Here is a 112116-nt window from a genome sequence, read left to right on the forward strand (position 1 = left end):
AAAAATGGCTTTACTGTAGCCTACTCTAATTGCAGTGTTGGGGAACTTGCACTTTGAACCCCATTTTCAGAAGTTTGCATTTCCAGGCTCCCAAAATGGCGTTGTCTTGTAAATGAAGTTGAAAACAGTGACGTGCAAACAGCCCTTAAACTGAGCAAGCATTTACTCATCTCACTTACTCAAAAACAGAATATTACCCAAACCTGCAATAATTAAATATGTTAAATAATATAAATATAGGCTACTTTTGCCTATGTATTTAATCTTATTTTATTAATCAATGTCTTTGCTGCTGACCTTTGATGATCAAATTCAACCAAAATAATAAGCACACATTTCTTTAGATAAACATCACATTTGTGTTACAAGTTCAAGTAAAAGTGTTGAACTTTCTTCTCCTGCCTTCAGTTCTTCTGCAATCCAGAATGGTAATTGTAATTATTAGTTACTTTTTAGAAAGTAATGCAATATTGTAATGCATTAGCCTACTCTTAAAAGTAATAGCTGGTAGAAAAATGTTTAATTCAACACAGTGAATATTTTCTAGTATTCCCACAATATCAAGCTTTCATGCACAGAATAAAAAGGATTTTTATAAATAACTAACTTTATATTTTTGCATATACTTTATATATTATAGAGGGTTAGCTCACGGGCATTTATTTTGAAAGTTGGTGCAGCAGGCGGCCATCACGCTGGTGTCGCTATTTTCAACTGCCTCACCAGCTAAAGACGCACTCATCACGTCTATAATCGCAACACAAGATTGTAGTCTTGGTTTCCCAGCCTCGATTCTTTACTGATGAGGGACTTTCGGCCCGACTGACACAGGGAGATGGGGGTTCTCAATATTTCAGACCAGGTGAGGGATATTAAAACTCCACGAGTGGCATAAATCAAGCACATTGTTGTTCGCTTTCTGCGCTTGTATGCAGAGCCTGATATGTTAGCTAGCTTCCCGACGATGGATTATCCTATTTCCCCTATAGTTCTTGCATCAAAACGTGGGTTTTTTTGTTATTCATTTGGGTAAAAACCTCACGGGTTCACCGTATAATGAGGGTAGGACTAACATAGAGGGGTTATAAATGAAAAATATCCCCTCTATCACGCCCAGACGTTAGCCAGCTAACGTTAGCCTAATGAGCTGGGTGTCAGCCAGCCGCATAGGAAAACATCTATTGTGTGTTTATGTTTTTAAAACGCACATGTTTATTACCCTATTTAACAAATACTAAGCTATTTAGGAAATGTCTTTATGTAACAACATTGTACGCATATATATATCCCATCTACGTAGATACAATAGCAATGTGTGTTGATTTGCTGCAGCTTGTTAATGATATTCAGTGATAATCATTTGATTATATTCATACAGCTATACACCTCACAATTGGCACTCAAAGTTATGCACTCAGAAGTATTTAAAAACAAAGGGTTTAAATTTGTTGTTTCGTAATATCCACCTTTTTTCCTTCTCCAGCCGCCTCTGGTCCAGGCCATATTTAACAGGAATGCAGATGAAGTGAAGTTATTTTTGCACAAGAAAGATGAAGTCAATGCACTGGTATGTTCTGAATGGCATATATTAGTGTGAGCATGAATTATGTGCATCATCTGCTTGTGTGATGGCATAAAATATTAGTAAGAATGGACAGATTTTCTGAATGACTGCACATATGGGCTGTGTGGGCCTGTAAAAATCGCCAGTGTGGAAAAGAAAGTTTAAAAAAAAAATCTGTAACCTTTTTTTCCCCCCTCCATTCTCGTGTCAGGACCAAGAGCGCCGCACACCTCTTCATGCTGCTGCCTGGCTGGGGGACGTTAATATAATGGAGCTTCTCATCAATGCAGGTATGAAGTTATACAGCACTGCTGCCCCACCACATGTAGTATGTTTTTATTGGTAAAATGGATAGTTCTGGTCTCAAATGCTGATTGGTCAATACAGATTTCAAGCCTTGCTCAAATGCATAAAATAGTAACGTTTATGGCCCATTTGCCTCAATTCAGTCTATATCAAGGTTTCCTTAATGGGGGTTTTACAGTTGATGAAAAGCTAATAATGAATATACTCACCGGTTAAGTTCTTTTTCGCTGTGAATGTTAAAATAGTGGGTGCATTTTTTTTTTAGTACTCGCTTTTGTTTTGCCTCCCTCCGCCATTCTACGCTAGCGAGACTATGCGACGAATGACGAATTGCAGCCTTTGTGAATTCACCATACCACTATGCTATAGTATGGTTTTTATATAATGGTATTAATAATCCGTGCAGCCTTAGAAAACAGTCTAATAATGTGGTTGATGGATTCTCGGCCGTGGAATGTGCCATTTCTGGTATTTTGCCTGTTAATTGACACAGGTAAATTGCAATCTACTACTGTAATAACAAATTACAGTATAAACATACTGTAAATTACAGTATAAAACATGGAAAAACAGTGTCAGTGTCACTTTCATTTAGAACTCCTCAATTTCTCCTATGTAGCAGCTCTCCAGTATGTTCTCATCTGTGTGCAGCTTATAATATTGTTATATAATAAAGTCTGCTTCACGTAAACTCCATCTTTGCAAATGTTGTGAGATTAATGTGTATTTGGGATCTCAATATTTGTAAATTGTAACTTTCTGTTAGCAGTAGCAAAAGGGAGACATTTGCAACATTAGCGTGAATTTGTGACCTGTTTGGAAACAATCATTATTTTTGCCTTTTCATTTGCTGATGGAAATTACACACTTTAATTTGCTAAGGGTTTTAATAAAAATGTGTCCATGTTTTTATTATTGTGTAAATTGTCACAGCTCTGCTGCATGTCACAATGCCCTTTATCCATGAATGGAATTTACAATGTAGAAAGATGTTACTTAATTGCTAGTTTTTGTCTTATTTAACTTCATTCTTTCTTTCTTTTTTTACTTCACTTAACTGCATAGGTGCGAATGTCAATGCAAAGGACCATGTGTGGCTGACACCATTGCACAGAGCAGCTGCTTCCAGAAATGAGGTAAGCAGCACGTGTGATTTACTCTGTTCAGACTGCTAGCAAAAATCTAGTTTTATCCAGATGGGTTTTTGAAAATCTGGACAGCAAAAAAACACCACATGAAGTCAGATTTGTTTTTTTCCACATTTGGAAGTGGTTTGAAATGCAAATCAGGCAGACTGTTTCAGGACAGTCTGCCTGAAACGACCCGATTTAAGACAAAATCTGATTTGCCTGCAGTCTGAACTAGGTAAGTCACGATACCTAACTTCCAGTAGTCTGTACCAATACCATTAAAATTTTCTAATTTATTTAACTATTATTATATTAAATATTAAATAAAATTCAATAAGTTTATAATTTATGGTGGTAATCATAAGTAAATAATACATATAAGCATTGAAGGCTACATGCTGTTTAAAAGTAAACATCAAGTGAAAAATAAGTAACTTATGCACACATTAACGTTATTATTATTAGTATTATTATTACTACATTGAGACAAAGCTAAATCTTCTTTACAACAGTAGCCTAATATAATTATTTCTGTCAATTTCAAGTTAAACCGAACCTTTATTTTGACAGTTTGCTGTGAAAATCTTTGAGTTTCTGTGTGTCTGTGTATGAAATGGCGATAGTTTTTCTCAAATGAAACGGTAAAATGCTCATGAAGTGACTCAGTGAAGTTCATGCATTCATGTCCTCATACCGTGAGGCAGCAGAGACTGAAGACCCTGCGAGCGTCACGTGTGCTTCAGAGTGTGTGTGTGCTAAATGAAACCGCACGTCTGTGCCATTCATGATTAATATTTAAAGTCTTTTTGCAGTTTCATATTCACAGAAACTAGTATATATTGTGGTATAAATCGTCTACAGTGCTCCTAGTAAAAACGTTCGACAAGTCATCTTTATTTATATAGCGCTTCTTACAATACGCATTTTTTTTCAAAGCAGCTTTACAGTGATAACAGGAAAATAATGCGACAGTTTGTTTCGGCTGTACACCAGATCTGGAGCCCTGCGCTCAGATAAACACAGAAGCAACAGAAAATAGTTGCCTATTAGTGGGTACCGAATGTACTCGGTACTACAGAAATGCTGGTATCGTCACGTTTTCAAAATTTCAGTACCGACTTGTGTACTGAAGTACCGGTGCTTTTGACAACCCTAGTCTGAACATAGCCTTATATGCTTGAGTGGAGGCTTAGTCTGAGTAACCGCTTACTCATGCCATTGTTTAGCATTTGAGCAATTTAATATAATTCATGCATTGTTTTGTTTTGTTTTTTTTACCCAGAGGGCTGTGGGGCTGCTGCTGAGGAAGGGAGCTGACGTGACCGTACGGGATAAGTTCTGGCAGACACCACTTCACATTGCGGCAGCCAACCGAGCCACGCGTTGTGTCGAGGCCCTGCTGCCCCATGTGACCAGCATGAATATGGCCGATCGTACGGGCAGATCGCCCCTGCATCATGCTGCTCAGAGTGGTTTCCAGGAGGTAGGGTGGAATTAGTCATCTAATGCACTGCATTAAAAGACAGGGTGGGCCATCAATCCTCAACATCTTTATTACAGCACTCCACAAGGCTGTGAAAGTGCAAATTGCTTTTTGAGCAAATACAGATATTCAGTTTTGATGAAACGTCATTTCGATTATTCAAGATAACGTCAAATTTTGTGCACGGTCACAATAATTGAAATAGTTTCTATATATTTTTGCTGCCTAACATGTTCATTGTGTCTGCTTAACTGAATGCATGACGTTAAAACCACATCTTATAGCTGTATATTACTGCCATATGGACATTCATTTAACACCCTTATCTCAGGCTGATAACAGAACACTTCCTGAACATTTAAACAAGCATTTTCTGTAAAACTGCTTTGAAACAATATCTATTGTGAAAAGTGCCATACAGATCGTCAGTATAATATTGCTTTTAGAGCTTTTGGTACATTTAGTACTCAATACTGCAAAAATTGGTATCATTACAATAAAAAAAATATAGAAATCAACATGGTACTGAAGTACTAGTACTTTTTACGTCCCTAGTGCCAGTTTTTTTAAATCTAGGCCTGTATTATGTTAAAATTGACTAATGGGTGCCTCTAATGCCCAGATGGTTTTGATTAAACAGATAAAATGTTAATCTGTACTTTTGCTGCCAACTAGATGGTTAAATTGCTGCTAAACAAGGGAGCCAATCTGAGTGCCAGTGACAAGAAGGACAGGCAACCCATTCATTGGGCAGCTTACCTTGGTAAGTCCATATTTGGATCTCCTTGAAGTGTTTTACTTGTTTTCTGTAGCTAAATAGTCATTTTCCTTGTGTTAGATTGTGTTTCATCATATTTTGCTAGTGGTGATTCTAGTAAAACTTACCTGTTTGTTTCTCCCAGGACATCTGGAGGTGGTTAAGCTGCTGGTGTCTCAGGGCTCAGATAAGAGCTGTAAGGATAAGCGGGGGTACACCCCTCTCCACGCTGCTGCTGCCAGTGGCCACGTCGATGTGGTCAAGTACCTGTTACGCAATGGAGCCGAGGTCAGCACTCACAATTGTTACTTTACTTTACTTTTCTCAGAATTGCACGTTTATATCTCGCATTCTGACCTTATATCTTGTGATTGTGAGTTTATATCTCGCAATTCTGAGAAATAAAGTCAGAATTGTGAGAGATCTTTTGTGGTTTTTTTATTTTTTTTATTCTGTGTCTGAAACAAGCTACCATGAATATCATAAATAATTTGGCAGGTAACCAAATTACTTTTCAATAAAAAAAAAAAGGATCAGTACGAATTAGTTATGTCCAGTGTTGGGGAAAGTTACTTTTAAAAGTAATGCATTACAATATTGTTACTGCGTGACTAATTGCCTTACATTTATGGAAAGTAACCTGTTGCAATGCTTTTATGTAACTTTTTGCCGGCTGGGCTTGCTTGTTTGTTTGTTGTTGTTAACAAAAAAACAAGTGTTATTCTTGGCACATGTAAATGCCCTTTCACACCAAAAGTGAAATGAATAAAACTCGGGCTGAAAGAAATGCATATTCACACCTGTACAGTAAAAGGCGCAGCTCAAACAAACCTTTCAGCTGTCCTGCCTTTCTGGATTGCAGAGGAAAGTCGTTTTTGCTTATTATTATGGTTGAATTGGATCATCGAATGGCAGCAGCAAAGACATTGGTTAATAAAGTGAGATTAAATACATAAAGTAAGTTTGTATTATTTAACACATTATTGCAGGTTTGCATGTTACTCCCTTTACTTGTAATGTTTTACCCCAGCACTGGTTAATACACAGTCACGATTTGCTTGGTGGTTGCAAAAATCTGTATAGTGCAGGATGAGTCATTCATATTTTTTTGTCTATGTTCCCGGAAGAGAAAGATGGTTGATCCATGGTTTACAGAATATTTTATGCCATGGTGTCTGTTCCTCAGATTGATGAGCCTAATGCCTTTGGAAACACTGCTCTCCATGTGGCCTGCTACACGGGTCAGGAGGCCGTAGCCAATGAGCTGGTGAACCGTGGGGCAAACGTCAACCAGCCCAACCACCGTGGCTACACGCCCCTTCACCTGGCTGCCGTGTCCACTAATGGGGCGCTTTGCCTGGAACTGCTGGTCAACAACGGTGCTGATGTCAACATGCAGGTGTGGATAGGGAATGGGATTAGTTTATTAAGACCACCCTGTTATTGGATTATCTAAATTAACTCTTTTTTTAACACTTTCACAGGGTTTTTAAGCAAGACTGTGTGTTTTTTTTTTTTAAGTCAGATATTTATTTTTTTCTCTGCAGAGTAAAGAAGGGAAAAGCCCTTTGCACATGGCAGCCATTCATGGACGTTTCACTCGCTCTCAGATCCTCATTCAGAATGGTAAGTTGTCTTTCCTTCTTTCCTTTTCCACTTGATTTCGAATTCCTTTTGTAATATTTAAACCCTGTAATTTCTCTTGTTGTCTCCTCAGGTGGGGAAATAGATTGTGTGGACAGATATGGCAATACACCTCTTCATGTTGCTGCTAAGTACGGCCACGAGCTGCTTATCAGCACCTTGATGACAAACGGTGCTGACACAGCCAGGTAAAGAATCATGTGTTTGTTGAATGAGACTTGTTTGTTTTGGGGGTTTTTTTGTAGTGATTGGGGTAAGATCGTCTCCTAAATGTTGACAACTGTGCATAATGTCTCTATCATATACAATCTTAAGCAAATTGTCTGGCTAAAGATCATGAATTATTTAAACATTTATGCAAAATGGTATATGAGAGGCTAAAGCAGTGTTATTTTAGTAAAATGTATATACTATTATAGTATCCTATTAATGTTTTAAATTAGCTTTAATTTTTAGATTTTCAGTTTATTTTAGTGTATTTATTTTAGATTTTCAGTATTAGTGTTACAAATCACCTCAAAATGTTGAAAATTGTACCACTACATTTAGATATTCGTATTGCACTTTTCTCTTGCTTATGAAAATGTGAATATTATGCAGCAAAATAAGACATTGCAGTGGAATTGTGCATTAATAAATAGTTTTTCTGTCCTTATGTTATAGATGCTTAATGGTTTTATATGCATCTCATTTCTCCTTGTCTTTCTAACAATTGAGTTAAAAGTGGCATAGCTTAACCCACTCTATAATATACACAAGAGACAAGGAATTTGCATTTACAGAGAAACTTGATTCTAATCTCTTGTTAGTTTGCATGTAATCTGCTTCTGTGGCATGTGTAGTGAAATACTTTGTTTGTCCTCTTTCTACAGACAAGGGATTCATGGGATGTTTCCTCTACACTTAGCTGTGCTCTACGGGTCCTCTGACTGTTGTCGTAAGCTACTCTCCTCAGGTATGCACAATTACTCCTAACAAATGACAGTAAAGGCCAAAGGAAAATTATTTTGTCCCTTAGTCTGTATTATACATGTCCTTGTGCCTTACACAAAATTGTACTAAATGATTGTCATGTTATGTACAAATGGATTTACACAGTGATTCAAGTAATACTATGATGATGCCATGGTACTTTTGTGTGTGTTTTGTTTTGTGATAGTTTAAAGTCTTGATATTCTTAATTTTCTAACATTAACTGCATTTCACAAGACTGATGCACATCAAGCTAAAATGAAAGTGTATTCCCCTGTCTATCATTGTAGTGACTGTGTGCCCGTGTCTCTTTTGCAGGTCAGCTCTACAGCATTGTGTTGTCAATGAGTAAAGAACACGTGCTCTCGGCCGGATTTGACATCAACACCCCAGACAATTTTGGGAGGACCTGTCTACACGCTGCTGCCTCTGGAGGGTGAGACTGCAGCTCTACTTAGAATGGGCTATTTAAAAAGCCACTGGCCCACTTTTTCAGGTTTCAGGTGGCCTCATTAACAGTGTTTTATGCACACAAATGCCAACCAAGGTCATTTTGCAGATGTCACTCAACAGCCACCATCTAAAAGTAATTGAAAAAGATGTGTAAAAGATTTATTTATGCATGCCTATCCTTTATTTTCTTTACTCAGAAATATTGAATGTCTCAACCTGCTTTTAAGCAGTGGAGCTGACATGAACAAGAAGGACAAGTTTGGAAGGTACACATCTTCTTTCTATAAAATGGAATGCTTGTAATTGGTCATGAACGTATCTGAAGTGTGCCTCATGAAAATAATCCTCATGCCAAATATGATGTGGATATCTTTTTATGAGATTCACCTGTATGTTAAGTGTTAGAATGTCTGTGTCTCTCCTTCAGGACTCCTTTGCACTATGCGGCTGCTAACGGGAGGTATCAGTGTGTGGTCGTTCTGGTTGGAGCGGGGGCGGAGGTCAACGAGCGCGACCGCTCTGGCTGTACACCTCTACACTACTCGGCTGCATCGACTGCGTTCTGCAGGTAAAATGCGTTTACACGCATCTATAAAATATAATAGTTCACGGTGTACACAGCAGTTCTGATGTCTGGTGTCTTTCTCAGAACGGATCGACCCCATGCCAGCACCCATCAGAACCAAGAAGATGGGGAGAAGGAATCCTTCCTGTAAGTCCACAAATATTTCTTTCCTGAATTTGATGTCAATGTTTTTTTACCTGGTTGAAAAAAAGTATTGTGGTTTCCACACAAATATTAAGCAGCACAACTGTTTTTCCAAATCAGCATATTAAAATGATTTCTGTAGGATCATGTGACACTGAAGACTGGAGTAATGATGCTAAAAAATTCAGCTTTGCCATCACAAAAATAAATTGCATTTTAAAATATATTAAAATAGAAAAGTTATTTTAAATTGCAAAAATATTTCACAAACTTTAATCAAATAAATTAAGCCTTGGTGAGCGTAAGAGACAACTTTTAAAAAACATTGAAAAATTTTAAACGCCAAACTTTTGAACTGTATTGTGTAAGTATGAGAAGTTGTTTTGGGTTATTACTGCTTATTTCAGTCTTTAAATCCCATACATTTTGATACTTTTAGGTGTGTGGAGCATTTGTTGGATAATGGTGCTGATCCATCTCTGTGCAACACTAAAGGATACAGTGCTGTGCATTATGCTTCGGCCCACGGCAACAAACAAAACCTGGAGCTGGTGAGATTGACCTTTCACTCTAGCATTGTTCACTGATTTTTTTTATTTTTTTTAATCAAAGTTTAACACTTGATATATGCTATATCACTTTTTGTTCTTTATTCTGTAGCTTTTGGAGATGTGCTTCAACACACTTGGAGACAATGAAAGCAATGGGTCCGTCAGCCCACTACACTTGGCGGTACGAACGAAACAACAGCTATTTATTCAGGACATATAAATCAGCAGACATTCTGTAATTCTGCAGAACTCTGCCCCCTGATGGTGCAATGTATATATTGATTATTCCTATTAGGTGGAGTCTGGTCACTGGGAATGTGTCACAGTGTTAATTGAGTCTGGAGCGTGTGTGGATGCGTGTGACCCGGTGGGGCGCTCTGTGCTGTATGTGGCCTCTCAAAGAGGGCATGCCCGCTGCGTAGAACTCCTGCTCGGCCAATCAGCATCTTGCCTGCTCACGGAAAACTGCAGCAAATGGGGCCCTCTTCATGTTGCAGGTACAGAATATATGTATGTGTGAATTAGCTTGTGAAACTTATCATTGTGTGGGAGTTTGACACATCCCTGTGTTTGTTTGTTGACAGCTGCCAACGGCCACTCAGAATGTCTGCGGATGCTGCTCTGTAGTGAGGGAGGAGCTGATCTTGTTAATGTTACAGACGCGGAGGGACAGTACGTATGAGCTCATGGCTCATTTACGGTTTCTTAAAAAAAAAAATTCTCATTTTTAATCTCAGTATTAATACACAAGAAAACAGATGACAAGTAATGCGTAATGTAATTAATAATGGCCCAAATATGCAACAATTTGGAATGAGCTCATTAACGTATATCATTTTTTTATACTGTTGAGTTTGTATTATTAGGGGTTCAAGCATGAAATGCTGAAACCCTATTGTAATTGTAAGGATTCGTAAAACGCATCGTGCAGGCCAAACCGTAAGGCCTAGAGACTTGAAACCTGGCCAGATGGTAGGCCTCAATTTGGGGACAACCTATCAGAGTATGACCCCGATTGGCCCATAGGTGGCGCTACAGCGACCAAAAGTACAAAATCGCTCATAACTCTTAGACTCTTAACTCCCTACCTAGTCCCTGGTTTTTGGCCCGATCGGAACCAGACCAGTCTAGGACAATTCTCTGGACTCTCTAGATCAATAATTATCAAAAAAAAGTTAAACTTTTGCATTTGGATGGCTGTAATAGGGTCATTTATAAAATGGGCGTGGCAAAATACACTAAAAAGCCTATAAATCCTCAATGAAAACTCAGAACTTCACGAAAATTGGTGAGCATATGTGACATAACATCATTAACAAGCATGCACAATTTTATGGAGATCGGACCATAGGTGGCGCTATAACTGTTAAAAAGCTTTAAAACCATATATTTCCTATGGTACATTGCCTGTATTGGCTGTAAATGGTCTTTTCCATCTATTATGTCAGTGGTTACATGCTTGCTAAATCAAACTTAATAGCTTTTGATGCTTTTGTGCTTAAAGGCCTTAAAGGGCTTAATTGCTTGAACCCCGATAAATGCTGCTTGCAGCTTTAATAATATTAATATAATTTTATTTTTATTTTTTAATTTATATTGTTTTAAATTAATATAGATAAAAATATTATTGAAATGAATTCATTATTATTAAAAATAATATATATATATTATAACTATAAGGCTTGAGCCTGTTTTGAACCACATTGCAATTCAATATTCATTTCTGTTGCATAATATTCTACTAATATTCCAAATAATAACAATAAATATGATCTGTTACTATACTAAAAGCTACAAATCAAAAAGAGATATGTAAGCATTTGTAAGATTTTAGTTAAGTACTATTCATGTCACACCCTGTGCGATGATTATTTACTGAAATCATACTTGTTCATACCATATACATTTCAGAGATATAACAAAAAAAAGACAAATTATTAATTCCAGTTGATTGTATGTAATTAGTAAAAAAAAAAAAAAAAAAAACTTAATAACGACAAACACAAAACCGGCACTTTCAAATAAACGAAAACAAAACAAGCAATGCATAGCACTTCATTTTGGATAAGAGATCCTCATTTACAAATTGTAAATAAAACCCAAACAATGCTGAAAAAGGATAACTTGTATTACTTCTTATTTGCATTTTCAGCTTAGAGTTGTTGATCTCACTGTTTCCCTGTCTTCATAGAACTCCACTAATGCTGGCAGTGCTGGGTGGACACACTGACTGCGTGCATCTGCTGCTGGAGAGAGGAGCTTGCCCTGATATGAGAGACAGGAGAGGAAGAACAGCCTTACACAGAGGGGTGAGATCCTAAAAACCATTACTAAAGTTTGCCATGCGTCGTAGTCCTCATGATGTGAGGGGTTTCTAACCAGGACTCTTTTTGTAGGCGGTGATGGGTCGGGAGGACTGTATAACCGCCCTGCTGTCCCACAATGTCTCAGTCCTCAGCAGAGATTTTCAGGGGCGAACCGCGGTGCATCTGGCTGCCTCTTGCGGCCATGCTGACATTCTCTCCAATCTTCTTTCTGCTGCTGACCACTCCCATCCCCACGACCCAATCACAGACCGCCACGGCTACACACCCGCACACTGGGCAGCCTATCACGGTAAGAGATCAGACCTTATGAGCCCCTTAACATTACTAAAACTATATTTGGTTAATTAAGTGACATGCGTTTTTTGTGAAGCAGGTCATGAAGACTGTTTGGACGTTTTACTTGAACTTAAACCATGTAGTATCCAGGAGGGAAACCCCTTCACCCCACTGCACTGTGCTCTGTGAGTATTGAAATATTTCTCTTTTTAGTTTCAAAGGTGGTGTACTTATTTTCAATGTTGTAAGAATTAATGGAAAGACTGGAAAAAGTCAGGGAATTTTTTTTTTTTAAGTCATGTTATAAATAATTCTAGTTATTATTCACTCTACAATATTTTTAATCCTTTCATTTTTTGCTTATTTTCTTATATTTGCAGTTTAGACTCGTATTGCTTAAGATTTAACTTAGTCAGTAATGGCAATAATGGTTTGGCAACAATTTTTTGGCCTAGTACTTCCCCAACGTTTCCAATAAATGCTGGTTTTTTTGTGTTTTTTTTTTTTTAAACGTTCTATTCATTAACGAATCCTGGAGAGATTTATCATGGTTTCCACAAAAATATCGTTTCATGAGCAGCATATAATTTAAGACATGCATTTTCTAATCGCCATGCTGCATGTTCTTGTCATCCCCTTGCAGCATTAATGGCCATAGTGGTTCTGCAGAGCTGCTGTTGGAATCCAGTGTTTGTAATTTGCTGGTAAACATCAGGGATGCCAAAGGAAGGTTAGTGCAAGTACATGTTAAAAACAGCTGCTGTGTAGTAGCTGTCAAATAGTTACAAATTGAAAACCATTTCATAAAATGTACCAGCTAAATGACTGTTCTGACCTCTTGCTCCCAGGACCCCGCTTCACGCGGCCGCAGTTGCTGAGGACGTGGCTGGGCTGCAGCTGGTTCTGCGGCACGGAGCTGACATCAACGCCGTGGACCACTCAGGGCGTTCTGCACTGATGGTGGCCGCCGATAATGGCCAAAGCGGTGCCGTAGGTAAGAGTTTCACCATGTGTCATATGAGTAATCCCAGACTGAAACCCTCAGACATTGTCAAACATGACTCCATAGTTTTAACTGATGTTTTCATTGTTGTATGCAGCCCTGCTGCTGCACAGAGCCAAAGCTGACCTGTCCCTCCTGGATGTGAACAAGAACACTGCCCTGCACCTGGCCTGCAGCAAGGTAACAGACATAGCTAGGGCCCTAGGAAATTAATGAAATTAATTCTGTTTTAATGGTTAAATAAAAATTTTGCAATCAAAAAGCATGTCACATTTATTGAAATCATGAAACTTATACAATTTAACAACTTAAGTTTAACAAAAAAATTATTTTAGGGCACAATAAAAAAATTCCCAAATTATGTTTATCTTTCACAAATTTATTTTATTTATTTATTTTTTATACAAATGGTTTGTTTAAAATTTAATAATCAAAAAGCATGTCTAATAAATTGAATTAAAGGGGTGGTTGATTGCTATTTCACTTTTTTCATTTTAAATACTGTGTAATGTTGCTGTTGGTGCATGAACAGTATCTGCAAAGTTGCTGCGCTGAAAGTTCAACGTAAGCGGAGATATCGTCTTTTAAAAATCAGGAAGTTTAATGCCTACAAAAACGACTCGAATGGGACTACAACGAGATACTTCCCGGGTTTTATACGTAACTAACCCATACATTTACATCAACCCTCCCTCCGGAACATGTTCTGCTGTCGAAGAGGAGGAGTTATAGTGGAGAGAGCTGTAGCTGTCAGGTCTTCTGTGTTCAGGCTTCCTACAGACGCTGTAGTTCGTCAACAATGGTTAAAATTTAAGTTTGATTTATGTTCCTGACAATTACAATCGTAGTTTAGCTCTCTGTGCTGCGCATTTTACGGAAGACAGCTTCCAGAATCTACACGAGTTCAATGTCGGATTCAACAAGAAACTATTACTCCAACATGAAGCAGTTACAGCTTTAAAACCAGAGGCCACAACCTGCAAGTAAGATTTAATCATTTTAAATGTATTTGCCTGTATAATTTAAGACGTAATATTTTAGTTTTATCAAGGATGTAAAAAAATGCCAGCGCTGGCTTTAGTATATGACAGATGCGTATAAACATTTTGGACCTGAATTTGTAATATGTACAAATTTTGTAAACGTTTTTTTCCATGTATAGCTACTTTATGACGTAATTTTTTTATTTGATCAAGAACGCAAACCAATGCCAAAGCTGTTTGGTTATAGTAGCTAGTTAGTTCGATGTTATTTTGTGTGTATAAGAAACGTGTGCAAACTTCAAAAAATTATCGCAACAGCGAACTTCAGCTGCTGTTATCACATGTACACCTAAAGAAAACGACAAACTGAGTAAACTACCAGGAAGTTTTGTGAATAGTTAAACGGTTGTTCATTCTATCAATAAAACAATATGTTTAAAAAACGGTATTACTCAGTCCTGTATTCAGTTATATTAAATGTTTAATCAGGGGGAAAGCGTATCTCAAAAGCTAACAAACAGCAGTAGCATTTTCAAGTATCAGCGTGTGGAAATTCTTTGAGAAAATAATAATAATAAAAAAAAAATTACCATTCAGAAACGTTTAGTAAGAGCCGTGTTTGCGGAGGTTCTGCAAACACGATAAAAAAATCGATATTCCTTAAATACATTTTTTATATTTTTAAAAACTTGTTTAGACTTGTCAAATGTGCGTATTGCTAACGTTGTGAATATTACTGTGTTTGTGTGTAAAGGCTCATGAAATGTGTGCCATGCTGATCTTGAAGGAAATCCACAACCCTATCCTCATAAACGCAACCAACAGTATGCTTCAGATGTGAGTATCTTTGTCACAGTTTGCAAATACAACAAGTAGGGATGCACCGATGTGAAAATTGTGGCCGATACCGATAACCGATATTAATATTGCTGTTATGGCCGATACCGATATTTACCGATGTCGATATCTCTGTATAGAAAACAAATTTTAATGATTATCAAATAAAGAGCTATTTTCCAAAACACTTTTTTTTTTTTTTTTTTAACTTTAGAAATGACTGATATTGGGCACCTTTACCTGTATGCATTGCAAAATATGTCACACATACGACACACATGCATTATATTGCATTGCATATAATGTGTGCTGGTCAACTTGTCTAAAATTAAGAAACCCTTAGAAAACAGAAAAAAAAAAAAACAGGAACATTGTGTACAATTAAGATAGGCTACTTAATTTATTATTCCAATATCCAAATATGATACTAAATACCACAGGGAAAAGGACTTCTATTTGTGACGTGCTGTCTTTGCCTTTGAACAACAGGGCACGCATTAGCTGAATAAATGAATAACTGTTAATAAATGTTAACAGTTGACAATGAATAGACAGGAGTCCAATAATAGCATAACGAATCACTTATTCTAAAAATAATAACAAGTAGGCTAGACGAATCCGACATATGGGCTGTGTTAACAGTAAAACGTCCGTCATTTAACGAATTTTAAAAACACGGATGGATAATACAAAATGCTTTCTGACATTTTGATAGAAAAAAAACAAAAACAAGCAAGAACAAAATTTAAACTTAGCCCGTCAATTTTTCATTTTACAATTATCTTCTCTCTCTGTGTGCGCGCGTCCGTGTTTGTGAGGGAGAGCTCCACAGCACTGATACAACGGTAGCCTACTTTTTAATCCATAAGTAACGAACGCGCTAGTTTTCATACAAAATAAATATGTAACATAATTAGGTAGGCTACTTTAGTTATTATTAACACAATAACGTAACACATGAAGGCTACGTTTCTCAACACTGAGAATGAATAAATAAACGCCTGTTTCTCCACTCGCGCTTATCAGTAATCCACAAATCACACGTGCCGTCACTTTTGAGAAAAATCTAATTGAACGGGTATCAAATATCATGCAATACATTCAAATATCTACGAGTCAAAAAACGATCAATCAAAAATGTGTCATGAAGAGGGAAAAAACATAACTGCGTTAACAATGTTACTGACGGGACAGTTCTCTGTTACGCACGTCTGAACGCGGCACTAAAGACCGCTTTAAAACTTTCACAGAGACCTCAAACAGAAAGCACAAAGCCTGTCTTTAAATTTAATTTCGTTTTGTATTAATTGTATCTTCATTTTGATCAATGTTTCATCAAAAATAAATAAGAAGTAAATATTAGAAAATATTTAATCAGGACATGGAGGCAACGGCGCGTGAACTGAAGCGCGTCTCAAATGAACCGAAACCTACCTGCCTCACAAACCTAAGACATATATAGAAAGCTTGAAACATCTATTTTTAAACAGAACAATTCAAAACGAAAGAAAACAGACTGTTCTCTGCTTATGTCATCTGTATGAAATGTGTATTTCTCTCAGGCATGTTCACTACTGCTAAGATCGTGAGTCGTCAACTTCATCTTCAACTTCACGTCAAATATCGGCCTGTTCACATCGGCCCTATTTTGACATCGGAACGATACCGATGTGTAAAAAAAATGACCATATCGGCCGATATTATATCGGCGGCCGATATATCGTGCACCCCTAACAACAAGTTAAAGTTTGTGCATGGCTCTGTATCATTATCAGCTCTTTGTTTGAGCATCAAACGCAGCAAATGGGCTTTGTTTACCTTTGTGACAGTAATTATACACACCACCTTGTCCCAATGTGATTTAAACTTGGCAAACCTTTTAGCATTGTAACTTTAATTTGACCTATATTTCAGGCCCCTCCACATTGCCGCCAGGAATGGCTTGGCCACCGTGGTTCAGGCCTTGCTGAATCGTGGAGCCACAGTGCTGGCAGTGGATGAGGAAGGTAAGACAGTATAGAACAGGAAAATTCATGTTTTGTGATTTTTGGTTAAAAATTGTTAGTTGCTCACAGCAGTAAATGACAACGTGGGTGGGACAAATGTTAATACTGTTGAAGTTTGCATTCTAGTAACAAATTTTACTTCTGAACATCGCAAATCTGTTGATTATCAACAGTTTAGGTTGGCCAGATTATAGGGATAGTTCATCCAAAAATGAAAATTGTCTTTATTTACTCACCCTCAAGTTGTTCCAAACCTGTATGAGTTTCTTTTTCTTCCTTCTAAATGTCTCTGTTTTTGTGATGTCACAGGTCATACGCCAGCCCTGGCTTGCGCATCCAATAAAGCTGTTGCTGACTGCCTAGCTCTCATTCTGTCAACCATGAAGCCTTCCTCCTCCCCACCTTCCTCATCCTCACCCTCTTCTCCCAGCCTCAACCTGCTCAAGCACTGTGGCATCACCGCCGCCTGCCCCCCCCTGCCCAATGGAGGCCTTCACCATGGTTACGGCAAAGATCGCCATGGTGCTACCATCGGCTTGGATGGCTGCTTGACCGAGTGAGGCGTTCTTACTTGTTAAAAAAAAAAAAAAAAAACCCACGTGGTCGCTTGTTTTGGTCCTCTCTACACACCTAGATACACCTATATGCAATTACAGCCACACAATCCCTCCTGTGCCAGTATCAGAGCTTTTCTTCACGTCTCAGTAGAGAGCGAACACGAGAGGACAAATTTAGCTATTTATTTCTATTTATTTTCCCCCACTTTCCCTTTCCTCCCACCCCCCTGACTCCCATCTTAGATGCTGTCCATTCAATATGAGTCTAATAAGTCTAAAATCTGAATCTAAGCCATCTATTCGAACCAGTATCCATCACTGGCGAGTCAGTCCTTTATTTCTTCATTGCAGTCGATTTGACTCGGTTTGTTAGAATTATGCAGCTGTGTGTCTCCATGGTAACAGTGATAATGGATGGGTTTCCATATCATGCCTCCTATTTGCGTGACGCTGTGGCCTTGCATAGGAATTTACAGCCTGCCCTGAGGAACAATTTAAACGGGTTACACTAGATTTGCATGAATTTGCGGGACCATGTATTTGATAGTGGTCTTGTGTGTATGTTTGTGTGCGTGCGTGTTTGCGCTGTGTGTGTGACATCCACTTTTGCGCAACAGTCCTAGTTTTTCATCCCATACTTGATTCTTACTTTTTGAGGTTTTTATGTGAGGTGCAATCTGATTTAGCACAGATCAGGAAAAAACAAACAACCTAACAGAATCATTTTGACAGAAGGGAAACCATGCTACCTTAAGCCAAAAGACCAATGACCTCCTGGTAGAGGGGTCTGATATAATATAATGCTTGTTTACTGTTAGAGAGAAAAGGGATAGTGTTTGGATGGGTAAATTCATATTAGGTTTACAATAAAGGTAATAGGTAGTCCAGATCACTGTTTGCAGGTGGGCAGAAGAAAGAGGAGTTTAAAGTGTCATTATTTGGGGCGTTTAAAACATTATGAAGATACTACACTAAGGAAGTATAGAAAGCACAAATGTCATTACAGATGCAAACGTCATACACAGTACTTGCTCCTTGGGACCTTCGGTTTTATTTGTTTTGGGTTGGCAGGGCCTCGTAAAATATCTTCAATAAATCTACTGCTTTATTCGTTTATTGTTATAATATTAAGTGTGGAGTTGCTTTCATAGTGCCTACTGAATACATTTTTGACTATTTAGTGTCCAGTAAGTTAAACACACCATATGCACTCCCCAAAGTTGTTGAGATGGTGCTTTGACTAGTGAAACATGAGTTGAGTATTTCACTATAATCCGTTATGAAATGATTAGCTAAATAGATGGATGTTTGATTCATGTATCAAGAACCCACTTGGGGGAGTGTACATGTCAAAACAGGAAGTGTTGAGGCTGATTGGACCTTTTTACATTTGTTTATGGTGTTGGGGAGCAGTCATGGGTATGACCAAAGTTGCGTGATTTCTAAATAGCATTTTATTAGGCACTTGCAGATATCCAAAAAAAAAAAAAAAAAAGCATTATCTTTTCAATTATAAACCTTGTTTTCTTTTCAATAATATTCACCCCTGCTCTATATAAAATGCTTCCTTATTGCCAAAGGTAGATTAATTAATAAAGTTAAGATTGTGCTTCCTTTAGGTTTTTTGCACCTAAACACAAAATAACAACATGTGAATGAGTGTTTTTGAAACATCCCTTTTTTTGTGCACCACAAACAGGCAATATATGCTCAGTCAGTAATGAGACAATCAGTTGAAAGGGCTTTTAATTTTGCCATGGATTTCTTTTTTCTTAAACAAGCAAGAACTTTACTTTCTTTTTCTTTTTTTTTACGATTAGGAAGATCTATTCCCCTTAATTCAAGACCTCTACGAACTAATGCATACTTCAGGCATGAAATGTGGACTTGTTCTCAATTATACCAATACTATTATTTTCACTACAGTATATCAGGATTTTAGTGATGTAGATATAGTAGTATTGTAACTGATATTTTATTGATGAATGAAGGTGCGTAGAAAAATGAAACCGTAACGTTAGATGTTTAAAGGCTGTGTGGAGAGCATATTTATTCTGATTTATTGAAATGACCTCTTCGTCATTGTAATGACAATTTTTGGCTGCTTAAACAAGATTCTCCACTCTACGCTAGCCTGATATAAAGCACTTGCTTGCTCAGTTACAAAAAAGGTTGGAAAAATACGCCACAAGCTGTAAATGGGCAAATATCTGACCTCTACTTGCATGCGTGCAAATCGGATTAGTCAAGTTATATCAGTGTTTTGCCTGGGAAATATCTCTAAACTTGACTAAGAGGAAGTTCCTTTGTGGGAGTTTAATTCAAGCTTATTTACCTGTACTTGATCTTGACTTTATCACGTACACTAACTTTTGCTGGGGTTTGGTGGAGGGGGAAGTAGTGCGTGTATAGACAGCACAGGGTACGATAATGAAGTGCAAGTTGATTATGAGCTTGGAAGTTTTTTGCACTGCCGGTTATTCTGCTTATAGTTGTAGAAAAAAAACAAATTATTATTTATAAATTTAGTCTAGCTAGTCATACCACACTTAGTTGAGTTCGAAAAACAAGTGCCCGTGGAGCCTGTGATTAGTGATACATTTCATTTGGTGCAAGAAAAAGTGCTGCTTTCGGTTTGTAACTTGGAGCTAATTTTAGTTTTTTTTTAGAGGTGATCTTTGTCTATTTATTAGCGATAATAATTCTTATCCAGCCAAAACAAACTAAAATGTACTTGTTTTAATTCCTCAAATTTCTAATCGTCTTATTGGCATTGCACTAAAATTGTTGAATTGTTTCGTCGAATGTATGCCGTGATAAAAGCAGCTTCCTTTGATGTTGGTGAAATCTTGGATGCAGTAGTTGGCGATTTAAATAATTAGCTTGACGACAGGAACTTTGGAACTGAACCCTTTCAGAACTTGAGTTGGTGCATCTGGTGTTCTGTGTTCGAACAATAAGGGAACCGGTCACAAAGTGGCAAGACTTTTTTTTTTTTAGGGTAGAGTATAACTTATAAAGGGGAGTTTCCTCCCTAAAATCATTTAGTGCCATAACTGTTCTTTTCCCTTTTTCATTTTGACACATTTGTAAAATGTGAATGAATGATTCCTTGGGTTCAGTTTTTGAGTGTGCATCAAGACCATTACCAAAAAAAAAAAAAAAATGAAGTCCAAGCTAACATAAGCTACTGTGCCCATTTTTATATATATATATATAGTAAAATGCCAGTACATTCACAATCAGACTGTCTCAAAATGCCAGTATATTCTTAACTGAGCTATACTGATGGGCTGGTTAACTCTTAGTGGAGCTCCCCTCCACTTGTTAAAGTGGAAGCTTTCATGGCTAAGCCATAACTTAACATTTGCCCTTATTAATTGAATAGCCGGAGTTGAGTCATTCAGTCAACGGCTCCTTTAAAAACGATATTTTCTAAATCTTCCATTGTAATTAATCAAACCCACGAACCATTGATAACTTGAGGTTTATGTCTACGCAATGGAATTATGAAACGCCTTAATTTCATTATTAACTGAAGGGCAAATTTGAAATTTACCAAAATGACACATTTACTTAGCTTTTCTTGTTTTTTTTTTTTCTGGATCAACAAAATGTGCAGTTTAAGGAGCTTTTTGTGTTTGTTTTTTTTACGCAACTTTGCTATGAAGGGCCAGCTTTCATTGCCTGTTGACCAAGCTATAATGGTTGCAGTTACTTGCAGGCAGTTGTAAACTAGAGTTGTCTAATAATTGTAACCATTTTGTTGGAAAGCAGATTAATTGTAGCTAACTCAGTGTCCTTATTGTATGTCCATCCTTGCATATTTGTACCGATATCATTTGTTTTTCTCGCTAAGGTATTAATGGCTGATAGAATGTCTGATTTACCTCAGCGGACCTCAGCGTCCCTACTACTTGAAGACACATCCATTTAAGGCAATACTCAAAACACCTGTTTCATTTAACCTTTGTCTATCTCCCAACTTTTTGCCTTAAGAGGAAATGGTATAGTTCGGCAGTCGCAGCACTTGAGAGATTTTGTCGTTAACCTGGGATCTCATTTCGATGAGATTCGTAAGAAGCACAGTTTTACAGGTTGTTTTGCTGAAAGATGTACCATACTGGCTTCTGGCCTAAAAATAATCATTTTCATGGAATTTATTAGGAGTTTTTGCACTAGAATATAGAAAAAAAAAAAAAGTAGTGTGTTTTTGTTTAACGCGTAAAAAAAATAATTAGATTTTTAATATTTGACCATGAAACTAGAAACTCTTTGAGGGGAAAAAAAAAAAATTATGATTTAGTTCTCCTAAGTACTGATTTTCACACTTGAATGTGACTTATGAAAACATCATAATGAAAGTCTGCAGGGAAAAAAAAAAATCCGTATTGGAACGACTTTGGAACTACATCTAAAAATAAGTAAATATAATCAATTCTTTTTACAAAACAGGTCAGATTTTGTCCCCGTTTTTTTTTCAGTGTCTTGATTGAAACATTTAAGTTGTAAAACTTGTGTGTTGTTATAAATGCAAATATTTCTAACAAGGTAAATAACAGAAGCACAAGATGTGCAAGATGTAATTCCTCACGTGTGGTCGGTATTGCCTTGACGTGGCAATCTTACCTCATCAACTAGCAGTCCTTAAAATCTATCGTGCTATAAATACTGGTACATGTAATTTGGGTGGGCTTTTTAGCTACGCTTAGAATCCTAAGGTCACGCTCCAAGGCCTTGAAATGGGAAACATTGGAGTTTTCAAGGGGTGCTCTTGAACTTAAATGATGTCCTTCACCCTGGCTTAGTGTTACTTCATGTTTCTACTTTATAAGCGCTAATAGTTCAAATTGTAAATCTGCAAGCGAATGATCTAGTCAGAAAAAAGCTGCTTTTTGTTGTTCTCGCCAGCAGCTTGTTTTCATAAGGCTATTTAGAAGACCATCAGAGCCTGACTGAATGGCTGATCTGACAGGGCACATAGGGATCCCTTTAAAATACATTTTCATATTTAAAAAAAAAAAAAAGAAAAAGAAAAAAAAACCTATGCAGGAATATTTTCTTTTTATCTCACAGAGTTGCATAGTGCCACCAGAGATAGCCCAAGAGCTTCACTGACCGATCACGGACCTTCAGAAGTTCATCTGTAAATCTAACACCGACCTCACTTGCTTGTTGGCTTCGGTTGAGAAAATGACTGCTTTGCGTGGCATGCTGCTATTTCTTTGGAGTCTGCAAGCATCTTCATCATCTCTTTAAAGTACTACACTTTGTGACGAGTGTGTGGGATTGTGCCTTTTGTTATCAAGTACATGCCACAGGGTATGGTCTTCCATTAAACACCTTTAGTGAGCCTTATGAATGAACAACTGTTGTAAGTTTCAGAAATAGCCACCATCCACGAGGTTGCGTTTTTTTTGAGCCATCGAAACCTGCGATCAAATTTGTCACAACAACACCGCAAATGAATAAATAACCTTTGTAAATTTAACTCGACCATAATGGCAAAACATTTGATCGGTTCTAGCTAGTGACCTGTTCAAACTCTATGGAAAAAAAAACGTGTTTAGTTTTACAAAGTGTAAACTCTTAGTGAAGTAGACGTGTGCCGTGTCGTTTTTGTGTGGTAATGCATTGGAGATTAGTTGTAACCCAGTGTCTTGTAGAATGTTGGCATGACTCCTTTTCTCTATGTTGTATTGACGTCAAAGTATCCACCTGAAATGGACTGAAGTGCAATAACTTTTTTGTGCGCCATAGTATCCTTAATGGAGGAAAATGCCCTCTTACATAATCCATCATGTTTTGTTTTTTCTTCCTTTAAGCAGGGTATTTAATTTCACTTATTTATGTTTTTTTTTTTTTGGATTGTATAAATTTGAACTCCTTCCTGCTTTGCCTTCGTAAGTGGCACTTTCTTGTGGAATGTACAATGGACTTGGTGGAAACTGTGATAGGTGTCAAAGCCTTATCGATACTTCTTGCTTACTGGAAAGATGGCATTTCTGTTTGTTCATCAGTTGATAGGTCAGAGAGTGCCGTTTTCCATGAACCTTCTTCTGCGCCACTTAAAGTCAGTGTCTGCTTTTTGTGGCATGTTAAGCATTTGTGTATGTTTGTGGGGTGGGGGGGGTGTTTAGACCTGTTCATTTACCTCTGATCAATTGATACCAAAAGCAAAGTGCATTGCCAGGAATTACAGTTCTTTTTTGGATTAGAGATTGTGATAGCTGTATTTGGAAATGGTATCTTGAATGTCGTTGTCGTTGTTGTTGTTGTTGTTGTCGTCACCAGTGAAATATGCAGGTTTTTATTTCTCCCCACACAACATTTGAACTTTGGGCCATATGTTCTGCGGTACCAAAGAACGTTTCATTGCTGATCTTTGAATCAGGTTTTTTTTTTTTTTTCTGACATCAAGATCCCAATATTTGTTGTTTCATGCCTTTGTAAATTTGACAAATTCAAAAAAGAAAAATGGAACTTGTACCATAATGAAACATTCCTTTGAATTTCATTGAACAAAACAGAGATACCATTGACAACTAATACCAGAAGTCATATAATAATCTTCAAATTAACTTTAAGCTCTTTCATTTTGGCCTCTAGCAATCAATGACTTCGTATTTGATATCACAGGGAGCACACTGAATAAAGTAATCTAGTATTTCACAACATAGGACCAATGTATGTCTCTGTAGAGATGGCCACTTGATTTCATTCAAGAACAAGCAATACATGTATCAAGAGACAATTGTATATTTCTAAAGATTTGTTGGCTCTGGCTGCTTTTGGCCTGGCTATGTAATCTGTGGCACCTTAGGTTAACACCCTCTTCTTGTAACTGAAACAAACCGTAAGAGATTTCAGTGCTGAGAGAGCCTTATTTCAGTCAAACTGAATGTGAATTGGATGTGTGCAGGATTTGGCCATTTCAAAGCGACTGGCTTTAATCGAGCAGACCTCCTGCGTTCCGTGTTTGAATCCAGTTTCACTAAGACCTGCCGTCTTTAAGACTTTCCAAAAGATTGCTGTTTCAAGAAAAGCAAAAATACTACACAGTGGCTACGTTTCCATCGCCAAAATGCTGAACCTAAAGGCTGGGATAGATGAAAGGCTCATTTATTTCTGATAAAACAGGGTTACTGTCAAGCGCCGCTTGAACATGCCAAGTATTCGACTCTGTGATGTGACGGAAACACATTACGACGTGAAGGAAACGTGACCCTGACTTTTTTTAAAAAGCCACCAAACTGCACTATTTACTTGAGAATTGAAACCCAAGCTGCTCTCTGCTAATTGTTTAGGCGATGGAAACGTGCGTCACGATCGTGTAGGGCAGCACCCGGTGTGTATGTGTTGTGCGTGCGAGTTCGACAAACAGGGGTCATATCAACCCTGTATACCTCATCGACATATCTGCAAATATTCTTATCCTGTCTTTAAGTTAAACGTGTAGGAGATACCATCACCAGCAGAAGCCTGGGACCATTGCAGGGTCTATGACATCACACCAATTCCATATCAAACAATAAGATCACGACTTGCTTGCCGCTTCAAGTCTGACCCATACCCGCAGTGTCACAAACACAATGGTTTTAGAATTAGCGAAACGTGAGGCATTTTAAGTAGCATTATCCTACCTCTGTGTTACAGCTTGATGCATCTAAATCTCCACCAGTTGTTGACAAATGGAAATATATATGTATATGGAACAGATATAACTTATAACCAACAATCGGTGATATAAGACAACAATTAGTGTACTCGACTGTGTGTCTGTCTGTGTGTAACATGACATTTGTAAGTGTATACACGAGTACCACTGGAATGTGAAGCCAGACTGTATTATGATTTTTTTTTTTTTTAGTGTGTGAGTATTTTTTTCTTCTTCAAATTCAACTTTCTCCCCATTATATTTCAAATGATGTCAAATGTGTCTTGCCTCTATCGCTTCTTTTGTTTGGTTTTTGCTTCTTTTTTTTTTGACAAAACGGAGAAAAATATCAGCCTATACTAGCTGGCATTTACATTTGTGCTCATTAATTTCCCCTCCGTTTTTTCACTTTCTCTCACTTCTAAATGTTCACTGTGAGCGCTCTGAACTCAAGTTTACAGCTCTTCATGGTATGTACGTGTATTTGGTCGAGTTCAGTAGAGTGCGTGGATGGTTGTATGACTTTGGTACTGAAGCAACAACTCAATTTTCTACTGGTGGTGGGGGTTTGAAAGGGGGTTGGTTGGTTTGAGTTATGCACATTCATTCTGTACTAAAATATGGGGTATGTAGAATTCCCTAGCCTTACGCCCTTCCAAAAACACTACGCCGGTCACTGGCTAATTCGCATTAGCTATCCACCACCCTGCCAACTTTGTACCTCTGTACATATCCATTTTGGACCTTGGGGCACGGGGCGAATTCGGTGGATTCTACCTGAATCTGTCAGGACGGTCACGTGACCCCTTCCTAGACTTGAGGAAGGAGAACCCTCACCCTTTCAACCCCACAAAAAGACCTCAAGCCATTCATTTCCTTATGTGACAATGCAATCCTGAAAGCACTTTGCCTTGTTAATTCATAGTATGAGCTTGTGAATGGTTACTTGTTACTAACAGATGTGAAACTCTGTACATGTATTTAAGTAAGAAAGAACATAATCATTTTTAATTTGAGCTTATTAAAAATGAATTGGTCTCTCTGACTTTAAAGAAAAAAAAAAAAGAAAAAAAATATCCCATATGTTTTTGTTAGTCAGGTTCATGAACTGCTGCAGCCAGTAGGTCTTGTCATTCAGTATCGTGGCTTAGAATTGGTAATGTTGAAATAAAATGCTATTGCTACATACAAGTTGTTGTTGTGTGTCTTCTGTTTCTCTTAACACTACACAATGTTAGCATGTTGTAACAGCATATTTGATTAAATATGACATGTTTGTGATGGGACGTATTTATATCGCATCGTATAGGCCTTTTAACTTTGAATTTTTAAACTGCTTTGGTTCAAATGAAGGTCAATCCCTTTTCCCTTCTCTTTAGCAAATCATATGAATGTCGAGAGCTATATTTTTCATTAAACCATTTTTATTGCAAAAACTGTTTTTAATTTGCGATGATAGCTGGAAATTATTCTAATATAAAAATTATGAAATTATAACCAATTTAAAATTGAAAACGCTAAATTCTTAAACACCCTTTTGCTGGAAACAATGACATGCTTATTGTAAATTTGTAAAGATTGTAGATTATCAGTTTAACAACAACCATGTTCAATACATAAAAAAAAAAAAAAAAATTTTAAGGTTGCATAGGCATAGAAATATTTATATGATAAATGAAAGTAAGACGTATTGATGACTATATTAGCCTCATGGGGCAAGTTGTTACATCAACTGGCCAGAATCTCTTTAATCACGTCATTCAGTAAGACGTATTTCCCACATAAATTTCATAACATTTTAGTGAGCTTCAGTTTAAAATATGTTGACCGATGATGCCTATGAATGAGGAGATCCCTGATTATCCAGTGCACTTTCTTCAGAATATCCACATCTACACAGTAGTTCATAAGGGGATGAGGTATGTACACAATACTGCTGGTTTGGATGGAAATTCTCACACTGGTGTGATGTCCTGAGGATGACGTTTCATATGAATATTCTTTAGTTTATATCCTTAGTCTTCTCCCAGACTAATGGCAATATGATCCTCAAAAAGGGCGATGCAAAGCATGATGGCGCCCCCTATCAGCAGGCCCAGACTCTGCAGGAGGAAGCGCTTCAGAGGGCTCAGAGATCCAGCATCTCCATGGAGCATTTCCGGCATCTAGGGAAACAGCGTTATATAAAGATACTGTATTGATTATGACCGTTATGGAGATGCAGTGGAGTCTTTAACATTAACTACAATGGTCAAGTTGTAAATAAAACAACAGTGTGTTCTATGTCAGCATGATAACACAAAAAGGTTCCAATTTGTTACCATGAAATAACAATGACAAATATTTCTAAAGCATTTATTAATCTTCGATGTTAATTAAAACATTTACAAATACATTAAGCCTATTATAATGAAAAGTTGTATCTGTTAGCCTGCCTATATATTAATATTATATTATTTAATGGATCTGAGCTAACACAAACTAACAATGAACAGTTGTACTTTTATTAGCTAACATTAACAAAGATTAATAAATGTTTTGCTTATTGTTACTTGACATTAGTCGATGCATTAACTAATGGAACCTAATTGTAAATAAAGTGTAACCTTCAGTCTTTCTACGTCAAATTTCATGTTTAATTCGGTGTGTTACTTGCCATTTTTTTTATATATTTAATTGTGAAATTACTAGCAATTTGTGAGTGAAAATTGTTTTAAAGGAAATCCTACAGAATTTGTTTTTTCATTGTAGTTAACAGCAGTGACTTCATGACATAGGCATTCTGAATTATATCAGCTTTTCAAATAAAATCAAAATTAAGAAGTCTTAAATGAACATTTAATGTTTACCATATCAGCAAGAGCAACATAAAGGAAGACCCCAGCGGTGACGGTGAGAATCCAAGGTGAGTGCGTCGCCCACTGGTTTCCCAGCGCCGTCCCTGTAAAAACACCAAGAAAGCCCAGCAGAGCCGAGATTGCGCTGAACACAGCCAGTCTGCGTACAGGCCAGCCTGCAGCCAACAGAACCGCCAAATCACCTGCAGACAAGTGCAAACATATATATATATATGCAATGCTGATGATACATAATGACCATTTATAGGCTACTAGAAACGACTCAATCATGTACCCAGCTCATGCGGAAGCTCATGGCAGAACACAGCGATCGTAGTGCTGAGTCCACCAGTCAGACTCTGAGAAAATGCAACACCTAGAGGACAAAAAGAAAAATTAAGATTAAATGCATTCAAAAATACTTTTATACCTGAATTAAAGGTCAGTGTTTTGTTACAGAGCAAACATTTTACATTGTGCACCAATAATTTTTTGCAAATATCTTCATCTAATGAGAGTGCGATTAATGACACATTCATTTTAATATTATTATTTAGTAGTTAGTACACCTTTAATGAGTGATCGTTTTATCTACCAATGGCTAGTCCATCTGTAAGGTTATGTATTCCATCTCCCATCACCACCATCCATGCCATGCTTCTGATGCCTGTTTTCCCTGGTCCAGGCTGCCAATGAGAATGCCCATGCCCTGAGCTCTCATTCTGATTGGCTAATGAGGTACCTATATAACAGAGTACGGATGCATTTATAAGTTGCGTAATCATTTTTTCTTTTCTGGTTCACTCTTTCTCACGTGTTAAAAGTTACCTTAAAGGGATACTCCACTTTTTTGGGAAATAGGCTCATTTTACAACTCCCCCAGAGTTAAACAGTTGAGTTTTACCATTTTTGAATCCATTCAGCCGATCTCCGGGTCTGGCGGTACCACTTTTAGCATAGCTTAGCATAGATCATTGAATCGGACAAGACCATTAGCATCTCTCTCAAAAAAATGACCAAAGAGTTTAGATATTTTTCCTATTTAAAACTTGACTCTTCTGTAGTTACATCGTGTACTAAGACCGACGGAAAATGTAAAGTTGCGATTTTCTAGGCTGATATGGTTAGGAACTATACTCTCATTCCTGCGTAATAATCAAGAAACTTTGCTGCCGTACCATGAGTCCAGCAGGCGTAATGATATGACGCAGCGCCTGAAAATAGTCCCCACCTCGGTAACTCCCAACGTGACCGGGAATAAGTTTATCTAACCTATTAGACCTATTTTCAGGCGCTGCGTCATATCATTACGCCTGCTTCACCCATGGTACGGCAGCAAAGTTTTTTGATTATTACGCGGGAATGAGAGTATAGTTCCTAGCCATATCAGCCTAGAAAATCGCAACTTTACATTTTCCGTCGGTCTTAGTACACGATGTAACTACAGAAGAGTCAAGTTTTAAATAGGAAAAATATCGAAACTCTTTGGTCATTTTTTTGAGAGAGATGCTAATGGTCTTGTCCGATTCAATGATCTATGCTAAGCTATGCTAAAAGTGGTACCGCCAGACCCAAAGATCGGCTGAATGGATTCGAAAACGGTAAAACTCAACTGTTTAACTCTGGGGGAGTTGTAAAATTAGCCTATTTCCAAAAAAAGTGGAGTTTCCCTTTAAAGTTAAAGTTAAAGGTTTAAATACCTTGCAGGGCGTCAAGCTCCCTTCCAGACTCTACATTGTGCCTCCTTTTCTTTAAAATCTGTTAAAAGAAGGGAACAGTTTGTAATGATAAATGACAACTACTCCACATCTCTTTCCTCAAAACAAAGTGTTTTTAAGTCAGCAGGTCATAATGAAAGTCCAAAAAATATGTTTCCCACTGGATGACGCTCACCTTGAAATGTTGCTTAATTCCCAGAAGACTCTCAAAGACAAATAGAAGGTAAAGTCCTCCCAGGACACTCAGACCCTTGAAAACAGCATCCTGATGTTCAGTGTGTTGACTGAAGATGGCCTGAAATCACAAACACACAACATCTATAGCACTTGAATAAGAAATTTAAATTGATTTTATTAGTTTTTAATATTATTGTTTATATATATATATATATATATAATTTAATATATAATTTATATATAATTTTATAGATCATTTTATTGTATCCCAGCTAACAGGGAACATTCTCAAAACTTCAACTAACGTTCTTGCAAGGTTCTTTCAAAGTTGTGAACAAATGTCTTCCAGTAACGTTAATAGAATGTTCCTTCAAAGTTATCTGGTCTTTAATAATGTTCTGAAAACATTAGCACAAAAACCTTATTTATACATCTGAAATGTTCTGAAATGTTTTAGTTCATCTAACATTTTTTTAAAGGTTACTGCTTGTTTCAGATTGTTCAGAGAACATTCAAAAGTAACACAAAGGAAGATATTTTGAAGATTGTAAGAATGAATGACTTTTTTTTTCCTACTATGGAAGTCAATGGCCATCAACTGTCTGGTTACCGACATTCTTCAAAATATCTTCTTTTGTGTTCAGCAGAAGAAGAAAATTCATACAGGTTTGGAACAACTTGAGGGTGAGTAAATGATGACAGAATTTTCATTTTTGGGTGAACTATCCCTTTAAGCCTAGTCCCAGACTAAAATGCATGTCTTAACTATTTTAACTGAAAGCAATTTGCACTGATCTATTAAAATATGTCAGTGTCATTGTTTTGTCTCCTGATGCACACCAGTAATATTTTTTTCTAAGGCATGTTTATAAAAGCTACTTATCCTAATTGAACTAAAGCCTAATCCTGGCCTAATCTAAGCCCTGTGTGTGAAACCATGTGGGTTTTAAACATTCAGAGAACATTTAAAATAATGCTTTTATTAGAACATTAGCAAAACGCTCTTATAACATATTTTTGTTAGCTGGGATATTTGAAGAATTACAGAATAATTATGTGACTTTTAATTTGCACTGTGTTACTTACATGGGGCAGGAGGTGCAGGAGGGCATCTCCGCAGAGCGTGCCCACTGCCATCCCAGCCATCGGGCAGAGGAATATTTGAAGGATAGAAGGTTGAAGCAGGGGTGCCAGTCCCAGGGCAACCAGAGAGGGCAAACTGATGACAAAGAGTGCCAAGGAGGCCCAACCTAGAGCTGAGGTAAAATTATTGTTTAATCATCACTATCATGAAAACAAACACAAATTTATTCTGATATCACACCTAAGGGAAACAGTTTACACACACACACCTCTGAGGAAACCCTCACTGGTTTTGCTTCCCTGTGACTGGTCCTCTGCGTGTCGCAGACACACTCCGGTGTCAATCTGGTACAGGAGGGCAGGGCACAGGAAGGTGAAGTGGGCAGGAGTGATATGGGACGCTTGGCCCAGCCCAAAGTTCCACAAGAGCTGGGTAACGTTTAGACACTGCAATAAGGTAATAAGAAATGTGAGATAAGATTCAGATTCAACATTATTACATGACTCTCTGGAATACTCGATTGTGATTGGTCAATTTTCCTTACCATTGCAATGGTGTATATTACAGTGCTCTTCAGAGTAAAACTTACATTACTTCCATTTCTCCCACTTTCTCTTGTTTTATACAGCTTCATCTTGGTTTATGAAGTTCAGAACTGACTTCAGTGTTAATATTACTGTAATATTTTTGCAGTGGTCGTCATGTCAGTATAAGGTCGATTGTAAAGAACTATTCTTTTCCTTATGGGACACATTAAGATAATATGCAGGCAAAATAGTCCAAACTCAAATTCATATTTGAAAGATCAGATAATGACTCCTGAGTCCTGACTACCTATCTAGCACTTAAGAAAATAAATATGCTTTGGTAAATGATAAGTATGAAATTATGAGATAAAAAGTCATGTCTGTTATGACATACTAAGTTATGAGATTATAAAGTCAAAATTATCAGATAAAAAGTCAACATTTCCATTTCAATTATCTCATAATTTTGTATTTTCAACTTTTTATGTATATATATGACATTTTAGGTCATAATTTCAACATTTTATATCATAATTTCAACATTTTTTGTGTCATAATTATTACAGTGCTAACTCATAATGGCGACATTTTATCATAAGTTTGACTTTTTATTTTATAATTATGGTTTTCATGTCATAATTTAAACTTTTTGTCAATTATGGCTTTTTATCTCATAATTATTACATTTTAACCCGTAATTTCAGTATTTTGTCATTTCAAATTTTGTCAATTATTTTTTGTCATAATTTTTACTTTTTACTCACAATTATGACCTAATATGTCATAATTTTTACTTTTTTTATCTCGTAATTATGACTTAGTATCTCATAATTTTGACTATTAATGTCATAATTATGATTTACCAAAGCATGATTTTTTTAATGTGGCAGAAATGGGCTTCCATACTGATATGTATTTACATATGCTAGATACTGTGTTTTAACAATATTTTCTGCTGGCATGCTGGTGGTTCAAGAAGGCTTCGAGTTTAACCAGTATGATTTGATCAACCAGCATCACCAGACAATGTAAACATGACCATGATGGTCAACTAACTTTACCAGTTGAGTTTTACTGATATACAGTATGGCTTTTCTGGCCCACCAGCTAGACCAGCATTAAACCAGCACTAACCAGTTAAAACAAATCTTTTCAGCAGGGCACGTGATTATTATCTCTCTCCAAAATAGTCTGTGTACCAAACACAGACCTGGAAAGGCAAATGGATTGAATTTTACTGTCTGCACACCTCAAGATATCAACAGACCTTTGGTCATGTGATAGAGGATTCATTTTGTAGACTTTGTCCATTTGTAACACCCTAACAGGAAGTTCAGGTGAAAATACTCACATTCCCATGAAGGTGTTTCTCTGTAGGATGGTCTGACAGTGGTGACACACTTTCTTCCACTTTGTGTCTTAGGCCAGGGTTTGGAAAATAGTCAGAGTGACCCCATTCTGCAGGAGATCCACTGAGCACTGATTTATTGTGAGGTCTAGGACTGAAAGTTTTAGGATTAGACTTTGGCACCAACCAGAATCTGTGAGTGTAGAGAAGATAATGCAATAAAGCTTTAGCAATCTTACCTTTCTTTGAGTGGAGGTGAGTTTGTGGTCTTTGGATGATGATGGTCATCATGTGAATGCTTCACTCCACCATGTTGGATCTCAAGGACACTGACTTCCCCCAGACCTAAACTGCCTAGCAACTTCTGCAGACCCTCATAGGTTAAAGTCCCATTGTCCCCATACTGAAGGAACAGGCGTTGCAAGTAGTAGCCCTTGAAAGAATATTAAATCTGAATTACTATTTTGTCAACAGCCATCATTTTCAAGGTGTGATGTTACATGTTAATATTTTTAGTGCATTGGGGTCATAAACTTAGTCTGCAACTATATCCCCAATCCATGAATTTCAACACAGGTGCTGAAACTACAACTGTAACCTAGTTAAATTTGAGTGATTGCATCAGAGTCATTGTTGATAAGATTTTTGCGCTCAGTGTTAAAATCACTTGATTTCTTTATGTTTTAAAAAATCCCACAAGGAATGTGATAGATCTACTTTACCAGGTTTGTAGGAACCAGTAAATCACAAAAGCCACTGTGGATTATCAAAGACAAGCATCTGCTACTTAAACTTCAGTTTTTTTTTTATAAAATCCTCTAAACATACCTGCTCTTCAAAAGCGTCCACTAATTGTTCCTGTGTAGATTTGACTTGTGTGCTCTCATTCAACTTTTTGACCTTGTCGACCTGGGCATGTGTTGCCAGTATGAGGAATGGTGGGATCATCACAGAAATCATACAGTTGTAGAGCAGAAGCTTCAAGCTCAGAGTCGTCCTTGGGGAAAATGCAAATAAATATTAATAATTTTATCACGTGGGCCTCAGCAATCAATCTAAGTTTTAATTAAGCATAATTCAATAGGCATTGCTGAATCAATTAGAAGAGTCAAGTGAAGTCACATTCATTTATATAGCGCTTTTTACAATACAGATTGTTTCAAAGCAGCATGCTCGAATTTCCTAAGACACCAAAGCCTGGAAATAAAAATAAGGTATTTCTAGCAATTATGCTATCATTTTTATTTTTAGAAATTTAGGAGAAATGTAAGAAACATTCAGAGCTAGGAGAGAGCAACATTTCAGCAATTTCCCTCTGTGTAAGCCTATTTGTGTTGAATTTCCATTCTTGTTACTATAATAAAACATTTTTTTTGAAGAATAAATACTTTAGAAGATTCTTAAATCAAAAGCTTAAACTCTTTACCAGACTATCTGTCCACCCATGCTTTTCTGCAGTCTCTTAAGCGCGTTACATGATCTCCTGTATCCTCTCCGTATCCCAATGTTTAAGCATGAGGTATGTCGCACTGTTTTTATGAATCTGAGGTTAATGTTTCACCAGCGGCCAGCTTTGAATCTATCGGAGGAGATCACAAGACGCGAAGGCATTGATCAACTTGGTTTACCTCATGACTGTCTGTGATGTAAATTCAACACATTCTCACTCCCATCACGTCGAATGTTATTGAAGTAGGCTACTTTGACCTGTTCAAATAACTTTCATGTCATCTGTATTTTCATTCTTAGATATACCTTATAATGCTTTTAGATTAGTAAGCATGCAGTATGTTTTTGGGTAGATCTGGTATAATTGCTCCTCCACACACACTCTGTCCTGTAGGCGCAGCAGCAGATTCAGACTTCATCCGCTCGGCTCAGGAAGAGAAATCAGCCATCTCTCAGATCACTACAAATATCAGTCTCTGCAACCAGAAATCACATTAAAAGCTTTGGAGGAATACCGCGATCTACGGGAACAGGTATTACAGTCCTGCTGAGAGATTTTTAACGCTTTATTCATGTCGACTTGTAAAATGACCGTATAGTAGCACAAACTAAAGGCAAATGCAGTCACGAAACATGAACACAACAAGACAAGACGTTAATTGACCAGACGGTGTTTAAATGACATTTACATGGGTTTTTGCTGACGGCTAGAAATTGTAATGTGACATTTAATAACGTGTGGTGTAATGTTTTTAGACCAAAGCTGCTCTTTCGGCATGCGTCAGCTAGTTGGATTTCATGCTAGTTAGCCACGCTAGCTCCTTAGCATGAGCGGATGCGTTAAATGTAATTTTACAGTGAATAAAATACATTTTGAGCCATTCGTTCCTTGCTGTGCCAAGAAAAACGTGAACACGACAAATACGTCATATGGTTGTGAGGATTATGTTGGTTGTTTTTGTACATCAGCCTTAGCAAGCCGGCTAATGCTAAGCGCCTCATTTAGTCGCTCAAATACATCAGCAAACGTGTGTTTCAGGTTGGCAGACATGAAGCCTTTTTCATAGCCAGGAGATTTAATAGCTATACATTTGTTTACAGGTGTGCTGTCATGTCTGGTTCATTACTATATGTATGTTAGCAGGAGTGCAGTTAGCCTGTCTGTCTGAATCCAGCATGATATATTAATGTTCAAGACTGTCTGTTATGTTCAGATGCAATTATTTATGATCCATATGCATATCGTTTAAATGGCTACATCGTCCATTTAACATTAACCCCTCACAGAGTACCCTTTTTTCTTGGTCTCTCTCTCTCTCTTTCTCTTTCTCTCTCTCTCTCTCTCTTTCTCTCTCTCCCTCTCTGTGTATGTATATATAATATGTAATAGGCTAATACTTGTTTTGTGAAAAGCGTGCTACAAATAAATGTGAATTGAATGGAATTTAATTGAATGGTCCTTTAGTGATGGCTTTAGTGACCCTCTTGATGGCATCCAAAGGTCTCCCACTTAAATGTAGTGGTTTATCAGATCTGTCATCTGCTAAGTGGTCCAAAATATGAGGCAGTTTACACTTGTTTAATGGAACAAAATGTTTTTGGCACTCGTAAACGCGTGCCAGAGCAGCTCTGTGCTTCCAGATGCACATTTGGTAATCATGCATCCGTGCATGATCGACTAGATCTTTATTGAATGAAAGCGAGGGATGCCATCGCTGAAATGGGGGTTTAGGGGAGAACGTTCTGAACCACCGACGCTCTCCCCCGCCATCTGCTTAGACAAGCTAAAATTAGGTCACCACCAGCCTACTGGGACAAAACACCACCCCTCCCTCAACTGTTATGAATCGAAAGAGATGCTGTGACTACCCTTCTTCGCTTTGGATTGGTTTTAACAAATGAGAAAAATTGATCTGTGTTGTAACCCCTGCACTTTCCTTCTTCTGTTTTATGTCTTATCAGATATAAAGGAAAATTAGTGCTGCTAAAAGTGTTTTTAGCGCTGTTACGTCATCACATGTTTAATCCTTGCAGACCACATCTGCTTTGTTTCAGTAGGCTGTGGAAAAGTGATGGATGTCTAAAAACAAAAGATTTTGTGATTGCATTGTGAAAATTCACCGCTATAATTCGAGGGTGTAATGGATGGTAACCAGGGTGTTGCTGTGTTTTTGCCACTGCCTGGGTGTTCTGGGTGGTTGCTTGCTCCCATTCCAGCCATAAGCCTCTATGATGATTTGGTCCCTATATATGGCTCAATGTAAGACTATGGGATTTCTTCGCATGCCAGGCTAAATTCTGATTGTATGAACCACATTTGAGTCATTGTTTCTTAATCACTCTCAAAGCACTGTTCACTGATGGCCACCCAAATATATATTGCAAAGTGAACACATTTCATCACACATCCAACCCTGTGATAGGGTGTGCACATGTGTCTTGTTGTACCATTACGTCATCAGCCCTTTTAAATGAGCTGACTCTTAATTCGATTGCGATGCATCAAGGCTTTAATGGTTTTGGATTTTCACTCAAGAGACAAAGTGGAAGGAAAAAGCACCTCGATAAGCTTAAATGACGACGTCTATTGGATACAAAACCTCTTGAAATAGGGAATGGACTAATTGATGATGGTAAATATGCCAAACTTGTCTGAAGCTTCCAGGAAGTGTTTCACACAGGCTTTTTGAGTCTTAATAAATAGCAGTGTATTGATTGCATCGTAATGCATGTCTTGTTTTCACTTTCTCTGTCTTCAGGGGGATGGTCGGCCTTGCATCGTAAGGAAAGTCGCCTTGCCCACCTGACACATGAGGACCGCTCATTGTACAGGGATCATGAGGGCTGTGCTTTAGTGAGGTATGAATGGCCTTTTCTTTATAATGGCAGATAAATCTCTTGGACTCCATTAATGCTACTTTGCACTTTCTAATTGCTCAGATCATGAATATTTCATAGAAGTTAATGCATTTTAGTTCATATCTTTTGTTCTCTGTGGTACAACAAGGTCTGATTTCTGTGAGTTCTAGGACAGATAATTCTATATATGGATTTTAATAACTTTCTTTGGAGTTTAGTTTGGCTAATAACCACTCACTTGATCGAAAATGTCGGTCTTACTGACATGTAAAATGACTAACAGTTTGTTTTGTTTTTATTGGTAGTCTAGGAGTGAGTTTATCCAAAATGGTTGATGCCAATAGTAATTTGGCTCTGGAAACACTCAAATATATTCAAAATATGGCACTGCAGTCTCCGTGAATATAAATTATTTGCAGAAATGTGTTGATTGTTTCTAACAGAATTTCAGTTTGTTCTCTAGTATTACAGTGCTATGCATAAGTTTAGACACCCATGCTAAAGTTGACTAAAAAGAGGAATAAAAAATCATCTTTTGGAAATTGAACTTAATGCCTTAATTTAAAAAATTAGGAAAAATCCAACCTTTAAGGTCACCAATTTTCTTTGTGAATGAATAATGTATCGTAAATAAATAAATGTTCTTCCTTAAAATACATGGTGCATAAGTTTGGACACCCCTATGTTAAATTCCCATAGAGGCAGGCAGATTTTTATTTTTAAGTATTTAAAAAAAAAAATTGTTTAGGATACTATGCATCCTGATAAAGTTCCCTTGGCCTTTGGAATTAAAATAGCCCCACATCATCACATAGCCTTCACCATACCTAGAGATTGGCATGGGGTACTTTCCATAAGATCATCTCTCAATGCAAATCAAACTAGCTATTAGGCTAACTGAAATAAAACCATGCCAATCTCTAGGTATGGTGAAGGCTATGTGATGATGTGGGGCTATTTTAATTCCAAAGGCCAAGGGAACTTTATCAGGATGCATAGTATCCTGGATCCATGAAGTAACTGGCCTTTAAAAATAAAAATCTGCCTGCCTCTATGGGAATTTAACATAGGGGTGTCCAAACTTATGCACCCTGTATTTTAAGGAAGAGCATTTATTTATTTACGATGCATTATTCATTCACAAAGAAAATTGGTGTCCTTAAAGGTTGGATTTTTCCTAATTTTTTAAATTCAGGCATTAAGTTCAATTTCCAAAAGATGATTTTTTATTCCTCTTTTTAGTCAACTTTAGTATGGGTGTCTAAACTTATGCATAGCACTGTATTTCAAAAACAGATACTCTGCTTGTGAATAGGGCTGTAATCTCCCAGTCGATTAGTCGATTATTTGGTCGATACGTTCTGGCTCGACCAAAATTCTGATTTTTTTTGCCGCATTCATTTCATCAGGTGGAAAGCACTAGGCTAATTGCTAATGGGGGTGTTTTCAGAGCACCCCTGTTTCACAGGTAACAGTCTGTCTTCAGAACACCCCCCTTGTTTTCACTTCTTTTGGATTAGCCCAACCCACTGGAGAAGAGCGACAGATTGAAGAAAGTAGGCTACTAGAAGGTTTGCTGAATATTATTTATTTAATTGTGAGAGCGTTTAATTCATAGTCAGTCAGTCAGTCAGTCCTCTTCTACCATGTCAACAAAGACATCGTCAGTGTGGCAGCATTTTTTTTAAAGTTAATAGTCTATTCCAGGGGCGTTTCTAGGTTTTAAAAACATCAGGGGCTGAGCCTGAAACATCAGGGGCTGGGGGTGGGTAATAAGATAACATGATTCGATACAGAGAATAATGTATATTTTAGGCCTATATGCAGGGGGCAGACTGGTTAAAAAATTCAGTCCTGGCACTGTTGCCACACCAGCCCATATTACCACACAGACACACACATTAAAATGTGAGGTAGTTAGGGGGGTTGGGGGGCATGCTCCCCCGAGAAAATTTGGATTTCTCGGACCTACATGTGTGCATTTTAAGGTGTTTGAAGGCCAACATTTTTTGATAACAATAGCTTTAAAAGCATGTCAGTGGGCAGTAGCAGAAATGATTTGTCAAGATAACAGATTCTTAAAAATGAGAATGAGGATAAATGTTGAAATGAATGATCCACACTACAAAATGGAAATGCAAAATGTTTCTGCTTATTGTTGACAATACACAATCACATATTCCAAACAGGAATGGCCTTAAATGAGAAATCTTTCAAGGATTATTTTGCATAGATGTAAACTTTTTAGCATTAAAGTTTGGTTTCAGCAACTTGTTTCTTTCTTGAGTTAATCAATGTTTTTGGCACTAATCAGTTAAATTAAATTTCAGTTGTTCACTCATAAAGACAGTCACTTGTCACCACCTACTGGCTTAATGATGCAAATTGCGCAAACACAGACAAGCGGAGTGATACAAACTGTGAAAAGGCTGATGCTGGTGAAATATTCGAACACATTCGAGGACCTTATATATATAGGCTACATATCAGAGTTAAATAGGAATACATTGTAATAATGTTAATCAAGCAGACTAAATCACACGACTGTGCAGCAATATTTAAGCTCATTATACAAATGAAATAATACAGATCTAGACAAATTGGGCTGCTTATAGGTAAAAGAATGTCATGAACGATCATTTAGGCTAGATGTAGGCCTATTTTTCACATTTTTGGTCACAAAATATTTAGTCAGTTTTGATGACTTTGCAATATTGATAAAATATTAGAATATTAATAATGAAAAATGAGTAGGGCTACGCCAAAATGTGTAACATTTATGTAGCCTAGAAAGGAATACAAAAGCCCCGACATAGAGTTTTGACTCAGCTTTAATCTCCCTTTTGGTTATTTCAATACTTAATTGACGACAGAACACGATGTTACATGCTAGTAGTTTATTTTGCGTGAGTTTTACTGACATATAGCCTGACAACATCTGGTCTGACAGAAGACTGTGCGGCGGTGCTGACTGCGTCAATTTTTTAAAAAAATTTTATTGCTGTGAGATTGTTTGCTGTTGCGCGCAAATCCTGGAGATGAACTTGGATAGCTAAATCGCTCACGTGGTGCGTCTCTGTGTGAGAGTAACCATAGTAACTTTGATCTGCTTGAACACATTTTAATCGTCTTTAATACATGATTGATTCCGAAGGATAGATTAAAAGACCCGGTCGATTTTTTTTAAAATAAATACAAAATTATTAAAAAATAATAATAATTATTCATAAATTCAATTTTTTTAGATCCGGGGCTATAAAAAAAACATCCGGGGCTGGAGCCCCAGATGCCCATGTCTAACGACGCGCCTGGTCTATTCGTGTCTCAGCCGCGAAGCTGAGCTCCACAGAGTGGCTGAAATGATAGTCTGTCAGTTATTATACATATGACAAAAACAATTGTCTAAATTATGTTGCATATTCCTCAAAAGTTATTGTGATGATATCACTAGTTGACAACATAATACTATTTTCGGAAATCATAGGCTCTGATATTGCGCAGGTGCACGTGATGCAACGCTGCCAGAGCCGACAGACTCGTGTGTCAGACTCATTTCAGTGCAAAATAATTAGGTCAAAAACGATTTAATATACAGGGATGTGATTTTTCCGGATTAATCCGGAATTCCGGATTTTCCGACCTGAAAATGTGACCTACGTGAATCATGCAGATCTGTAAAAATAAAAGTATATTTTCCTGCTTTTTTGTCCTTAGCCAATCACATGCCTGAATATACTGCAAATAGCCTACTAGTTTTTTGTTTATTTATAATTCATTTAGGCGGACAACAAGGCTACCAAGTACTGCGCACAGTGCGCAGCTAATTAATTTAACGTTTTTTTTCCTAACGTAATTTTTTGCCGATATTTTTTATTTTATTTTATTTTATTTTTATTTTTTGTCGGAAATTTCAGGACTTCAGACGACCAAGATTTTCTTTGGTTGATTACAGCCCTACTTGTGAATATCTACTTCTGTTTTATGTTTAATCTACTTTTGTTCTATATTTTACTTGCTACTAAGTGAAAAGTATCACATGGCAATCAGGGCTATTTAATGTTAAATACACGGCTACATGAAGCAATTAGGTGCCATAAGATTTTGTTGTGGAAAAATAGAAACCAACCAATTGACAAAATGCCCTGACGCTTGTTGCAGCTGGTTAGGGCTAAAACTGAATTTACATGTAAGTGATGGCTTTTTTGTGGTCTTTTTTTATCATGTCACACCTGTTTAGGACATCGTTACATCGAACTGATTAATGATTGCTTTCCATTTAGTTTGTTTCCCAAAATGAAGTCAGAAAGGAGGTGAAATTTCCATCCACACAATATTAATCTTAATGCAATCTCTAGGCCACTCAAAATGTTTTCCCATTATGTTGCTTTACTGAGTTCGCCACCACACTTCACAGTGGACCCATATTCCTTGACAGCACATTAGTAATCTCATACCAGCATACACACAAACACACAGCCCTTGCATTTTTCACTTGAGAGAGCTGTGTAGTCCTAGTGGAAAAAGAAGAAAAAGGTCACCTTTGAACAGGAAATGCGATCATATTACTTCTGTATTGTAGCAGGACATTGAGTGCCTCGGTCTTCAGCTCAAAATGCCATGATCATTAAACCTCTATCGGTTTACTTTTAGTGCTTCTAAGGAGTTTTGTGATAGTTGTTCCGAAACCTAAATTTTTAAACATTGTTATGCTTCTGGCATAAAGACTGTTCCAGAAGTGGTGCCTTGTTTTAGTCAAATTTGAAAGGCTGCATCGCTAGGATTCCTAAGAGAACACATCTTTTGTTATTGTTTTGATCTAAGCCGTTCGCTGTAATCCTGAATAAAAGCTTCAGTTTAGTACATTGGTTTAAATCATTTTTAGGCCTGCTTCCACAGTTCTTCTGCTCCTGTGTTAGATTCGGTTTTCACTGAAAAATGGCCAACAATTGCTGCAAGTTTTCAGTTTCATTTTGTTGTACATCCAGGGCTTCTCATGCTTTTCTGTCTCAGAGGCAGTTGGCAAGCGTACTGGCCGAGCTCTCACCACATGCTCTTCCTGCTGGTTTTATTTCAGATATCAAAGGGTTCCGGTAATGTGCCATGGGGTACGACGTCACCAGGTTCCAAGGAGAGGTGGACGAGGATCTGTTGTGTCCCATCTGCAGCGGGGTGCTAGAGGAGCCGGTGCAGGTCGATATTTATTTTCATTCAACCGCAACATCTCAGAACACCTTGAAATGAGCCTCTGTCACGACATTATGGGTTTGTGGTTATCAGATATCACTGCTCTGAGACCATTGTGTGGATGTGTTTCACAAGGGTCCAAAATTTTCTTTGTAAAACCTGCCAATGGCAAGGGAATTAAGGGAAATTTACAGGATATATTTCTTTCACCAAAGAAATTATTATGTACACACACACACGCACAGTTTTATTAATAAAATTGCTAATAAAAAATACTAAAATGTATTATTTATAGATAACTGGTTTTTCCTTGCATATTAGTAAAAACTTATTTTAACATGAAACAACTAGACAGTAAAAGGTCTGAAAAATGCACATCAGTTAGCCAGAAAAGTGTGCGCATATTGAGTTCAAGTTCATTCCTGATCAGTTTTTCTGTTCTCTCAGGCCCCTCACTGTGAGCATGCCTTCTGTAATGCCTGCATCACACAGTGGTTTGCACAGCAGCAGATCTGCCCCGTGGACCGCACTGTCGTGACCCTTGCCCACCTTCGACCCGTCCCCCGCATCATGCGTAACATGCTTTCCAAGCTGCAGATGTCCTGTGATAACGCCGGCTTCGGCTGCACGGCCACCCTTCGGCTCGACCAGCTGCAGTCACACCTCAAGGACTGCGAGCACAACCCCAAACGACCTGTCACGTGTGAGGAAGGTTGTGGGTACGTACTTGAACAACCATCTTTACTATCTAGTTCTCACTTAGTAATTCATAGCAGTCTTTGGAGGGAGAATGCAGGGCTCCAGACTAACATTTGAGAGCTGTTGCCACTAAGTTCTACAGATGGTGGTGCCATCAGAAAATCTAAGTTTAAAAAAATCTCTATGTTTGTGCCAATCATTTTGTGCCTGACTGCTTCACAAATCATACATTTGGGAGTCTGCTCAAGCTTTCGCATCCATATTTTCACCTTTATTGAAATACAGTACATAACACAAATGCAAAAGCGTGTCATAAAAGCAATATGACAACAAGTTATAACCGTAATTAAACTAAACTATACCTGTTCTATCGTCATTAAGCATATAATCTCTGGCTCTGTAGGCATCTTACAACAGTTCCCACAGAAGCACCTGTACAGCGATTTATAGATTATCATGACGGAATGCTAATCGACGACTTGAAGATGGTTGACTCCACATCAACTACATAAATTCGTCAATTAATCATTCAAAAATGTCCTGTTGCATTATAAATGTTGTTTAAGGCTGAACACCAACGCTGACAGTTTCTGACATTTTCAGAGTGTGAGATTGAACTGTTTTGTGTTTGCCGGTTTGCTGGAGCATACGTTTTTGAAGCTCCGCCCTCCTCTTGAAAGGGGGCCGGGAGCACCAGCTCATTTGCATTTAAAGGGACACATAAAAACGTTGCGTTTTTGCTCACCCGCCAAAAGTGGGGATTTTAACAAGCCATAAAAAATGATCTCTGGGGTATTTTGAGCTAAAACTTGACATACACACTCTGGGGCCGTCAGAGACTTATTTTACATCTTGTTAAAAGTTGCATAATCAGTCCCCTTTAATAGTTTTCAATGTCAACATGCACTACACTGATGCGGTTGACTCTTGCGCAATGGCTAGCTGCTTTTTCAGCTCTTCGTCTTGCAAGAACAAGTGTGAACGCCTCTCAATTGTTCCATTTTGCTCAAATCTGCTTTTTTTTTTTACTCAAATCTGCTTTGTTTACTCTTTAGGCTAGAAATGCCCAAAGATGAGATGCCAAATCACAACTGTATTAAGCATCTACGCAGTGTGGTGCAGCAACAGCAGACCAAGATTGCAGATCTGGAGAAGACTGCCGCTGAGCACAAGCACCAACTTGCAGAACAGGTCAGACCTGTGAATGTCACGGTGGATTAAAAACTTCCCATAACTATGATTCTATGATCTGTATTTTTAATCTGCCCGTGATTTTTTTTTTTTCAGAAACGTGACATCCAGCTCCTCAAAGCTTACATGCGAGCAATACGCAGCGCTAACCCTAACCTACAGAACCTGGAGGAGAGCATAGAGTACAATGAGATCCTGGAGTGAGTGATCTGTTCTTCTTCTGCCTTTGTTTATGCCAATATAAATTCAAACTAGACAGTTTAAACTATTTATGAATAATACATTTTCCTAATTTTAAACTTGCATTAAAAAAAAATTGGGATTGGCATGTTTTTGTTTTGTTTTTAAGTCTTTTGTTCACCAAGGCTGCATTGATTTGATTAGAAATACAGTAAAAAGAGTAATATTGTGAAATATTACAATTATTAGTGTTTTCTATTGTAATATATTACAAAATGTCAATTATTTCTGTGACGCAAAGCTGAATTTTAAGCAGCCATTACTCCAGTCACATGATCCTTTAGAAATCATTTGACACATTTTTTATCATCATCAGTGGTGAAAACCGTTATGCTGCTTATTATTTTAGAAACTGTAATAATTTTTTCACATGTTCTTGATTAGAAAGTTGAAAAGAAATATCTTTATTTAAAATAGAAATCTTTTGTCCTTGCTTAATAAAACTATTAGTTTCTTTCAAAAAAAAACAATCGGGGTGGTGTGGCGCAATGGATAAGACACATGCCTTTGGTGTGAGAGACCCGGGTTCGAATCCACTGTGAGACACCAATGTGTCCCTGAGCAAGACACTTAACCCCTAGTTGCTCCAGAGGCGTGCGACCTCTGACATATATAGCAATTGTAAGTCGCTTTGGATAAAAGCGTCAGCTAAATGAATAAATGTAAATGTAAATCTTACTGACCCCAAACTTTTAAATGGTAGTGTTAAATATTTATGTGTTTGTATCTAATATATTTATCAAAAGAACATGAAAAACTAAAAATCTAAAGGCACAGTATGTAAATTTTGCTGCTAGAGGTTGCTTATTCAAAACAATAACAAGGGTGTAGCTTGATGATACCGTGAATGAGTGTGGAATCATGGGAGTTGTCGTCTTCACCTCCACAGCCGATGGAAAGCAGTCAGACGGGACTCAGGCAGAAATCATATTCATGGATGAGCTAATGTATTAAAGTTTTATTAACGTCACTGTGGTATGAAATAGGGCGGGCCTAGAGCCTGGGACATTTTCGAATTAAAATTGTAGGGTATCGCAGCGCTGTTTTACTCCGTCAAAAACAATCATACTAAAAATACATTTGTGTGTTGAAAGTTATGTTATAACGTTACTCTGTGTGTTCACTTGGTGGCTGGTATGAGACACTTGCTGCCCACTGCAGTAAGCTAGATCGATATTTGAATATCATATTGATAAAAAATGTAATGGTAAATGGCATGCAAATAAAACTCTTTCTGATTATGCCATGTTAGCCACTTGACAAAATAGTGCTGTCTATGAGGCATGGTACAAACATGTGTTCAAACTCATGGTAAATCTAGAAAACAAGAGATTCAAACAATAGGACTAACCCGATAAAGGCATCCAAACAGTTGCTAACCTGTCTAATATAGCACATAATATATTAAAGCATCTTTGGTGTTTCTACGGAATTAAAACCAGAACTCGAGGGTAACAGGCAACGCAATGACACGGTACGTCACACTGGTGATTTCTCTGGATTTAAACCTTATTGGAAACATTTGGGATAATGTTAGTACACAAGTCAAATAAATATATAATATTGTTCTAGTGGATATATTCATCCAAATCTCTTACATATTGTGCCTTTAAATATAAAGCCATAATCATAGTTGTTTGTATTGTGCTACTATGTAAACTACTCATGAATACAAATATATTCCTGTTGAGCAAGTTATTATGCTAATACCATAATTGACAATCAGATGACTGTCAAACTAACTACACTCGTTTGGCCACAGATGGGTGAACTCTCTGCAGCCCGCTCGCGTGACCCGCTGGGGAGGAATGATCTCCACACCCGACGCCGTCCTCCAGGCCGTCATCAAACGGTCTCTCATAGACAGTGGATGTCCTTTGTCGATCGTTAATGACCTCATCGAGAACGCCCACGAGCGCAACTGGCCCCAAGGCTTGGCTACGCTGGAGACACGGCAGATGAACCGCCGATATTACGAAAACTATGTGGCCAAGCGCATTCCGGGCAAGCAGGCCGTGGTGGTGATGGCCTGTGAGAACCAGCACATGGGTGAAGATATGATTCTGGAGCCAGGTTTGGTCATGATCTTCGCTCACGGCGTGGAGGAGATCTTATAGTCTGTACATAGGTGGGTGCAAACGATGAAAAGCAGGAAGGGGTTTACAAAAACTGAATTACCACCCCCACCCCAATCTAAAAGATTCTTAATTCATCCCACTAAAAATATCAAGACCTCTTCGGCAGTCTTTACCTCAAATTTTCTGGAAGGACGAAGGCAGAGAAAGCTCTCCACTCGTTTGACGACCTCCAGCATTCCTATTCTCTTTGCCTTAAAAGGACATTTTTCAAAAAGTGGACCCTAATGACAAATACCAACTTGAAACATTATCAGGGATGATGGTACACATATGTTTTAACATTAGCATTGAAATCGAAAGGATTTGAAGTGATGTCTAATTTTCCCCTTTAACATTTATTTCTCTTGAGAGCAAATACATGTCAATCACAGCTTTCAACAGTGTAAAAGACCTGTTAAGATTCTTGTAAATGCAGATGATTAAGAAATATAGACAAATATGCTATCTGTTCTTGTTCTAATAGAGTAGTTGACATTTTTTGCTGTCTTCATCTCAGTTTGCTATTTACAGTAGTGTGTTTTAGCTACCATGGATCTCAATGTTTGTTTTGTTTTTAAGAGAGCTATGATTAAAGTATGCTAGATAAAGAGCTCTCTTCTCGGTGTTTGCACTCTGTGGCGATTGGAAAAACAAGATGTCATGAATCTCGTTTTGTGAAGATGTTTGTCCTTCTCGAGAGGAAAGAGTGAAGAAGGATTTGTATGATGTAAATCAACAGCCGGTTTGATACCTTTTTATTCCACACTGCTTTTTGGGGTTTTATGTTCAACCAGAAACTCTTCTTCCAGAAACAATATTTTTATGCTTTTTATTATTTTCTACTGGCATCACTGGTTATCTCACTATTAATAATCAGATCCTTTTTCTTTTTCTTTTTTTTCTCTAAGACTGTCTGGTTGACCTCAAAGGTTTCTTCTAGGTGATTTAGCGAAACCATAAATGATGGATGAAATGTATATGAAGTATACAAACATTTTGAAAAATGACCAACCTACAGCTGATGTAAAACCATTATGTCTGCAGATGCTTAACCATATCTGGAGTGTACATCCGAACCGTATTTTTTTTATCCATCATTTGCCACGGCACCTCTTGACGAATTGTAAAGAATAAAGAGATGGGACGGTGGTATATTTGTGTATATTGTGCAATTGGTTTAAGAATTTATTTTGCATATTTTACGTACCTTCATTGTACATAGTTGATTTAATCAGTTTAATTTGTGTTGTCTTTGCAACCAAAGTGTTTTATTGTGTTGAATGCACATCGTGCTTGCTTTTTTTTTGTTGTTGTTATTGCGCGAACACCGAAAATGTAAGTTCAGCGATTCTGAAATGTATCTTTGAAGCTATTGTGTGTCATCTGCTTCAGTGTTACATAGACCTGAATGCTCAGTGCGTTGTTTACAATAGCTTTTTTGCAAATGTAGTTTTAATAAGAGCTGAAAACTAAGGACCCAGAATGTTTTAACTGCAATATTCAGCCGGGTCTACGTGAATTAGAGAGAAATGTATGTGAACTGCCTTATCACACTTCATTCGACACTTTACTGCATGATTGCTGTATAATGTGTCACATGGCTTCTCACAATCGCACCCTGAAGCTGGAGAAATTAAACATGACCCAGTGAATTTCACTACATGGATCTGATCACCTTATGCTAGAAAGTTTCATTCATTAAATAAAGGTTCACTTCTTCTTGTGCTCAGTTTAATGAGGCCGATTCATCAACTCTTATTGGACACGCAAGACTTTCTTGACTCTCAGGATTTATCATCTGACGTCAGGGATGAAACGTTCAAAGAGCTCATGTGTCCCGCTGCAGCATTGTCCGTGGATGTGGCAGTCTTCTGTTTGTTTGTTTTTGTCTTTCATTCTTGCTTTTGTGCTGTGGGTTACTGAAAGAATATGAATAAATATCATTGATTTTGCCATATGACACTCGTGTCTTTGTCATTATTATTATTAACTTGGTAGCAGGAACTTCTGGTTGGTTGTGTTGTAATAAGTGGTTTTAAAAATGGCCAGTGCAATGCTAATCAGCATAGAGACCTTTTTTTCTCTTGTTTTTGCTGTTTTTTCTCTCTTCTACCACACAATGTCACTAAAGTGCAATTTTACTGTTACATTTTTAACGGTCTGAAGGGGTTTTCAAGTATTTATGTTTCCATATGACAACTTTCAGCTAACTTTGCCATTATCACCGTTTAGTGACTACATGGTAACTTTTATCTGCTGATCTCCATCTATTTAATGGCTCGAACCCAAACAGTGCACACTGGAATAATCCTCCTGTTGTTGGTATTTTCTTTGACCAGGCCATAGCCACTAATGCAGCAAGTCATTTTAATCCAGCCCATTATAGCGCCCGTGAGGAACGGAATGTCACATTGTTTTCCCAGCAGCTCTCTTGACCAGTTTCTGCTCGACTCAAACTGCATTGGCTGGTCTCATATTTCGTCATAAAATTCTCTTATAGTTTTGATATTGCAAATACCTACCATCCATCCATCCATCCTGTCATGAGCAATCACAAAAGCCTGACCAGTTAAACAGTTTTGTTTCATGTCTCCCTAATAAATGAAATGGTTCTTAATCCCTTTCAAAAAGTAAGGATTTGATTGGAGCTTTTACAATCTGGTACCACAAATTCCTGTATCAGTTAATCAAGCATTTGGCAATCAAATATATTACAGCTTAATTGTATGACAACTGTTAAAGCAGTTGCACTAAGGACTGATATAAATACAATCACTCAGATGCCAAACCTAACACTGAAAATAATGGCATTTAACGATGACAGTTGTAATAGTTTAAATGTCACACCACCCTGTTGATTGTCGATGTGTAACCAAAAATGTAACACGTTTCTATTGATTAATCACTCATGCATAGGCCTATACTATCTATCTATCTATCTATCTATCTATCTATCTATCTATCTATCTATCTATCTATCTATCTCTGTCCGTCTGTCCATCTATCTATCTATCTATCTATCTATCTATCTATCTATCTATCTATCTATCCCCATGCATAGGCCTATACTATCTATCTATCTATCTATCTATCTATCTATCTATCTCTGTCCGTCTGTCTATCTATCTATCTATCTATCTATCTATCTATCTATCTATCTATCTATCTATCTATCTATCTATCTATCTGTCCGTCTGTCCATCCATCTATCTATCTATCTATCTATCTATCTATCTATCTATCTATCTATCTATCCATCTCTGTCCGTCTGTCCATCTATCTATCTATCTATCTATCTATCTATCTATCTATCTATCTATCTATCTATCTATCTATCTATCTATCTATCCCCATGCATAGGCCTATACTATCTATCTATCTATCTCTGTCCGTCTGTCTATCTATCTATCTATCTATCTATCTATCTATCTATCTATCTATCTATCTATCTATCTATCTATCTATCTATCTGTCCGTCTGTCCATCCATCTATCTATCTATCTATCTATCTATCTATCTATCTATCTATCTATCTATCTATCTATCTATCTATCTATCTATCTATCTATCTATCTATCTATCTATCTATCTATCTATCTCTGTCCATCTATCTATCTATCTATCTATCTATCTATCTATCTATCTATCTATCTATCTATCTATCTCTGTCCGTCTGTCTATCTATCTATCTATCTATCTATCTATCTATCTATCTATCTCTGTCCGTCTGTCCATCTATCTATCTATCTATCTATCTATCTATCTATCTATCTATCTATCTATCTATCTATCTATCTATCTATCTATCTATCTATCTATCTATCGTTAGTGCTCTCGATGAGAAGCACAGAGTTCCACACACACACACATCTGAGCAAAGTGCATCGCTCAGCTCAGACACAGTGCGGGCGGTGCTGTGACTTTATGGGAGTGTCACTCACAGTTAGGCGTGTTCACTTTACTGTCAGTTCTCAGCTAAACGCTTTCTCACAGACGAGGCTAGTTCTGCCTCCTTCGCCACTTATGTATAAATTTTGTAAGCTCTGAAGCAGTTTTTGAGTGCATCTGAGTGATTTTGCTCTTGGCGTCTGTTTTAAAAACAAGACAGAATCACTAACCGGGTGCTGCAGACCTCAAGACATTAAGGTAACGCAAATGTTTATTTATTGTTATGGTGAGACGAGCGAGTTTTAGAGAGTTGACGATCTTTAAAACAGTAGCAGGGATTTTATACTGTGCTGCATGTAGGTTTTATGCATTATTTCTAACGGCAGCGACTCAAAACCTCTGACTGTCCATACTGAGTGTTCATATGCGACTTCGATCGATTGTATCGATTCCCAGAATGTTGTCTTGATATTGATGGGAATTGTAAGGAATTTAATGATTCTTTTGATTCGTTTTAACTTGTTCGGTTCCTTAACGGAATGCCATATTTTAGTAGCCTACTTTGGCGAATACATATCTTTTTAAAAATCGACTGCACTCAACGGTTAGCAGGTGATGAATTCATTTCAGGTTTCAACAAAGAATTAGCATAACAATAATATATGTGTGTGTGTCTGTGTGTGTATGTGCGTGTGCGTACAAAAATAAACAATTTTCTTGCTAGAGGTATTTACACAGACTTTTTTTTTTTTTTTTTGAGGCCACACAAATGCAGTCCAATAATTGGCTCTATAATAAATACAAATACTAAACGATGTGGTATCATATTTCAATTCTTGTTTTTATAAAATAAACTCATCACGTGTATCTCAAATAATTGTCATATGAACAACAGTCAGTATCCTAACTCATCAGCCTTAATTAGGCTACAACATAAAAGACAATAAAAGATTTTTGTTTTCGAGTCGTGAATGATGACGAAATTAATAAACTTGCGGTTAAGTAAATGAGTCAGATAAATTCGGTAATCGATTCACAAGTGTTTTTGATTCACAAAAAGAACCGGCTCATAATTTCCATTCGTTCAAGAATCATTCTACATTGCTTGCGCTGTATCTTTATGATTCTTTAAAAGAACCGACTCATATGAGTAATTTGGGTGGGAATCGGACTACACTGCTGTGTGTTTCGGAGTCGGACTGTAAATTCATTAGTAGTAGCCTATTGCGGTGAACAGGAGTGCAAAAAAAGGTCACTGTATTTTCTAGCATGCCTTCCGTATAAATGTATGTTATCTGATCCGAACGTCTTGAAAATAAATCTGTTTAGGTATTTTACTGATCTAAATAGATAAACAGCTCACTAGATTTTGAGACGCAGCCCATATAGCTGTGCGATTCTCAGTCATTCATGTCATGCACAGATCAGTCTATTTTCAATTCAGTTGTACCAGTTAACCGCATTTTGGTGGTTTTACTCTTCGTTTCGAAGTTGTTGGCTTCATCTGATTGTTTTGTCAGATGTTTTGTTATTCTCTTTCACTGAACTGTAGACTGTGGAGTCATACTTTTATATTAAGTTATGTGTTATGTGCTTGGAAACGCAAAATACAATAAAAAGAAGGAAAAGTCCTAGATACGGTGTTTTTTCGAAGGGTTTTTTTATGGTTTAAAAATACAAATATATGGTTACACAACATAGCCTAGCCTACTTCAAAGAATATAGGCTACCATATTGATCTTAACTGGGTTTAGGTGGTCTCATAATCTGACCAACCTAAAAGTCCCCCAGACCCATTTAAAACCATCAAAACCACCATAGCTTGGTTTAATGTTTTATTCACCAATGACTTTTTGTGCTTCTTATCATGATGTTTTTTGACACATCTATCTGAACTGGTTAAGTAACTTTTGCTTTCTCTGGAGCTTTCCCCTGAAGTGTTTATTTTACCATTATCTCTTGACAAGGTTGATGAATATCTAAATGTCTGCAATATTCACGCTGCCTTAAAGGGATAGTTCGGCCAAAAATTATATTTAACCCATGATTTACTCACCCTCAAGCCGTTCGAGATGTATATGTCAATCTTTTTTCAGACGAACACATTTTCAGTTATTTTAGAAAATGTCTTAGATCTTTCAGTGGTTATAATGTGAAGCTATGGGGTCCGCCTCCTTCAAGTCCCAAAATGTGCATGCATCCTTCACAAAAGTAATCCATCCGGCTCCAGGGGGATAAACGAAGGCCTTCTGAGGGTAATCCGTGCGGTTTTGTCGTAAAAATATACATATTTAAAACTTTATAAACGAAAATAACTGGCTTCCGGTAGCGGTCGACGCGCGTTCACGGAGATGGATGCTGGCGTATGACGTAGGGCGTAGCGTAGGAAGCGTCGTGACGTAGAACGAACGTGACAGCGCAGCCAGAGAGCAGAGCAAAACAAAACTCTACGTTCGTTCTACGTCACGACGCTTCGTGCGCTGCGTCCTACGTCATACGCCAGCATCCATCTCCGTGAACGTGCGTCGACCGCTACCGGAATTTTTACGACAAAACCGCACGGATTACCCTCAGAAGGCCTTCGTTTATCCCCCTGGAGCCGGATGGATTACTTTTGTGAAGGATGCGTGCACATTTTGGGACTTGAAGGAGGCGGACCCCATAGCTTCACATTATAACCACTGAAAGATCTAAGACATTTTCTAAAATAACTGAAAATGTGTTCGTCTGAAAAAAGATTGACATATACATCTCGAACGGCTTGAGGGTGAGTAAATCATGGGTTAAATATCATTTTTGGCCGAACTATCCCTTTAATAATACAGATTTGATCTAAATGTCAATTTCAACCGTCTTCTATTTAAAGGTTTCCTTTAACTGTGCACTGATGTCATTAAGTCCATCTTATTTCATCATCATAAGAGATTTCAACTCTTCCAGTTAGACAGACATCTTTTTTCTTTTTTTTTACATACTGGAAGAATTTTGTCACATATCCAGTTTTAGCCGACCGGGCAATATGAGTCACGACAGTTGAAGAGAAAGGGTTTTGAAGGTCTTTTTCTGCTCCCCTGCATTTACACCTTTTTGCCAAATTGCTTACAAAGTCAGTCATTCTTGTTTTTCCACTCTTGTTTCTGCTGTCGTGACCAAAACGTACCCATCTCAGTGCAACATGATTATATTTTAGTTTGCGGTTTTGTATCTCTGACTCATTTGAAACCCTATACTAAATTTGTGGATGTCCCAAAAGAAATTAAAAGTTCTAATTTAGTCCCACATTCTCTCTGGAGCTCTTGGCTTAGTTTACCTGATAATGGTAACTCATTCTCTGAGGAATCTATAGCCTTATGGGCTTGGCTAGAAAATCACAGGGTTGGTTTACTGTCTTCCCAGCAATCTCCTGCTTTTATAACTCATGAGCCAAGTAGTTGAAAACTGGATTCAGGAGTAGCTTGTCTTTCCTAAACCCCAATCATAATCTAACTGCATTTATGCAACAGGGACAGATGAAGGTCTAGCTTTGTAAATGGAATGTGGGTCAATATTCATTTCACCACAGATTTCCTCACTTTCACCTGGGGAATGGTAAGTACGCATTAATCTCTAAAAGGTGGGTGAACAAAACCTGGAAATTGCTGCTCCAAAGAGCTTGTATTCCCATATTTCCATTCAGTGGTCAGTAAAACACCATCTTCTCTATCTTGAATAGTTGAAAGCCAGAGTGGTGCAGATTCCCAAGAGAGGACTGCAGACAAAAAATTATGAGGAAATAAAAAATTTAGGACCCAAATTACATCTCACTTATACAACATACACACTCAGCGGTCTAACAGCGCTCGTCAGTGTCAGAATGATTGAGATGGCCAATCAAATCAATGAAGGCAGGCCTTACCGTTCACAGAAGACGAGTGAGAATTCCAACGCAACACTTTAAGCAGTGAAAGAGTGCATGGTTAGATACAAGCAGCTAAACATTTAATTTTTGATGACTGTTTTACGGTAGAAAGGTTCAGCGACTGACAATGATATCCAGTGATGCAAACTACACAGTTTTGAATTGAAAATACGCTTATATTTACTCATTGATTCATGTAAGTAATAACTGAATCTGAATTACACATATGAATAAGAGAGAATGTGTGTATATTTAAAATAAATAAATAAATTTAATTAAAATTGATCTTCATAACTACAATAGACTAGAAAGAATACAATAGAAGAATTCTTATTTCTTTTTCGTTATTTCCTTAAATCCCTTTTAATCCTTAATTTTTTTTTATTCCTTTAAATAAAAAGACCAATAACTCAATAATACTGTTGGCCCATTTTTATTGTTTAAGAATGAAGCAATTGGGACATCCATAAATATTTGCATTGGAATTTTACAGTTGTAATTATATTATTATTTTTTACAGTGAAATTATGAATTAAAATAGTGATATATATATATATATATATATAGTTTAATATTTAATATTTTTCAATATTATTAAATATTTATTATTATTATGTATTGTCATATTGATATATAATTACATGCTTTTTATTACACACATATGATACAAACAAGCACAGCAAACATGTAGTTCAGTAAATCAGATTTTAAATTGTAATCGCATTTTTATCAGACAATTCACAGTTTTTCTCCCAAAACGTGTCTGGAGCCCTGAGTATGTCCACATTGAAACCTTTTGGAGATGATTGTTTTCTAGTGGTTGTTTTCATTGTGAAGTGTTCAATTGTAGTTTAGGCTGTACAAATGCAATAATTATCTGCATAAGTGCTAAAAAGGTCCTCTCATTATTTTTGAGAACACTTGAGTCTGTGGTTTCTCATTCCCTGTCTCGTGCATGGTAATACAGTCTAAATGTTCAATCGCTTCACTCCTGACTTCAACTCTTGATATTGCTCTGTGTAGGAAAGAGAGAAGCGCAACAGTTGCTGCATGTCTGATAGTGTTCTCTCCGAGTGGGTGTAAGTACGTTTCTAACATGCGTCTCCACAAGTGTGTTGCACAGGCTTTTCTGGAGGAGGACGGCGTGCACGGCTGCTGTGCAAGCTCAGACGTGCCTGCGGCTTGGCAGTTGCTTTGAGAGGGTTTCCTGCGCACCGCTGAGGCCCCTTTGCTTTTACCAAAAACTCGTCCTGCCACAACTTAAATAGTCAGTGAGGCTTTTTTTCCATTGAAATGCAAGAAAAAAAAGAAGCGGATTGAGGCAAGCACAGCGGCCGTTCTCAGATGAGGTGTGACTCGTGCTGCTTTACAGTTTGTGGCCTGTGTTTTATGGCACGTCTCGAAATTGGCCTGTCATTTGTTTTGCAAGCTGTTTCAGAGTGTTCTTGAGTCGATTATTTCCACTTTTCCAGTTTCACAGTCCTGTATGACATGGACAAGGTGGATAAATGCACGTTGCAGAGCCCCAAAAGGTGCACATTTATAGACAAAAAGCATCCCCTTTTGTTGAGGTGAACGATTCACACTTACATCAGCTGGTGTGGAATGCAAAGCAGTCTGTTTGAAGGCTGTGTGCTCCGAGCAAGCTCGCGTAGGTGGAGCAGACCAGCAGGGGAAGACCCGCGAATGCTGGCCGGGTTTCCTCCCCCTCATCCGTCTCTCCCCTCCTCCCTTCCTCATTCTAGTCCTGTCAGTCACCCCTGGCAACAGTCTGAGGCAGCACAGCTGATGGGGAAACTCTTTCCATTTGGCAATCCTTCTGACCAGATGCACATTGTGTTTCCTTGGAAAAGCTGAAATGACTTGATTTGATTTGACTTAATCTAATAAAGTGCAGCTCATAACCAGCAAAACGAACATTTCCCATTAGAACCAGAAGGGTAACCCATAGGAAAGAAAAAATGACAATTATCATTTTTCTCACAACCGATAGTGAAATCAATTATTCTTATTTTTAATTGTCTGATGATTACCAATATGCAGAACCAATGTTTCTGTTTTCTATTGTATTATTTCTATTATTTCTATTTTAATAATTTCTAAATAATTAAACTGCAAGGATAAAAATGTCACGGAATAGATGATCATGAGACGAGGATACAGATGCAGAGGAAATTTATTGATGACATGCAGACAGGGTAACAAACTCAAAAACTCAGAGACTCCAGGAACAAGAAACTCGGACAACGAACCAGCACCAGACTACAAACACAAGGAGGCTAAATAGGGGAACAAACAAAGGAGGGTAACGAGACAGACAGGTGGGACAAATTAACCAATAATCAGATAACAAGATGGGAGGGGCTAGACAATAGACACGAGCACATGACCCACCCATGTGCAGCACAAGACAGGACAGGCATGTGACAAAAAATGGATTATGAATATAACAATAATAATTTCAACAACAATTATAATATTTATTTTAAGCCAAATATTTGTGCAATCTAAGGAGGCATTTACATGGCAGTTTTCAACTTAAACAGAAATTTTTTATGTGCTTTGCCCGTTCATTTACACGACAACTGCATTTTGGGGGCCGGAAAACGCAAACTTTTGAAAACGGGTTTCAGTGTAAGGACATGTTTTTGAAAACGAGACCGTTATCGTCTCCATGTAAACTACAAAAATGCGAATTTGTGAAAACGGTGACGCTATGTGCATGCGTATTACGTGTTGAGTCTGTGGGTGCATATAGTTTCTTTGCAAAGTGACATCGCCAACTACTGGCCTGGCATGAACAATACAGCGTTTTTAGTCGTTTTCACTGATCCGTTTGAATGGGGATCGTTTTGACAACGTTGTCGGCTGTACACAAAAAAACGCAAAGATTTATTTTTTATTTTTTTATTTTTTTTGTTCATTGTCGTGTAAATTTACCCTAAATATTTGCCAACTTTTCACTTGAATATGTTGTTGTGGGTACATATGAATGTCTAAAGAATAGAGCCCATTTTATCGGTAGATTGAATATTTATGTGTGAATATTGGATTGAGTGTGAATTATCTCTAAATACAAATGAAATCTCCTTATTATATAAGTATCTACTAGTGTCTTATATTTATCATTTTTAAAATCGCATTCATTTTAAAACTATACTGTATTGTCTCCTTTATTTTATTTCTAGGAAAGGGAATAAAGACAACTCAGATCATTTGAGTTATGAAAGAGCAACCTTTGAGCAATAAAATGAAAGGAAGGGGAATATATGAACAAACATCGCAAAGTTTATAGTTTTAAAAGACATTGTTAAGGCAAATAACGTGAACAGCTAATAATAGATCACTAGAACAGGCGTGTAAGCTCAGCACATGAGAATCACACACCGCCCTTCTGTCTAGTCTATATTGTGTTCTAAGTCCAGCTTTTCTGGTAAAGTGGGTTGGAAATGCAACTTAATAGGCGAGATAGTGAGAGGGGTTGGGCGATTTACTGTTGTAATTTAACTTGTTGGCCTTATGCAACAGTCATTTACATTTTTGCATGTTTTCTCTTTAAACGTGTTGACTTGTTAACAGAGTTTTGCATTGCTGTTGAACAACATTCTTATAATTCTTGTGAGCTCATATTTTAGTACATAGAATTTTTTTTTTTTTTTTACAGCATTAATTTCCCTTATTTAAATTTTAACTTAAAATATTGATGTTTAATTAAAAACAATTGTCAGCTACCTAGTTACAAATACAGGAAGAGATAAGCTTGCCACAAATGCACAATACAAGGGAATCTCTCTGCAACACGAAACTAACTACTACAAACACCCACTACTTCCTTTAATGCTATTGACATTTCTGAAATGCTGGTAACATTTGTACCTGCATAGTTTTGAATGGCATAGAGATCAAGATCTAAAGAGACACATGACTGTCATGCACTTGTGGGGGCTGCCACATTTAATATTAGAGTTGTAGAACAGTAAAAAAAAAAAAAAGCTTCAAAGATATTTATTTTGTGATAAGGAGCAGCTGACTGTACATAATCCAGTGTATTATGCTGCTAATTACCCAATAACGATATAAACAGACATATTGATTTGAGTTTTTTTAATATAAATATTATATTTATTTTGGTTCTCTGGGACAAAGACTGATTATATAGATTAGCAGACATTATGCAAAAATATTACAAATTAAATCAAGTATTTGAGATCCATTTAATCAATAATGGTATTGGTAACCGTCATCTATAATGAAAAAAACAAAACAAAATTTTCCACCTCAGCAAATGGACATATTGGCATGAATGAATGTGCTTCTGTATTGTATAAATGACTGGCAACTGTTTCTGAATATATGAAAACAGTTTACGGTTGAAAAGAGTGATGTCATGGTTTATGTCTTGTTTTTGTGGGTGGTCTCAAAGACAGTGTACTTTACCGAGCCACAAGGATCCCAATAGCCCGGTGTTTTAATGGACTAAGTGTTTGGTGAAGCAGAGATTTGTCTCCCTCCATAAAACAGAGCTATGCATGCAAATAAGTGATGAGAAAGGCCAGAATCAAATTACCACGCTTCTGTGCTCAACCCAAACAATTAGAGATGGAGAAAGACAGAGAGAGAGAGAGAAATAGAGAGAGAGAATCCAAGACCTGCAGCCATTAGCTTCAGTCAACTGACTGTTAAAACTGGTGTTAAACAAGACCATCAGAAAATATCAAACATGACCATCCTGTTTGTGTTACGCGTACTGTTGAATATCATGAAAAACTATTTTCATGTGTCATATTTCAACCTAAACTCATAATATAGTATGATATTAGTATGTTAATTTCAACATTTACTAATAAATGATTAAAACCTGAGCTAACATGAACTAACAATGTTGTATTTTAATCAACTAAGGTTAACAAAGATTAATAAATACTTTAACAAATGTATTGCTTATTGTTAGTTAATATTAGTTAAGACGTTAACTAATGGAAAAATAATTATATATTATTTACCTTAAATTATATTTGCAAGTATAATAACAAAGCAGAATGTAATTCATGCTGATTTTACAAAAAAAATGTCCTATCTGAAATCTGTTTTTCTTAGATTTTTTTTTCTTACGTCCCCCTGTGGTGAAGATCAAGCTTTTAATGTTGTTTATATGTCTATGTGGTGTTTTTTAGTATGCTTTAAGACAAACCATGTACAAATGCATAAGTCAACACCATTGCTGAGTATTTTTTCCTTAAAACTGCATTGAACCAAAGACATTGTCAAAACGTTTAAATATGTCATTTTGGTGATTTTAAGATTTATTTTTGGCATTTTTTGCCTTTTTATTAGAATAGACAGTAGCTAGACATGAAGTGAGGGGGGACGGGATCAGGAAAGGTCCACCAGTCAGGACTCGAACTCGGGTCGCCCGAAGTACAACAGCTCTACATGTCGGCGCACTTGCCCACGAGGCTATCGGCGCCGACCAAAAATGAGTTTTAAGGGATAAAATGATTGACTACAGGGGGACTTTAACTGTATTACAGTAATGAGAATGAGATTTTCCCACAGATTTTAAATTAGAATACAGTCAAAATACAAAATATTACCTTGACTTGACATTTCTCCATTTGAATGTAAATCTGCCATTAAAAATGTGATTTAGGAGGTATTTTATTAAATTACACGACTAAATGTACTTTCGTTTCACATGTTTTACTTTTTTCAGAAGATTATCTGTGAGAGAAGCATAACTTATAAAATCAGCTTAGGATTTTTACCTCAGGATGTTTGATTTAAATGAATATTTTAGCCACGAAACTCACATTCTGATTTGTTTGTTCAATGTGATGTTCTCAGCTGATTGATTTCGCGTATTCATTACTATTTCCCTTTATAACACGAAACATCCAAACGAATGCATCTCTACACGCTATGCAAATTCTTATTAGCCCTCCGTCTCCCCAGCACCACCTGCCTAGATGTGCTACAGGGGTCTCCCTCTCTCTAGCAGCAGCAGCATATTTCCCTTAATTTTATGTTCTGATCATTCAGTACTTGCTCTGTAGCAGCAGCGTAGCAGTTCTAGTCTGCCAATACCAAACCTATACATTCTACTTACATTAATAAAATGTTTTACAAACTATCCCCAGAGTTGTCATGGCTGAACTATACATAAATAAATGTAAAACTGAAAATATAAATGTCCTTTTATCTTTCAGAAATGACTGATAAGACTGTAGTGTGTATGTAAAATTGTCTGTCATGCACCGGCTGGCTTCCGCTGTTAACAAGAAAAAAGCATTGCTTCTGTTTTCCCAACTTTCTCTCCCTCACACACCCACCCACCCACCCATATATACACGGAATAGACCACACAAACAAAGTTCCTTGGCAACGACACTAACCTTTTGAGGGAATTAACTGAGAACGGTGTGACCCTTTGTTAGCTCACATCACATGAGAGGAGTGGGTGTATGGGCTTCATTCAATACGACAGCCTTTTCTGTCGTATCAGAGTTTTTCAGCTCTTACATTCTAGGAAGAATATAAACTGCCATTAAAGTGGATTGTACCCTATTTCATGCTGACAAACTTTCATAAGAGGTGAGGTTAAGGAACTCCTCCTGATGTTCGGACTAGAGCTTTGCATATGTTTGTTTGTTGGCTTATTTTCTAGTGAAGTGCAGGATCACTATTATGAAACTTTCCCTTCGGCTACTATTATTCCAAAAAAAGATCTTTAGACGTAACACTAGGTCACCCATTTATTCTCTCTGTTTGGCTTCTGTAAAAAAGTTTGAAGAAACCTTAATGGATGTGCATAGGAAGAAAAACTTTAGCCTGGCACTAGCACGCTAATCTCCCTGGACAGGCTTTTTCCTTAATGAGAGTGCTGATCCATTTTCCATTACAGATGAGAGCCAGAAACATAGTGTTTCTCTACAATACACACACAAAAAGAGAGATATTGTGTGTCTCATTTAGCCTTCGGTTCTTGAATCAATGCTATGTATACACTTTCATTTTTAGTATTTTCAGCTGACATTGAACATTTTGTATGTTTACCATAGTCGTACATCAGACTTTTTTCTGTCAGCATTCCACTGGTGTCATACACAAAAACATAAGATTCATCTTTTAATTGGGAACACAACTTTTTTGGTAGTCGAGATCGCGAGCAGTGTGCGTTTGATGTTTTCTGTTCACATAGTTTCGTTTTCTTGAGCACGTCGCACTATGTAAATGAGGGATTTTATGTGACATGCTTATTTACATAGCCAGGCTGGCATACATTATAGTCTAAAAAAAAACCTGTTAGAACAATGTTCATATTATTAATGTATAGAAAATATTGCAAATATATAAATAAAAGAAAATTTAGCTGAATTTTCAGCATCATTACTCCAGTCTTCAGTGTCACATGATCCTTCAGAAATCATTCTAATATACTGATTTGGTGCTCAAGTAACATTTATTATTATTATTATCATTATCAATGTTGATATTTTTTCGTTTAAACAGCATTTATTTAAAATGAAAATATTTTTGTAAAAAAATTATTTACTGTCACTTATGATGAATTTAAGTTTTTCCTTTTTTCTTTAAAAATGCATTATATACTTTTTTATAACATCCAAAATTCTTGTATAGTGTGACTGTACAGGGCTTTTCTCTGTTCATGCATGAATAAAATCAAGATGTCTTTATTTTGCAACACTATAAATACCTTACGTAATAGAAAAAAAAGAGTCTTTGCTCAGCCTTAAAGAAGAAAAAAAATATCATTTTGGACACCAGAAAGTCAAAAGGTGAACTTTGAATTGTTACTTTCTTTTATAAAATGGTTCACCATGTTCATGGGGAATTTTAGTATCATGTGGTGAAACATTATTCGTGGGAAAATGTTTTCAAAGCATTTATGTTATGTGCCAGAGGGGATGTTATGAGGCTGACAGCAATGTGCATGCATTGTATTTCCATAATTGTGTCTAGGCCTAAAGATTTTCTTTTCGCTTTAAGTGCTTGAAAACTGTATCTAAAGTAAAGATGGATTTGGCTTTTAATCTGTCTGTTTGCCTCTCACCAACCTTTCTCTTTCCCTCTTTCAGTGTTATTCAGAGGCTCTGGCGTGATGTCAGACCCGGGCGAGTCAGATGATAGAGAGCTGAGGCCCATAGACTTCATCCAGCTTCAGCAGTACATTGACTGTGAGTCTGTGATGCCCACACATCCCTCCCACTCTCACTAAATGCTCGGCATCATTACAAACCATGAGTCACTCTCAGTTCTTAAGTGCGAAATGACACTGTATTCTAAGGGTCAAAAAAACATGCCAGTCGTGTGCATCCAAGACGTCTGTGAGCCTGGTTTACTTACCAGGTTTACTTACTGCAAATTTCATTTGCTTAAATATTTTATGCATGCAACTAGTGGTGGAAAAGACTGATTTGACTTGATTTGATTTGATTGACACCATTCAAATATTTATAATGTCACTAAAATGATGTGATTATTAAAAAGAAAATGTGCAAAAATTCGCTTTGATAAAAATGAACGTTACGTTTCTCATTAACATCTCTAATTTAAAGAGGCCATATTATGCCCTTTTATAAAGTCTTGATTTTGTTTTGGGGGTCTACTAGAATAGTTTTAATGCTTGAATGTTCAAAAACACATCATTTTTACATATTTTACATTGTTGCAGCACCTCTCATCCCAGTCTGTCAGTAACGCTTTGTTTTGTGCTCTATGAAGCCCCTCCTTCCAAAAATCACAATGTGCTCTGATTGGTCGGGCCGTGAGTGTTTAGGGTGCCATTTGGGACAGGGCCTAACGCAATTCATTCAGGCCTTTTTTTTTTCTTCATATACCTTTGGCAGTAATTATTTAAATGAGGGATATTGTGACATATATGTCCCCAGAAGAAAACTCAAGACTATAAAAGAGGCGTTACATGGAGAGAAAGTGCTTATAGAGAATTACTCCCTTTAGAGTGGATTTTGTGCTTTGTAACTTTCCAGGTAAAACAACACATTACACACTAAATAGGTTTACCTTTTTAATGGAGCCTGAAAAGTTTGATATGTTAATATTATAGAATAATGCAGTATTATTGATAATGTTAAAGGCTCATTGTTACAATGCAGTTCGTTTTCATGTAGGCCTTCTTAATATATTGGATAAAATATTCAAATCACTGATATTTTGATTTGAGTGATGTGACTGGCAGCTTCTACAAAGAAAAACGAGCAATTTACTAAGAAATAAAAGCAGGGCTGCCAACTCTCACGCAATTGACACTTTTCGTACGCTCTCACACCACACACGCAGAGAAAAATTGCGAAACAAAGAGGACTCTGAGACCGACAGACAAGACAGAGCAGGTTACTTTTGATATGAAACAAATTCTCTCCTCTCAAATTATGTAAATTGTATTACGAAATGCAAATAATAAATACCGTTTGGCACTTGTTAGTGATGTGACAGATCGCTGTAACATTCCCCCTTTCCATAATTATCCCTCCAAGCTAAACTCAAAACTTGACAGCCCTGATAAAAGTGTTTTTGTACCTCGTTTGGTAGTATTTGGAGTTAGCGATGCCAAGGTCATGGGTTGAATTCCCAGAGAACTCAATATACAGGGTGGGCCATTTATATGGATACACCGTAATAACACGGGAATGGTTGGTGATATTAAAGTCCTGTTTGTGGCACATTAGTATATGTGAGGGGGCAAACTCCTCAAGATGGGTGGTGACCATGGTGGCCATTTAGAAGTCGGCCATCTTGGATACAACTTTTGTTTTTTCAATAGGAAGAGGGCCATGTATCCATATAAATGGCCCACCCTGTATATATACAAACTATAACATATTTTAATTTTAAATTCTGCATTTAAAAAATGTGCATGAAAGAATTATTTTGATAGCATTTTTCGAATGGCGATCAATAAAGTAGTATAGTTTTTGCAGTCATGTCCTGTAGTTACAGCATCTGACCAGCATGGGCTAACATGCTAATGCTAAGCAGCCAAACTTTGGTGTCTCCATGCGTCTCATGCATGATCGAGGGATTTTAAAACGGTATGGTGTTGTAGGTATTTGCCTAAGTTTGTACTGAGTTTCTGCTTAGCTTATTTGTCATGCAGAGTTGATGCAGATACAGTTCATTAAAAGGTGTGATGTCTGTGGTTCATTATGCCAAAATGTCATCTTGTCCATTTCTTTTTCTGTTTCTCTCTTTCTCTCCTTCTCTGCCCCCTCTCACTCGCCCTTTCTATCTCTCTGCAGACTGCAGTCTAAAAGTAAAAGATGTGTTAAAGGAATTCAATGCAGATGGCAGGTTAGCCAAGTACAGACACGGAGAGGTGAGTGAACTGGCTGCCAGGGGCCAACTGTCAGCACTCTGCTTTTACAGCATCTTAGTCCAATTACCCATGAACAGATCCATCCATCTCTGTAATGTAAATCACTTCACGTCTGGTCAAGCATATCAGAGCTCATCCGCTGGATGATTCAACATGTACCTGCTTAGTTAGTGAGTGTTTTGTTTACCTCAGTACTGATTTTAGTGGCATTTCCCCACACAAAACTTGCTGCCATGATGTTATGGTGTTGTGGGTGGTTGCTAGGACACAATTTTTCTGCAGTTCAGTGTTGCTTTGTGTTTACTAAGGTATCTGGGTGGCCAGAGTCAAATTAGCTCATTATACTATTGTAGGGATTTTTCACCCGTTTTATCACCTTGTAGGCAAAAAAAAAAAAAGAAGAAAAAAAGGGGGCCTTTAAAGGGGTGGTTGATTATAATTTCACTTTTCGAACTTAATGTTGCTGTTTGAGCATAAACAACATCTGCAAAGTTACGACGCTCAAAGTTCAAAGCAAAGGGAGATATTTTCTTTTAAAGAAATTGCTTTTTAAGGACTACACGAGCTTCCTCCCGGGTTAGTGACATCACAAACCCTAAAATTTACATAAATCCCGCCCCCGGAACAAAATTTATAGATTATCAAGACAGAATATGCTAAAAAGTAAAATTTTCAGTACATGTCTGTGTGAGGTAATCGAAGCTGCTAAGGACACAAGTTGTTGTAGCTCCGCCCTCTGTGCCGGGAGCAGCAGCTCATTTGCATTTAAAGGGACACACACAAAAATGGTGCGTTTTTGCTCACCCTCAAAAAATTACAAATTTAACATGTTATATAAAAATATCTGTGGGGTATTTTGAGCTAAAACTTCACATACACACATGGTCAACATGGTCAAAACTTTACTGAAGAAAAAACTGTGACACATTCATCTACATGCTACATTACTACAAGTAAAAAATCTAATATGAGAGAGAATCAAATACATCAGGCTTTTGTGAGGAACATTTATTTGATCTCCCAATCATCAAAATATTGCATTGAATTATGTTTTGCTCCTCACAATAAAAACTACAGAGTTTTGATCATAAAACTTTCAAGCATTAAAATATCATCTTACTAAAACATATTATTGGGAGATACAGTGACAACTGATATTTATATGCATTTTATGCAAGCAGTCTTGTATACTGTTATAAATAGCTCATTGATTTACATTCCAAGCTATCAGAATTTCATCTTAATTTTTGACCATATAGATAACAGCATCTGTGCCAAATTGCATATCTTTGCTCAGTTTGGGCCTTTGAATAAAACAGTTTTTTTTCTTCCTTAAGTGTGAGCTCCATATTCTCACTACTATATTGGCCATAAAAGCCTGATGTATCAAAAATGATACAGCACATACAAAATATATGCCAACTTTTTATTATTATTATTATTTTTAGATTTTGTCTTAAGGTTCAATAAACTGTTCATCCTTGTCCAGAGCATGAAAAGCTATGTGCCCTAACCCCAAGTTTAAACAACAGGAAGTGCAGTGTAATACGGGAAGACTTTGCTCAGAAGTCGCGGAATTGTTGCTCTAAAAGATTTGCTATTCAGACATGCTCATATGACAAAGATTTGTTCAGTATACCTGATCTGTGCACGAGTTTTTCAGCTGACTGTGTGCTGACTTGGCTCTCAAATACTTTAAATCAATGTATAAGAGTTTTGTTTCAGTAAATTATGTGTTTATCTCATTCTGAGCGTTATATCTTGCTTGTTTTGGGGGACTAAAACAAAGTAAACACTGAATTATGTCATGGAAATCTTATGTTCTGTATGTCAAAATGGGGAGAGTATGTGACATAGCATAACATAGCCTTGGTTTTCCTTTTTTTTTTCTCCAGATAGAACAGCAGTATCCTGAGGCATTTTAAGTTTGAATACATCTTGCTGTTTTTTTTTTTTTTTTTTCTGTGTTAAGAACTAGGACAGGAACAGCAGGCACTGTTAGTAGAACTAGGATTAGGTTTGTAGTGCAGAATCTAATTGTATCTCTATTACATCCCCTTGAGAGGGTTACAGATAATTTTATGACTTTATAAGTTTCCAATAATGTGTCCGTTCTGAATGATCACCAGAATATACATTATATAAAAGCCCAATGATTTATTCAAAACACTATGTTTGTGAATTGTTCGTTTATATTTTTGTATGTGTTCTGTGTCCCTTAAATTCACAAAAGCCTTTAATGTAGCACACTCATCTTTTATTGTTCATAATGATTTTTCTTCTTCATATTCTCAGTGCATTGATGAGGAAGGTTTCCGGCTCTTCCTGAAGACATATTTGGAGGTGGAGGACTTCCCAACAAATCTGTGCCAGCGGCTATTCAAATCCTTCCAGAACTCAGAGTCGGCAAAATCAGATGAAAACAGTGGGTCATGTATAGGCTTTTATATGTACATGTCCATGCGGATATACACTACCGTTCAAAAATTTGGGGTCAGTTCTTTTTTGTAATAACCTTTATTCAGCAAGGCTGGACTGGCCATCTGTCCAGGGTGCTTTCCCCTGCCTCTGGTCTGAGAAACTGGGATATGCTCCAGCCCTATGACTTTAGAAGGTCATGTAAGGAATAGAGAGAGAGAGAGAGATGAATGCATCCTTGCTTTATTCAGCATTCAATTAAATAATTTAAAAAAGTGACTAAATATATTTATAATGTTTTAAATTAAAACTTTTTTAAACTTTCCATTCATCAAATAATCCTGAAAAAAAAGAAAATCACAGTTTCCACAAAAATATTAAGCAGTTTCTTGAGCAGCTAATCAACATATTAGAATGATTTCTGAAGGATATCATGACACTGAAGACTGGAGTAATGATGCTGAAATGTCAGCTTTGCCATCTATTAAAATTATAAATTAAAATATATTAAAAATAGAAAACAGTTATTTGAGATTGTAATCATATTTCACAATATTACTCTTTTTAGTGTAGTTTTGATCAGATAAATGCAGGCTTGGTAAAAATAAGAAAATCTTACTGACACCAAACTTTTGAATGATACTGTACGTGTATAAACAAATATGTTCATTGTTTGATTTTTAAATGAATTTTTAATGCTATTACTTAATTTTGAAAAATGACCTGTCACATCAGGAATTATTCTTGGTAACACTTTATTTGGTAACACTTTATTTTACAGTGGCCTTGTTACATATGTTACATGTACTTACCATAGTAATAACAGTAAATTATGCATAATTGCATGCAACTAACCCTCAACCAAACCCTAATTCTACCCTAACTCTATAGTAAGTTTATGTAGTTGCTTATTATTGCTCAGTACTTAGATATATAATTACACTGTAAAATAAAGTGTAACCCTTTATTTTAAGGTGACGTAGGTACACATTACTACATGTACTTACTATAGTAATAACAGTCAATTATGCAGAATTAAAAGTAACTAACCCTAAACCAAACCTTAACCCTAACCGTAACTCAATAACAAGTACAATGTAACTATGTCACCTTTTAATAAAGTGAAACCTTATTCTTTTACTCTAACGCTTAAAAAGCCCTGTTTAAAATAATCAAACCAATGAAATAAACAATTTCTTGTATTGTGAATAAATATATATCTTTGTTTCTCTTTAAGGGGAAGTCTTTCTGAAGGATGTATCCTGTTATTTCTCTCTCCTGGAAGATGGGCAGCCCAGGGACAAACTGGAATGTAAATCTCAATTATAATTTTTTTGCCACTTCAAATATTTAATGATTGTTGACAACTTTGCAATACATGCCCATGTTTTTCCCTTCACAGTTGCCTTTAGACTCTATGACAGAGATGGCAACGGTGTTCTGGACAGTTCGGTGGGTGGTCTTAGCCTGAAATATAATCCATTTCCAATTCCTCATTATGTAACTAAATCATTGTGCTCAAATTGCATCTTTTAGTAATATCTGTAACCAATCATGTTTCCGTGAAACAGGAAGTGGACCGCATTATTGCCCAGATGATGCATGCTGCAGATTACCTTGGTTGGGATGTGTCTGAACTGAGGCCTGTGAGTTGTATTTTGTTTGTGTGTGTGTGTAACATTTTCCAAGAAGAAGTGAAATGCCTATGCGCTCAACATGACTTTTTCCATCTTAACCACACCCTGTTGAAGAGACATTCCTCCCTCATATAGCATGAATCAACTTGTCATGGAGCAAAATAAGAAACGGAAAAAAATTATCTGACAAGATATTTGCATAATGTTACTCCTTATGATTCAAATGATTCCCTGAGGTGAACATTTAGTTACATCATGTACATGTTACAACTGAAATGCACTTTGTGATTGTTCTCAGGTGCTGAAGGACATGATGACAGCGATTGACGCAGATAGCAGTGGAACGGTGTCATTACAGGAATGGGTGGAGGGGGGGATGAATAACGTCCCGCTACTGGTTTTACTGGGACTGAAGGTAGGAAAACACAAGTACAGATTCTCACACAGTTTCAGATGCAAAGTCATAGAGCTGCGGTGCTATTTTTGGAGTGTACAAGACTATTCCTCAGATTACACTGCTCAGAAGGAGTGGCAAAAGGGAACAGAGAAAACAATGTAAAAATGTAGTTGATGTATGTATTTATTGCGCTCTTTCTATCCGAGGACACATCCGATTCTGTTGTGTCTCTCAGCCTCACAATAGCGTAACAAAGGTCTGCTGACTTTGCACTAGTTAAGAGTCAGTGACACTTCTAACACATGCTTTGCTTGCATGCACGCACACACTTATTTGCACGACCACATGAACATTAGCAGTATTTTTCATTTTATATTTAATTTGATTTGTATTATTTAAATTTGTCATTTATTTGATTCATTTAATTGTATTTATCATCATATTAAAATGATCATGTTTAATTAATTTATTTTAACCCTGGTGCAACAGTGACACTTCTAACACAAGCTTGCATGCATGTACCCGCTTATATGCGCAACCGAATCACATTAGCAGTATTTTTTTTTTTTTCATTTAAAACTTTAAGAATTTGTCAGTGATAAATATTATCTATTAATCTAAATATTGCAGCACATGCCTGTGGTGGTTCCCAACCAGACGGAAACAAAAAACATACTAGCAGTGTGCTATGCAAAACACAAATCCCGTGCATCTCAGTAGCACGCCATGCGTAGGATCTACTTTACATAACATCTCACTAAAATAAGCATGCATCTAAAGAAGGCATTTATTCAGAATATCCCTGACATGCATCTTTCCACACAAGCCACTTGACAGCTTTAAAATGCAAGTTCAAGCTGGCATCCAGCAAGTAAGGCTAGAGCAGTAGGTGGCTTCACACTTCACACCAAGACTCCTGTCTGTCCGCACTGTGCCAGTGCATGACCTGGAGACAAGCCACAGAGTTAACTGCCACGACTAAATACACCTTAATATAATAAAAACCAATGTTCAACCCTTAAATTCTAAGCTAATGTCACTTTCACAGTTAAACCACATACACAGTCAATGCGGAAGTTGTTTTTAAGACCAACGGTCACAGTCAGCTACTCATAGATCACATAGATTATTTTATTCACAGAAGGGCTAACATGAATTTAGTCGTCCTAAACTCATATTCCTGACTGTCTTGCGTTTGTGATCCAGAGCTTTGTAACCATGTATCAAAGCCAGGGACTTCCCCGTGTGCTATTTCTACCTGCCCAAGCAACGCACGAGGGCTATGCTGAGCCATTGGGCACAGTTACAGCTTGGCTGTGTGGGCTACAGTTTCTGTCCTCTTGTTCAGCCGCCTGAAGTTCCCGCCTGAGTCATACAAACCAATAATATGATAAATTATTAATAATTCTCTGATGTGACTGCATGAGTCAGTGTCCTTAGCCCACCCTAACCACCTCCAGCTGGCCATTGAATTCATAAAAAAAAATTGCCAGTAGGTGTAAGATAAGGAAGCAATGTGAAATAAACAAGACAACACTCATTGTCTCAATGGTAAATCGCACCTGTTTAAAAAATGGGAGAATATTTTAAAGTGTCTGAAGATTAAAAGGTCATAAACACAAACTGGATAAAATGTAGGTACAACTATATGACGAGATGCTGTATGTAAATTGTCCACATGCCCATAGATATGGTTATTAATATTGTTTTCTGTGCTGTGGATTTTTGTTTTAATATGTTTTGTTTGAAATAACTAAAATGTTTAATAAAAATAATATATAAAAAAAACAAGACAACACTCATGTGAGTCACTGAAAGTGGTAAAAAAAACACTTTCCACTGATTATCATTTTATTCACGGTTATGTCGTCATCTGTACCTTAAATAGATGAGTACTTTTTGTGTGGTGCAAAAAACACCAAAAAGCATCAGAGTAATTAATGTGAGTCATGTGCTTTAATTCAAGTCTTCTGAAGTCATACGATAGCATAAGGATGAGTAAGGATTTGCAAAATGTTCCATCCAGAGTAAGCTATGACTTAGTTGAACTCAAGAACCGAATCTGTGAATAAATGAGACGATTCTTTTCATTAAAACAAATTAGCCTTTTCACAAATCAAACAGATTAATTCATGAATCACAAATTGTTCATGAATCGTGATTTATAGTGAGATTTTGCAGAAAGCAGATTTCTGTTGGGTCAACATGGCGAACCTGCATGTTGCGAAATCTGTGTGGGGAAAACTTTCGCCCTCACGTGAAATTCTCAATCGTACAGATTCCTATTGAAATGACTGGATTTCGCTCATGAAACTTCACTGAATTTGAATATGAGTTCATGTTTTCACACCTTTATTGACTCGTTCACAGTGATTCTCAGGTTAACAGTTCACTGAAGGGGATAATATCACTGAATAATGACTTCAATTCGGAAGACCTGGAAAAAGTAATATGGAATACTTTTGTAGTGTTTTTGTTGTAATTGCTTGAACTATCATTGCTACACTTTTAAAGTGTGATTTTTTTTTTTTTTATATAAAATAAAAAAAAAACTATCATTTTTGCTCCACAGAAGAAAGTGCAGGTTTGAAATGACATTAGAGTGAGTGAATTATGACCGAATTAAAATTTTTGGGTAAACTTTACCTTGTCACGGGGCTATATATGTCATAGCTGTTTCTTTACCTTGTATCTACAGCAACACTCTGGTTAGAGGCACATTAAAGAATGTAAAGCCTTAGCCTCATAAAAACATATTTGATTTGGATTATCAAGAAAAACATAACCTGTTCCCTAACATGACATTTTTCCGCTTTCCCAAGATGACCCAAAGAGACGGCCAGCACCTGTGGAGGATGAAACATTTCAACAAGCCTGTGTACTGCAACGTCTGTCAGAATATGTTGCTGGGGCTCCGCAAACAGGGTCTCTGCTGCACCTGTGAGTGGAATTCTGGGTAATTTGCAAGAAATGTTCACAGATTGTTTTGCAAATGTAATCAATATTTCCAGACTGGCAAAAAAATGTTTAATTGTAACAACTAAAATGCTAAAATTGTCAAGATACAGTCCAGAAATCCAATGTATATTGTGGTTTATATACCTAGAGAATCATTTGTTTAGTTCTGATCAGTTTGGTATGACAACCATTTGCTATCATACACAGGCTGCAAATACACAGTCCATGGCCGGTGTGCAAATAAAAACCCGGCTCCTTGCACCCGCACATATGTGATGTCAAAGAAAGAGACAGGGGTAAGCACACCTTTTTTCTTTTTTTTATTTAACTTAAAACCAATATATTATAGTATATAATATATAGTAATATGCATACAACATAAATAAAATGCACAAAACCCTTTCGTGGTATCTTATATATTATATACCTTGTATATGTTATATATTAAGAAAATTATCAAATTGTTTATAATTAATTATAAAAACCTGTACTAAAATAAAACGAACAAAAAAAATGTAATACATTATTTAATAACAAGAAATAAAAAATAATACATTTTAATAAGTACATCTAGGATTATTAGGATTTTTATGAATTCTATCCATGCAAAATTGCAGTCTTGGCAAGTATCCTTGTAAACATAGTCAGTTATGTCTTAAGTGAACGTAAACAGTTGAGAAATAAAATGCATAATAGTATATTGGATCTGTGTATTAGCTCTTAAAGTGACAGCAGCCAAATATCCCTGCTGCTGTCTGTGTTTTTAATGTTAATCAAACAACAAAAGACGAAGAACAGTCACTTTTTGCTCTTGACTGAATAACTGTTTATAACTTTAATAAGGATTAATCTATGTTTCATGGCTGGTAAAAAAAAGAAAATTGCTTATTTATTTAAGTCTAATGGCTTATTTCTTAAGTCACTGTTTTTTTTTTTTTTCAACTGTGAACGTTATCCAGGTCCTGTGAAGAAACAGCATCACTAAGGTCCTTTTATTTTAAACCCGACATATTGGGCCTAGCGGAGAAGGGACCCTCCTCAAGCTTCTCCTATAAGCTTCTTTCTTTAGTACTGCCATCAAGTGGACACTGGAAATGTAAACAGCATATGTGCATCTCATTTGTTTGTATGCAGATTGCAACCCATGATTGGGTGAGCGGAAACTGTGATTCTGGGAAGTGTGACCGGTGTCAGAAGAAGATCAAGAGTTTGCACGGCCTTACTGGGAAACGCTGTGTCTGGTGTCACTCCATGGTGAGATTGGAACTTTCTGAAAAGCTACTCTACATTATACTGCTACTGAAAACCATTATATGATAAGAGATTAAATTGCTGTTAGGTAAAAAAAAAAAAAACACTGTTGATAAAATATCTCTCTCAATATCAGAAGTAGAATGTGCGTCCTAATAAAGCTGGTCATTTTGTCATATTCACTCTGACTCATAATGTTTCATTACTTTTTACTGTCCTAATTTAGAGACATGATGAGTGTGCAACCCAGGAACCCTTCGAATGTGATTGTGGCCCTTTCAGAGATCATATCTTACCACCATGGGCAATTTATCCCGTCATCAAGGTAATGCAAACAAAAGTCTCTGGAAGAAAATTCCATGGGTGCAAGTGGCAAGATTTGCAACTGTACTATACAGCAAAATACACTTAAAGGGATAGTTCACTTTGAAATAAATTTTTGATATGTTTTAGCTTACCTCAAGGGCATCCAAGATGTAGGTGTCTTTGTTTCCGCAGTAGTTTCAATTTTGATATTTTTAGGTCAAACCGTTCTTGTCTGTCAGTCATATAATGCAGGTCTATGGTCACTGTCTCAAAACACAAGCACAGAGTCCAAATTAAAACAATTCCCCATCGTCCAAATGAAACAATTCCCCATCGTAAGTACACATTGATGGCCTAAGACACGAAACGAGCGGTTTGTGTGAGAAAACGAACAGTATTTATATCGTTGTTATCTCTTGAAAACAGCACACGTCCAAATGATCTGACGGCGCGGGCGGGTATAGATATATACATAGATGTCACCTTGGCTACGGTTACGTTCCAATGAACTGCAGTAGCCAAGGCGACATCTATGTATATATCTATACCCGCCCGCGCCGGACGATGGGGAATTGTTTTAATTTGGACGATGGGGAATTGTTTTAATTTGGACTCTGTGCTTGTGTTTTGAGCCAGTGACCATAGACCTGCATTATATGACTGACAGACAAGAACGGTTTGACCTAAAAATATCAAAATTGAAACTACTGCAGAAACAAAGACACCTACATCTTGGATGCCCTTGAGGTAAGCTAAAACATATCAAAAATTAATTTCAAAGTGAACTATCCCTTTAATGCTAGGCCAGTGGTTTTCAACCAGGGGCCGGGGCTTAATATGTGGCTTTGTTTGTAGATCATCAATGATATTCTGTACACCTTTAACTGGTCATAATGTTTTGGCTCATCAGTGTATATAGATTAATGATATATAATATTTTAATTTAATATAATATAATTCTGATAATATTTTATTACATAGGGTTCCTTTGAATATTGTGTTGGATAGTGGGGGCAAAAAGGTTCAAAAGGCAAAAAAAGGTAGAGAACCACTGTGCTAGACTGTGTTTACCTAAGCGAATTACAAGACTTCCAAAAATGGATTAAAAATATGTTCCTGGTTTAGATAATAAATACTGCCTGCAAAGCTCCGTGGCTGCACAAAAGCACAACAACACCATTTGATGATAGTAAAAACAAAACATGAAGATAGTTAAAAGATTAAAGATCGGCTTACATAAAAAACATTAAACACAGATTATTTGTGATTCTCCATTGTACCTTTTGTTCTTCGTTTCCTCACATAGGAGAGGCAAAACTGCGTAAAGAACAGCTGCGCATTTTCAGGTGATGACAGTGACCACAACACTACACCTGATGGACAGGTACTACAGGTAAGACACCGCATGGACAGTCTTTTATGTTTCTGCTATCTTACCATGCAGAGACAAGAGGTACTGATACTGAATGATGGCAGTGAAACTAAAACACAACTTCCTGTCCCCAAACAGATAAACCCAATTCCTAACACTCATCCTCTTTTGGTGTTTGTGAATCCTAAAAGCGGCGGTAAACAGGGAGAAAGGTGAGAATACTTCCATCCATCCATCGTTATCTAATTGCCTATGTGTGTTAGATATGTGTATTTCACTATTTTTAATCACTAAATATGTGTTTTTACAGAATCCTTCGGAAATTCCAATACTTGTTGAATCCTCGGCAGGTTTATAACCTTTCCAGTGGTGGGCCAGGTCCAGGGTAAGGAATTCTCCACCATTTTTAGCATACATACATATTTATTTGTGCCCTGCATCCGCTTGGTTGAACTTCTGGAAAACAAAACTATTAAAAATGGACTAAAGATAAAAAATGCATGATATCATCCACATTTTAGTTTTGTAGATGTGGATGGTCTTAAATTAACTGAAGCTTGAAGAAGCTCAAAGTGGTAATCTATATGATGTTCTGTTTCCAAACCAGGTTATGTTTCTTCAGAGATCTGCCGAACTTTAGAATATTAGTTTGTGGAGGTGATGGCACAGTGGGCTGGATCCTGGACGCTATAGGTTAGAAACTAAATCAAACATACTTCCTGTGACATCACTGTGAATGTGTAATGCTCTCATTTCCCTTTCAACCAACTGTTCTTTTCAATTCCTCAAAGATAAAGCCAACCTGCCAGTGCGCCCCCCAGTGGCCGTGCTTCCTCTTGGCACAGGAAATGATCTTGCACGCTGTCTCCGATGGGGCGGAGGTGAGGACAGAAGCTGAACTTGTAACTTGAACATGTGCCTATATGTCTATATTTAGTGTCTCTCACGGTTATGATGCTGTAGGTTATGACGGGATGGATCTGGGCCGGATCCTGAAGGACATTGAGGGCAGTTCTGTGGTGCAGATGGATCGCTGGAGCGTACAGGTGACCCTGGAGGACAGTAAGGAGAGAGGTGATCCTGTTCCCTACGAAATCATCAACAACTATTTCTCCATTGGAGTGGTAAGACACATACAGTACAGCATTCATCTGAAATCATCTAATACATTACCTTTTAGGTAGTTTCAAGACCCTCATTTTCTTTCTGTGCTTTTCCTGCCAATATAATTATATTTGTAAAAAATAAAAAATTATCTCTGTGTTGGTTGTGTCTGGAACAGGATGCCTCCATTGCTCACCGCTTCCACACCATGAGGGAGAAACATCCACAGAAGTTTAACAGCAGGTGAGCATGTCACACACGAAACCTATTTCTTTACAATATTTTCTTAAAAATAATATTAATAATATGCACAAAATCCATCACCTAATTTTAGTAGTTATGATATACAAAAATAACTCAGTCTTGGCCTTTTATAATTATGCTGTGTTTGTAAACATGGCGTATGTCTAATGTCCATTAAAATGCACATTGGTTCTGAACCATGGATCTGATGTAAATTTTTTATCATTTTTTTTAATCAATTACAGTTCTTTAAAAAGTTAATGAAAACATTGTAGGTTTAAGGATGTTATAAATCAAGTGATTTTCTTGAAAAAAAAAAATATATATATATATATATATACAGTGCAATGCATAAGTGAATACACCCATGCTAAAGTTGACTAAAAAGAGGAATAAAAAATCATATTTTGGAAATTGAACTTAATGCCTTAATTTAAAAAATTAGGAAAAATCCAACCTTTAAGGACACCAATTTTCTTTGTGAATGAATAATGTATCGTAAATAAATAAATGTTCTTCCTTAAAATACATGGTGCATAACTGAGTACACCCCTATGTTAAATTCCCATAGAGGCAGGCAGATTTTTATTTTTAAGTATTTAAAAAAAAAAAAAAGTAGGATACTATGCATCCTGATAAAGTTCCCTTGGCCTCTGGAATTAAAATAGCCCCACATCATCACATAGCATTCACCATACCTAGAGATTGGCATGGGGTACTTTCCATAAGATCATCTCTCAATGCAAATCAAACTAGCTATCAGGCTAACTGAAATAAAATCATGCCAATCTCTAGGTATGGTGAAGGCTATGTGATGATGTGGGGCTATTTTAATTCCAAAGGCCAAGGGAACTTTATCAGGATGCATAGTATCCTAAAAAAAATTAAAAAAATAAAAAAAAATAAAAAAATCTGCCTGCCTCTATGGGAATTTAACATAGGGGTGTACTCAGTTATGCACCATGTATTTTAAGGAAGAACATTTATTTATTTACGATACATTATTCATTCACAAAGAAAATTGGTGTCCTTAAAGGTTGGATTTTTCCTAATTTTTTAAATTAAGGCATTAAGTTCAATTTCCAAAATATGATTTTTTATTCCTCTTTTTAGTCAACTTTAGCATGGGTGTATTCACTTATGCATTGCACTGTATATATATATTAATGCCTTTATTCAGCAAGGGCACATTCAAATTAAACAAAAGTGACAGTAAAAACCATTGCATTGTTTAAAAAAAATCACTTTCTTTTCATCAAAGAATCCTGAAAAATGTTTCACAGTTTCCACAAAAATATTAAGTAGCACAACCATTTTCAACATATGAATGAATGATTTCTGAAGGATCATGTGACACTGAAGACTGGAGTAATGATGCTGAATATTCAGCTTTGTTATAACAGGAATAAATTAAATTTTAAATATATTCAAATAGAAAACACTTATTTAAAATTTTTATAATATTTCACAATATTACTGTTTTACTTATAGCATAAAAGACTTCTGTCAAAAACATAAAAAAATCTTACTGACACATGTAATAGTGTATACATGTAATAAATGTCTGATTTATTTCTTTTTCCTTTTCTCTTTTTGAAAAGAAGTTTGCCTTAGCAGCATCCAATTTAATAACCATATGACCAAAAAACATAAACCATAAAAAAAAACTCCAGAGAAAATGTTCTAAAAAAGGTCTGCGGCCACAAAAAGAGTTTGTGGCTTTCCCTTCATGCATATATATCTTTCTTTCAGGATGAAGAACAAACTGTGGTATTTTGAATTTGCCACGTCTGAGACAATCTCAGCATCTTGTAAAAAACTCAAGGAGTGTCTCACCATTGAGGTAAGAAAAAAAGAAGATCACACTCCCATGAGAGTTCAAAGAGGTCCCTTGTCCCTTCTTCCCTTGTGCTGAAAGCATCATCAAAAATGCCCATCAAAAAGCATCATCTAAAAAGCATGAGCACAGTAAGGGCATTAGAGTGATAACACCTGTTATTAACCTGCTTTTGGTATTAGTCGTCTGTCACAGCTCAAAGCAGGCCCATTTTAATCTACCAGATCAGGGGCATTCATTCAGAATATGAAGCAAATGCAATTCATTACTTAAAAATCTGCTTATGCACGAATTCGCCTTGAAATGATTTTTAAAATGGAAAAAGTAACGGACCTGACCCCAGCGCCTCTGTCTGGCCTTATCCAGTGTTGCGGGAACCAGTTGGATCTCAGTTGTCTTTCTCTGGAGGGAATTGCCGTCCTCAACATTCCCAGCATGCACGGTGGCTCCAACCTGTGGGGTGAAGCCAAAAAAAGTGAAAGAACGGACCAGGACTTGCCTGAGGTCATAGTAGACCCTGAAGTCTTAAAAGTGAGCCCGCAAGGTACGTTATATATAGGGAGAAACCTATAAAGCCCCTATTATGCTATTTTAAAAGATCCTAATTTTGTATTGGATGTCTCCTACAATATGTTTACACACATTCCAAGGTCAAAAAACACTTTAATTTTCTCATAATATACACTGCAGCATCACATCTTTTACCTTCTTTCCGAGAGCCGACTCTACTCTGATTGGTTAGATGACCCAATCTGATGTGATTGGTGTACAGCGTGTCGGAAACGAAACCCACATTACCATATCTGAACTTCAGCTCCGGAGGCTTTCTCAGCACTTGTATAGACAATGATACGAACAGTAATGATTACCGTATCCTCATCCTTTGGAAGTGCACGCGATGTGGATTTGCTTTCACAGCGCAGATAATAGTGTATTCATGACATGTTGACAACACTAACCAAACTCTTCCAGGCCTCAGCTACAACTGAAGACCATAGGCTGGCATTATGCGAAATTGTTGTAAACCTACCTTGGTTTGTGCAGGAAGTAAGACTGGAATGACTGACGACTTGTTTCAGGCAGTTCAGAATCATTTATTTCTTTTGGGTGTCTATAACTCCATTTATTGTGCATTTTGGTCTTTGAAACTTCACACATGACATAAATGGTCATTTCCGAAAAAGCATAACAGGGGCACTGAATTGAAGGTTATCCAAAACACTCAACAGACTGTCTCCAAACAGACATGAGCGATAAACGTGTGGAGTTGGTGGGATTGGAAGGAGCCATGGAGATGGGACAGATATACACAGGGCTGAAGAGCGCAGTCCGGCTTGCCAAAACATCTCAGATTACCATCAGGTGAGACAAACTTACCAACAAATGTCAGCTATGGATGTCTTTAAACAAGCTCTTACTGGCACAAACAAGTCAAGACATGCTCAGACATGCTCATCACTGTCAGTCTGCATTCCCTGCATTTACATACTCGTTCGCATTTTATTCAAAAGTAAAATATTCAATTTACATCCCATTAATTCTTTTGTCATTTTTCATTGTTAACCATTATTGAGTCTTATGATGTGAATGTGTGTTTAGTCACCCCAAGCAATTGTGCATTATATCATTCACTCATTATTTTTGCTTCTAAAAATGTTACCCAAGTGTTTTATTCAAAAATGCACACTCATTTATAGGACAAAGAAGCCTTTGCCAATGCAGATAGATGGAGAGCCGTGGATGCAGCCACCTTGTACCGTAAGTGTCTACCACTTTCAAAATACTACCTTTCTACACATGAGTCATTCCAATCTGTTCACTATAAAGATTTATTCAGATTCATACACTGATTTGTTCAGTGACCCTTTCTGCAGATTACATTGTAAGTGGTGAGAAGTGAGTATGGCCCTGTCCCGAATGGAACCCTAAGCACTCGCGGTCTTCCTCTGAGTCCGCACTTTCGTGACGTAATGCCGCTTTGACTGTCGGGAAGAAGTCTGCTGCGGAGTAGATACGGAGTATCAAGTAGGGTTGGGCGATATATCTCATGACATTGTTAGGCGCATCTCGTCAGTAAAGCCGGTTCCTTGATTAGTAGTAAATCGCCATCACCTGCTTTCAGATGGAGCGGCATTCACTACAAAGAGCCGTAGTTAACTGACAAGCTGAGCCATATCGCATTAATTATCGCAGGCGATACGTCCGCGATATTAATGCGATATGGCTCAGCTTGTCATGCCGCAAATCGACCACATGGGGGCGCTCGAGAGCACCCTTCTTAGATCTAAAAATGACAAATGGGACACGCTGTGGTCTCATGGACTTAACGGACACGCGCACGCGCGTGGCAGCCATTGTAAGTCCACAAGACCGAAAGTGCACATGAAGTGTGCCATTTGGGACAGGGCCTATATTTTGTGTTTTATGAGTGAGTCATTATTAATGTCTTATTAAAATGTGCGTTTCAACAAATCTAATAAGGGACATAAACTGTGTTTAAGCATCATGAGTGTTGTTTCCAAATGATAAAAAAATATTACACACAATAACTTGTGTTATTTTAACCATTTTTATTTTACTTCCTCAGATTCACATCACACATAAGAACCAAGCTAGTATGATGATGGGCCCTCAAGCCAAATCTGGCTTCTTCAACCTGAAATAGAGTTTACCTTCGCTTGAGGATCATCCATATCACTTCAAAACTGTGTGTGCATTAACAAGGACTGAGTCTGAAGCCAGTGAAAGTTTAAAGCGATTATGTAAATTTTGCAACAAATGTTTACTAAGGTTTTAGCTCTTACTCAGACCCTTGTGTTTTAGGAGATTATCCTTAGATTAGGTACACACATTTCACTTGTTCACCTTAATATCAATTATGCCCTCTTTAAAGAAATGTAGTGCTCTTAAACAGTAGGTCATTCAATCATTTTTGCATGCTTTTTTTTTTTTTTTTGCTGTGGTATACATATATCATATGCACAGGTCATTCCAAGTACATATGTTGAATATTTGTTTTAAGGTTATGTAGATATACATAGAAATATGCATCACTCCAAAGCATCCAGTGAATGAAGGTTTGATGCACAGTGACTTTGCTGTAAGATTAGAAACAGATCTGCATTAACTCTGCACTGCGCTTTTTGTTTTTCCTTTATATATGTTTTTTTCTCAGCTAAGCCTAAATCTTCTGTTGCTTCTGCAGTTACTAATCATGAATGTCAAGATTAATCCAAGGTGCCAGCGTGCTCTTTGCCAGAACAATGACTAGATTTAGCAAATCAAAAGCTGAAGAGCTTGATGAGACATCTAATTTATTTGCTGTTAAATTGAACACCTAAAATAGTAGGTGTAATATTTAGATAATATATTAAAACAAAATCCATGGTATGCTAATTAATTGTATTAGGTTTCATTGTAGCCTATCAAGAATGTATTGAGTCAGTTGTGTACTGTTTTTGCAACATTTCATACATTTCAATGGTGATAGGTCTGTTATTCTATTTTCTTCTGATAACTCAATGGACAAAATCCTAAAGGTTTTAGATTGCACACTGCAAATGAATGGCCCCCTGGCAAGCTTTATAATTCTGTGTTGTTCCTGAGAATGTAGAGGATCTATTAATTTTGTGAATGTGTCTGAATAAACGTTTCAATGTTACATCTTTTCTTCTTTTTTCATCATTTGCCACAACGTTCATAAGATGTTTTATCGCATATAAGCACTAGAGGGCGCCATCAGTTTGAACAATTTTACACCAGCCTGATCAAGCATCGGGTTCAAGTTCACTTTCTCATAGGCCTACCATTTCTGGGCTACTAAAACTAGTTTTTTTATGTACAGGCCTACACCAAAATACTCAACTGAAACGAGAAAACTCATACTTAACTCATATAATTTCTTAAAATAACCCAAATATTAAATCAATATCAATAGTAAAATGTTCAAATATTTTTTAGTAAAATTTTGCAAATATTGCTTAATTATATTTGGTTGGCCTTTATTAATTCAAGGTTCACCAAGGTTTACCAGTGGTTCTCGGTCAACAACTCAATGATTCGAGTCAAGAGCCTCTCTTACAAACATGTGCGATTCGAATGAACCGATTGTGAGCTTTTGAAGTGAACCGAGGAGTTGAATGATGTGGCTAAATATAAGTTACTTTAATATCCAAACACAAAGATATTACAAATAAAATTTACTGGAAATGTTTATTGTGTAAGTTTTATCAACTCGCATACAAAACCACAGAGTTGGTTTTAACAAATAGCTGTCAAACTACAGTACTTTTCAAGTCTTAATTCACTCTTGATAATAGTGTTTACTAAATCCCTTAAAATGTAATCGTAAATAATACTATACTTCTACCTGCAAAACCGTTTCAAGTAATGGTCGTGCCTGAAGTACATCGCTTTCTGTGCATGACGGCCAATCGCATCGCTCCAATTGTGTGTCCCCGCCCCCTTTGAATATAGCAGGGTCGCTAGGTCCCTCCCCCTTTTCAAGTATTTCATTCTTTCACATGTGCTTTCCTTAACTCGACGAGTCTGTCCGCAGATGCTGTTGCTGCTGCTGGGCTAGAGAGCTGGGGATTATTGCACAAGTCAAAGTGTAGGCTGGTGCCAAGTGGGTGTCTTCTCACCCACACTCAGTACTTTCCATCTCTCGCTCTTCTTTCATCCACTGTTTCTTGCTTATTGAGTGACACGCGGACTATGAAAAATATGACTTTCCGACGCGTAAAGAAGCTGAACTCAAACGAGCCGGACAGCGGGTCGTTGTGTCATGACAGTGGAGATATCTACTTTACCTCCTCCAAATCGGACAGCTGTACTGTGGACCGTGGACCCTCAAACTCCACTGAGGTGTATAATTATAAGACCCTCGCTTACTCTGGAGGGACCCTACCAAGGAACTTTAAAAAGGTTAGAGCGTTTCATTTTATTCTCGAGATTCGAAACGCTGTATTTGAGTCCATAAAAGTGTTTCATGAACATTGGCAGTTTACACGCAAAGTGATCCGTTTATGATATTTACCTACCTTTTAATTCCCAACTGGAAAAAAAAAACTTTTTAGTCCAGCATTAGAAGGATTTTCCGGGCTTAGTCAGCCTCTCTATGGTCAAACTGGTATTTTGAGTGGTTTTAGAAGAGTTCTGGACACTTTTCAGCTGGTTAGACAAGCTAAGGCTGTTTGTTAAGGAAATCCTGCTAAAACATTGTAAACTATGTTATTATGATTTTAGCTGGGTTAAGCTGGTCTGGCCAAACTAATGTTCAACTGGTCTCGCTGGGAGACCAGTTAAGACCCAGCACACCAGTTTGTTTTCTTCAGCAAGGTTGAGCTGTAGTTTCCACTGTTAATACTAAATTCACACTTATATCAGCTAATAGAGAGAAAACTTTAGAAGTAATATTACACTTGTTAGCCTCTTTGATATCCTGCCCTCTATGCACATCTTGAATGTATTGTATGATGTTGCCTGGCCTTAATTAAGCTCAGAAACAACAGTCATGTGAGTTTTATTAGAAGCAGGCGAGTTTGATTAGTTTAAAATCACATAAGTTGAGCTCTACCTCTCATCATCATTGGCTAGATCTGCACATTTTGGATGCGTCCCTTATTAACACACCTGATTCATATCATCAGCACATTGTTTGATGCTCTGAACTGGGTATGAGACATTCAAAATGTGCAGTGCAGGAGTGACAACCACTGTTGAAGGAGTAGTTAAAGCAATGATGTCCTTGTTTGAGTCTTGTCCTGATGGTTCAAGCAGTTGTCACACTTTGCTTGGCATGTAAAGAATTTGTCCATCACCTGTCCATCAGTGTGCACCTGTGCACCCATCAGCATGTGACGGTTCCTCTGAAGAACCTCGTTTGCATGTATGCATATGAGCAGTCATGCGAATCTTTAGGAGTGACTACTTTTTCATTTCTGCATGACTCTGATTCACTATTGTTCATCAGATCACTCATTTCATGCTATAAAAAGTAGAGATTGCAATGCCATGACACCACTGTGTATTCAGCAGGAAATACCAGTGTTCTGTGGTAAAGAACTAACTTATTTTATTCATTGTTTGCAAAAATTTGCTCAAGGTCAAAGGTTTGTATACTTAAGTTTAGGTGAGGAACAAGAACAAGAGGAAAATATTGTCACGTGAATCATTTTATATTAAACATTTATTAATAATTATAATTATTGTTATTATTTCAAATTCGATTTCCATTTGCATATCTGAAAATGTATTCCCACTGTATTATTATATTTTATTAATATTAATATTATTATTTATTAATAATTATAAATAATGCACATTTGATTTTCACTTATCTGAAAATGTTTCACCTGTATTTTATCATTATTATTAATAATAATAATGCAAATTACATTGATTTACATATCTGAACATGTTTCCCTGTATTGTTGTTGTTATTACGCCAATTTGTAATATTATGGACTATATAGATATATCTAGTATAAAGTCTCCCACACTTCCTTCCAAATCCAAAGAGAGACATTAATCTGCTGCTCACCTCTACACTCGGCTTTGGCAAAAGCAGTTGCTCTCCTGGGCTTTGACCATGCAGATGTGAGCCTGCTTGGTTTTGGCCCTTGGGTTTAGACACACTGAAGTGCGTTTCATGGTCATTCATGGTGTAAAGTGTTTCCCGGTGCCTTCGGACCACCCACACACAGGTCTTACTCTCTTGAGTAACTGTAAACAGCTCATATGTGTCCCTGCTGAATTTTGGGCCTGCTCTTTAACAGTCCACCTCCTGTGTGGCCAGCCAGGCCGTTTTATGGAGCCTGACCAAGTGTCCGGGGCAGAGGAGCCCCCTCCGGATTGTCTGTGACCTTTGTGGTGTGGAACTGAATTTACTGCAGAATTGAAAAAGCTTGAGTAAACGGGGGTCAGTGTGGTTTTGTTGTTGATCGTGTATGGCTTTTGAAATTCAAATAGCTCTGATATGATCTTGATATCTCCGGGTAGCTGCATGTCTGGTGGCAATCAAAACAACATCTATAGTCTAGTATGTGTTATGGCTCGGATATTCTTAAAGGGATAGTTCACCCCAAAATTTTTTCACCCTCATGTTGTTTCAAACCTGTATGGCTCTTTCTTATTCAAATTCAAATTCAAATTTAAAAACTTTATTGTTCATACCCACAGGGGTAGAACATTGTCTTTAGACAAAGGCTCAACAAACAATAAAAATATAACATCATAACATAACATCAGTTTTAAAACCTACTACATTAAGACCTACACAATTTCTTGTGATTCATCTTAAGATCCCATTTAAAATACCAATAGTAGTTGGAATTTTTTTTCCGCCTAAGGTACCTTTATACCGTCTGCCAGAATAAAGTAACTGATATTGTGTTGAACGTAAAAGAAGATATTTTAAAATGTTTCTGTTTTGGTTGGGTTTTGTCCATGCATTGAAAGTCAATGAGTCCAATGCTTTGTCATTCAGGTTTGGAATGACAGGAGGGCAAGTCAATTATGATGGTTTTCATTGTTGGGTGAACTATCCATTAAAAACTGTGGTGCTGTGTGGTTTAAAAGAATTGTGTGGTATGACAGCAATTTTTCAGTTGCCATTTTAAGGTCAAAAACAACAGCTCCTTCACAGCTGCTTGACTCAAACTAGCCAGCAACGTTTAAATGTTGTATTTTAATTTGCAGAAATGAGTCCTAAACAAGGCTTGCTCACAGTGGAGTACTACACGGCAAGATTTGGATTGTAGGGCAGGGTAGGTTTATGAACAGTTCTCTGTATCGTGACTCCTACATTTTGCGTAAACGCCGGGCCACAACAGGGTATTGTGCGGCGGAGAGCTTTGCTTCTCCATCCAACTGCCCCCGAGGGACCCTCTTAGTTACATGGAAATAAATGAAGTCATTGAGGGGACCCTACGACAATTCTCAAAGAGTACGAAAATAAAGAAAGGCAACGTTTTACTAGCTTAGGAGGGTTCTTGCACAAAGTGCACTCTGTGGAAAGCTGAAGTTGTTGGGGTTGAGGTAGAGCCCGATTGAATGGGCGTCTGTCAGAGCGGGCGTAATATGAATGAATACTTATATCTGTTTTGCGTTTTGGGTTGGGTTTTCAAAGTTATCAGCCGGAGCATCAGGGCAGTTGTTGTAGAACATGCCAGAACCAATCTGGCTGCATCGTAGATCATCCTTGTGATAATTTCCAAGACATTTACTGTAAGTAAACCTGTAGTCTGGAGATAAAATAAGATCAGAAAGCCGTGACAGGAACGGTTCAGAAAAGGCGTCAGACAGACATGCATTTCCGGTTATTTGTCTGCGATTGTCATCCGAGCTGTTAAACAACATATGTGTGAGATGAACACATTGAGCACAACCTAAAGACCTGTTGATCAAGGGGGATTGATCAAGTGCACAAGGGCAGATCTTCCAAAGGTCACAGACACTAATTTTCTTTCTCTTGTCTTTCTATCTTTCCTCCTCATCAATCTGTCTTGCTGAACAGAATGGTGGGCTGCAAAAATGGAAGCCCCTCTCACAGTCTCCAGAACCACAAAGGTAAAATTGCCCCGCTTTTCTTCCACCTACACAGATTTGATTGGCGTATGCATGCGTCATCGTTATTTCCTTAAAATACGCTTGATTTATTTAGACGGTTATGAAAACGTCAGACCGTAGTCATTCACGCCTTTTACAAGGTGTCATGGAATAAAAATAACCCCCTTTGAACAAACGCAATTATAGATTTATATAAAGGGCCCTGTTTCAGAGGACTGAATGAATGAAATGAGGCCTGAGTGAATCTGTGAATAAAAAAGGAGTGTGTGTTGGATCGGCCAGATGGTCAGATATGATCTTTCTTGACTGTATGTATGTGTCTCTTTATTATTGAGTATATGCAATGCATATACATAATTCATGAGTGCCTAATAATGTACGAGTGCTTTGAGAAAAACAGGGGTCTTGTCATGTAATTTACACGTTTGAATCCTGAAATTGCTTAATTGTCTAGACAACTAGTATTATCAACACAGAAGTCATCTCTAGATTAAAGTGCACCTCTGTTCGGTGGTTGTTCTTATTGAGAAACAAAACGCACTGTGTTAAGTATGAAACTGAAAGTATACTGAAAACCAAGTTTGAGAGTGAGCTGTTCAGATATCACACTTAGTATTTGGTGCTTTTTTACTTTTTTCACACGTTTACTATTACGCCATAAAGACGTATCCTCCAAAATAGCGGAATCATGGGGTTGATTATGCATTTCCTCTGTGATCTTTCATCATCCTTGTTCCTGTAAGCATTGATAGTTAGTCAAGCTCATAGATTGAGACTAAACCAGTCAGACCATCTCTGTATAGCAGCCCTTTCCTCTATTCATATTAACAGAATCCCCTCTGTTTTGCTGAATTTCCTTCCAGGAAAACGGTGATCCTGGAGAAGAAAGAGGAGGAGGCCTTTGGCTTTGAAATCCAGGTAAGAGGGATTTAGACACTCTGTATGCAAGACTTATTATCTGAATTCGTTCATAGCATTTGTACTGGTGAAAAATAATGTAAAATCTTTCTAAAGTGATCTAGGGTACGTTTACATGACAATGATGTACTAAAAACGGTAACACTTTATTTTACAGTGTCCACGAAAACGATTAAGAGCGCTGTATTATTCATGCCAGGCCAGTATTTGGCGACGTCACTTCGACGTCAAGATCTTCAAGTTCTCGTTTTTGTAGTTTACACAAAGATGATAACGGTATCGTTTTCAAAAACGTGCACTTTGAAACCCATTTTCACAAGTTAGCTTTTTCAGGCCCCCAAAATGCCATTTTCGTGTAAATGAGTGGTCAAAATCATCCATTCCTTTTCTATTTTTAGTTGAAAACAGGGGCTTGTAAACTCCCCCTTAACTTGTACATGTGGGTGGGCTGCTCAGGATTAAATAAAAGCAAGACCTTGGATGAAGGATCTCTTCATTGTTAAATTGCTGTTATATTCAGCTTCAAGGTCTCACTTGTGATTAAACTTCAGTGGATGGCACCTCATTTCAACAGAAACAAGTATTAGCTAAGGTTTCTCCACATATAATCCAGTTAGTAAATAATTCCAGTAAAAAAAGTGCTTGTCTTGTAATTTATTCCTCACAACACTCACTTTATCAAAGCCTGAATACTCAATGTGGAACCGATTATGACCTCAGCATTTGTAATTATTTATTCTGCTTCAAAGCAGTAGGTCATTTGTTGTGACATATGTGCCAGATAGCTAGTTTATATTTAGTAATGTATAATAGTTCAGATGCAGGACGGAGGACCCCTCCTTTCCGGCCTTGTCCTCCAGTACAGGATATGACATCAAGTTACTGTCACATGATATGTCGACATATCAAGAAATGAATTGTTTTCTGGGATGGCGTGCTGTAGACAACATTATTTGAGTCTCTTAGCAGTTGGGGATACGGTTGGCCGTATCTACTATGTAAATATGTCTGTACTTTGCATCTCCTGAGGCGCTTGGTGTCTCAGAGATTCGTGTAAGCATTTGGAGTGTGTGGGAAGAGGAAGGAAGCAGGCTATTCCAAACATTTGAAAACACTTTATAAATGATTCACTTTTCAGAGATAGACATTTGCTTTTTTTTCTCCTAAATGAGTGATAATCTGGAGTTCAGACCTTACAATATTGTATCAGGTATTTAACACCATAGTGGCTTTTCTTAAAGGGACAGTTCACCCAAAAATTATGTTTTCAAAATGTACTCCTCATCATGATATTTGAAACCTGTTTACTTCTGTAATATATAAAATAAGTTATTTATAGCAGAATGAGAATGTCGAAAAGGTCTTTTCCATACAATGAAATGAATGGTGACTGGCTGTCAAGCGAGAATATCGGCTAAAATTTCAGTACGTTTCTCACATAAATTTGTTGCATGGATTTAGAGGACTTGAAATATAGCGCACAAGTCATATGGACCACTTTTATGGTGCCTTTTTGGACATTAACAGCCCCAGTCCCCATTCACTTTCATTGTAATGGTAAGGAGCAGTGTGAGCCCTCTTTAAAACATAATCTTTTGTGCTCTGCTGAAGAAAGAAAGCCATAGGGGTTTGTAACATCCAGAGGGTGAGTAAATGATGACAGAATGTTAGTTTTTACGTGAACCAAGGCAAACTTTATGAAGTCATCAAAAGTTTAGTCAGATTCACCTTTCTTTTGACAAATTGAGGTTTAACAGTGTCCTCCGCTCACTAAGCTGTTAACCTCAACAACAGCTTTGGGTTTCAGTTGAGGAAATGAGCACCAACATCAGCCATCCTCAAAGGCGTTGAAATCAGGCGTTCCTACGCATTTTACACACTTAAGCAATTGTCATTCATTGTGAAAGTGAACATCGTGTGAACGCCTTAAAGCCACAGCTTGTCTCTTTGGTGACTAGTGTAAATGTTGCATGCTACAAAAAACATTATGGCTCCACTCACATCAGGAAATGAACAGCAAATTGAGACGCTCATTTGAATCTACACGTCAGTAAACCGAAGATACCACCGATATAGGCACCAACATGCAAATGATCCTTTCAAATGGCGTCAGTATATCAGTGCGTGCGTCTTGAACTGAGTTACTGATTACAGTTATGGTGGAAACTGAAGCTGATGTTTTGCATATCAACTGAGTCTCTTCCTGCTCTGTTTTAAACTCTTGCTGTGTAGAGTTGCATTGTATTCTTAACTAGAATTTGTAGTGTAATTCTCTAAAATATCTCACACCACTATGATAAGTTATTGCCACTTAACATCCTTCACAGTTTACACAGAGATCCAGGTGCTAGTCCACTGAAGCTGACTTGAGTTGTTTTTATTGCAGAATAGATGAACTGTATAAGATCTTAATGATGCAAACTACATTTTATTGCTACTGCTAAAACATTTTTTTTTAAACATAATTTACAGTTTAAAACAATGTAATCCATCCATTTTGAAAACCACTTGTCCTATGTAGGGTCGTGGGTATATTGTATTTTATTGTGTTATAATATTTTGTATCCATCCATCTAATTTGCAAACCGCTTTGTCTATGTCGGCTCTATTATATTATATTATATTATATTATTAAAGGTAAATGTAACTTGCTCTACTCTGGAAATCTTTCCTTTGACTGAATATCATTCTCACTCTGAAATGCTCCACATTAGAGTACAAATGGAAGTAAAATTTTTACTCCAAGAAAGCACCCTGTATCTCTTGCTAACACTCAGAAATGGTCATCAAATATAAAATGTTGATTAGCCCCAAAAAATGTTTAGCCTCAGTCAGATGGCTTGGAGTTGTCCTGCATACAGATCAAACATCGAAATGACAACAAAACACAGGTGTTTCAAATAGCCTAGTTTCGGTGTGGCTTGTTTATCAAGGATGTTTGCATGTGTGTAAACGTCCTGAAACCGTTCCTCACGTTCAGCTTCCTTTTAAGCCATTGAGTCTGTAAGTCAGTCTTTGTGAAGCCGTGCAGGTCAACATTCTAGTCATTGAGCACTTGATGGTGTTAAGCCACTGTGGAAATGCTATCAGACCTGATTTAGCAATGCTACGTCGAACAATAAGTCCTAGTATTGAAGAAAATGGCACACCTTTACTAGCTAGACTATGATTCATTTTGTTTACTTAAGTATAATCTGAATGCATATCTATAAATAACATCACCCTCTGTACAAGAGGCCGCATTGTTTACCACCCTTTTTTTTTGTGTGTGCCTGCAGACATACGGACTGCATCACCAGAGTGAGAACTCGGTGGAGATGTGCACCTTTGTTTGCAAAGTTCACGAAGACAGTCCTGCCCAGCTTGCAGGCCTTAAAGTCGGTAAGTGTGCTCACATTAACACCACCCTTAATGTTTGCTCATTCAGTCCCGCTCTAAACCAGCATTTGACACAGAGGCTAGAATATTCAGAGTAGTCCTCGGGGTCAAAGGGAGTACATTTCAAAGCAAAAACAAGGATCACTTTCCTTCATCCACCTCTTGAACGTCCTGTTTTGTAGTAAAATAAACGGGAGTAATATTTCAGAAGGCTTGCTTTCTGACTCTTAGATCTGTCGATCTGTCAACAGCAGAACAGTTGAGTGACAGCCCTACTGTTTAAGCAAGAGCAAATATCACAGGTCAGCACCCACGTAGACAGGTGATTTTTACTCTTTCAAACTGTAAAACAGAATACAGTCGAGTCACTCTGGGTTTTTTTGTGTGGGCTGCATGTTTATATGCAAGCTCTATTTGAATGTGCTAGGTTTTTTTTCTTGAACATTTCTGTTGTTCCCCTTTTGTTTGAGCTCTTATTGTACTTGGCATAAATCTTTCATCCTGACATAAATTAAATGGAGCTGTTGAATGTTTTGTGTGTGTGTGTGTGTGTGTGGACTTCAGATGCAAAAGCCTCTAAATGCCATCTGATATTTTCTTCTAAAATGATCATTTTTATCAAGCTTGTATGTTTATGTTCAGTTATTTCACTTAAATGGCAATGAAAATGACCTATTAATTGTCATTAAAGTGAAATTACTGAACTTAAATATACAAGCTTGATAAAAATACTCATTTTAGAAGAAAATTGCAGATGGCACTTAGAGGCTTTTGCATCTGAACTCTTCTCACACACACACACACTGTGTTAAAATGTTTGGGGTCAGTAAGATTTTTTTTAAAAATGTTTTCAAAAGACTTTGGTCAAAAATACAGTAAAATCTGTAATGTTGTGAAATATTACAATTTAAAGTAAGTTGTTTTTTTAAAAACATTATGTATGTCATTATTGTCACTTTTGATCACTTTAATGCATCCTTACTTAATGCAATCCTTGCTTTGAACAGTAGATCTGTAGTTAACATTACTTAAAGAAACTAATTTTGCTCAACGTTAAATTAATCACATCTCAAACGCTACAACAGCGGTTCGTCATGCATGTAAACTTGCATCTTTGTGGTAGTTTAATCCTTATAGAAACTTGTACGCAACTTTATTTAGAAAATGTTGACAAGTAAAACAAGATGGTTTTCTAAAAATAAATCTTTGTCTTTGTGCTATAATGCCACATTCAGGATTTTATGAATTGTTACATCTTGAAATTTTAGATATGCAGAATCTGCATTCTTCTCTATAATCTCTACAAGAAAAAAACACCTCTGCATCTAAAATATCCATTTGCACTGTCCTAGGATCAGTTGATCTTCTCCTAGTCCAAAATATAACAATTATGATTCATAGATAAACTGATGAAACAGGAACTCCTCCTCAGAGTTGCTGTGCGTGTGTGTTGGTTTCGCTTCCTGCATTCCCTGCATGCTTTGCGCTATTGTCGCCTTTGGCCTGTCTCTCAAAAGCACATGACCTCATCGTTCTAAGACAAGAAAACCCCAAACTCTCCTAGGACAAAAGAAATTGTTTCATTACATATTGATGTGTGAAGTCTATTTGTCATGCGCGAAGCAAAAAGAAAACAAGAAGATGGTAATTTTATTCCAGTGGAACACAAAAGGAGGTGTTTAGCAGAATGGTTACGCTGCTTTTTTCTGTACAATGAAAGTGAATGTGACGTCAAGTTTTAAAAAGGTTAAAATAAAGCACTATAACAGTAGTCCGTTCAACTTGTGCACTATTTTAAATGTTCAGAAGCCAAGCAATAGCTTTCTGTGAGTAACAGACTAAAACTGAATGGGTTCACTGAAAATGTTTCCTCTGAACTCTTGCGTAGCACTTGTGGTCACCATTCACCTTTATTGTGTTGAAATTGGACATTCTGCAATAAGTGTCTTCTTTTGTGCTCCTTAGAAGAAAGTCAGTCAATACAGGTTTCAAAATAGATGAGGGTGAGTAAATAATCATGACAGAATTTATATTATTGGTTGAAGGCAGCACAGCACACAAAATGTTAGCATACAGTTTCCAATCAAATCAGTTCTCAGTTGAACACTCTTCTCTGGGCTTTGTAGGAGACACGATTGCCAGCGTGAACGACACTTCTGTGGAAGGCTTTCGACATAAAGAAATCGTCCAGCTCATTAAATCATCAGGCAACGACATTAGGTATGTAGACGTTCAGTGTTCTTCCATGTCTGAAAAGCAAAATAGTCACATTTCCCCCAAAATAGAATGGTTTTAAAAGTTTAAATTGAAACTAAATTGTTTCAAGTGTACCTGTGGTCTTTTCTGATTAGCTTGAAGAAATAGATCTGCTATTACTTGATTGGAACCACACTTTCCTTCCCCCCGTTTATTTTCTGTTTAATAAAAGATGAAAGGCCAGTGAAAATGAACCTCCATTTATAAAGTGTAGATGCGAACCACATGAATGCACAGCAGTTCATGCCTTCCCTCTCCACGGCTTTTAACTCAATTATTTCCACTTTTAAACATGGGGTTATGCTGTAAATTTGAGTTTACAGCAGCCCAGTAAAAAGAGGTTCCTGCTTCATATCCATATCACCAGTGCCGGTCTTGAAATCATATACATTTGGGGGAAGGGGAGTTTTAAATTACCGCTAAGCTCATATTCAGACACGTTGTGGTCTGAAGTCTGTTTTAAAGAGCTATTTGACTTTAATTGGTGTGTTTATTAGATTGAAGGTTTGAAGACATGTAATACTGCACAGTATAGGAAGTGACTTTGTCAAGCAACACTGTTTTATTTTGTTCCTGTTCTAGGCTAGAAACGGTCTTCAGCAACTCTATTAGAAAAGCAGAATTGGAAGCCCGACTGCAGTATCTAAAGGTAAGTCACATGCATGTATCGAGCAGCGTGTCGTTTACAAGTGTTGTAATGTAAGCCCAGCTCTAACACAGCTGCCCCGGCCTGGCACCAAACACTAGTGCTGACCACACCTGTTTCCTCTCACACCCCACCTGTTCCAATGACAGTCCAGTCTTAATCCGCACATACCGCAGTACAGCTGAAAAGAAGCACGGCACATTTTTACATTCCTCAGGACGGTCTCATATGTGTAAGAAGATGCCTTGGCTATAAAGTTTAACCACAAAAAGAAAACGGTTTCATTTTGATACTCGCTCCTGCAGTTTTTGAGAGTTGCTGAATCACGGTGATGGTGAACATGGTTATATATGTGTTCATGTCATATTTGCTACACAGCTCTTTTGAATTCACAGGTGTATATGATGATGTAACTAGACGGGTAGAGTTTTGCAATTGTTGATTGGAGAACTTTAAACCAACATGTTTTGGCACACACACCCTTGTCATGGTTGAAAGAAAATAATTTATTTAAATGCCAAAAAAAAAAAAAACTCATTTAAAGTCAACCAGTGGAGTAGTAAACTGAAATGTCTAATATCTACCAATTAATCAAATGGATTATGGGAAAATAATATTGGCCATATTGGTAATCAGACATAATTAGTTTCCCCCCTGTTTTTTTATTAAATGTTTAATTTAGTTTTACATTTAGAGTACCAGAGATGTGCCATCATGTTATGCTCACGCTTCAGTGTTTGCTTCAGAGTTATTGTTAACTGGAACGATTAAAAATTTAAATTTCCATTTAAGTTGAAGTATTAAAATTACTAAAACTGTGAATAAAAATAAAATTATTAAAACTTATAAAAAAATAAATAAAAAAATGGACAGTCACATAAAATAACTTTAAATTAAACTAAAATTAAAATGAAAACTGAAAAAGTAAAAGCCAATTCAAAACTATAATAGTATATAAGTAACACTTTAAGTTAATTTTTAAAAACACTAGTTTAAACACTGTTAAATGTAATCTTTTGCAAACCCTAAAATTAATATTAATTTTTCACACCGTACATTATAATTATGTGCTTCTTAAATGTACTTGTCTTGTAGCATTTAAAACAATTGATTTTAGTTTTAATTTTTATTTATTTAAACAAAATAGTATAGAATTATTATCGGCCGTTTAACAGTTATCTCCCATAACATGAAAATAATTATCTGCTCTTGACTTTGAATATCGGTGTATCCCTGTGAAATGCCTTCCACTGAGTGTTTTTTTTATTTTTTGTTCTGTAGAATAACAGATAAAACCAATCGAAACCACAATAGTTACAAAAAGTAAAAAAAATCATGAAAGACCATCTTTTCATTCATTACTTTTAATGAATTATGATTAAAAAAATTGACCCCGACAACAAAGAACTCTGCATTTCGTTCAGATTTGATGGCTTGTTGATTCGAGAAGTAGCTATGGAGAACTGAGAGCTAAGTCTGACCTCGCTGACCACACACTTCCCTGTTCTCTATGATGATGATGGGAAAAAAGTAAATGAACAGACCAGCCAAATGACACGTGGAATGACTCTTACTGTGTCTTTTGTCTCTCCAGCAAACCCTGCATGAGAAATGGGATGAATACAGATCGCTAATGGTGCAAGAACAGCGGCTTGTGCATGGTGAGTTTTAGCACATGATAGCAATCTTGCTAACCCAGGCCTTTCAATAAGCCACCAGTTGCTAATGAGGTTGTTTTAATAGCGTGTAAAGGTTGGACATCTGAGCACTTCTGCATGTATTTATGTGCCGCAAAACACTTCCTGTACGCACAAGGTTGCTAGACACTTAAAGAGTGTGATAAATGAAGAGAAAACATATTTAGAAGCATATGCTAGTATTTTTCCAGTATGACTAAAGCTCAAACTAAATGCCTTAGTATACCAACATAATACAATACTAGTCTGCAGAATCTCTTAAAGATTATTTTTTTCCATAACTTGTTTTTTTTCAGACGAGTGGAAAGAAAACATGCAAAATACTTATTTTATCGCAATTCATCTATTTGTGCACAAAGCCAGAAATGGCCATTTCAGTAGCTCTTAACATACACCAAACATTTAACTGTTTTATTTCTATCAATGTATGTAAAGGTTCTTTTCAGAGAGGTTTGTTTACATATAATTTCCCTGATTTTCATTCCTAAAAACATGGTCTTTTTTTCTTTTTTTTTTACAGTATGTTCTGATTTATGGAATGATAAAGAGATATCAAAAATCCCTTCGACTCTATAGGGCTTTTCACACTTAAGGTCACAATTAACCCTGGGTCATCGTAAACCCCGGGTAAACGGAATCCTTGCTTCACGTTTCACATTGCTTATAAATTACCTGGGGTTAACAAATTAATCATTGGCATTCTTTCGCTGCCGTTTCATACTGTACATTCCTAATCCCGGTGTTAACGTCTATATTTGTGGTGTCAGTGTCTCTGATTAGACTAACGCCCCCCCCCCCCCCGCACACAATATGTTTGCATAACGGCTCTAGCATTGCGCATCCTCATATTATATATTACCGAATCAAGTTTTTTATCTGAATGGACTTTTCGGACTATGAGAATAAAACGGTCTCTTCTTCACTCCAATTGTGTCTTCAGTCACTATTTGATATTTTTGCTATGGTTACTCTCAGTGGCTACGTTTACATTCACAACTTTTGTTTCAGTCGGACTGAATTTCGATTGATGAATCTGAATGTAGTGTTTACATGAAAGCGAAACGTGATCAGGTTGATGTGCGCATTTATATGTCTCAAGCTTTATATCGGAATCGATTTTTTTGACATGCGCACACTGCACGAATGTCCCAAGTTTCCTGCTGTTTGCGCATACTAACTATTCTCCTACATTGGTTCTTTATTTGTTTTAAACAGCAGACTTAATATTTATCCATTTCTGGTCATAATTTGGAGTAAATGAGCATATGAACCGTTGTGCCGTGCCGTCGTCTGTGGATGAGAATCCGAAACAAGGACTGGTGAGACGTTGTCCTGCTCCACTTCACAGACGCTGAGGAGTGAAAGGAGATTTTTAGAATGATGGGACACTCATTTATATGACACTTTATTCAACAGGAACAGCTCGTTCTGCGCGTCATACGTAATTACGCTATTTCAACGTCATTGCACATGCACACTTGTGCAGTCCTTTCAGTTTCGGTTTTCAATCCGATCAAGTGTTTACATGTTCTCTCGATCGGAATAGAAAAGGAATAAACCACCCCTTTCAATCGGATCGAAATTCTATTCGGATCAAGCTCAATCGGATCGATTAAAGTGTTTACATGAAGGCTTTTCAGTCCGATTTAGCCGTCAATCCGATTACTATCGGATTATTTATACGTAGCCAGTGTGAAAAGTCCTTCTGTCAACAAAATGAAACCTGGTTTTATCCAATGTTCAGATTTCTGTGCAAATTTGTACATAAACTAGATAATGGCTTATTTGCATATTTAAACATGACATTTCAGAAAACTGGTAATACAATTTTTTTTTTTTTTGCATTTCTTATTATAATCAGTCAACTGGGGAAGTATGGTGATATCTATTAAATTATTATAATTTTTTTACTCTGTTCAACTTTGGTGTCTTGCTTTAAAACATTTCCAGAGGTTAATTTAGCTATCTGTTTTCACTCTCACAGGCATCGTAATGAGTGACGTGGCTGTGTACGAGTCTCTGGAGTCAGCCGGCGTGTACGGTAGTCTGGGAGCTCCGAGCCCCGCGGCCATGCGCGCGTTACATGGCACCGATAGCACGAGCAGCAGCGTGAGCCACCTCAGTGCCGCCACGGCCGAGGACGATCCACTCTACCAAACCTGCATCTACCAGGGGGAACGTGGCAACAACACCAGCAACGACGAGCTCGACACAAACCAAGAGAAGACTCAAAGCGGCCGTCCACGGATCACCAGACCCGCCAGCGAGCTCTTCGCTACTGCCAAGACAACCCTGACCCGCAGCGCCAGCACACGCAGCTACATGAGGGGCCCGGCATCGTCCTCGGTGCCTAATGGAGAAAAACAGCAGTGCGGAGGCTTCAGCACACTGCAGCGCAAACCCAAACAGAAGAGCTTCAGGCGGAGGCTGTTGAAGTACATTCCCGGACTAAACCGACCCCTGGAAGAGGAGGAAAGCAAACTGTGAGAAACTAAAACAGACTAAAATTCAAAGACTCACTTAGCCAAAGACTAAATGTTTAAAACGTGAAATGCATCCAAAAAAACAAACTGAAGACCAAAATTGGAGGCCAAGACAAACCAAAGAATCTAGTGAAAAAAATAAAAATAAGAGCCTCGTTCATTTCCACTGTTTGGACAGATTAGAAGTAATTTAGTTTTGAGTGTGCCAAAAGTTTCAAACCATTTGCTTTAAATCTGAATACAAAACATTCACACAAGATTGGTTTGGCAACTTAAATGTTTGTCTAAAATGCTGAGTAGATGTAGATGCGTTTCTATTTGTTGCTGGAATATTGTTTAAAATTCTATAACCAGTAATATAACAGTTAACAAGACAAAAATATGGTGAGAATGTTGACTAAAATAAAACGACCAATTTGTCTTAATTACTTTGTCAACTCCTTAAACTTTATTAACATTGTTTAACTTTATTTCCTGGTGCACATTTTTCATCTAAATCAAGAAGTAAATGTTTGTACATATTTTGTTAATGTTTAAGTTATTTATTTAAGGTTTTTTTTTTGTGAATTTTTTTTGTGAAGTTTTTTTTGTTGTTGTTTGAAAATGTACAAAATGAAGAATTGTTCTTATTTGATCATTTATATTTGCAAATACTTTGGCCCTGAAGGATATTTAATAAGTGCCTGTTGGCATGTATGTGTAAATAACTTTTCTATTTTTTGAAAAATAAAAGGATTTTTCCCTTAAAATTTCTCTAGTGTGCTTTTGTATGTTGAATTCATATTGCCAGTTCTCAGGTTATTTTTCCCAGAAGTCCACTTGACAAATTCCCTGCCATTTGAGCACAAGTGTTCTTATTGTGTCGGACGTCTTTGATTTCTTCCTAAAATATTTTTCTTTGCACTTACGATACCGGCAGCTCATACAAAAGACTACAGCCTAATGTGCTTTCCTAACCTCAAAAACAACAGCTTCCTCTGGGGCAGAGACTGTGTGTTTTGTAGTATGAAGGGGCTGGTTACATTCCTCTAATGCTTGGCTCTGTGAGACCTTCAGTGATGTCAAACAAATTCATTGTAGGGTCGCTGTTAGGAATATGCATTGGAATGTGCATCTAAAGAGTGACCCCAGGATTCCAGACCACAAGCCTTGATTCTCTTCCTTTAGGTCAGAGCTGAACCCTTGCCCTCTGCCTGCACACACAAACACGTTCCCCCATGGTGCTTTGACAAGACACAAACCGCATCATCATCCCAGTGTAGCGCCTGACCCTCCAGGTCACAAAATCCCCCCCTTTTCCATGGCTCTCTTTACGTTGTTTCCCTTTTGTCTGCCTTTACAGCCGGTGCCCGTTACGTCAGAGCCTCTTTGGATGGTCGCTGGTGTCAGTACTGCGTAACTCCCTGTGTCTTGATTAGCTATTGTTTCGTCTTCAGTTACAGAGATGGGTGTGTGGGTAACTTGTCAGCTTAAGACATAATTGTGTTTTTGAGCAGATTTCGAAGGCTGAAGTCATTTCAAGTCATGAGGATTGTAAAAAAAAGTAAGAGCATAATTAGTTTGAAGACAAGGGGACCTAAAGCAAAGCCATGAATGGGCCATTTAATGGTTGGCCAAAACAATGGGCTGACAGTGGGTTGCATGTAATTAGCACAGCAAGAGAGATGGGAGCTTGGTAGAGACGGGACACTGGAGTTTGTTTATACGTGTATTTAGCTTTTACTTGGGTTTGTTCTAAACCACTAGCAAAAAAAATTAAACATTGATGTGTAACTTGTTTGGACTGATACTTATAATTTATTAAAAAATCTCATACAGTATTTGCATTAAAGAAGCGACCTGGGGCACATGAACTGGCCAGAATATCAATATCAGAGAGACTTGATAGTGGACTTTAACATGGGCCACCACCAAGCAACCACCAAACAAACGTTAAGGACGTGCTAAAAACCTTTTAGAACACTTTAGCAACCACATAGCAACGCTTAACCAACCACCCACACCCTTGTAACATTGCGATAAGTTCTGCACGTATTTGTGCGTAAAATGTGTGTATAAAACATTTTTATGATTCAAATTTGATCTATTGTGATTTTTATTTTCATAATACTAATGAAAATCATATTTTTGTAATCATTCAAATTCGCAAAATTAATCAGAATAAACTCAATCTACATGTACGCGAAAACAAGCACGAGTCAGACCGGTTAATTTGTGCGGAAGGCCCTTATATGGATATGTTTGGACTTGTTTTATGCAAATTACTACCTTCAGGCACGCGCCCCATTTTGAGTTCATCAACATTAAACTATGGTAGGAAATATGTGTGCGTAGGCCACTGTTGTGATGATTCCGGTGGAAGTTGTGCACGGAAACGTAAGTCTGTGCACATAAATACATTTGTTTGCAGTCATTAATGAATGAGGCCAATTATAGTCTTCATAAAGTCTAGAGGCGGTTGTATAGAATGTGTGTTTAACATGGGAAAGTCGGTAAACAGTATAAAAAGTCAAGAGGCGATTAGGCCTAGCCTACATGTTCAGCACCAACAATAAAACCAACATATATTTGAGTTAATGGGGAGAACGTTGAGAAAATCAGTTGTTTATGCACGACGACTTTTCTCCCCAGACGGTACAACTGAACTGACATGCAAAACATTGCCATTGACGATACTCCAGTTTTCTGAACTGACTGCATCCTTAATACCGTTTCCAACATTCACACAAAACAGTCTGTGTCTGTGGTCTATGTGCATGTTTTTAATTAGAGCGTGTTATACAATAACTTGAGAAATAGGCCAGAATGCATTGAGCTTCTTATGCATTGAATTATCCTGGTGAAATTAAATACAACTATTGGCCCTGATTTTTAAAGCATAAAACTGCTATTAAAAATAAGAAATGGAAGTCTGTCTGCCAACATCACTATGTATGCAGCCATGTTTTTTCATTACTATTTTGTTGTCTTAGCAACGTTTGTGAGTTTGAATAAACAGCTCATATTTTCACTGTATGCATCAGCTTTGTTCACACTGATATTATGAGAGCAAAGCTTAATTCTTTATGGGCGAAAAGGACCCTTGATCAGTGTGGTGTGATGTGATATTAATGCCAGTTATGACAGGAAGTAAATGAGATGAGGGTGTCTGGTTGAAACCCAGACGGTCTCTTTTAGAGCTTCTAGTGTCTCAAGGGTGCTACAGATTTGTGCAACAACATCCCTCCAAAACGGCCAATATCTGCATGTATAGTAAATATATATGATTACATAAGTATAAGAGCAGAGAGGATTTTCTAATCCCCATCCATTTGCACCACTTTAGTCAATAGTATTACTTCAAAATATTTCAAAATTGATTTGACCCTGTGTAAAATGACTATCACACAATAAATATAATCTATTTTCCATTTTTTGCAAAAAAAGATTATCGCAATTATAAAATGTCGATATTACAAATAATATTAAACATTAATTGAGAAACAGTAACAATCATTAAATCTTTTTGCTGACAAAAAGTGCAAAAGAATATTGTAGCAGCCCACTAGTGTGTCTTGTTGCATGTTGCTAAGGAAGTTGAATGGATTGATGAACGTGGCATCTTGGCGAGCTCACATGAACATGAGAGAGTACAGATACTCAAGTCACATGTGCAGACAGGATGTGGCAGAGAGATTGCGAAGGAAATGCATCACAATGCAAAGCTCTCTGGTGAAAAAGAGACTGTTTCTCTTTCCAGAGAAAGAAAAGTTTTTATCTAGTTGTCCCATTTGAAGGGGATTCACAGGATATTATTTACAGAATGTTTCGAGATTGAAATCAAAGTAAAACCTCTTTTCCACCTGAAAAGTTCCCTAGATTAAAACAAGACGTTAGTCAGTAGTAGGCTACATCACTTGAATTTTTTTTACCTCAGTAATTACCAACAATGTCATTGGTGTTTTTTCCCAGTTTATTTCAGTAAACCTATGCTGATCCTTCTATTGCATTTAAATAATGGAATGTAATCTAATTTAAGTTAAATACTTTGTCACCATAAAATCAAAATTGACAATAATTATTTTTATGGAATATTGCAGTATTTATTATAAATGATTTATCTGATTCTGTGCACATCTTTTGTACATTTTTTTACATGTGCCCTTGTTATCTTTAATCAAAATAACATCATCATCATCATTTCTTCTCTTCTCTGATGATGTGTTCACTGGCATTAGGGCGGGACAACCTGTCACTCACATAACATCACAGCAATAGCAAACCACAACCATACAATAAATTCCAGATGGACAAGGAATAAAAGTTTGCAACTTCCGTTTAATGCCAACTTCATACAAAATAATAATAATAATAATACAACACAGTGGTATCATATTTAAATCAGTTGATCTCAACCTGTTTGACATCAAGGCCAGCGCAGCACTACAACCACAATGAAATGACCCTTCACAATAAATAATGCTTTACAATGAACTCTTTTAGAGAGCTACATATGGCAATTTATCTGTTCATTAAAATACCTTACTCACAAAAACTGCACCTCTGCGTTCCTCAGTTCTTGCCATCTCTGAAAAGCCAAGCCAATGTTGACTCTCGTTTTATAATGAGCTCTGTCATGTTCTCTTTGTGCAAGCAGACTCTCCTCTGTTTGCCGTTTTTTGTTTTTTTTTAACAAGTGATTCCCCAGAGGTTTGAGATTGTCATTCTCACACCGTATACATGCATCAAAGTAGGCAGAGCAACTTTTCTCAATTTATGGATATGACGAGACACGCATGGACGAGTCACACAATATGCAATTCTGCACAAAAGGCATCCCTAAAATATAAACACTTATAAAAGGCTTACCATAGTGAATCAGGGTAAGACAAAAACATGTTTTGGAAGAAGAATTTATGATGTATTGACTCATTTAAAATTAGTTTATTTTGAACCAAAAAAAAGTTACATAGTGCACCTTTAAGTCATCTTGAGGCCCCCTTGGCAGTTTTTTTAGGCCCCCTGGTGGGTCCAGCTAGCCTGGTAATACCAAACTCTGCTACTTCGCTTTGCTTCGTAGACGAGAGTCTGGCATATCATAATTGAAAAGCGTTTTCTTTCTCGCGGGGAGGCGCTTGTCGGACTCGGAAGTTTAAAATCATTGGTTCCCGTAAGCCAATCACATAACGTTTGGTTATGGCGTGTGTTATGCGCATGCTCAGCCGCATCTAACTTCCACTGTAAACACATGTATGATGCGAAAACAAAACCATCGAGCGAAATACCGGAGTGAACATGGCTGTGAACGACTTTTGCAGATTATGTGAAGTAAATCTACGCATCCACGGTCCAATCAGTGTCTACGTCACGGCTCTCAGCCCGCCCTCTGTTCGTTGATTGGCCGGCTGTTTTCAGGCCGGAGAAAACGGAAAGCTATTACGCTTTCTCAGACTGAATACAGAAGCGAAATGAAATTGAGCGGAAGTAGGAAGTCTGACGTAGTCAGGCTAGGGTCCAGCCCCCTGGTTGTGAAACACTATTGTATCATGGCAGCAGGTTTGGCAAAGCCAAACATTACCTGGCATTTTCTATGTCAAAATGTAGTTGCTAACTGAAATGAAACATTGCATTAATTCAATGCCAGTTTGCAAAAGTAAATGTGTGTGAACATCATTGAGCACATTAACCTGTAAAGTAGGTGTTGTTGAAAGCCTCTGTCATGCCTGAGTGAGGACTCAAAAACAACATAAAGTACTTTCCTAACTACTGTCCAAGCTCCGCACCGACTCACTCTTTCCACACACGGTGAGGGTACTACTTCCAGCTTATTGCCTGAGACAATATTCCCTCTGTCTACAGGGTTTAATATGACTTTGCCTCCCATAGCAGGTGAGTAAATAATGGCCTCATAACAACTGAACACATTCAAAACACGCATGTGCAGCTTTGTTATTTATGCCAATAGAGAATTAACCATCTCTGCTTTTTTGTTGTTGTTAACAAATATTGATTAAATAAATATTTAATTTATTGCTCGATTGGTAATGTTTCTCGTATACACTAAGCAAGCTGTTATTCAGGTTAACACATCTACAGTACACATTCATTCCAGTGCCTCAGGCTGTAACAGATGTGTAAATGTTTGTTAATGAGCGTTACTCCATCTCTCCGGCCTCTCTGTCTGTCTTTCCTCTTGGAACAGTGAAGCAAAAGGGTCAGTTAGACTACAACGTGTCTGCTGATAGCAGAGATTAAGAACTGGAGACGTATAGACAGCTGCACTTCAGCCGCTCTCAGTGGAGTGAATTAAGAGCAACCTGCTAACAAAATGGGAAGCTCTTCCATTCACATTAAACCCTATGGCTGTGAGCCAATACACTTATTAGGATTGTGTGTCTGTGTGCATACACTGTACAGGTGAAATAACTGAAGCCAGGATGTGGAGGCCGTTGTCAAGCATTTAAACAGAACACTATCTAAATTGCACTCCATCCTGTATTTTGGCCACAGTCTTAGTTCCTCATTTTCAGTGGTTTTATGATGACAGAACCTCTCTGATAGTGGTTATCAGCATAGACGTCAGTTTTCGAGTGGACGCCATCTGCCCGCCATTACAACCGTTTTTCCTCTCATCTTGTGACTAATGTTTGTCTAGTGCTGGTAAATCAGTGTGCACCTGGTTAAAAGATTATATTGATCGCCATGACAGCCTTTGAGACAGGAAAGCCATCTGACCAGTGGTTATATAATAATTATCTGGCCTATTATGTGGAAAATATGTGCGTCAATACTTGGGTTACGTAGATGAAAAATGGGAATTTCACAACAATTCTTACAGCTTTTTATAGAAAGTCCCAAAAGAAACAGCAGGAAGGGAAAGCAGGTTGTTGCAGGAAGCTGGTGAGTCTATTTGACATAACAAGCACTGATAAGTAGGTAACTTAAGTTAAGTAAACTTAAGTAAGGATTTCCTCATTAAATACTTGAGGTCAAATTGCAAACTAAAAGGAGCAGCGAATATTGCTGTTCTTTGATTAATTTCAATGTACGGGTCAATGACGTGACGGGTCATTTTTTTTGTCCAAATGCCTTAATAATAATAAAAAAAATATATATATAACATCAAAAGTATGTAAGGTAGTACAACTTGATCTCTTTTACTGAATCCAAAAGGTTTTAATTATATTTTACTACATGTAAAGGTATTTTAAAGATTTTGAAGTGTCAAAAGGTCATTCGGTAAAACCGATATAGTAAATATGTAAATGGAATAATATTGTTTTTAATAACTAAAGAACTACAATAATACAAATATAAAGCAGATAAGGCAATTTTTTTTACATTTCCCCTTTTCTCCTTTCCCTGTGCAATGTTTTACTTGAATATGTTGGCGTGTTTAGAGTAGTCTAATAAATTATTACATTTATGAGATCAGTGATAATTTTATTTAATATTTCTTCTGTGGTACACACTATATACTATCTCAACATCAATGTCAAATCAGTTTTTAACTTTCAAATCAGTGGTTAAACCGAATGACTTTTTTGGTGACAAATATTTTCCATCTTGTAAAAAATGACAAAAAACAGTGTTAATTGATTGTACAAACCACAAAATCTTATTGTTAACACCTAAAAAATGGTTTCAAATATAGTTATATCTCCATTCTATTTTTTTACACTTTTAAAAACCTTATTCGTCAATGACCCGTACACAGCTTGCAGTTTTGGAGGGAGTTAATAAGGCTGATGGCACCAATATGACAAGGATATTATGCTTTCTGTTTTTTCAATGGCATTCTTGGCATGTTAAATAGTTAGAGTATAGTATGCTAGTATGCTATTCCAAATTCATAAAAACAGTCCAAAATCCTTTTCTAGCAAATGTGTTAGGGGAAAAAGTGTGAGTTATGGTGGAGTTGGGGGGAAAATATATTTGTACAGCTTTTAACATGCAAACATTTCAGTAACCGCAATCATTTGAATTGAATTTTTTTAGAAATGTGCTTTTAAATACAGTTTTGTTGATGTTCAATATCAAAACATAGGTACTGCTGTCATTATTATGACATATTACATGTCCGCTTCGCGTCGGGATCCCGATCAGCCTGTCGGGGTTGTATTCGCTATAACAACAGCCTCGCTCTACATTATCCCTTACATAAATAATATATTTACATACCATAAATACCTCACGTAAACTTTCAGTTTTTGGTTTTAAGATAGTAAAACCAATGGCTTTAAGATAATACACTGTTAACTAACTGTGAGATCGACAGATTGCACACCGAAAATGAAATAAAATACTATAGAAAGTCTGGTAACACTTTAGTTTATGGTCCAATTCTCCCTATTAACTAGTTGCTTATTAGCCTGCATATTATCAGATATTGGCTGTTTATTAGTACTTATAAAGCACATATTAATGCCTTATTCTGCATGACCATACTCTGCATCCCTCAATCCTACTCAATACCTAAACTTAACAACTACCTTACTAACTATTAATGAGCAGTAATTAGGAGTTTATTGAGGCAAAAGTCGTAGTTTATAGTTAGTTAATAGTGAGAATAGTACCCTAATCTAAAGTGTGACCGAAAGTCTTTATAGAATTTACATAGTGACTCTGTATTGTCCTGTGTATTGTTTCTCTCCAAGAGATCAAAGATACATATCGCCCCGTGGAGATCAGAGGGAAGAAACTGTGTACTTGTGCACATCTGTTTGTGCCTCGTGAATGGTGCGGTCTCTACTTGGTTATTAAAAGAAACGAACGCATGCATTAGTAGTAAAAGCTTTCCATCTCAACGCTAAAAGGAAATGTCTTTGCTAAAACTAAGGCACACACTAAAGAAAAGATACTTCAATAGAATATGGCCTTGCCTTGCAGTGAATGGATTTCAGAACTGTACACTGAGAGATTATTTTATGCTTTGCTGTTACTACTGTTGTCCAAAAACACCACAAGTGGAACATAATGTCCAGCCAGGTCTCACTAACTGAATGTTGTTGTTGTGTGTTTGAACAGCTTGGCTCTGCTTGGAATGCTGGTCCATTCTGTAACACTGGTGAGCGTGTTTATCAGGGGGTCGGGATGTGTTGATTCATCAGGGTTTTCCTAGAGGCCAAGCCATCGTTGTGTTCCAAGACTGAGAGGAAGCTGAAAGAGCTGAAAGCACGGAACTTGGAGATACTGTACATCGTTCCCGCGTGTTTCCCAGCGTAAATTCCAGATGAAGTAGGTCATCTTGACCAGCTGCCTTTAATCACGCTACTTACTGAACTATCACTGTCACCCAATATTAATGAACAGATGCTTCAACCGGCCAATCAGAAACGGAAAATTGTTATAAAATTTTAAAATGCTTTTTGACTTTATTTGGAATGTTCATGTTCAGGGATCACATGTTTTATCCGCAGATGGATAAAAATCCCATGGACTTAAATTGAAGAACGTACCGAAGCTGTTTGGGCTTCTGTTATTTAGAAAGTTTCAATGACTATAAATATTCAATGACCATGAATCACAGAAAGTGTTTTTTTTTTTTTTTTTTTAAAGAAAGGACTACTTTTATTCAACAAGGACACTTAAAAATGAATAAAAAGTTACCGTAAAGACAATTTTCTTGAGCAGAAAATCAGCATATTAGAATGATTTCTGAAGGATCATGTGACACTGAAGACTGGAGTAATGATGCTGAAAATACAGCTTTGTTTTTACAGGAATAACAAACATGGATTAAAAAGAGACAAATATGCATATTTGCATGACTTCTGAGGTCAGGATATTTATAAAGAGCAAGAGCATAAGGTCATATAAGGCAATCGAGATGTATACTAATATCAGAAATGAGATATTAGACAACAAATATGTTTGGATCTGACAGAGAAGTGAAACGCCTCTAAAAAATCCCTGTTCATCATCCAATATCACGTATTAGTGACAATGTTATTAGTCAGTGTGTGAGATATGAAAAGTATAAATGATGAGGCTGAATTTAAAAAGTAATAATGACGACAACGAAAGAGACAGATGGACGGATGCGAGCAGCAGCGTCGCGCTGTTATCACGTAGGCGTAGGGTTCTATGGAGCAAGAGGAAGCTCTGTGGTTTCTGATTGGTTGCCTCAAGTTTTCCGTTTGCTGACAGATCTCCATGATCTCTGCAGTCAGACTGATTTAGACATGGAGCGGTTTGTCACCTCAGCAATGGTTAGTTACATCAGAATGTCTTGAGGCCTAGGAGGACATTTGTGAGTACATAGGGCTAAAGCATTCTGTCATTAAGTCAAATAAGTCTCTTATGAAACACAAAAAGATTGAATAAGTTCCCTATCCTTCCCCCATTTCTTCTTCCACTATTAAAATCTACTTGGCGACGGCAACCTTGAGTGAATCAAGGAAACTCTGAGACAGTATCACTGTTGTGCTGTTCTCCTTGGAGCATCAACATGTGCAAGAAAAAAACAGAGAAATTTAAAAAGACTGCTTGAATCTACACGAATGAGTCATAGATGGCGTTGATCCTGGTTTGGAGCGAAATCAGACACAACGGTAGAGGTGTTGGCTGAGGCAGCGTCCCTCTTAGCACTTGCCGCCTCTCCTTTTCCTGGCGGAGCCTTCAGCTTGAGCCTCAGCGCAGCTTCCTGACTGTTTTCCTGTTCAGCTCTGGGAATGCAAACAACGTGCACCCCCACCCTTCACTGCTTCCCTGCATTTGAAAGTCCATAGTGACACCCAGTGTCCCATTTTAAAAGTTAACCCTGTAAAGCCTATTGTGTCATATTTGATACGCAAATTTCTAAGGCCTCTAAATTATCGACTTGATCAAATTGTCACTGTACACACTCCACTGCATGCTTTGCTGTATGAAAGTTCACACTTTTTTTGCAAGGCGCAAGTTCACACTTTTTTTTCTTCAGGTGTCCTTTTGCTGTGAAATCCTTACTGATTTTAGAAACTATTTAGAATAGCCTTTTTGTTTGTAATATTATTAGTAATATTTCAACATGAACATGCTAGATTGAAGCAACATAGATTTATTTGAAATATCATGTTGATTTTACAAATATCATGTTCATCAAATATCATTTAAGTATCAAATTTGACACATCAGGCTTTTGAGGAACGTTTATTTCTCATAGACTGTAAAAAAATATGGACGACGCCCCTTCGCTCTCTTCCATTGATGAGAACTGAAGCCGCCAGAGTCCCGATATGGCGCTGACATATTGGAACTTGAGTCTGCGCAGTAGCGATCTCGGGACCAGACCTGCGCAGTCGTGAGCAGGAAGTAAAGCCGCGAAATCAACGCTCCGCCCTCACTCTCGCAGAATGCACTCAGGGAGAGTGGATTCTGCACACTTTTTTACAAATTGATTGCAGTTAGACAAGAGGCTTGTTAAAATATAGTAAATACAATCTCCTCAGTCCTCCGAAGATCCCGAAAAAATGTCCGTTGGTGCTTCAGTGACTACTTCGCTCAGAGAACCTGTCAATCACAGCTGTCAATCATGACGTTACACCACCGCATCACGTAACTAACTAAAAGCCAACTTATTTTTGAAACGGACACTTGAACTTACATCAGCGTGATAAAAATGACAGCAAATGAAATAAACCACCTTTGGAAAAAAGATATTTGAAGTGTAATTTAATTGTTTAGTTGGTCTCACGTCCCGTTGAATAACACAGGGAGGCGGGACTTATAACCTATACTAGGACCAGTCACTGGGGGGCGATCGAGACGTTTTGGCTTCACTTTTGAGGGCTTGTGCAGCACGCTTGTTATTTCTACATCACCTAATCATAATTTTATTGCATTGAAGTATACAGTGGGTACAGAAAGTATTCAGACCCCCTTAAATTTTTCACTCTTTGTTATATTGCAGCCATTTGCTAAAATCATTTAAGTTCATTTTTTTCCTCATTATTGTACACACAGCACCCCATATTGACAGAAAAACACAGAATTGTTGACATTTTTGCACATTTATTAAAAAAGAAAAACTGAAATATCACATGGTCCTAAGTATTCAGACCCTTTGCTCAGTATTTAGTAGAAGCACCATTTTGATCTAATACAGCCATGAGTCTTTTTGGGAAAGATGCAACAAGTTTTTCACACCTGGATTTGGGTATACTCTGCTATTCCTCCTTGCAGAACCTCTCCAGTTCTGTCAGGTTGGATGGTAAACGTTGGTGGACAGCCATTTTCAGGTCTCTCCAGAGATGCTCAATTGGGTTTAAGTCAGGGCTCTGGCTGGGCCATTCAAGAACAGTCACGGAGTTGTCGTGAAGCCACTCCTTCGTTATTTTAGCTGTGTGCTTAGGGTCATTGTCTTGTTGGAAGGTGAACCTTCGGCCCAGTCTGAGGTCCAGAGCACTCTGGAGAAGATTTTCGTCCAGGATATCCCTGTACTTGGCCGCATTCATCTTTCCCTCGATTGCAACCAGTCGTCCTGTCCCTGCAGCTGAAAAACACCCCCACAGCATGATGCTGCCACCACCATGCTTCACTGTTGAGACTGTATTGGACAGGTGATGAGCAGTGCCTGGTTTTCTCCACACATACCGCTTAGAATTAAGGCCAAAAAGTTCTATCTTGGTCTCATCAGACCAGAGAATCTTATTTATCACCATCTTGGAGTCCTTCAGGTGTGCTTTCATGTGTCTTGCACTGAGGAGAGGCTTCCGTCGGGCCACTCTGCCATAAAGCCCCGACTGGTGGATGGCTGCAGTGATGGTTGACTTACTACAACTTTCTCCCATCTCCCGACTGCATCTCTGGAGCTCAGCCACAGTGATCTTTGGGTTCTTCTTTACCTCTCTCACCAAGGCTCTTCTCCCCCGATAGCTCAGTTTGGCCGGACGGCCAGCTCTAGGAAGGGTTCTGGTCGTCCCAAACGTCTTCCATTTAAGGATTATGGAGGCCACTGTGCTCTTATAGGAACCTTAAGTGCAGCAGATTTTTTTTTGTAACCTTGGCCAGATCTGTGCCTTGCCACAATTCTGTCTCTGAGCTCTTCAGGCAGTTCCTTTGACCCCATGATTCTCATTTGCTCTGACATGCACTGTGAGCTGTAAGGTCTTATATAGACAGGTGTGTGGCTTTCCTAATCAAGTCCAGTCAGTATAATCAAACACAGCTGACTCAAATGAAGGTGTAGAACCATCTCAAGGATGATCAGAAGAAATGGACAGCACCTGAGTTAAATATATGAGTGTCACAGCAAAGGGTCTGAATACTTAGGACCATGTGATATTTCAGTTTTTCTTTTTTAATAAATGTGCAAAAATGTCAACAATTCTGTGTTTTTCTGTCAATGTGGGGTGCTGTGTGTACAATAATGAGGGAAAAAAAATGAACTTAAATGATTTTAGCAAATGGCTGCAATATAACAAAGAGTGAAAAATTTAAGGGGGTCTGAATACTTTCCGTACCCACTGTATGTTTTAAATATCATCTTACTAAGACAGGCTATTATGTTGATTCTCCTGAAACATGAGCTCCATATTCTCCTATATATCATACTATATGAGCTATAAATGCTTGATGTGTCAAATATGATACTCAGTGAAAAACACATGCTATTTTTTTTAACATTTGTCTAAGGTTCAATAAACTGTAAGGCCCATTTACACCAAGGACGATAACTATAACAATAAAGATAGTTTAGTTCTAAAAATTGATCTAAATATAAAAGAGTAGTCCATACCAACAATTATAACGACAACGGCACCGAGAAACAATATCATTGGAATTTTATTTTAGCTGATGAATGATAAAAACATTGACAGCCGATCAGAATCCACCCTGCTTTAAAAAAACGGCAGACAACAAAACTGTAGCGTGTTTAGAATAAACAGAACAATGTCGTC

The 112116-nt window shown here is 37.3% G+C and overlaps 5 protein-coding genes across 7 annotated transcripts; 4 read left to right on the plus strand and 1 right to left on the minus strand.

The window, feature by feature from the left end:
- Positions 1–666: 666 nt before the first annotated feature.
- Positions 667–19035, plus strand: ankrd52a (ankyrin repeat domain 52a). Its single transcript, XM_084429216.1, has 28 exons — positions 667–862; positions 1484–1567; positions 1776–1854; positions 2936–3006; positions 4283–4483; positions 5159–5246; positions 5386–5528; positions 6427–6639; positions 6788–6866; positions 6958–7072; positions 7757–7839; positions 8175–8292; positions 8507–8575; positions 8737–8877; positions 8959–9021; positions 9458–9569; positions 9679–9750; positions 9865–10066; positions 10154–10241; positions 11761–11878; positions 11966–12185; positions 12270–12357; positions 12816–12902; positions 13021–13166; positions 13273–13355; positions 14913–14995; positions 16910–17001; positions 17311–19035. Exons 1-28 carry the CDS (start codon positions 836–838, stop codon positions 17559–17561), a joined length of 3216 nt encoding a protein of 1071 aa, XP_084285342.1. The 5' UTR covers positions 667–835; the 3' UTR covers positions 17562–19035.
- A 7591-nt stretch (positions 19036–26626) lies between these two features.
- slc39a5 (solute carrier family 39 member 5) lies at positions 26627–34789 on the minus strand. 2 transcript variants are annotated; one of them, XM_084429217.1, is made up of 13 exons: positions 34662–34745; positions 34333–34485; positions 33735–33903; positions 33146–33339; positions 32910–33060; positions 31300–31477; positions 31034–31203; positions 29946–30065; positions 29753–29810; positions 28648–28794; positions 28348–28428; positions 28065–28255; positions 26627–27380 (listed from the first exon to the last, which is right to left on the minus strand). In XM_084429217.1, the coding sequence occupies exons 2-13, from the start codon at positions 34350–34352 to the stop codon at positions 27231–27233; spliced, it is 1629 nt and encodes a 542-aa protein (XP_084285343.1). In that variant the 5' UTR covers positions 34353–34485; positions 34662–34745; the 3' UTR covers positions 26627–27230. The 2 variants fall into 2 exon arrangements, with proteins under 2 accessions (XP_084285343.1, XP_084285344.1); XM_084429218.1 differs by lacking the exon at positions 34333–34485 and having other exon boundaries at positions 34662–34789.
- On the plus strand, positions 34063–48605 carry rnf41 (ring finger protein 41). Of its 2 annotated transcripts, XM_084429221.1 has the most exons (9): positions 34063–34120; positions 34471–34598; positions 34750–34888; positions 37115–37214; positions 42289–42404; positions 42846–43117; positions 44153–44288; positions 44385–44488; positions 46291–48605. In XM_084429221.1, exons 5-9 carry the CDS (start codon positions 42315–42317, stop codon positions 46643–46645), a joined length of 957 nt encoding a protein of 318 aa, XP_084285347.1. In that variant the 5' UTR covers positions 34063–34120; positions 34471–34598; positions 34750–34888; positions 37115–37214; positions 42289–42314; the 3' UTR covers positions 46646–48605. The 2 variants fall into 2 exon arrangements, with proteins under 2 accessions (XP_084285347.1, XP_084285348.1); XM_084429222.1 differs by lacking the exon at positions 34063–34120 and having other exon boundaries at positions 34403–34598.
- A 2013-nt stretch (positions 48606–50618) lies between these two features.
- dgkaa (diacylglycerol kinase, alpha a) lies at positions 50619–81969 on the plus strand. Its single transcript, XM_084428728.1, has 24 exons — positions 50619–50791; positions 62528–62626; positions 64709–64785; positions 67081–67210; positions 68441–68515; positions 68606–68655; positions 68775–68849; positions 69139–69255; positions 72060–72177; positions 72403–72491; positions 73330–73449; positions 73673–73771; positions 75059–75145; positions 75263–75336; positions 75435–75509; positions 75732–75817; positions 75916–76005; positions 76088–76248; positions 76407–76471; positions 78224–78314; positions 78675–78852; positions 79553–79670; positions 80006–80066; positions 80896–81969. Exons 2-24 carry the CDS (start codon positions 62551–62553, stop codon positions 80971–80973), a joined length of 2190 nt encoding a protein of 729 aa, XP_084284854.1. The 5' UTR covers positions 50619–50791; positions 62528–62550; the 3' UTR covers positions 80974–81969.
- Positions 81970–82813: 844 nt separating this feature from the next.
- tamalin (trafficking regulator and scaffold protein tamalin) lies at positions 82814–98405 on the plus strand. The gene is made up of 8 exons (XM_084427512.1): positions 82814–83234; positions 86827–86879; positions 87743–87797; positions 91076–91178; positions 93302–93395; positions 94014–94080; positions 95672–95738; positions 97759–98405. Exons 1-8 carry the CDS (start codon positions 83025–83027, stop codon positions 98259–98261), a joined length of 1152 nt encoding a protein of 383 aa, XP_084283638.1. The 5' UTR covers positions 82814–83024; the 3' UTR covers positions 98262–98405.
- The last annotated feature ends 13711 nt before the right edge of the window (positions 98406–112116 follow it).

Source organism: Rutilus rutilus (genome assembly GCF_951802725.1).
Source record: "Rutilus rutilus genome assembly, chromosome: 13".
Classification (NCBI taxonomy): domain Eukaryota; kingdom Metazoa; phylum Chordata; class Actinopteri; order Cypriniformes; family Leuciscidae; genus Rutilus; species Rutilus rutilus.

What these genes read in the sequence shown, in the direction of transcription:
- ankrd52a (XM_084429216.1), top strand. Translation starts at nt 836, where the DNA reads ATGGGGGTTCTCAATATTTCAGACCAG. An exon ending in TTCTCAATATTTCAGACCAG is followed by an intron (nt 863 to 1,483) that starts GTGAGGGATATT and finishes TTCCTTCTCCAG; the next exon opens with CCGCCTCTGGTCCAGGCCAT. An exon ending in TGTTACGCAATGGAGCCGAG is followed by an intron (nt 5,529 to 6,426) that starts GTCAGCACTCAC and finishes TCTGTTCCTCAG; the next exon opens with ATTGATGAGCCTAATGCCTT.
- tamalin (XM_084427512.1), top strand. Translation starts at nt 83,025, where the DNA reads ATGAAAAATATGACTTTCCGACGCGTAAAGAAGCTGAACTCAAACGAG. An exon ending in CAGTCTCCAGAACCACAAAG is followed by an intron (nt 86,880 to 87,742) that starts GTAAAATTGCCC and finishes ATTTCCTTCCAG; the next exon opens with GAAAACGGTGATCCTGGAGA. An exon ending in AGAACAGCGGCTTGTGCATG is followed by an intron (nt 95,739 to 97,758) that starts GTGAGTTTTAGC and finishes TCACTCTCACAG; the next exon opens with GCATCGTAATGAGTGACGTG.
- rnf41 (XM_084429221.1), top strand. Translation starts at nt 42,315, where the DNA reads ATGGGGTACGACGTCACCAGGTTCCAAGGAGAGGTGGACGAGGATCTG. An exon ending in AGCACCAACTTGCAGAACAG is followed by an intron (nt 44,289 to 44,384) that starts GTCAGACCTGTG and finishes TTTTTTTTTCAG; the next exon opens with AAACGTGACATCCAGCTCCT. An exon ending in GAGTACAATGAGATCCTGGA is followed by an intron (nt 44,489 to 46,290) that starts GTGAGTGATCTG and finishes GTTTGGCCACAG; the next exon opens with ATGGGTGAACTCTCTGCAGC.
- dgkaa (XM_084428728.1), top strand. Translation starts at nt 62,551, where the DNA reads ATGTCAGACCCGGGCGAGTCAGATGATAGAGAGCTGAGGCCCATAGAC. An exon ending in GCTTCAGCAGTACATTGACT is followed by an intron (nt 62,627 to 64,708) that starts GTGAGTCTGTGA and finishes ATCTCTCTGCAG; the next exon opens with ACTGCAGTCTAAAAGTAAAA. An exon ending in ATGTGTCTGAACTGAGGCCT is followed by an intron (nt 68,850 to 69,138) that starts GTGAGTTGTATT and finishes GATTGTTCTCAG; the next exon opens with GTGCTGAAGGACATGATGAC.
- slc39a5 (XM_084429217.1), bottom strand. Translation starts at nt 34,352, where the DNA reads ATGGGTGGACAGATAGTCTG. An exon ending in AGAAACACCTTCATGGGAAT is followed by an intron (nt 31,478 to 32,909) that starts GTGAGTATTTTC and finishes ACCTTATTGCAG; the next exon opens with TGTCTAAACGTTACCCAGCT. An exon ending in TACAGATGGACTAGCCATTG is followed by an intron (nt 28,429 to 28,647) that starts GTAGATAAAACG and finishes TTTGTCCTCTAG; the next exon opens with GTGTTGCATTTTCTCAGAGT.